The sequence below is a fragment of the Pagrus pagrus genome (assembly GCF_965226575.1).
Source record: "Pagrus pagrus genome assembly, chromosome: 12".
Classification (NCBI taxonomy): Eukaryota; Metazoa; Chordata; class Actinopteri; order Spariformes; family Sparidae; genus Pagrus; species Pagrus pagrus.
In genome coordinates this window covers 7,524,882-7,646,777 of record NC_140196.1, presented here as the reverse complement: position 1 = coordinate 7,646,777, position 121,896 = coordinate 7,524,882, and the positions used below count along the sequence as shown (strand labels likewise).

Sequence of the window (121,896 nt, the reverse complement as noted above, 5' to 3'; positions counted from 1 at the left end):
CGACTGCCCATCAGAATACTAAGAAGCATATGTTTGCATAACTTTGTGCTGTCCTTCAGAGATGTGATAAAAACTGAAACTAAATGAGCCTGAGCAATTCTAGCTAAGGAACAGATGAAGCATTGCTCAAAGATTAGTGTTGATTTATCCTTAATTAGGCAAATGGCTTGTACACTCACCTGATTTAAAATTTACCTTATCTACTTACCTAATTTCTCAGGGTTTTTTTTTTTTCAAATGTCTTTTTCTTTTTCTCGTTTCAGTTCATTTCACAGTTGATGATCTTTCTCATCAATTTTGTCAGCGCGGTGTTCTGTGGTCACCTGGGAGAAACTGAGCTCGCAGGTGTGGCGTTAGCAATATCGGTGAGAGAAACACAACTTTACAACTGTCTGCAGTCACTCTTTGCTTAAAACCAGAGCTCATGCACTGACAATATCTGTGTTTTGTGATCCACTTAAGTAGTAAGATCTGTTATAAGTAAACAAAGTAATACCACAATTTGAAATTACCTCATTAAAAGTATAACTTCTGCTTCTGCTGTGTGTGTGTGTGTGTGTGTGTGTGTGTGTGTGTGTGTGTGTGTTTTGGACGCAGGTCATCAATGTGACTGGTATCTCAGTCGGCACTGGTTTGGCATCGGCCTGTGATACGCTCATATCTCAGGTACAATCTTGGTCAGAGCTCATTTGTCCATCCAAAGAAAGTCCAACCCGTCACTGTTCTGTGTCTCCTTCTGTGGATTGTGTTTCAGTATTTTCTTTCAGTTCGATATTTGTGTGCCCATGTCTGAACCGTGTTTTGTTTCGTGTAGACTTACGGGAGTGGAAACCTAAATCGTGTGGGAGTCATTCTCCAAAGAGGTGTTTTGATTCTGCTCCTGGCCTGCCTCCCCTGCTGGGCTGTCCTCATTAACACAGAGCCCATCCTACTCGCTGTCAAACAAAGCCCAGAGGTGGCACGGTCAGCATTCATCCACTTTACTTGTTCATATACTGTCATTTACTTATATTTAAGTCATTTGATTCAGTTTCTCGTAAATACGTCTCTGTGTTTGTTGTACGCAGAGTCTCCCAGCTGTATGTGAATATCTTCATGCCTGCTCTGCCAGTGAGTTCAGTCTGCACCAAAGCAAATATATACAATATATTCCCCGTAATTTTCCCATTTGTTTGCATTTTGAAGTTTGACTCACTCCTCTTCACTGTCCTGTCTGCAGGCTGCTTTCATGTTCCAGCTGCAGGGACGCTATCTACAGAACCAGGTACGGTGCACATCTACAGAAACACAATGACAGCTGGAGAACTGCTGTTAAAGTCCAAACTGAGTCCATGTTTGGTTTGAATTTGCAGGGTATTATCTGGCCTCAGGTGATCGCTGGATTGTTTGGAAATGTTCTTAATGCAGTTAGCAACTGCATCCTCCTCTACGTGCTGGATCTGGGTGTTGTGTAAGTGTACCGACCATCATAAGCAACTGGATAATAGGAATAGAGGTAGTTTGTATCTTTATATGTATACCTTCTTCTCAAGTGTTTCTATATCAGCCCTTCATCTATGGTAAAGTTTAATTTATCAGACTTAGAACGTCAGTGAAAGTTCACCTGTTGTTATTTTTGTGAACTCTTCAGTGGATCTGCAGCAGCGAATGCTGTCTCACAGTTATTGCTGGCACTGCTCTTGTACTTCTTCATTCGTTGGGGAGGGTTACACAAGGAGACGTGGTCTGGTGAGTTTTCTCTTTTCAACATTTCAGCATATTATTTTTAAATGTTCTAATATATAAAGAAAAGTGGACATTAACAGTAAGAGCTCTTTACTGTAGAGTTCAGGGTTCGTCACAGTGCAAAATTAGTTCAACATTTCCCTAACTTGTGAATCTCTGCCTCCTAGGTTGGTCTCTGGACTGTCTGCAGGAATGGGGCCTGTTCACCCAGGTGGCCATCCCCAGCATGCTTATGCTCTGTCTGGAGTGGTGGACGTTTGAGATCGGGGGATTCTTGGCTGGTGTGATCAGTGATCTTGAGCTGGGAGCTCAGTCAGTTGTTCATCAGATGGTCACTATTGCGTTCATGGTAATTCTGTCGCAGTTTATTTTTTGATGCAAACAGAACTGCAAATTGTGTCTGCAGTTACTCTGAGCTCCGACATTTGCTGAGTTGTCCTTTATTTCTAAACCATATTAGAAGATCTTGATTGCTGCTAAGATGTTATAAGTGTCTACTGGCAAACAATGAGCACAATAACAGGTTTTTAGGTCACCATTTCTTGTATTTTCTTCCCCAACCCTTTATAGTTCCCTTTTAAAAAGTGACACATAATATTTTATCTCCACAGTTCCCAATGGGATTCGGTCTAGCTGCCAGTGTGCGGGTTGGGAATGCTCTTGGTGCTGGGAACACTGAACAGGCCACTGCAACTGGCAAGGTCTCCATCATCTGTGCATGTAAGAACAAATGCATCCACACAGGCTACCTTCTGTAGAGTATTATAGAGTAAATACTTTTTTTTTTTAAATACATTGACCAGATTTGTTTATAACTGGCTTCTTCATCCTTCCTGTATTCAATCCAGTTGCAGTCTCATGCTTTGTTGGAATTATACTTGGATCATCAAAGGATGTGATTGGTTACATCTTCACAACAGAGACGTGAGTAAGACTGTGATGACTACTAAGGGGTATTTTTTAAGTCTTCAAATTATTTTTCCAAGTCTCAGATCTAATTGTCAGACTGCACTTCATCCAGCCTGACTGGGGATTGAGCATAATTGTGTCAGGTTTACAAAAAAGGACCCAAACGCAGACACAGATTCCGGCAAGTTAAACAATAAAAAACAGTTTTTAATGAAAGCTGATAACCAAAGTCCAATAATCCAAAATCCAACACATGATTAACAAAAAGGCAGAAAACTAAACAGTAAAACAAAATTAGAGGCGACCACTAAAGCCACAGGGAACAAATCCCGAACACAGGGAACTCAAGAGGATCGGGGAGTAGACACAGGAAGGCAGGAGAGACAGGATGACAACAGACGAACCAGCAAAGAGTGAGGGGAAAACACAGGCTTAAATACACAGGGAGTGATTGACTAATGAAACATTTATACACAGAAAAAGTGCAGGAAAACAGACAAAGAGAGGAAGTGGCAAGTGAACATGACACATGAGGATATAATTAACAAAATAAAACAGGAAATAACCAAACCAATCATCCAAACCATGACTGATTGTTGTCAAGAAACCCTTTGAGAAATGCAAAGCCTTTACAGAATGTTTTATATGTGTAACGTACTAAAACGATGGGTATGAAGGCAGTGTGCTACACTGAACATTCAAAAAAAGGACAAAATAATTTAATTTTCCGTCTTTGCACAAATTATGCATTTCTGCTCCACATGTAAATCTTTGTTTACATCTTTTAGAGACGTTGTTCAGCGGGTTGCTGATGCCATGATCATAATTGGATTCTTCCATCCTGCAGATGCCATGGCGGTAAGGGAGCAGTTTGAAGAAATGATATCATGTCAGGGCCGAGCGCAGAGCCTGATAGCTGTGTCTGATGTGTGCAGGGTGTGACAGGGGGCATCTTACGAGGAGCGGGGAAGCCGAGGATCGGGGCCGTCTGTAACTTGGTGGGATATTACTGCATCGGCATTCCTACCGGACTGTCCCTGATGTTTGCTGTCAAGATGGGCATCGTAGGTGAGGACGCTGCCATGAAACTCTGATGTCTTTGTTTGAAGCAAGTCTGAGTGATTTTTCGTCTTTGTGACAGGACTGTGGCTGGGCCTTCTCATTTGTGTCACTCTACAGTCCACATTCTTCATCATTGTCTTGTGGAAGATGAATTGGAGAAAGGCAGCTGAAGAGGTGAGTGAACACATCTCGAAACGTGAAAAATTACAGATAACGATAAGAAATCCAAGTGTTTTACCACCTTTAACTGAGTGTACAAAAGTAGTAATGAAAACAAGGGAGTAACCACACACACACACTCCCTGGTATTTTCTGCCCTCTACAGTCACAAGTAGGAAATGACACTAAACTTTTAAATAAATCATGTGATTCTGTGAATGCAATTTACAAAGTGACAGCTGTAATATCGGTATATTTGTTTATGTCCCAGTTTGTGGACAGTTATTGCCTTTGATGTGCGTTTACAAACAGCTGTCATCACTGTTTATGAGCAGGCAATGGTGAGAGCAGGAGTCCAGGTCCCAGAAAAGAAAGAAGCGCCGTCAGTGGAGATGACGGGTAAATAAACGCCTCACTTTCCCTTTTCATCGCATGTCCTCCTGTGCACAGAACTAACCCCTCTCCCCTCTCTGATTAGAAGGTCAGAGTGAGACCCAGGTCCACATCATTTCATCCAACATCCTGAGCTGTGAGGGGTGGAGCTCGGACCTGCAGACGCTCCGATCAGGCCGTGATGAGACAGCCGATGCTGCAGGTCCACGGCCTCTGTCGGTCAGGCAGCTGCTGTTGCGTCGAGGCCTGACTGTGCTGTTCATGGTGCTCGTCCTGGCAGCTGGGATACTCGCCAGCAAAATGCTTCTCAGACTGCTCAAATGACCCATAAATATCATACTGACTGTTGGCTGATGTCTCATTTTGTGACAGAGCAGAAAAATATGTTGAAAACATTGTCCAACCTTTTCATATTCCTCCAGGTAAAATGTTATTTCTTTTCATGTTTCGTGTACATGTCCTGTAAATTGATGCTACCTGAGGTTTAAGTTTGGTTTGTTTGCAAACAAAAAAAAGTTGATTAACGTGGTACAATGTTTTTTTAAAAATAGGTTTTGCAATTAAAGGAACAGTTCACCAAACATTTTGACTGTTTTTTCCTATATGATCACTGATAACTTATACAAAATAAACAAAATATGCTGTAAATCTAAAAAGCCCCTTTAATGTAAAATCTTTAGCAGACAATACAATATAAAAGTAGGTTTTATGATAATAATAATAACAACATTACATTATTTAGGCTACTTAAATCAAAAATGTTAAAGTAAATTGCTTAATAGACCAAAACAAAAACAAAACATGTCCATACAAAGCAGAGTAAAGCAGTAAATCCTCACACACAAATTCTGGGTTTGAATTTCTTCTCCAAAACTACACAGTGCCCCTTTAAAGCAAGTGTACCTCACAAAGGTCGCTTGAATGCACCCAGGAAATTCACAATAACTGTGTGAGACACGAAATTGTTAAATCATATTTCTCCACCTTCTCTTAAACATCCACTAAGAACCAGAACCAGAACACCTCTCTTCAAAACAACAACAACAACAACAACAACAACAACAACAATAAAAGACTGTTAGTTTCTCATCAGGAAGTGCAGACACTGTGATGTGCCTGCAGGTCCTGATGATGCGTTCCCGGAACCTCGGAACTCGAACAATCGCGACCACTTACCAGCAAAAACGACATTTGACATTTGAACGCCGACCCGTCCCACTCCTACCTAAACTTTGGACAAAACCACGTACCCTCACTTAATGAAGAAGCAGTTGATGTTGCATAACAATGGCAGCACCCATGGGGAGGGAGTAGGATGTATTACTAGACCTGCCCATTAATCAAATGTAAAATGGCATGTGTCATTTATCCTCCTCTGTTTCGTTTACAAGGAGGCTGAGGGTTTAACTGTGTATAGCTGCAGTACACTCATAAAGGAGTGCAGCTACTTATTTGCTTGGAGTCGGAAACCTGGAAATTCCGACCTTTGGCGCTGACATGAACGCAGCATCGCCTACGCGCATGCTCTCTGTGGCGCACTGTGGTGTCAAACTACAACACGTGGATTTTCTCACAGTTACGAGCCGCTGGTGTTGACGAGGAACCCGTGAGTATCTCTTATGTGAAGTGTGTTGTGTGTAACGTGTGTTGTAGTCTGAAAATCAAGTGTGTAATGTCAGTGACTGGTTGCTACAGCTGCTCAGTGTGAGGCTCGTGCCTCTCATCCCCGCATGCGCCGTGCAGTCAGTGTAGGACATAACCTGGATTCACGTGCTCCCATGGTGACAGGACGTATAGCTGCCCCCCCTTATTAACGTGAAGGGAAGTCCACGGTGTGTTCACGTCTTGAGCTTTGACGTGGAAACAACATGGACGCTACAAAGAAGCGTCTCAACAACACGAGCTTCACGTTAGTCCAGTGAAGAGACTGTCCTCCCACAGCTGTTGCTGCACCAGTATCACCTGCATTCACTGAAACCAGTTACATTCCTGTAATACTTTTGAAAGAAGGTGTTCACACAGCAGAAAATCCAGACAAGACGAATTGAAACTTGCACTTACTTGCAAGACTGTGGTCTGCAACATTTATTAAAGGGGCACTATGTAGTTTTGATATTTACAATATTAATGAAGTAATAATATAAACTCAAATATGATTTTTTCAATAACTGAATAAACAAGCTGTTCTCAGAGGAAAATAAGGAGTGAGATTCAGTGACGTAAAGTAAAGTTCAGCCACAGTGAAATCAGTTAAGAGTGTTTTATTCTGAAACAGACAATTATTTGATGATTCTTTGGTCACATTTACATTTAACAGAGAGTATGGACCACCTGCCAGACAACAACTCCAGGTACAAAGATGTTGACTACTGGGACGAGAGATACAGGACGGAGCAGAGTTACGACTGGTTGGGCAGCTTCTCCAAATTCCAGCACATTCTGGAAAAACACGTCAAGAAAGAAGACTCCATTCTGATGCTTGGTAAGAAGTGTTTTGTGTTTCTGATTGCATCTTCGTTATGGTTGAAAGTATCTTCTCTTCTTACTCCCACAACCAGTGTCTCCAGTGTCACCATCTGGGTGCGTACTGGTAAATTAGGGGTCCCCCAGTTAGAATACAGCTAAGGACTCTTTTTACATTTACATTTACACATTTAAGACTTGAATCTGTTCGCTTCACTAAGGTTTAACATGAGTTGAAGCAAAATCCTGTTGGCTTTGTGTTGAATGTGTCATATACACTGACAAGCCACAACATTAAAACCACTGACACAATGTTACAATGCAATGCTTAGCTGAGAAACCTTGGGTCCTGGTGTGTATGTGGATGCCGCTTCACATACACCACCCATCCAAACACCATTGCAGACCAGGTCCACCCCCCTCATGGCAAGGGGCACTCCCCAGCAGGACAGTGCACCCGACACACCACAAAAACTGCTCAGGTATGGCTTGAAGGACATGAGAAAGAGCCCATTCTCCAGATCCCAATCTGATCGAGCATCTGTGGGATGTGCGAGAAGTAGTCTGGTCCATGAAGCCCCCACACTCCAACATACAGGACCCCAAGGATCCACTACAAACGAGACACCACAGTAACACCCCCAGAAGTGTTTATGACCATGTCTTGACGGGTCAGAGCTGTTTTGGCTGCACAAGGGGAACAAACACACTATTAAGCAGGTGGTTTTAATGTTGTGGCTGATCGGTGTTTGATTTAGCCATCATTATGCCGGAGTGAAATGTGCACAAATGTCCACAAGATGTCCCTGTTCCCTCACAGATATCACCAGCAGTACCTGCAGTACTTGTTTATAAATGGCCCTGCAGCTCTGAGAAACCTGCTACAGAAGCATCTGAAGCATGAACACTTTGTTTTGGCTGCTGAACATACAATAGATATTTATGTGGAGGTTTGAGGTGGAGGCATTTTCACTATTAGCACAAATACTTCAGTGAGTTCCTCTTGGTTTAATTTGAAAAAATGCATCCGTTCATAGTTAACATATTGAATATTCACACCACATCACAGTGGGTTTGGTTTTTGATTGTTTTATCTGTTTAATCATCAAAACAAGCACTTTTTCCCTGAGGTGAAGCTGCACACTTTGATGCAGTCACTTCTGATTAGCTGCAATAAGTGGCATCGTTGACAAAGATTTGGATTATAAAAGGTTTTAAAGAAGTTGTTTTTAATTTCTTGTTAATCTTTAGGATGAGTTATGAGCAGAGTGTTAAAGACTTCTTCTTTGTGAGGCCTGTTATACCTCCACAGAAGCATAGAGGGCTACGGTGCTCCGTATTCTTCTGATGCGAGCCTTGTTTATGCATGCTCAGTGGTGTTTTGCGTGTGTTTGTGTGTGTGTGTCAGGGGGTTTGTTAAAATTTGTGTCAGGGAGTGACGGGGGCTTCTGCTGCATGTGTGTGTGTGTGGGTAAAGGGGGGAGGGGAGGAGGTCGTCAGAAGTTGGATATTCTTTACTCGGCAAAAAACCTCTCCGCGTGTTGCTGCCAGACAACTTTATTCCACCTGGGGATCTTGTCTTTTAATTTGGGTGATGGTGGTCGGGTGCGGTGAAGACGTTGACAGACACATAGATAGTATGCAGCCTGACTTTTTTCTAGCATGCGTCACAGGCACACCTACAGCAGAGGCGTGAGTGGGCTCCAGAGTCTGATATATAGAATATTTTCTCTTGCCTCTCTCCTGCGTTGCAGTGCAGCAGGCAACACCAGGGCAGACCACTTTCTGCACGCTGATTTAAACCCGAAGGAGAGCCATTATATCGCTTGAGAGCTCTCATCTTGGAGGGCATCTCTCTCTCTCTCTCTACCTCTCTCTACCTCTCGCTCTCCTCTCTCCAGATCGTGGGATCACACGTTTCTGTCACCAGCACGTGTTGATGTCTACTTCAACAACACACATGCACAGATGAAAAGCTGTATAGATACTAGAGGAGCCTACTATAAAGATGCATAAGCCCTCACGTGTTGTTAAGACATTAAGGGCTCTTAAAAGCACTCGTATATCGCCGCGCTCGGCCAAACGCCTGCCACGGTTGTACGCATCTCCCGGCTCACTTGTCAAGTCCGTAAAAACCGGAGAGACCACTGGCTCGTATAAAATGACACAATAAATTATCGTCACGATAGGGGGAGGGGGGCCAGGGCCTAACTTGGGAGACAGGAGGGAAGACGTCAAAGAAAGACTCCAGGCACCACGGCGCTGCTTGTGTGGGTGATGGGTGGATAAAGGGAAGAGAGATGGAGGGGAGGTAAATAACTAATCAGGTTTGGGCCACTCAGCTGTCTCAGATGGAGGTCATTTCCATTTAGATAATCTGTAGAGCACAGAGAGAGGGATACAAAGGAGGGAGGGATGCGTAGACGAGGAGAATTGGGATGCTTTGCCGCATGCTGATGACAGCTGTAACGTCTTCCTCCTCCGTCGTTTTGCTCACGTGCGTCGCTTCAGTCGGTGTCGTCTGTTTATCCGTACAGTTGCGTTTTTTGTTGACGCCCTCTCAGTCTCCGTCTACCTGTTCCCCCCCCCACCACCACCACCCTTCTCCCCACCTCCCTGGTAACCCACTTCTGCCTTTCTTTATTCTGTCTTTGTCATGAACTCCTACTCAGCAGTATGAGTCCTCATGTCTAGACTGTAACCACACACAGTCCTGCGTCTGCATGTCAACAGATTCATGCACGCCTGGAGTGCAGCCAGATAACGTAAGAAGGCATGAGCAGATGTAAGCTTGATATCTTCTGTGTTAGGGAGTTGATCAGTTTCGATTGATGTTGCTACAGTCAGTGGCAGTAGGATCATAATAGCTCCACTTTTAAAGATGAGGTTGATGACATCCTCGATCCAGGAAGTTGACTCCTGTCTTTTTTGTGGTATTCTTTATCTTTATGTCAACAAATCCTCTGAAAATGCAAAATCCAACATGTAAGTGCTCATACTAACAGGTAGGACCTCACTTGTCCACATAATTGAGGCACATCTTTCTTCATTTTGATGAATTGTAGTTTATTTTCAATCACCCTACATACACCGTAACACAGCAGCAGTGAGCAGTAGCCCCTCAGCAGATACAGTATTTACTGCTGTTTGAGTGCAGCTGTTTTTGGAAATGATGTAGCCTTTTTATAAAAAACAGATGCTAATTTGAAAGCGTGAAGGCGTTGGCCTTCCCATTGGAAGCAACTTGAGGTTCACTGTCTTTTTTTGACACACGGGGGTGAGGAGCTGGATATCGCACCGCCAACCCTGTGATCAGCGGACGGCACGCTCTTTCTCCTGGGTGGCTTCTGGAAATAAGATACAGTATTGATCCTGTAGTCTAGGTGGGAAAATCATTCATAATAGCATATCCTAGTTTAGAAGCTGCTACAGCCCACTCAGACGCCCACTTCACCCACAATGACATTAGGTCAGTGCTGTTTCTGCTTTAAACTGATGCAGAAAGTTGCTCCGTTAGAGTGCAGGGACATTTCTGGGAATGGTGATGTGGAGGACCACAGGTAATGGCACAGTGGTATCGGAAATTAAAATAAATATTGAAGTTTGATGGCTCATGAATATGCCTACGGTTATAACTCTGCTCACTTTACAGTCTCATAATGTGACATAACTATGCTCATTATTGGGTGCATGGTAAGCTGAAGGCCTGAGGTTGTGTGTGTCATGGCATTGCGTCAAGCCGTCCCTGCCCCTCCACCTGACCTGTGTGTCTGTGTGTGTGAGCAACGTTAGCGAGCATTAGCAGCGATCGACTCACACACGGTCCAATTCCCGCCTGCCGCACAGCCACGGCTCCTTTTTTTACGGCTTGCTCCGGGCCGCTGCCAGTGATGTAATGACCCCGCGTCTCCGAGTGGTCAGCGCTCAGGCCTTGTTCCCCCGAGGCGAGAGGTGATGATGTAATGGCTCTGTTCTCCAGCAGCGAGCGGTGCTCGAGATGTGTGTGAGGTTGCATCCTGGGAGAGTGGATCTGCATTTAGTGCTCTGTACATGTTAACGTCAGTGCGCCCGGTATGGAGGGCATGACGCAAAACGCCACAGGGCTGCTCGTGGGTAGGTGCGTCGTAGCATCGGTGCTGACAGGATATTTTTTTAAATGGAGAGTGTGGTCACATACAAGAGGTTGTTCAGGAATATCTAGAGTTTACAGAAGCTTTCTCAGAACAAGACACATGCAGGCACACTGACACAAAGGTCGCTGCACAGCAACAACAACTGATGCTATAATCTTTAGGTTATTTAAGGTTTGAAGTTATGAGTCATTGGCTATTTACCAGTATGACCTGTTTATATGCTGGCCACTGGTTTTGTTTTGTCACAATGGTTTTGATATTTTATGCTTTAATGAGTTGATGAATTAATTTCTCAACTGACAGAAATGTTTTATGCCTCGACAGCTGTGACCGGAGGCGTTTTCGGGTTGTATGTACGTACGTGTCCCATTAATGATGAAGTAATTAGAGTTTGGTGGCCAAAGGTCAGATTTCAAGGTCACTGTGACCTCACAAAACACATTTTTGCCCTTAACTATGATAGAACTGGACATACAAATGTATAGTAGGATTAAACCTGAACAGACACAGGCACGCAGGTGACGAAAAGAGAGACACAAGGGCTAATGAACACATGAAACACAGGTGAGCACAGAAAACAGATGGGAAAAGACAGGACAGGAAGTGGAAAGTCACAACAAGACACACGAGGAAGAATTCTACAAAATAAGACAGGAAACATCTAAACTGAAAACCAAAAACATGACCGTGACGATGCAGCTTTTTTGTCCTTCACGATGGGAAGCCGAATGTCTTTGACCCACAGTTTTCCAGAGCTTTCATCTGCATCTCGTGGCCCTCTTCAGATGATAACATTAGCAGGCATGCACTTTCTGTTTTACACAGCATCCCAATTTTTTGGGAAGCCGGATCATATAATCAGCAGATGAACTGCTCATAACAGTTTCTAGTGCAGCTCCACTGTGCATGTAATAGACTTATAGGGCTTGTTTCATCCTCCTTTAATGTCCTGCGTCGCTCCCTCCTTTTAGCTCACCTGACGTCAGTGTCCTGTCACTTTCTGGGTTCCTTCAGCTCCTGAGGCTGATGTAAGCCGCGTTTATTGGCAAAGGAATACGTGAGTGTGACTGTTCACTCAGCTGTTGTATAACTATGTATAGCCCTGCGCCTTGACTACAATGACATTATACCTTCTTATATAGATCATGACTACACGCTAGCAGCGATGTAAAGACCTCCTGCCTCATGCACGCCCCATCTCGTCATCCATATCTCCCCCTCCATCACCTCCTTCCGTCAACTCCCGACACCGCTCGCCTCCTCCATTTCCCCCTCGCTGTCTCACCTCCTTTGTTCCTCGTTGCCCCACTCATACCTCCCCTGCCCCTCCCCTTAGCCTACTTGTCAGTATTTGGTATCAAAGACGTCCACCTGTGTGCCCTGAGCCAGTCTGACCTATATATAGCCGGAACAGAGGTGTTTACAACAGTGTCGAGAGCAGTGGGAGCTGCACTTTTCTCAGGAGAGTCCAACTAACCGTTGGTGGCCTATTATGTTGAGCTACGGCTCATTCAGAAAATTGGCCTCCCACGTTTCTAGGTTAGCTATCAGTCAGTGCTGCTGCTTGATTTTTTAAATTTGTTATGTAGCATTTATTACCAATACTCAGTGTGTTTAATGTGTTATACACTCTGCAGGTCAGTTTTATGTTTTCTGTTCTTATCAAAAACCCATGCACATAAAAGCGTGCTGTCTGTTTGTGAACCTGCATGCAGCACCTGCCCAACGGGAGGAACACACGAACTGAGCAGGAGGATTTGATTTCAGTGTTAACGGGGCGATCTTAGGTGACAGTCCTCTCACATCCCTTTTTTCCGCAGTATTGGAAATGCACACACATGCACGCACACACACAAACACACTGGCACAAAATGCTGATGGGATGGAAAGTCACTGGCAACACACAGAGAGTGTGTGGGTGGTGAGTGAGAGAGATCTGAAGTCAGGAGTTATGTCTTAGCAGCTGTTAGGAGATGCAGCTGATATGTGCTGCAGCCCTCATTTCCAAAGTTTCGACATGTGTCCATGTAACCTTTCCCTCTTTTTTCCCCCCTTATTGCCATCCCTCCCACTTTTTGTTATTTGCTTTCTTCCCACATTTCATCCTTTACACTTATCCTCCCCTCTGTTCTCTCCTCTTGACTCTCACCGTCCACACAGACGAGCACATGCATGTACACACCTCCTCCTCCTCCTCCTCCTCGGCTGTGCTGGGGACAACAACAGCAGCGAGGCCGTGAGGAACAGGAAGCTTTCAGAGGGATAATAGAACCGAGAGACAGGCCTCGGCCATTTCACGCTTGCCCTTCCTCTTATTGATTGCAGCCCTTCCTTCCTGTGGCGGCTGGAGGCGGAGCGCGTCTCATCAGATAGGCCCTGTATCAGCTCCGTCCTCCCCTGTAGCTGGAATATACCGGTTTCATGTGTTTAACAGTGGCCTCATTTTGAAGTGACAGCCTCTGAGATTTGTGTATGTTAATCACACTCGTGTCATGGTCTTGCATCGATGGTACAGAAGGGTTTGCGTGTCTTGTTTGGTAATAACGAGCGCTAATGAGGCCGTGGTTTTGTGTTGCTTTTGGATTAAACCTGCCAGGAACGAAGTAATGCAGCAAAAAAAAGTGGAGCTGCTAAACAAACAACGGCAGTAGAGGTTGTTTAGTCTGCAGTGTCCTCTGGCCTGAACCAGAGTGAGATCACACACACACACACACACACACACACACACACGCATACAAATATATATACCGTCCATGCACACAAAATTCTGTTCACCGCCGCCCTGTCTGTCTGTCTTTACCTCGACGTGCTGAACAATCGACAGCAGGCGCAAAACTGCAGCAGACGAGGTGTGAATGGAGGATGGGTTGAGTCAATGAACGGCTGCATGGATGAATGAATGAATGAAAGGCAGAAGAACAGAGAAGGTGGAGGAGAGTGTAGTTTGAGGAGGATGGATTCTTACCCCCCCCCCACCCCACCTCTCTTCATACTGCTCCCTCTCTCTCTCCTCCCTACCCACCCCCTTTTTTCAGCATCCGGATTGGCTGCTTGCAGTTTTTCAGGGAGCCCTCACCATGCAGCAGTCAGTAAGTCAGTAGGGGCAACCCTCCCTGCATTCACCCGCACCACCACCCTTCCCACCGCCGCCTCCACCCCTTCCTCTCCCCTTCTTTTTTGCCGCTGTAAGGAGTGGTGCTGTTTATGAATGAGCCTCGGCGTCGCAGAATGTGAATGAAAAATAAGAGAGGGAGCGGGCAGATAAGGGGGTGCGGGCTGAATGAAATGCAGCAAAAGCAGGGAAGAAAAATGGAGGAAGGATGCTGAATGAAAATCACAAGGGTGGGATGGAGCGGGGGGGAGGAGGAGGTGCGGCGGGGAGGCGGTGGGCGATAGATATGAGGAGGGAATGTGAAATATTATTGGTGAGATAGCCGCGCTCCAATTGCTGTGTCCCTTTTGGAGCTGTCATCCTGTGTGTGTGTGTGTGTGTGTGTGTGTGTGTGTGTGTGTGTGTGTCTATGGCAACGTCCACCCTCATAGGTATGCAGATCAGGGGGGATGCTGGGAAGGAGGATGCCTGGACTTGTGGCTGATTTGCCTATGAGCCAATGGGAATCTCCACTACCTAAGTAACACGCACACACACGGCCCTACACACACACACGCGGCTTTCTCTGCAAGCTGGTGCTCCGTGCTTTGAATAATAACGGGGTTACCCGGGCAACCAGGCTCGGATGATCGATGGGCCCAGCCCCGATAAACAGAGCACAGAGCCGGTGTTGGTGTGTGTGTCACTGGGTTTCTCATGTCGCAGTGGGAGTTTCTTTGTTCTGGGACAATTAGAAGATAGCTTATTATCAAATCTCTTCTGACCTGTGATTATATGCACGTACGTGTGTGCGTGTGGGTACACAGACTACGCACAGTATTCCTGTGTGTGCGCATGTTGGCGTGAGAAGAAGTGTGTGCTGTCTGTGTGCGGATATGGAGGTTTTTTTTTTTTTCTTCCAGTGAATGACTCCGTTCTCAATGACACTGAACAACCTTGGTGAGAGGGCTTGTGCAGGCGGACCTTGGGGGTGACCACACGCACGCCACGCACACACACACTCTCCTGACTCACTCACTTACGGTAATAATCCGGCCATCGGGAAAGAAAGAGGCTACGTGGCTTTTACTCACCCCTTCAGAGAGTGCAAATTATACAGCTAGCCAACGTGTCCGACTGAGTACTTGATTTGATTAAATGCGGCCTGCACACAAGTGCTGTTGTTGTGAGGGTAAGCTAGCATGTTGGGAGACATAAACTGGATTGGATGCAGGTGGGAATCGAAGATGTAAAAAGATGTGTGGACAATGAAGGTGGTGAAGTGAGCAAGTGACACACAAAGAGAAGGAATGGGACTTCGGTGTACAGCTTTGGTGCCACATTTGATATAATGGTGAAATAAGAACACTTATTCAGAGACACACTCAGGACAAATTAATTAAATCCTAACGGGTTCAGAAAGTCTCCAAATGCACTGAAACCCACTATAAATCTGGCATAAGGAGCATAATAGTATATTAGAATCTCATCAGTATTAAATCTTTCATAAAATGGTACATTTTGACTCTGTGTATAATGAGGAAATGGAGCAACTAGTCCAGTGTCAGTCATTCTCCTCCCCTTCTGCTATCTGTATGAACATAATGAGCTGGCTTACCTTTCTTTTGCGTCTGTTTTTTGAAAGCTAGGGCTCACCTCCCCACATGCACACCGCTGCCTTGGCTTTCGCGCCGTCCAATACATTTGTGATTGGTTTAAAAAAAATACAAACCATCTTGCGATAGGACCACTTCAGCTGTGATGCCGGCCAACATGGTCACATACTGAACCGTGACTACTCAGTAGTGATTACTACGTTCGACCTTCATTCTGACCTCTGTACACACCTGTAAAGTTTCCTGACTGCACCCTGCACAGTTGGCTGGACAACAACTTTCTTTGCAAAATTCTGGCCACAGACTTATTAACACCTGGCAAAATACTGCAAATCACTTACAAAAGTACGACATTTTTGCCATGATGACACACACAAACTGGGAACGAGTCTGAGAATTTTTCCCTCGTTGCAGAATTATAATGCACACATGCAGCTCGGCCTTTCTCCAGTGCTGGCAAAGCACTCTGGAAATAGGTCTGGCTGTACGAGACAGTGGAGCAGCTGATATGTGTTCACTACAGTAATGTTAAGTACCCCAATGTCTGATTAGTGTTTAGTAATTAAAGGTTACTCAAATTACAGAAAAAACATATACTGTCTCACTAACCACTAACTAATGGTATCTAGCCACGGTGATAGGTTTGTTATCACTTGTACCAGGTTTAAGATGTGTAACAGCCTCCAACCTAATACAATGGCAATGAATGAAAGTTAAATTTTTGGGGGCCTGAAGTATTGAAGCAGCGTCTCTCTCCAGAGATGAAACAACGTCCCCAATAAGCTGCGTAATCCTTAAAACACAGTGTCAGGAGTTTTAAAGGCTATTTGAAAACTGTTCACCAGAAAGGATTATCCAGAGTGAAGGAGACGCTGATAATGGAACGATAGTTTGGTCTTGAATGTTGTTTTCCGCAATGACTCCATTAACCTCCATTGTATTTCGGTGGTGTATGTGTGATATGTGTCCGTGGCTGCGGTCCACCTCATTCAGAGGTGAGGGAGAAAATATGGCCATTAAATCAAATTAAATTAAGTATTTCTGAATAAATTATTTTAATGTAAGCCTCCATTAAACTTTAACGAAGTAGGCTCTTTGAAATGGTTTAATGTTACAAGCATAATGCTCTGACAAACCTGTGTGTGTGTCTGTTGAGGCTGGGGAATACAAAGCTGATTGGCATTAACACAACCTCTTCTGTCTGCACCGCACACTTCTGCATCACATTACCCTCCCTCCCTCCCCTCTCCCTCACCTCTTCTCTTCCCTCTGCCAGGGGAGGGGGAGCAGAGAGGAGGAGGAGGAGGAGTAGGAAGGAAGAGTAGCTGCTGAGAGGTGCATCTGCAGCCAAAGTCGCCTCTCAAGAACTGAAGTGTCATCCTGGAGCTCGCTGTGCATTTCTCACAAAGACATTATGTCGACCTCAAAGGAGGGTCATCTGAGCGTATTCAGAGTCGCACTGCTCTTTTGTCATGAATACCAAAAGACGAGCTCCCCTCGCTGTACGTCGCTGCACAAAAGGTCACTCCTCTGCGACCTTGTGCACACAAATCTGTGATTGCGGCGACGGGCTCTGTCCAACATGTAAGACATTAAAATGACGGATAGGACTGTTTGTTCAGACCGGTGAAGCTTTGAGAGAATTAACCGATGTCACTGTACTCACAGAGCGATTTAGAAGTGACGAAATGAACAACACAGATGTGCATGACGCAGGAACATTAAAGCAGATGTGGCCCTGCTATTAAGCCGACAGTGACGTAGCATGCAACGGTATAAAACAAGTAAAACAGGATTTGGGATTTGCTTTTGTGGTTTCTCAAGATCAGGCACGTAACGTTCAGGATGCATTTGGATCTACAGTAATTGCTCACCCATATCTAAATATGGTCACTTACATATAACACACTCCCAGTCACAGCTGAATACCCTGTCAGTTTTTGAAGTGTGTACTCCAGGCGAGGTACCAAACAACCACTGCAGTGTCAGCATCACTTACTATGTTGCAGTGAGATGGACCATTACGACGCCGGACCTCTTAAAGGCACACAAACATGCTCACACAGGGAGCTAATTATACTGTTTGTAAAAACTCGAGACACTCGGTATCTAGAGGTTTGTGAAAGAAAGGGAATTTTGTTTTATAGAGTTGCTTCCGGTCAGACAGAGAGCTACGCAGACACTGTCCTGGGTCTCGATGGCGTCATTAACTTATCATCACATTGCTCCGAGCAGGGAAAGCCCTGTCAGCGAGGTAATGTGCGTGCGTCACCGATGTGCTGTAGTTCTCAGTGACGCACTGATGTTGCAAGCCTGCTGTGGCAGTGTAAAGTTACACACTTCAGTCACATCTGAATAAATGAGGTGCTGTCTATATTTTGTGGTTTGTGAGGGAATCTGCAGCAGCACGTTCAGTGTTTGCTCATGTCTCAGAATGTACAGACAGCTCAGGAGAGAGACAACTGTGTCCTTGTTCCATTCTGCACACACGTTTTCTGCAGTATAAAGAAACTAGAATACTTTTGTACTTTGTACAAAAGCCACTTTCTGTTATTTTCTCATCCACTGAAAGGAAATGACACAACATGCATGAAAGGATGTCAGTCACTCCACATGAGAAAGAAAATACTTCCAAATATTTAAAGCTGCTTTAATCACAATATTCATAGTAACAAATCACATGAATTTCTGTTGGTTGTAGTAACAAACCCACAACGAATTATCACCAAAGTCCTTACAGGCAAGTCTTGCTACTTGGCAGCCCTCTTGGCAACAGCCCCTGCCAGTTATTAGAAGACCAGGCCTCTATTTAAATGAATGGGGAGAGCCAAAACTTTGCTTTCAATGGTCACAGAGAAATTAAAAAGTGCATGAACAGATTCACCAGTCAGATTTTTAACTGCCATGAATCTTTTAAATGTGCGCTGGTGTCAGTGCAACAACATGATTGGCTGATATACTTTTACCATATGCTACTTAAGTTCTCACCATGTGCTACTTGATCAACAACAAATGGCAGACACGCAGTAAGCGTCTATCTGGTGCTGATGCGTTTTTATCGATCCCACCACAGTTCTTGGTTGGCTTTGTTGGTTACGTTCTTCATACACAGTAGCTCTAGTCGGTAATGTCTGTTTTCTTTGCGGTTAATGAGATGTAGTTCTGTGGACAAACACACCAACATCTCCACTGGTCTTCTGTTGCTCCCTTTCCGAGCCACTCTTCTCTGAAAGAGTGTCTCTGGGCTCTTTCAGTAGAGCGGACTGGCTGGTTAGGCCGCTGGTCCGCAACCTGGCCTGTCCGCTAACGAGCCCAGAGACACTGCAGCTGCAGTTAAAGTTTATTTAACAGTACATTTACCATTTGTTATTAATAGTTATTAGAAAGTGTTACCATTTTTTTTTGTTCTCCGGCTTTGAGATGCTTGTTGATATCCTCTGTGCTGTAGCATGCCCAGCATTCTGATGTGCCATAGCAGGAAATCCACAGATGTTGTAATTATGGTTTGCATTTCTACTATGTTTACCACTTCCACTGACTGAATTTTGTTGTTTTCCCAGTGTGAGGCCCCCTCAGAATTAGTAGTCTTTGTAGTATGAGACATAGATTACACCACCATATTCGTCGTAGCTCTGTGACAACACCACCTTGGCGTCTGTCTCCTTTCTTCTACCTTGTCGGCCTGTTATCTTTCACCAGAACCTTGCATTGCCGTATCTTCCACATATGTCTCCAAATCCCCTCGTCATCCTCCCCTGTAAGACCATTACCGCAGCTAAGTCGTTAAATACACTGATTTTTTGTGTGTCCGTCTGTGTGTGTGTGTGCGCCCAATAGGATTTTGAGGAGAGCGCTGGCTTTGTGAGAGGCGGCCCCCAGCACTCTTACATAATGCTGCTTGTAATGCTGCAGGCACAGACTAACAGACCTGAACCTCCACCTCTGCATCTTCATGTCAGCCTACATGTCTGTCTGTCTGTCTGTCTCGCACAGCCAGTGTCTGTAGATCTCTCTCGTCGCTCTGCCTCTTAGTTATGTGCTTAAATATGAGCCAGAGTATCTACATTAACTACTAACAGACAACATTGTCTCTCTTTGTGCCTTCTTAACTGACAGATTTACTCCCCGAGTCTCCGTTTCTAATGCTCTGCCTGTCTCAACACTCTGTTCGTGGGCCCAACTCGGTGCCAATCTTCAATCTTTTCTTTATTTTCTTGCTGTCTGTACATCTCATCTCTCCATCTCTCACTTCTGATATGGCATGCATAACAGAGTTAGTTCGGCTCCGTCGTGATATTCTTATGTAACTCTCCATTTGTCTGTGCACTCTCCCTTGTCTGAAAGACACACACACACACACACACACACACACACACACACACACACACACATACATACATACACGAGAGATGTCGGATTCTGGAAAAACAAAAAGAGTAATCAGAGTTTTATCCACTTAAAAGTAAAATTACATTGTCCTCACAGAGTCTTTAGGGAAGGCAGTTTTTTAATAAACTTACCGCTTCTGTAATCTCGATGTGTCTCGGAGAGCCCGGGGAGGGTGTTTAAGGCTGCTGGCTCTCTGACGTTTGTGTGGAGTGACAGCAGAGATTTTCTGGCCAATTTTGATGCCCTTCACAGCTCCTCGTGTCACATTTTGTGGTGACTCTTCAGGTGGTTGTTTGCAGAGTGATTGTGGTATCGCTGTGCAGTGCTGCAGCGTTTTCTCACCATCAATGGAAGGTTTTGTCTTGATTGAGACTCATTTTGTTCCTGATTTTGTTGTTCCTTTGAGGCTTTTTTTTTTTCACCGTGTTACTCTCTGACTCATGTTAGATTTGTTTTCATCTCTGCCACCTCTTCCTGTGCACAGTCTATCACATTGTGTAACGCAATATTGTTGACTGATCTCTGGGAAGTTGGATCACTCGGAGCAGATTTTCCTGCTTATTCAGTTACTGCAGTGTGAGATTGTATTAAAGTAGAAATTACAATTTCCATTTTGATGTGAGTTACCTTGCAGCTCTCATATATAAATACAGCAGAAACTTATTTCATCCTATAAACACTATTATAGTATGGAGAGTCAGAGGAATGCGAGACTCATCCGAACCATGACCAAGTTCTGCATGAAGAGTGGGGTCCAAAAGTCTGAGACCACATCGGAAATCTCCACTAGCGTCACATAAACCTGGAAATAATCAGGAAGTTTAAGGAACTCAAGCAAAGAGGAGCTTTCTTAGCGTGAAATCATGGATGGACTAAAGCTTTCTACCTGGACAGAGCATGATTCTTTACAGAAACCGGATCAGTTGTATCCAAAGCCCGATTAGGCAGATCCAAAGAGATCACACCCTCAGAAGATCAGTACATCAAACTTTGTTCCCTGAGAGATTGTGGAGTCCACAGCCACTCGAGTGCCTGCTATCATTAAAGCAAAATAAAATATATTATTATATTGGACCCTACTGCTCTGTTGTGTGCCTGTTGGATATGACGTCAGTGCTGACCCATACCCGGAAGAGTCTGATTAGTCATCCTGATAAATATTCAATTGAATTTCATGAATTCTTGTTAGACATGACTAAGGTCAAACAGACTTGTTTGTGATTACATAAGAAGTAGCGTTTTTTGTGCAAGTGATTGATTTAATTTATTTTACCCGATATAAATGAATGCATTTCCTTCAGAATAAGTCGGTTGATAATTTCAGAGGTAGTCATTACGTGCTGCAGCTATTCACCGACCCGTGACCCGTGATTCCACGCTGGATAAGAATCCGTGAACAAGTAGTAATGGAACTAATATAGATCCATCCGACGCTTTTCTCTCGAGGACAATTGCACTCAGTGGCTCTTCACTGCATGCTCTGTATATATTACTGTGGGCACTGCTGCTTGGATGAACTGTCCAGAAAGGAAATTAGTGCCTTCAGTGAGACAAGTTAAAGAGTACAGGGAGGGCGAAATGAGGTATGTGTGTGTGAGAGAGGGAGAGATTGAATTGATTAATAGTGGAAACCACTCAGTGCAGAGTCTGGCCTCGCTGAAAGCCACCTGTCCCCTCGGTTCCATCACTGCACATCACTGACTTCGACTGGCCTGAACATCCTCTGATCACTGTGCTGCTGGGCTCGCAATGTGCTATTACCATACCATTTAAAAATAAAACAGAAAGTCATTTATATTGAAATATTTACCACCAACAATGGCTGATGCTTAACAAAACAAGCTGTAGAATTGCAATACATATGGAAAGTTTCTATCGGAGATACACCATGAAATTCTGGGCATCGGTGCTTAAATAAGTATTTGGCCGGCAGCCAGTGCCAATTTTTTGTTGTTGTTTCTTTGTTTTTTTGTCATGTATACCCCGTTTTTGACAGGGAAACAAAGAAATCTTCATTATAAAAGAATAACTGAACTGGTCTCAAGTCATTCAGCCCTCAATCATGCTAACTTCTGTCCTGAGACCAGAGGAGACAGTTGACTCCCTTTTGTCCAACTGCGTTGCCTTAAAGCAGAAAAATACGACTTCTGCCCTGAGACCAGGAGGGATTCACCTGCCCTCAGACAACTTCTACCCTGAGACCAGGAGAGATTCACCTGCCCTCAGACAACTTCTGCCCTGAGACCAGGAGAGATTCACCTGCCCTCAGACAACTTCTGCCCTGAGACCAGGAGAGATTCACCTGCCCTCAGACAACTTCTGCCCTGAGACCAGAGGAGACAGTTGACTCCCTTTTGTCCAACTGCGTTGCCTTAAAACAGAAAAATATGACTTCTTCCCTGAGACCAGAAGAGATTCACCTGCCCTCAGACAACTTCTACCCTGAGACCAGGAGAGATTCACCTGCCCTCAGACAACTTCTGCCCTGAGACCAGGAGGGATTCACCTGCCCTCAGACAACTTCTACCCTGAGACCAGGAGAGATTCACCTGCCCTCAGACAACTTCTGCCCTGAGACCAGGAGAGATTCACCTGCCCTCAGACAACTTCTGCCCTGAGACCAGGAGAGATTCACCTGCCCTGAGACCAGAGGAGACAGTTGACTCCCTTTTGTCCAACTACTTTGCCTTAAAACAGAAAAATATGACTTCTGCCCTGAGACCAGGAGGGATTCACCTGCCCTCAGACAACTTCTGCCCTGAGACCAGGAGAGATTCACCTGCCCTCAGACAACTTCTGCCCTGAGACCAGAGGAGACAGTTGACTCCCTTTTGTCCAACTGCGTTGCCTTAAAACAGAAAAATATGACTTCTGCCCTGAGACCAGGAGGGATTCTCCTGCCCTCAGACAAAATTATGGGAAACAATGGTCTCTTCCCTGGGACCAGATGAGACTAAACAGCCATGAGGAAAATCCTACAAAACAACTTCTTCCCTGAGACCAGAAGAGATTCACCTGCCCTCAGACAACTTCTACCCTGAGACCAGGAGGGATTCACCTGCCCTCAGACAACTTCTACCCTGAGACCAGGAGGGATTCACCTGCCCTCAGACAACTTCTACCCTGAGACCAGAAGAGATTCACCTGCCCTCAGACAACTTCTACCCTGAGACCAGGAGAGATTCACCTGCCCTCAGACAACTTCTGCCCTGAGACCAGGAGAGATTCACCTGCCCTCAGACAACTTCTGCCCTGAGACCAGAGGAGACAGTTGACTCCCTTTTTTCCAACTACGTTGCCTTAAAACAGAAAAACACGAATTCCCTGAGACCAGTTTTTTCTTCATTGAAAATAATAAAACAAAGTTCAATTGACCTTGTTCACTGTCATACTTGATTTTTTAGTGCTAGTTTCTTCAACAAATAATGGCCTTTGACTGTAGAAGCAACATAGGCAGGTGGTGTAATTGGTTTGTGTCAGTTGGTGTAACCAGTATTTTTCATAAAAATATTATAATATACAGGAAAATTCAAGTGGAATAAGATGTAATCCTCTATTGCAATGTATTAACATATTTTTTAACAGTTTATACATAATTTGTCAAATGTTATTTAGGCAACACAAAGTGTTTTCAGCATTTGTCCTGCTCTATATTATCAAAACGCATACAATTTTAATTTAAAATAATCCCAATAAAATCTATTTTCACGTGATATTTTAAAATTAAGTAGCTACAAGTATTGACGTTTCGCTGTTAGAGTGGAACAAAATAATTGCAGGGGTCGGGGAATGATGCCCACGGGCTCCACCGCTCGTCATGATCGAAGTGCATTGAACTTTCGCGTTTGGAAGAAGATAAACAAGAATTTCTGGCATATTACAATGATGCCGTGATGAGTGCAAAAGGTATTTTCGAGGAGGAGTGTCACGTTTGGAAACAGGATTATGTTGTCCAGTGGTGCTAGGATTAACTAGCGCCATCAGAGCATAACAAACAACTGTGAGTATGCATGGCCTATATTAGCCCGTACGGGAATGAGAGAGCAGATGGTCTGCCATGCTCGGTTCACTTAACTATCCCTTTACACACACACACACACACACACACACACACACACACACACACAAATGAAACAAAGTGAAAGTAAGGTAGAGTGTTGGTAAGTCAACTGAGACGGACTCAACCGGCCCATGAAGTTTGAGTCCAGTCTTCTGCTCCATCCCGTCCCTGCAGCGCTGAAGCATGTTGGAGTCTGAGAGAGTACCGAGACACAAACCCCGACCCGCCATCGCAGAGTCAGTTCTTCTGCCTGTTGCCATGGCTACCTACTCCCTAAGACAATATTTATTTAAAAACACATTGTTATGCATTAATTTTACTGTCGGGCGGTAATAAGAAGGTGGTGTTTCTGTTTCTGTTTCTGTTTCTGAGCTTAATGAGTGGGAGAGCCACTGTGGACCGCGGCCATATCATATGCTCTGTGCTGCTGGTGCATCGTATTTCTACCTCTGGGAGATGAAGGACGTTGTGAAGCATTGGCATTCAATTGACTGTTCGCCAAGTCTGCCAGGCTCCCAATTTAAAACAACATCAGTGACAGATTTACTGTTTTAAACTTGTGGTCATTTTAAAAAAAGACACTGGCTCCTGAATTTTTAGAAAGAGGTATGCACAAGCAGCCTGCTTGGCAATTAAACCGGCAGTAGAAAAAGTTTTTGCATAAAGTTTTAATTCTCAATTAAATGCTGATTGCACAGAGAAATGGCTGACACCATCCACATAAAATTCACTTTCACTATGCTAGTCGCTCTGCCACTGGGCTGATATTTTTTCACAGAATAATGAAGGTCGCATTACTGCAGAAAGGAAGTGAGTCTGCCACCGAGCAACCAAAACAGGAAGCTGGATTGTTTTCCCTGGTCGCCATCCTCAGGTAATGGTGTAGGAACTGGAACAACTGGGGAAACTCTGCACTGTTAAAGAAAAAGAAGCCCGCTGATAGAGGAGGCCAAGAGATAGCATGTCTGATAGCATCCAGACATCCAGGTATCTACACCATACCTGTGAACTTAAAGACTAGTTGGTAAATTATTGGCGAGGTTACTTTTACTTTGGTAGAAAGTAAGCTAGTTAGTAGGACATGCCAACATTACCATTACCTCCTTAAACTTTAACTTTTAGAAAATTGAAAAAAACTGAATTAGCCTATTAATGTGGAGACGTCTAAAGCTCGACGGGCCTTCTGTGTCCGATTATGATTGGACAATCACTAGTTATGGGGAGGGTCTTAGTGGATGGGCAATATACCTGTTAGTGAGTTCTTGAAGAAGAGGAAAAAGAAAGACAGGAAGGAAAAAAGATTAGGGGAAAAGAGAGAGTTGAGCTGCAGATTTTCACAAATCCCACTGTTGGGAGTCTTTCCAGACCTTGTGTCCCCATGCAGATTAAATCCGACACACACATGCACACACACACACAGAGGGTGAGAGCAAGAGAGAGAGAGAGAGAGACAGAATACACATATTTAAACTATGTCACCCATCACACATAAATCCAAACCCCGGACTGAGGGAGCTGTGCCTGTCACACTCTCTTCCCATTGGCTCTGTGTCCCAGTCGATGATGTCGCTGTAACAAGACATAGCTCTTAGTTTAAAGAGCCCGAGTCACATTCGCCTGCTGTGCTGTGCATTATGGTCGGACGATGAATGCAGTTCCTGTCACAGCATGCTGCTTGTGAAGCTGCGTGAAAGCTGACGAGCACTCGGGCCACGACTGTTTGATGACGCAGGGTCTCTTAAGATTTCATACTGTACAGCTACACAATAAAACATTGACACATCCATCACGTCATCGCTTTTTAAAATGTTTCCTAATTTCCCTCTTCATTCCTTCCCTCCCATTTCTTCTCCCATCCAGACTTTCTAACTCCCTCTGTGTCATGTATTATGTCTCCCATTCCCCCATACTCCCGTTTTTTCCCCTTAAATTGATGTTTGACTCTTTCCTTCGACTCTCTTCTGCCTCCTATTTTTTTCTTTTTAAGAGGCTCCTCACGACTCATGGCAACGGCTCTCCTGCCTCACATCTCTTTCCTCCTCCTGTGCATGATCCGTGTTCTGGTATGTTTCCACGGCTGTCTACATGTATCTGTCCTTCCTGTCACTACCTTGTGCACACTGCCTTTGTGCTTTTTCATCCCTGGCAACCTCCTCTGCTTGGGAGTCTGCGGTTAGGTTACATAATATACATTAGAGAGAGGTGTGTGGAAGTGAAGGAAGAAGGGATGGAGGAGGGGAAGAAGATACCCTGCTGCTCCTCCTCTCAGAAGCCTGATGTTCTCGTCTGTCTGAGCATTTGATGCTTGACACAACACAGTCTGGGTTTTAGTTTTTAGCCTCAGCTGATCTGCTGTTTGTGTGCTTGTGCAGGTTTTGTGGGCATGTGCGCTGCATTTACTTACTTGTCTTTCATTTTCTTACTCAAGTTGTTCAGATTAATCCCCCAAACCCTCTCGTAAGGTATGTTTTTGTAAGCATGTAGCCTTCGCTGCCCGTCCAGCTCATTTTCATCTTCAGGAGCTGACATCTGGTCCGCCCGTCCGCTCCTCCCTCTCTCTCATCCCCTCATCATCTCATCTCTATCATGATTACACTTTGCCTTGCTGACCTGCGGTGATGTAACTACTTTTTGGCAGCAGACTTTACCCTCGCCAAAGCATTATACTCTCCCATTTTTCTGAGAACTGTCCCTTCTCTCGGTCTCTGCCTTCAACTTTTCCCATTTGGACCATTTTTTTAAGGTCTTAATCTTGTTCCTAATGCATTTCCCAGCAATAGCTCAATGTGGGTGAGGGGTGGGGTGAACGAGATTGATGGGGAGGGAGAATTTGGGAATGTTCCCAGATGATTTGGTGCTCCAGTTGTATGACTATAAAGACTTAAAAAAGAGGGGGGGAAGAAGCTCTGTTGGACGTGGATGCTGCTCCTGTTAAGCAATGAGTAAAAGAATGATGGCTAATGGCACTTAGCAGTCCTTCCCCCAGGCATCGTCTTCTAAGTGAAAGTTATGAGCATTTTCGAGTCTGTTTGCTATATGTTCCTAACCCACATTGCGGCCCACATCCCAGATTTGTTCAGTGTTTCAAAGATGTTTCATTTTGTGTCCGGTTAAATGGCAACATATGAAGCACAGCTGTCTGCTTGAGTTACAGAAATAACAGCTGTTAAAGGCCCCTATTGTAGAAAGTGAGATTTCCGTGTCTTTTTATTATAACATGGCAGGTCTAGGTGCTGTGACAGTATCAAAACACTCAATCCACAGAGAAATGCACACAGTCCGTCTTCATGAACATGTGCCTTTAAACGAACTGTCAGGACGTCCGTAAGGTTGTGATGTCACAACTGTACAGTCACTGCCCTCAGCCCTTAAAGGAAACACTGTGGGTGGTGCCTGCCCAGACCTGCAGGAGCTGACCAATCAGAGCCGACTGGGCTTTTTTAGGAGTAAGGGGACCTAAAGACACAGCAGCATTCAGACAGAGGGTGAATAGAGGTGCTGCAGCAGTGGACAATATGAGGGAAAGCTCCTATTGCAGATTCTGTTGCATTTATTGTACACTTGTTCACTCCTATTGACAATTTTGCTTGTTTGTTAGTGATACATTTAAACTGGACTAACAGTTAAAGTTATAAACATGTTTGACTGTTCTAGCTGAGTGATATTAACAGGGAATATTTCTACTTTTTGTCATTTTACAGTTTAAACACTAGCAGTCATCCACCATATATCACATTATCTATCATTCTTGTGCATTAGGTGCATTGTGCATACAGTATTATTTGACTGTATGTCCGTTCCACAGTCCCGTATAGATGTAACGTGACTAGAATCACACAGGACGCAAGCAAAAGTATTGAGTCTTATTGAGAGACAGTGAAGATCAATGTAAGTCACATCAGAGACGGTGTACACTCTCACTGAGGTAGAACTGGCATATCGCAAATTAAAACAGTTTTCTTTTTTTTTCTTCTTTTGCCGCTAACCATAAGATCTGGTCTCCAATGTCACCCCTTAATGAAGTATGAATAATACATGATGTGCAAAGTGTTGTTTATACTTGACAGTGACACCACTTAGCTCAGAGGAGAACAGAGGTGCACACACTGTACTCTCTTAACTTTCACTTTGGATCTAAAAAAAAAAACGTCTTGCTACGCTACGTATTCAACTGACTTTCTAATTTTCTTTATTGACTTTTGCATCACATAAAGGGATCTGTCAATCCTCTGAGGGCACAGTCCTTGTTGTCATTGTAATTTCACCCCGCCGCACGCTAAATCCTAACCTGACACAATCCCCTGTGCAGGTGTGAGCTTTTTCATAGATCAACCTCGCGCGGAAATGAGGTCGTCACAGGATTCTCTGCGGGTCAACGTCCTCAGTGGGACACAGCGGTGTGACATCGCTGTGTGATGACTTACGCTGGCTCAGTTTACTATTCAGCTTTGAATCTAATTGTCATTGATTGCCTGACACCTCTTAGCCTTGGAAACACGTACGCACACATATTCATGATAAAATGATATGTTTAGCCGTTCATCCACGAGCACGTGCGTCCAGTATGTGTGCGTAGTGTTTGTATTAGCGTTTGGTGAGGGCAGGGTGGAACAGGAGGGGAGGAGGCTACTGCAGTGCTCAGTTTTGAGGAGGACTGGTTGTTATAAAGTAAAGCTGATGAATACACAGATATACTCTCCTCTCTGTTTAACAACAGTCAGAGAGAGGGACTACATTTTTGCCTCTCGGATTAGAAATCATGATGCAACTTTTTGTGTACTTTTCAGAGCTAGTGAGAGCACTACATATACTTAAACATGTGCAAAATGTTCTACAGTTGCCCTATATGCAGGGGACGAGCATTACCTAGTGACCTCTTGTTATTTGTAATAATGGCGGAGGACGCTTGTGATCTTAAATCTGCCATGTTCGTACATATTTCACCAAATACAGAGGTTGTGTGATTACAAAAGTCCCAAGCGAATCAGCATGGGCTTGTATTTCTTTTTAACATTAGTTTTCTGTATACAGACAACTGAACAAGTAAGAATATGACGTTTAACATGAGTGAGATAGAAAGTTAGGAGCAACCAAAGGTCGTCAGACAAAGGTAGCCATGAAGCATCTTTTACATGAGCTAAATGAGCAGGGTGATACATCTGTCACCTACGTCAGCGGAGGTATTCACCAAATTAAAACATGAACAAATGATATTGGATGCACGAGGCCTGCTACATGCTATATAGATACAGTGTGCCCTTTAATATATGTATTAGTTTGTTTATGTCTGTTGCATCGTTAAGCGAGCTTGCTAGGTAAGAAGCTACCTGCGTGCTCATGCATGCATGATACAGAAGTCTGGGTTTTTGTGTTTCAGAGGGTATGGTACGTTTCTTTTCCTTCAGAACACCTTCAATAAACACAATAAACAAATATTTGCGGTTCTGAAAACAGTGGAAAACCCTCTGCTAACCTGCTGTCTCTGTTGTGTGTGTGTGTTGGCACATATGTGTGTGTGAGAGTGAGAGAGAGTCAGGCAGTGGTAGCAGTGGGTTCAGGATCGGTGCCAGACTCGGCGCTTAGCCTGGCACTGTCTTATCAAACAGAGTGTGCGAGCGTGTGTGTGTGTGTGTGTGTGTGTGTGTGTTTGTGCGTGTGTGTGCGTGCAGAGACTTGGGACCTGTGCTGGCTCTCTCATCAAGTATGCAGTTGGAGTCGACGCTGCAGCAGAGATGCCTAATAGAGAAAGCAGGAGAGAGAAGAGAGAGTTAGAGAAAGACTCTGAATACGTCATACCACCCGCGCACTTCCAGCTTCCACCTCTCCCCTCTTCACCGTCGCACTTGCCAATTACTCCTTTTCACACTCATCTATCTCAGCCTTCGCTCTTCTCCCGCATCTCTTCCCTTTCACTCTCTACCCCACCCCCTAAATTCATCCACTCGTATCCCCATTCACGGCCCCAGCCATTCACATCCTTCTTCGCTCCCATTTCCACCAAATTGAATGTCATTCATGCCCCCCTCTCGGCCCCCCGCAGCCTGGAAAGAGGAGCTGTTGAGAGTTTGAGCGGCACCTCCTCACGCTGCAGGTAGCCTCCGAGCTACCCAGATATTAGTTCAGTGACAGTCACAGCTCCTCTTGCGGTTCCTGCTCCAGTGACCATATAAGTACTTCCTCTTGGCTGAGTGAGTGACATCACAGCGTTGGCCTGGCTCGAGCAGCTGCAGGAAGTGCCAATAAAAGGTCAATTTTTTTTTTCTTTCAAAAGGTGGAGTTGGATGGGGTTTAAAGGGGAGTTTGCTAGGAGATAACTTCTGTGTTATCACACACACACACACACACAGTCTGACTTCTTCTCAGGTCCTCCTTCTCACCTCCTCCACGTCTTGTCTCTTGCTTTTTCTCATAAACGAAGAACATCCAGTTCCTGCCAAACAGGAAGTGGTCCTGATTCAGTGAGAACAGACTATCGTGTGTGTTTCGGTGTGTGTATCTCGCGTTGTACAGTACAGACTGGTCCAGCTCTCGGTCTCCAGGGTGGCAGATGCTCGCAGGGCAACCTTCCTTTACCCATCCGCTAGTATGCAAGGGTAGATGCAGACAGCTGAATGAAATCGAGACAGAAACGAAGCAAAGATAAATAACCGTTTCCTCGTGACGTATCAGACAAGCAGCTGGAAGACTGGATGAATCAAAGTGTGTCTGTCAGAGAGCGATGGAGAGTAGCGATGAGCCACTGGCATATTGCATGTAGCAGCAGACCAGAGGAGAGGATGAAGCATGCAGCATTAATCACCATCTTCATCCACCAGCCTGTCAAAGAGGCTGACTCACTCTTCATTAGTGACTTCACTTCTGTCAGATGCTCACTGGTGGCCAGAAAGCAGACTCCAAACATCACCATCCTGTCAGCTCCAACCCCAGTAACTATTTTGGAGCACCTGTTGGAAGCACCACCAGAAAGTCTCCAGCTTTGAAAGGATTAATGCAACTGTTCACCTTTTTTATATCACAAGTAGGGCAAAGTGAAATCAGCACACAGCTACCATTTTATTCTGAAGTGCTAGTCCCACCTGGTGCATACAGACGATCATTATGACGAACTTTACAAGTGTTTTTATGTCGCATTATAAAGTGTCAACACCTGCATCATTTTAATACAGAGGCGGGCAGCAGGTTTAGCTAGCTGGCACAGATGTTAACAGTCTATCAATCAAAGGTCGCTTAGTTTATGCACCGCCGCACTACATAAACGAGAGAGGTGGCGCTTAATGGAGTTGGCAGGCCAAATTTTAACATGAAATGTTTTCCACAGCTGATTGTTAATGTGCTCATTGAAGGAAACTCACTGGCCTCGCCATCAAAGTTTAGTATTTGGTATACAGCACACTTCTTACCTTCAGATTGTGGGAGTAGATGAATGCAGCGTGACCTGAAAGGACATTTTTGAAGTTTGGATGGTAGTTATTCGCTCGCTTTCTTTTTGGGAGTCAGCAGAGCCAGTGCAAGAGTGCAATTTTGAAATCACAAGTGTTTTTGTGTTAGCAAGCTTTAAAAAGGTAACATGACGACCGTCGCTTTTTCAGCCGTTGCTCCTCAGTCAACAGTCAACAGACCCTTTTCACTGCAGACATGTAGACTTGTCACAGCAGGAAAAGCACAACTGGAATTTACAAGATAAATGACGGCTGCATTCCATTTAGGTGAGCTGCAGTAGTTATGGCGCAGCTCTTGTATTTGGCGTGCTTACTCACTGCCATCGTTAACGTTGCCGGTCACACCTGTGCTGTGAAAAATGTCTGCTGTGAAAAGGGTCTACTGCGTGACGGACCAAGCTACAAGATTAAACTCTTGACTTTTGTCTGATTGTTATGCTCTCAGCATGCGGGTGTCTGTACTCGTTACACTAGACTAAATATGGTCGGTCGTGTAATCTGTGTATCGTTTTGACATTTAAAAAGATAGAGGGTTGATTGTTGTTCAGAAAAGCCACAGAGAGATGGGCCTTTTACTTGACTTGATAAGAAGTTTATTATTGTGGTTAGAAGATTCGGGGGGAAAAAATAAGATAGAATATTAATCACCTTAGATGAGGAAGAGGAATGACTGAAAATGATATCCAACAATGGGAAGGACATAAGGGAAGCTAAAGGAAAGTTTACCCAGTATAAGATAACACAGGCAATGTGTTCAATTCTGGAATATATATGAGCAACTGGCTGTGAAGGACATCAGCATCATCTCCAGGACTGTGTTAAGCACCGTAGGGGATTGAACCCAAAGGCATAACATATCTGATGGAGAATCCTCGGTGATCATTGAAGGCATCACAGCGGCTGATGGGACAATACTCACGGGAAAACACCCAAATCTCCAGAATTAAAATAGTTGGCAAACATGACGTCAAGAACAGCTTCTTACGATGAATAACGGGAACGAAAGTAAAGCACCACTGTGGGATTTTATTTGGACTCACATTACACTGACTCACAGACTGTTGTGTGAATGTTGCTTCCTGGTAGTAGCTTATATTACAATCTGTTGCGTGGATATCCTCCCTAGTTACGTCTGCATGAACGTGCCCTTTGCACTACTGACTTGAATTTCTATGCTTGGCCTATTTTCTTTTCCTTACATGTGAAATGCTGCACCGTCATGCACCAAAGATAAAAGCACTAAAGACTCATCTACAGCTTAGTTGATAAACAAACCTGTATTTTGTGATCATCTAAGCCATTAAATGATCACGTGTGCTGTTCACTCTGAATGGTACTGAATGATTAAGGGGGGTTCTCCGCTGTCCCGGTGCCCCTGAATGTCCATGAGCGGCCCTGATTCAGACCTCGATTTCTTGATTAGACCGTGACACAATGACACTGCAGAGACATGCTATTTCCTCCTGCAGGGATCAATATGCTTGGTCAGCCCTGAAGCTCCCACACTGGGCCGGCTCTCATCTGTTAAACCTGATCCATACTGCATAATCACACCAAGGTCAGGCAACAGAGCCATTTACATATAGACGCAGGCACCTTGAACTGACAAACTCGCCTGCCTGCCAACCAGGCAGAAAATTAACCAGTCAAGTTTGGCCTCTGTGTGCATGTGTGTTAAGTGATTGTGTGTGTGTGCTCGTGTGTGAGGGGAGTACTCATAGTGTGTGTGTGTGTGTTTTAAAACTTAAGAGTACCTGTGCTGCTTCGGCCATTTCATTTTGTCACAGACGTGGTCTTGGCAGGTGGCTAATTGAAAATGCCTATACTGCTGTTACCTTCGCTCTCCCCCTCTACACAACAGTGCGTGCGTGCGTTTGTGTGTCTCCGCGCGTGTGTTTATTTGTGTTCTCGTTCGCAGCATGTGTCAGACTATCCATCAACATTGCACTCGCTGGGGCGCTGAGATTTTTCTAACTCTTGGCCTCATTTAAATCTTTCCACACGCTCAAATTAAGAAGGAGAAAAGGCTGAAATGTGAAGTTTTTCAGGCAGCGAAGCATCAGTTCAACATCTATCTTGTGCTAATTGACGTGCAATCTCTGAGGAATCTTTGTCAGCTCGTCTCTGTACCTTCCGAGTCTTATTTCACACACTTTATCTCCCTGACTTTGCCTAATCTGTACTGTTACCGTGCCGCGTGAGGCAGCCTGCACCGAATCCTCACTGCATGCAGATGTAGCTGACGGTGACAGTGTTGTCTTCGTGTTGTCTTGGATCTTATAGCTTCAAACTTTATGTAAGTAGAGGATGTTATTTGAGTGGGATCAATCTAACTTTATCTGCATAGAGTTTGTGAGTCTGTCTCTGATTTCAATTTGATTGCACGCACATTTACGCGTCCACGGTTTCTTGCTGAATCATGACCTTCCTCTCCGCTGCCTTCCTCGCGCTGACTGACAGATTAGAACGCCGCCAGTCACCGAGAACAAACAGTACAGTCGGTGGCGGTTACACACACATGCACACGCGCACAGGCACATACTTTCTTACCAGAATAGCACGATGGAAAGATAAATATTGGTACCTCTGTGTCTGACTCAGCACGGCTATAATGAATATCAAGGGGGAGGGAGAGGAGGAAGCCGCTGACAGACACAGCTGTTAACACAACTGTGCAAACAAAACATCCTTGGACGAACTTCTCTAGTTCACCGTAACTCGTGTAGGTACTGTAGTGTGTGACACGACAAAGGCTGTGATGATATTGATATTTCCACTGCAGAGATAAGATGTGCACGCTGGTTATTGAAGCCATTCTGAGGAAATGCTGGTTTATTTATGTGGCAAATTATCATACGCTTGTGAGCAACTGTGATCAGAGCCTGTGATTCGTGGCAAATTGGTGTAGCAGAACTGACCACAGCTTAGCCTTAAACAGGCCAGATGTCAGGCTTGTTGTGGGACAGGGACTGGAGGAATGAACCAAAGCTTCACGTTAAATGGACAAGATGTGTGCCAGATAAAGGCCTTAACGTATACTCACTCTACATGGGCATGTTGGCCCTCATGTGTGGGTCTGGGCCAAATGAAGGACAGAGGAATCAACTAGAGCTTCAACTTACATGGGCCGTATATATCTGGGCCAGAGCAAATAACCACATGTTTACCCTAAATCCTCCTTAACCTTAAATGAGATTTTGTAAGAATAGTGTTCATTCCTCGCGCAGAGATCCAGAGATTTAAATCTGTCCTCCATCTGTATTTGTGACAGCGGGTGTCATGATGTGATGATGGTTGTTCATATGCTGCGTGGGGTGTTGATGATCTAATGAGAGTTTTGTGGAGCTGCTTCAGTGGGATGGAAACTGGGCGTGAGACAGAGATGGACACAATAGCTCCCGAACATGCTGTACTGAAAGCTAATTGTCATCATATTCACTTCATTCTACCAGTATTTGTTGTTGTTGTTTCTTGAAGTCTGACAGGCCACAGCAGCATCCTTTACATGCACCTGACCTGCACACCTGACTCACGCTGTGCGTACGTGTGTGTGCCCCAAAGAGCTCCTCAGTTACACAGCAAGGGCAGATCAAATGGCATCATCCGGGCTCTCTACCAACCGCACACACTCTCCCTCTCTGTCTGTCTGTCTGTCTGTCCGTCTCGCTCTTTGACTCCCACACTTAGTCACCCCTGTTGCTCTCATCTCGCCCACTTTGTCTGACAGCTGCCCACCCTTCATGTGAGCGCTCCATCCATCGCTCTTGATCTCCAGACGTTCACAGTGGCACCGTTGTGTGTTTTTCGGCTGTTGTTCGACCCCGCTCGGGACGGAGAGGGACTTAAAATGCAGAAGCGCCGCAGCTTCCACCGTTGAGTGTTTCTCTTTGAGCAGAGAGCGAAGTGTAAAAGCACTCAAGCCCGCAGTTTTCACAAAATTATACGTGCCGCAAATGGTTGACCGCGGTATTGTACGAATCCTGGCAGGGAAGTTAACAAGGCATAAATAGTAATATTGAAAGGGATGTGGGCGGCTTTCAATAACTGTTAGTTCTGGCTAATGGGAGAGAAAAGATGGCTCTCTCCTCTCGCTGCCATTTACTAAGCCCCCGTTCCTGGTGCCTGTTGGTGTTTTGGATCTGAGAGAAGCTTTAGGCTCCATGCCACTGCAGAGAGGCAGATTCATACAATGGAGTCCTTCCAAAAGTCCTCCATCGCTCACACACACACACACATACATATACACACAGGCTCACACTCCATCAAACAGTCACACTGTCACGGGCACACGTTAATTATTCAGCCACTAATTATCTCGTATACCCGGTTACGTAACTGAGGTTGCTTTTGTGAGTGGAGGGAAGAAGAGAACTCATGAGGAGTAACTTGCCGGAAGAGCCGAGCTTTTCAAAGAAAATTTCATCTGGCCCCCGCTGCTGATGCAACTTCTGTGGAGCATCTGAAACTGCTCGAAAAAACACGGAAAATAAAGAAATATCTAAATCTGGCGAAGATGCAGAGATGGGGCTGTGCTCAGATCAGCTCGTGCACACCCAAACACACTGAAACACGGCGCCATTCGTGTATTTAAATATTGCTTTGTCACTGTAAATGGATGCTAGCTGGTGATGGATGTGATTTTAAGACAGTGGGATGAGGAAAATGGATTTATTCTGTGTACTTCGGGTGACCGACGAGGCTCGGCGGTCATATCTCTCCCTCCTCTCCCTCTTTTACTTCCTCATCTGCTCCCCATTTTTCTCCCTTGTCATGCTTTAGTACTGTAGTCCGTCAACCCTTCGTTCTTTTTTCTGTCTGCTTCCCCCTTGCGTGACTTCTCTTTCACCCCCACTGTTCTTTAATTTTTATAACTCCTCGTGTCCCCTCTCTCCTCCGGTGTCTTATCTCCCTCACGTTCCTTCCACCTCTTACCTCCCTTCACTTCTCCCCATATCTGCTCCGCTCTCGCTCCTCCGTCCCAGTGTGAGGCCTAAACAAGCTGCGAGGCTGTTTTCAGTCAGCAAAACTCCTGAAAAATTGTGCATTTTAATCAGAAACTCAGCTTCGAGCAAACAAGCACTTCTCGAGCTCTTTTTTCATCCTTCTGTCACTGTCGGCGAACACAGAAGGAGTGCAACAACAGGAATATCTTCAAGGTGAGACTGTCGGAAAGTTATCTCCATAACTTTCTTTATATGCTCGCATGTGGTCGAATGCACTGTGATTCAAACTTCAGCCCAAATTAAACGCACAGTATGTAATTTCTGCCACTTTGGGTCTCTGTAAAGTAAATTGGGATTATGGGAGTTGTTGTCCTCAGTGTTAAACAACCACCAATGCCGAAGGATAATCCATTCCTGTACAGAAATGTTCACGGATGAGTTTAAAAGTTTTATTCATGTTATGTTTAGTCAGGTTTGTCGACTTCCTGCCTCACTCTCCGACTCTCTCCTGGAAGTTCCTGTGACAGGCGACCAAATGAAATGCACCGTTACGTTCAATAAAATGTGGTTTCTCTGACTTTGAACTAGAGCCCAATCAATATATATCGACATTGGCCTCTCGCAGATAAATGAGTATTGGCATATATGTTGTCCGGCATGTGCAAATCTGAAAACTCTGCAAAACATGCGTTGGATAATTTATAATTATTAAATTCCAAGTTGATTCAGTAATTTTCGGTGCTCTGATGTCATTTTAGACAACAAAGTTTATGGTTATCCCGCCTCTGTTACATATCTGTGATACAGGTGTTTGAGGGATCAGTGCACAAAAAAAAAGTGTGTATCGGCAGATGTATCGACCAAATCTTTTACTTCCTAATATTGGTATCGCCATTGGCCCCAAATTTCAAGCATCGGTCGGGCTGTAGTTTGAACATGTTGGAAACATTTAGGATAATTATAAGTTCATAACCCAACAACAACCCTCTGGTTCTCAGTAAAAAAAGGCTAAAATTGGTCAACTGGGTGGTCCGCCCAGGTCAAGTCTATGTGTGGGAAACACTACTAAGTTTCAGAGAATTTTGACTTTTCTTTCTCAAAAGAATAAAAAACAATTAAGCAATTATGGAAGTTTGTGATTAATATTGTAGTTGACAATTAATCAATTAATCATTGTAATCGAGTCCATATAGGTCAAGTAAATTAAAGGCCCGTCCTTGTGCGTTTGTGATTGTGTGTGAATGTCAGCAAATGCTTGTCGTATAATTAATCAGCTGACAGTGGACTCTAACTTAGAGGGGAGATTAAGAGATAATTGGTTAAAACAAGGCCCAGTGTGACGCTGTCTCCTGCCATCATCGTCACGGTGTGCACACGCAAACACGGACACGTGCCGGCTTCTGATAACCTGACACGACCAGTCGCGGTCAAAATTAATCACGCGTTGTGCACAAATCTTCACCGACATGAGCTTCACGTCTGCATGCATAATAGAAAACTCTCCTGCATTTCGAGTTTTTTATAAAGCAGCTAAATAGACGTCATCTTACTGTAAATGTCTGATCCTCTGTTTTGACAGATTCACACCTTATCCACACATTCAGCGGGCACTGAACAAACACCTACACACAGCCACGTGATGAACGTGCATGCACACACACATTCACACTCGAAAACAAAGCCTCCACTTGAGCACTTTTCATATGTTGACATTTACAGTCATTGCAGCTGAACTTTGTGAGGCGTCACCGTGGCATCAGTTTACCTCGGGGCTAGCCCAGAGCCTGCGGGGCGGTGGTGGGTTTTGGTGTCGGTGGGGGCTGAGTGTTGTTGCTAGAGCACATGCGAACATCACCTTTCATCAGCGCTGGCCTCGCTCCCTCACCCTTAATGCGTCTAAACCGAGCTGGGATGCGAATGAATACCCAGCGTGCCTCTGACATCATGGAGTTTCCACTGCTGCGCTCGTCTCACCTCAGAGATATCAGCTTTGATATTTCACACCGCTGGCTCACTCGCAGGGGTTCCCCACCCACCACCCCTCCTGACCATAGATGGACGGTTTATGCGGAGAGAGGTCATCTGATGGCTCAAAGGTCAAATCTGCAAGTGTTCATGTTGAGTAAGAGTCAGGGGGGAATCTTTCTGGTTTGAGGATTGGCTCCAAATTAGGATGCGAATGTGTAGTTTTGATCACATTTCTGAGCAGAGTAGTTATGTAAATGCAGATTTTATGATGGAGGAGCGCTTTCTAGATGTGAAAACAAACTTTTGCAAACTTTTTATGTAATCATGAAAGTGCAGTGCTGAGTTTACACTGACTAACGCAGTCTCTCATGTAACACTACCCTATAGGCTTGTGCTATAAATGAGGCGAGCACCCATGTGGACAGCCAGCTCGATGATTTACTGTAGTGTTGAATGGGGTGTTCCTGGTGGAAAATCACAGAGACATCAGCAGGTGTCGGTTACACTCTTAAAACACAGATTTGATTCATAGGAGTTCCTCGCTTCTATTTTTACGACACGGACTTTATTGATCGAAAAATGAATAGCTTGAACCCTCAGTTGTAATTTCGGAAAATATCCCGCGGCGCTTCTCCTGGTAAACCAAGCGTGCGCGAGCATCCGAGGAATGCTGCGTTATTCCACTGGATTACCCCAGAGGTTTCCTTCCCTGTGGTGCGTCTCCGCAGCTGCGAGAGTCACATGTTAAGCTTTTTTTCCCTGAATATCAAAGGGTTTGTCAGGTCAGCCGTGCAACCGGAGGCCATTGTTGCGACGTGCATCTCTGAGTGTGCAGAAAGGAAAACCACCTCCATGTTTGGTGCTAACAGCTGGTTTACTTCTTCGTCTATTTTCAATCTTTGTTTGTGCAGAATTTCCTGTATAAATGGACGCGGAGAGACAAACACGACGGGCTTGAACTAACAAACAGTTTACACATGTCACAAGCGGGATGACGGATGTCCGGCGCAGTTTGTTTTTGCCGATTTGTTATGAGTGGTATGATGCTTTTTAAGACCTGGACTCAGATTTTCCATGACACACACACACACACACACACACACACATATGCACACTCACACAGCCAGCAGAATGAGGTGATATGACACCTCTAACTTTAGTCTCCCTCTCCGCCCGCTCTGGATAATCCAGTTAGGATGCGCTCTCTGGCTATCAGGAGGTTTTTAGCTTCCTGGCTTCCAACTGGAGGGAAAAACAGACTCCAGGCTCCAGACTGGCCTGGACTGGTATCCTGAATAAACCTTTATCACTTAAACACGTCATGCAAGCACTCCAGGATCTCCCCGCACACACATAAATGCACACTATCTGATCCCTTTCTTGGCAGTTACAATGAGCCCTAAAGGAAAGAAAAACACAGGGTTGTTTTGGTTAAACATCCTGACGGTCATAAAGCTTCATGTAAACTTGAAAGCAAATCTGCACGATACGATAAACGTCAATTTTCACATCACCATATCACTGCATCTAGTGTGTGTGCAGGTATGACGGTGAGGGTATGTGTGTCAGTGTGCGTACAAAGGTCAGAGGTTGCGGGGGCCACCGGCTGATGTCACAGACCCCCAAAACGAGAGTAGTGTCCTTGGTGACAGCCTGGCAACTATACTTGTCGTGACAACCCCTAGGAATGAGCTGTCATGTGACACCCCTTCCTTGGAGCCGAGTGCATGGAAAAAGAAAACACACACCCGCACACACACACGGCTGTGTCAGCGGGGGGAAACCCTTTGGAAACAATGTCCGGCATGCTTGGGGATTTGAGAGGGGAGCGCAGCGAGTGAGTTAACCCACTCTGGAGAGCACCAAATCTGGGCATGAAACAAGGCCACGGACACGACTTTTTCGCCCATAAACTGACTAGTGGATGTAAATCATTAACGTTGTTTCCTTAAAGGATGATGCCACCGTGTTTATGACCCATTTTGAGGTGGAAAGAATCTCCAGTGCGCCCATAACTCATATCTTGTTTGTCCGGTTGCCTCCTCCTCCGTACGAAATGTATTTTCCAAAGGCTGCTGCTTGCTTTTGGCACACGTGAAGTGAGATTAAAGTTATCTAAAATAACCTGTTGAGCCTGTGTAATTCAACCCCGACGTATTCTCTCATATTCCAGCCATCCATAAAGAAAGCGTTCAACTATTTGAGTGTGACGAGCGGCGCTGACATATTTCCTCCCTTGTTTTGAAGCCAACGTCACGGGGAGAGCCATCAGGGGACGGCACGGCTCCAGGCCCTCTTGATGTCCGCAACACGCACGACACAACAACATACGCGTGCATGAGCGGCGAACGCACCGCACCACTGCTGGAGTGGATTTGGCACAGCGCTCTCTGGCTTTTAATATATCTGTGGCTGGTGTTTCTTCTCTCCTTGTCACCTTGAATCTGTTTTCATAGTTGCTATCACATCTGCTGGCTCTCGTTGTTCATGTATGTCTATACGTGTAAATGAATTCTCGCTGTGAGTGACATAACATAAGGTTTCCACACACCCACACTTGGTTACAAATGTGTTGTTTGGTACGTGAGGCCGCTAACTGAATCGCTCGCACGCGCACGGAGCTTTTGGAGGCTGGTAATTAGTCAAAGCAATAAGGTGATAACAAGCGCCAGCCACACGTTTGCAGCGGAGGTGTCACTGCCGACATGCTGCCGGAAGTCACAGCCCCACCTATCGCTTTGCGCCCTCTCCTCCCCAGCATCCAAGGCAGATACCCTTAAACACAGATGTACGTGCACACACACAGACTTTATTAAGTAGAAGATCACAGGACCATTCCCCTGGCAAACACACACAAACTTTAACTGCAACAATATCTGCATCGAGGTAGTGTATATGACTCCCCCATGTCCTCCTCCTCCAGCTTCCTTCCCCTTTTTTCTTCTGCCTGTCTTCGCCACCCACTCCTCCTCCTGCATGCACACGATCCATGAGTCATCTGATCCTAAAGGTGAGATGCTGCATTCAGTAGATTATTTTCATCTCGTGTTGCCACATGAGAGGCTATCTCAACTTTTCTTTTGTCCTCTTTTATCTCCCTCCCTGGCTTTCATCCATCCGTCACCCGCTGACGAGCTACAAGTTGAAACCTTGTCGCTTGTGACGGCGTTTGTTCAGCGCGAGGTCTTCTCCTTCTGAACACACTTTGATATGGGCCGCGTACGGTGCTCTGCCGTGGGAGTTTTCCATCTCTGCCTGCTCATCAGTCAGAGGAGAGGTCACAGCAGTGACAGCAGCGGTGTTTCTTGACATGATAATGATAATAACAATCTTTTTTTCTATGTAGCACAACGTTGCAAAGTGCTTAACCAGATGAGGCAAAATGAGGAAGAGATCAGTAAAAACAATATCAACTAGAAAGGCACTCAGTAGAGTGCATACCTTTGCCAAGGCCCAACATCTCCCTTATTTGTACAGTGATAAGTACGAAAAAAATTCCTGAATACGTCTCTTAATGTGAATCCGCACCAAAAGGTAACAGGTTCTTCTGGGCCGAGACCCATCCTCCATCCAAGTTTCATCAAAATCTGTTCAGTAGTTTTTGTGTAATCCTGCTGACAAACCAACCAAACAACCAACAAACAGACACAGAGGTAATAAAACATGTATTAAACATTAAGTTTGCACAAAAAGAAGAGATTTAAAAGTGGTAAGGGACTTAGTGTGTCTGAGATCAGTAGGCAAAGAGTTGGATAATGTGGGGGCCCCGATAGTCCACCATTAATCATTGTTCTGCCAACACGTCTCAGTTTTCCTCCTCTCTCCATTCTCTCCCCTCAGGTTGTGGAAACAGCAGTTTGAGTGGCGACATGTACAACGCCGGCTACCGCTCCATCACCAACATAGACTACTCCTCAGTGTGCATCAGTACTATGAGCGCCAGGCACAGCGACTGTCCCGGTATGACCTGGCACGAGATGGACGTCCGCCAGCTCTCCTTCCCCGATGCGTCCTTCGATGTCGTTCTAGAGAAGGCCACGCTGGACGCCCTCATGGTGGAAGAGAAGGATCCATGGAGGTTGTCTCCTCACACCACCTGTTTCATTCACAAGGCCCTCACAGAGGTATCGTGGATTGAGATCTGAAGTTTTATTTGAATTTCTTGCCAAACTTGATTCCATTTTCCACAAAACATATGTGCAGGACGACAGTATATTTAACATAAGCCCACTTCTGTCTCCGCTGCTCAACTGCAATAAAATTACACTTAAAAGTTGCTGTGTCACTTTGGAACAAGTGTTAACACAGTAATGATGCAGGCTGTTCAATAAGTGGCCAAATCAATGATGCAGGTCACAGAGCAGCACTCAGATGTGCAAAACAGAGCTGGAAAGTTAAACTTAACAAACGTCGAAGAGCAGACACAGAGTCTCGAACCCCTGAAAAAATAAGAAATATCCATGTATTATATGATGTTTATCTGCAGTTCTGTTTAAAATCAAACTTCATTTATGGTTACCATCCTGGTTTCTGGGCAAAAATTGATTCAATCTGATTGACTGATTGGAAATTCCTCGAGATACAGCGATCTACTTTTTTCAGTTCTGATCAAGTTCCAGTACCTTAAAATTTAAATGTCCTAATGAGTAAGATTAAGCAACGTCCATAGTCTGATTCACTTCTATATTACAGCAGTTAGATGTTTTTTATTTTACATTTGAGGACAGTTTTCTGACATGACAGTGATGAACATACTACACTGTAGATCTGTTTAACTGCTCTGTCCTCTGTCAGCATTGTGCCAGCCATAAGAGTCTTTACACGCCTACTGTATGATGATTTGAATGCTCTGCCGCACTCAGCGTTGATCTGTAAATGATTTCTCTCTGACAGTGGAAATCGGTAATAGTGGCACTTTACTTTCCCACTCCATCTCCGCAGTCTATCAGTTGACTTACGTGACGTGGAGTGCCCTTCAGCTGCTGGCTGCGCCGCTAACCACCACTGTGTCAATGTGACAATGACAATGTTTTGGCCATTAGCCATGCTTGACCTTGACACACTAAGACAAGAGAAAACTGCTATCAACTGAAGTAGGTGACTGCCGAGCTCTGAATGGGGAAGAATTACTCACGATGCACTCGCCGCAGCATTCGTAGCGCGGCTGAAAGAGTGAGAATTCAAAGTTTAGTTTGTAATTGCAGGTTCAGTTTAGCCTCAAAACACAGGCTGAATATATAATTACGGTAACAGCAATAGTGGAAAAGGTCACAATGTGTGAATCATCTTAATGGAAGCAGGTAGAGGGGACTAAGTGCAACCAATGCTGATGGAAATGTTTTAAATTATACATAAATGAAAATATGATGAAGCCTTTCAGTTGAATATTTAACAGTGTAGTAGGCCACAAGCATAGTATCAGCGCTGATGACTTGGACTCGGCGGTTAGTGTTGTTGAATTAGTCCTGAAAAAACTGCCAATTAACAAAATTGACAAAAAATGGTTCAAAACGGTTTTGACAACAACATGCACGTGAGCGGCCCAGATTTATAATCCAGCCGCTGGTTTCACTCTGGTGGACAGTTGGCGGTCGTGACGCAGAAATAAACAGAATAATTGTAAACTTTTAATGATGATAGTAATGCACTGAATATGTTCGTCTGCCCTCCAGGAATGTATTCATTCATCGTGTTTTGTCGGGTCAGTCGGTTTTGTTCAAGTTCCTCCGAGTTAAAAATACAAATTAAATTGCAGTGTCAAGTATTTTTTAAATTGTCTCTCAAGAAATGCAAAATAAATTCATATAAATAGTGTAAAAATGTGAAAAAAGCCCAACAGCATCTTCTCCCACCAGCTTATTAATTGCACAAAGATATGGATGAGGATGTTGATGCCTCTTCATTCATGAGCTCATACATTTTGCAGCAATTGATTTAATGTGAATTGGTACTCTAGTACCACTGTAATTCGGTCAGAACCCCTATAAGTACTGAGTTCAGTATCCAACCCTGCACAAAATAGACAGGATTGCAGGATGCATTGCGTGCATGTCTTGCTTTGTTCATCCCTGAGAGAAGATGATGCCTGAGAATGTTATCAGACTGAAGTATTTAAAGGATCTTTCCTTCTCCTCAAATCAACTCGGACTCTAATGCCACGAGCTTAACCGGGGACAAGTTTACTCAAGAAGTAAACAGCGGCATACATTGCGCTGTGTGTTGGCCAAGTTTTAAAGGACAGCGTCTGACAATACCAGCACACACACACACACGTGCAATCGAAAAAGTAGTCAGTGTCCTGAGTGTTTTCCTCCAGCAGAAGGAAGTATTAAAGGAAGGATCAGCGAGTGTGTTTGGGTGACAGATGGGAGGATTTGAATTCCCTTCCAGAAGAAGTGAAGCTGAACTCACGAAGCAGCCCCGACTGAGAGTTCGAGATGTTCGCACTCGTCGTCACCTGCTTCCCTTCGCACCATCTCTCCTTCTCACTTCTGCCTCTCGCTCCGGTTTTTCCCCCTTATTTCCACTTTCGTTTTTCTCACCTGCTCTCCGCTCAGGGCTGTGTGGAGAGACGGGAATGTGCGATTGTGTTCATGTTGTCATGCAATGTGCCTCTTTATGTGTGCAAATACCGGTGTGTGTGTAATCAGAGAAGTCAATAGTCCTCTGCGCTGTTATATTTCTGCTCTCTCACTGTGGCTTGTTTGGGTACAGCAGTCACGATTCCACTTTGTGTGTGTGTATGTGGGTGGCGGGTTCATAGTCTACTTTAATTTCTCACAAAAAAACGTTCTCACAAAAAGGGACAGACGGAGGGAGATGAGAATAGGCGAGAAGGAAAGAAAGAAAGAAACGGCTCTGAAGAAGCAAGAAAAATGGCCTGAGATGTGGCGAAAAGGGAGGAGATCCCTGAAGAATCTTTTTACTGGACTCAACTAAGGAGGGAGAAGGAGGAGAGAGGGGGGAAAGGGTAAAAAGAAGGGGAAGAAAAGAAAAAGGAGCTGGAGACAGAAACCAAGACTGACAGGAAGCTAATGAGCAGTGCGCCAGTGTGAGACCGATGGGAGGAAGGTAGCAAAAGAGAGGGAGAAAGAGGGGAGGGAGCGCACTTTAATCTAAAATCTGCTTTGAGAGTGTTTCCTAACAGAGGCAAACACGTCGAGGTAAAAAAAACGAAAAAGAAATGTTCCCGGGGACAATTAGCAGCCGATGCAAAGCAAATACATGTTTCGGCATGTGAAGATAACGAGGCAAAAAGAAAACCTGCAGAGAACAAACAGATCAAATGCAGCAGGAATCAGGACACACACACTGTATCGTGGTGCAATAGGTGTAACAACAAACAGCTTTATTTTTGCTGCTACATGCACACACACACACACGCACGCACACAAAGTAAATCTCACAGTCGAGGCCGTTGTGCACTGAGGTGTGAAATTTATTTCACAGCCTGACATGCTCTGTGAATCACTCTTACTGTTGCTATGGAGACTCCTTCATTGGATATCATCTCAGACTAACACTTTTAATTGCTAACCTTTAGTCCTGTTTAAAGAGGTAAAGACAAGTCCTTGGGCTCGTTTAGAGAGGGACAAGCTGGTCTTTAGTGTCTTTCAGCCCCCGTTTGAAGAAGTCAATGAAAATCTTCGGTTTGACGTGATACTTTTTTGATGCACGTGGAGGTTTTGTCTTTTTTTTTTTTTTTTTTTCGTCCTTCACTGGACGGTCAAAGTGCAGCGTCAGCCGAAGAACAGCATCCCCAGAGTTTTTTCCTCTCAAGGGCACTGAAGTGGAGATTGTTGATAATGCAAGGTCTGAAATTTTAGCCAAGTTTACAAGTTTGGTACGACTGCATAGTTTCAGTGCATTAGTGAGAGAATCTTAACTGAAGCAAAGTCATCGTTACGTGCAACAGACGGAGGAAAAGATTTAATACAGACACTTTAAAACTTTTTAAAAAAGAGAATTGTCTCTGTTTCATGTCGCCCAAATTTATCTCAGAAATGTAAATTTCATTTCTGAAACTAAGAGCAGCTTTTTTGTGTGTTTTGGAGGCTGTTATGTGGATCTTTCGAGGGTTTCGTAACCCTGTCTGTAAAATGTGTGTGTGTAAAATTATGAAAAATGCTCATTACGACTTCCTCGAGCCCAAAGTGATGCCTTGAAATTGCTTCTTTTATTCAACCGGCAATCCAAAACCCAAAGACTCTTCGTTTATCATCATAAATAACAGAGGAAAGCAGCAGATCTTTACATTTCAGAAGCTGGAACCAGCAAATGTTTGATGAATTTCGCTTGAAAAAACGACTGAAACGATTAATCATTTATCAAAATGCTAAGCACTTCACGTTCTTTCCATCGACTAATTGATTAATTGACTCGTCATTGCAGCCCCGTTCTTGTGCTACATTTTGAAAACTTGACTTTATCCGGCCCGTCTCACACAGTGTGGGGAACAAGAGCTTCAAGGCTCTATCATCTGACAAGGACGTCACTAGATCATCACTTACATCATGTCATACAAAAGGTGCAGCATCCTACATGTTCTCTTCACTTTCTAGTTCTGCCGCCATGAATCTCTCAGTCAAAACCAAACAAAAGATGTGAGTAGCATGGGACCACGGGGGTTGTTGTCTTCATTGTTAAACAGCCACCATCGTTTATGAAAATCTATTGACGTGACTAAAGCCACAACTTAACAAAATATGACAGAGGTTCACTAATTTTTAGACATTTTAATATAGAAATGTGAAGAGTGTAAGACAGACTGGAGATGAGGGTGAACCCCCGACTCTGCAAGGCTAACGTATTGGAAAACATATGACTGTGAACCCGCACACCCGTCACGGTGGAGCGGCCCACGTCATGACATCATCCTGAGACAGTCATTGGCATTGATTGGTTGTCTCTGGCTCCTGCTGTGGAGAGCTCTCCCCTTGCTCCATTACCGGGAAGCTTGGACGCCTGCCGGGAAGACGGCCCCGGGGGAACATTCATCTCATTACACACATGTAGATGGCACAGCAGCCACGCACACACCCATGAGCTTTAGTCTCATTTCCTGGAGTTTATGAAATGTTTTCTTTTAGAGCTCAAATTACGCCGAACGCTCGGTGTATATGTGCGTCTGTTTTTCTGTCTGTGTCTTGATGTCGGCATGTTTTCATTGCTGTGTGAACCTTTTGTGCCAGGATAAACTGGATTACACCGATCCACTTTATTGTCTCTCTCCTTCTCTCGCTTTTCACACTCTCCCTGTGCTGTCACACCCCGCTGGAAAATGAAGAGCAATTTGTAGGTTACAGCTTAATTTCTTAACCACAGAAGGAGTTTGGAGCAATTTAGCATGCATGTGTTATATTCTTCTATATATTTAGTTCAACACTTTATGTATGAAACTTTGCATTGTCACCGATCGGCCTCAGTAACATAAAGGGTGTTATATGTGACAGATTTTTGATTATCAGAACAGGACTTTTTTACTTTGTGGGCTCCCTGAAAGTCCAAAATGAGCTAGTTTAAACTACCCACCCTACCCCAGGGTTTAGTGCGTTTACGTCCCGGGGTAGGGTCTCTTGATTCTTGTTGGGATGGAGTGTTAGGGCTACGTGGTCCACCAAACTGGTTTTCAGAGGTACACTTCAAACCAAGGGCCGTCTCAAAACGTTACTGTCCTTTTCTTTATAACAAGTATAAAACAATCGCTGCTAATTTGCTGCCATCTGAGCTAACTTGCTAGCTGGCTAACGTTATATTGTTACTGCTGATTTGTGCAAGACAATCCAGCATTTTGATGTATTTCAATGTCGCCTTCCCCAAATTTATGGCAGGTGAAGCCCAAAATTTAACTAACATCCACCAACAAGTTGCTGCACTTGGTACCACTCCTCTAGTGTCAGTGCAGACCGGCAGGGCAGGAGCACGGGTCGCTAATGTTAGCCTATAAAGCACCGCTAGTGGCCAGGTACTGAAATGAAGCAGTGTTCTTGATTGATAGCGTGAAGTTGTGAGTGAGTGCTCTTCTATCGCTGTGATACCATTTCATAGGGAGAGATTTCCAATAGTTGTTTTGGTTTGAGTTTGTGCCATAGTTATTTCCTGTTTTATTTTGAAGTTCTGCCCTAATGTGTCATGGTTTGCTTTTCACTTCCTCCCTTTGTCCTTTTCTCGCCTTTTTTCCCTCTTCACATGTGTTTAATATGTTAATTACTCCTGTCTATTAAAGCCTGTGTTTTTCAGATGGTCTTCATCAGGTTGTCCTTCCAGTTTGTCATGCATCTCCTGTTCCTATCCCTGTCCTTATCCCTGCGTCAGTCCCGTTTCTCGTGTTCCCAGCTCATTGTTGTGTTTTATATAGTGCTGCTAAACCAAAGTCATATGTTGCAACTGCTGAATATCCAGAGGGATACTCTGCGCTCTGATGAAGGCCACTCGCCTGAAACATTGGCATGTAGTCTCTCTCTGTGCGTGAAAACTTCTGTCTTAGTGAGTAAAAATTAATTCGGAGGTCTCTGTAGGTCTATAAAGGTTTGTGAAGGAAGAAGTTGTCCTAGCAGCCACACTGATGGAGTCGATGAGTCATTAAACTTTAAACCAGATTAATGCTGAAAGCAGCTGAGGCATATTATATTTTACACCACTGCTTGTGTGTTTGTGTTTATCTCAAAGCCTCGTGAGCCCACATATTTTTCATGCATACATGCTGTTTAATGTGTGTGTGCGTATCCCGAACTGCAGATTTGTAGATGTGTGTTCCTGCGCGCGCATGTGTGTCTGTATTCTTGACTTTGCATATGCTTCTTTGCATTACTGCCATCCATGTATGCTTTTTACATATATCCCTATATTATGTGCACATACCTTTGTGGTTGGTGTGTGTGTGTGTGTGTGTGTGTGTGTGTGTGTGTGTGTGTGTGTGTGTGTGTGAGTGAGGGGGCTGGCCCGATGAACCCTCTCCTCCTCGGCTGCAGCAGTGGGAAAGTAGAGCAGTGGAGCACACGTGAGGGAGAGGGAGCGTGGGTGATTGCGATTCTGGCTGCGCATGTGTAGAGATGTGAGGACGGGATCAAAGACGGGAGTGCGCGAGTCTATTTGTGTTTGCTTGCTGAGCATCTTTTTATTAATTAATTTATGCGCGGCGCTTGTCAGTCCATACGCTTCTGTGTGGGCGCACATGCACGCATCTGCATCTATACGAGTCATATACACATGTGTTTTTTTTCTCGTGTAGTGTGTGCGAGTGAGGGTGCGTCAGGGGACGGACGGCTGAGCCGAAGCCCTCCGAGCTCTCTGGAGATTTTCACACCGGTCAGGCATGAGTCTCTGCACGTGCTCAGCCATACATACACTCGGCACTCACATTGGCAGATGGCCTGCTCCTCACGCACAAATACACCAATCCCAACACAAAAACAACACATACATGCGCTGTATAACATATTTCTTTGGTGCTATATGAAGTGAAGGGTATTTGCATATAGGAAATGGTTTGTTTTCCCTTTTGCTGATGAAGAATTTAGTGAGGAAAAATGGATTCAAGAAACAAACATAGATGCACAGTTTCCTTATTTACTTCCATCCCTTTGTGCACATTTCCCACATATTCCCTCTTGTCTTTTGTCCCAGTTTCAACCCGAGTCCTCTCCGCGCTGTTCACCTCACGCTCACTCTATCTGTGGACACTTCTGCTAATCCAGCATTAAGGTTTGTCCCAGCTGTGAATAGGGAAGCCCCCGGAGCCAGACGCAATCCCTCTGTTCGCTTTTACACATACACACACACACACACGCACACGCTCCCTCCCTCCCCTTCACACACACACACACACACACACACACAAGCACACACACACAAGCACACACACACTGACAAAGACCATTTCAAGTTTACAAAACTGTCCACACGGATATGTGGTGTTCTTTAATGTGCTGACACGGGATGGCAGATGCAAGTTAAACATGAGTCATTGACTACATGCTTTGATGCATGCATTCACACACTTTTTGCACACACACACACGGACACACAGTGGTTGCCTCAATCCTCCAGCTCTCTGTCATATCATCTGTGCACCTGATTGCAGTATGACTGTGGGAAAAATGTGCGGCCAGATTTTTTTCTCCCCACTTTTTCACAACATGTACAATATAATCTGTGTCCAGGACAGAGATTATAATGTACAGGGACTGCCCTTAGTGGTTTGTGTGTGAGAGGGAGAGAGCTATAAGCAGAGAGGAGAGAATTAGATTATGATGGTATATACGTGCACATTACTGAGGGATAAAGTTGGAAGAGAAAAGCGAGGGAGGGGAATTGGACATCGACAACATGATACAGACTGAGGAAAGTGAGGAAAATGGCTGTGCAGGCTGGTCGAAATGTCTTTTAAATTAAATAATAAAAGTTATTTCCCCCACGATGTGGAATGAAATATATTTCACACACACACGATGTAAAGAAAACTTTGACTGAAAGTCATAAAAAGGCATAAGAAAACACACCTGCAGCACTGCAAAGGGGGGCAAGCCCAAATCAAGTAAACACGGGAGGTGTTCACACGCGCGCACACACACACACACTCTCCTGCCCAGCTAGCCGTTGCCTAGGCGACTGGCATCGACTACAGAGCACTGTTCCTATGGAAACAACGGATGCCTAAAGGAGGAAGATGATTAATTGGAAATGGAGAATATAGGAGAGAGGGATGAGGAAGACCAGAGACGAGGGACAGGAGGGAGGATAATGAGGGAGAGAGGAAGTGAGGCTCGCTCGCAAAAACACACACACACTTAAGGAAATAAATGATCATGAAGGTGTGTTATAGTTTTTCCTCTGTGCTGTTTGTCTATCGGGTAGAATGAGACGAGCGCAACCTGCTCAGGAGGAAAAAGACGAGGGGGGAAATCCATATTTAGAGAGGATGTGTGGAAAAATCAATGTAGGCCACAGTGAAGTGCAGTGGAGTACACACCTTGAAGAGGGTTAGTAGACTAAACAAATCTCCCAGGAGTGTGTGTGTGTGTGACTGTGTGTGTGTGAGGATGTTTTTTATAATCCTGAGCCCATCACACCTTAACACTGTGTTCTTTTGAACTGGATGTCGACACAAGTCTTCGTCTCTTTTCGATCAAGTTCGCCACAACTTGGATATTTTATCCGTCAGCTATCTTCTTCACTTCCTCTGCTGCGAACACACGGCTGTCAACACATCGGAAAACGTGTTAATTAGTGAGCCTTAAGCCGGGCTCAGACTACACGGGTTTTAAAATCTTAGCCGATTTTGAAATCGGGTTGCATCACACACACACAAGGAGAAACTTTACAGATGTTCCCTCTAATCTCAGACACGCACTCGCTACAAGATTTTCGACTAATTGAGCGTCACACACTACGAGCTGTTATTAAGACTATTGTGCAACAGAAAGCAATACGCCACCTGATGTCGCACGATCTCAAGGGAGGCAAATATGAGCAAAATGGAGTGAGGTGGTGCTACAGATTGCTGTAGTAATGCTTTGCAGAGAGAGACAAAAGAAAGGTAGAAGGATAAAGGAGTCTGGATGAGCGAATGGTCAGGAGATGTGGTTATTTCTTCTTTGGCAAGAAACTGTCAGTTTTAATATCTGTCAACTAGGGAAGTCAAGACTTCGAAAATAGATTGTAATTGATATTTCAGAGATGCTTTATTGATTTCTTTGAGAAGAGGGATTACTCCCAGAGATAACTATTGATCTGCTTGGGAAGACGGTTTACCCAGGGGAGATTTAAGAAAGCAAACTGCCTGTCTATTATTATCTTTTATTGTTTATTGTTGAATCCCTCTGTGATCTTTATTCTCCACAATCTTTGTTTTGTGGTGAATACTGTTTGGACTGGCCGAACCATAACCTGTCACACTGCTGTCGTAAAATACATCTATCTTTTTTAAAGACGATTTGAAACCAACAAACTGTTGAACTTAACACATCCAGATGTCAGTCTAATAATAGCACAGCTGTCAGTGCTGAAAATTCGTAACGTGGTATCATAACCCGAAAGTCAACAGTAGTGTGCCGGCTAACGTTAGCCTCAAGGGCTGGAGTGTTTACCGATGCTTGGCAGCACCGTCAACGACACCATCTCCTTGTGTCCCTCTCATAGACTATTGCTGTGTCCCTTGAAGGGTACCGATGTAATCATCTAGATTTTAACCCCTAAGCTGAGCTACTGCACACTAACTTGCTAAAATACAGTTATTGAAATGGTTTTGAACCCCTAAATATCACACGTCTGAAATTACCGGGTCAGGCCCTGATGAGTCTGTGAGCAGTTCAGGAGGCTTAAAACTGACTTTCAGGAGGGGAGAAACGGGGATAAATTGGCCCAAAAGCCTGTTGCTGCTACTACAGGCGAGCTGTTTCCTCATGTTTCCTGGTCTCTGTGCTAAGCTAAGCTGACAAGCGCTGGACTTCCCCTCATATTCACGGACAGGCGTGAGTTTGGTGTCGATTTCCTAATCTAACTCAGCAAGAAAGCAGTTTTTCACAAAGTTTTAACGTTGCATGCTTCCAAAAGGTACAAACTACTGCTCTTACAGTCCATCCATAAACATATATTGTTGTTTTCATGCCTTTTGTTTCATAGACTGCAGAAATAGAAACAAAAAGGAAAGATACAGTAAGTAACGGCGTTAGGATTCATTATTATTCCTGTGTTAAAGAAGTCTTAAAAACAGTCGCACACATACTGTAAACACGCACAAATGAGTGTCTATGCAATCACACTTTTCTATTTACATTTCTATTTTACAGCCAGGCCCTTAAACACAAACTGCCCACACTGTAAAGCTTTGAATCTGTTATTTTTCTATTATTCATAGCAGCTGCACTGTTCCTCAGTTTGACTGCAGCGTCTGGAAGCTTCTTCGATGGAGCGCACTCTCCCTTTTCCTTTTTCTGCCTTCGTCCCTATCTTTCCCCTCTCTTTTGTTCTTCGATCACAGAATGTTAGAAACCAGGAGAATCGATAGAGACGCTTTTCTCTCGTTAAGGCCTTTCAAAGTCAGAGAGGAGGGAGGCAGGGAGGCAGGGCTTTGTGTTTATTTGTTACTGTCTCGTTCTCATGGTGAAAGTTATCGTTCGAGTCGAGGAGGGTTTAGGAGGTCGGATCCATGTTGAATTCCTTTCAGTCGACACCCGTCATCATCATCATCATCATGTTTGTCTCTAATTACACGTGACTGACAATGGATCCTTTCATGCAATGCACATTAAAAGATCAAAAACGCAAGCAAGCATGCAGGCTTATGTTCACGAGAGTGGTAGTAATCTCTGACGTAACACTCTGTACATTACGTGTGTGTTTGCATATCTGATAGAGGCGTTATCGTGCATTATGCAAAACACCTGTTGTTTGTGTGTCTGTGCGTGCATGCATTTGAAAGACAGAACATTCAAGTGCGTGTGTGTGTGTGTGTGTGTGTGTGTGTGTGTGTTTAAGGTGTTCCTGGACAGATAGGACTCATCCAACTGTGAAAACAGTCTTCTTCCACACAGCAAATCAATCAAGCCTGCAGCTGGGTCACTCTCTCTCCTCTGCTGCACTCTATTTTTCCCGCCTCTCCTCCGCCTGAACCTTTCGCTGTCCACCTCAAAGCCCGGCCCGGGTCGATTGCCGAGCCTCTTGATCCTCCATCTTCCAGCACTCCCGTCCCACAGCGGACACATAGGAGAATCGTAAGAAACAGATTTTTTTCTGTGCTGGCAGAAGTCCACGCAACATAACGCTGGCTTCATCTCAAGTGACCAAAATGACCCTCTCTCTTTTTGAGCTAATGGACCAGAGCAGACAGCTAAGGTAACAGCTATTTGCCACTTTAGAGGAGCGATGGAAGCAGGGAGAGGGCGCTGATTTAGACTCTTGAGGCTCGACCCTCTCGCCAGAAATAGACCTGAATCCTGCAGGTACAAACAGATCATGTAACTCATCAATTGTCAGCTGCGGAGTCCTTTTGGCTGATAAAGAAAGAGACCTTGGAGCGGGCGCTCCACAGACTCCGATTGTAAGTTATACAAGGGTGTTTTTTTTTCTCAACAGACACGTTAAATAACATTTTCTTTAGGTTATGTGCAGTCGTTGAGTTGATGTAGGTTCAGATTTTGCTCCAGGGTGACTTTATTTAGACCTTCCTTCAGTTTTTTTTTATATTTAAAAGGCGATGTGGAACAGTTTAGTACAGTGTGTTCATGAAGTGAAGGAGAAAACGATAGAAGATAAATAATGGCCAAGATATCCTGACTTTGAATCTTAATGTAGGTGAAGCTCCACAACAGCTGAATGCTACACTTTCCATCCAGGTGCCACTCGATGGCATTTTTCCCTCCCTGCCTGGTAAAGTCCTACATCTTCCACTCTGAGACTACACATCCTTCAGAACAACAGAAGATATTAGCGGTAGTAAAACAATCTTGGCAACTCCTTCACAGATCCCCTGGCAAATCTTAAGACTGACATCATTGTGAAGCCTAAACATCCAAGTGAAGTAACGCCAGCCAAGCCAAAGCGCCAGTATTTGATGAGCCGGGCATTAGACTGAATAATCACCTATCTGTCTCTAGATTTGTCTACTTCAGCTTTTAATATTGGACTGCTTTTTGCCCACATGCTCCAACAATTGTTAGATAAGTTAGACAAGGCCAAGTGTCAGGCATTGTTGTGTTATTTTCACCTTTGCTGTATCGAGGTCAGACAGGACTGATTTTTGTGTCGCAGAAATGTGACAAAACTCCCGTACAGTGTTTGTTTTCCTGACCTTAACCCTGACTGCTTAAATGGTGTTAATTGGTTTGTCTTTATTGGAATAAAAGGAAAATCATTAGACTACAGAAGGCAAAAGGAACACAAGGTGTGTGAAGTGTTTTCAACTTCTTTCTTCAAACACAGCTCATCCCCAGGTGTCTCATTGAATAACTGCTTGTTTTCATCTCATTTTATGAAGCTAAATCCATCTTTTCATCTTCTTAAGCCCTCTGCCACCTCCCCTTTGTCTTTAATCTGATCCCCTCCTCTTCCTTCTCTTCCTCCCATCCCCCTCGTCATAGCTGTGCGGTAGCTAACCCTCTCAACTCCGGGCCAAAGCACTCCGCCAGATGTGCATGGATCCCGCTGGTGAACAGCTGGACGCCACTGCTAAAGACACACCCATACATACATATACATACGTGACACACATACACAGACGTAGATGAACGTGACACAGATGTGCCCTCCGGTGCCACAGCTCCAGATGTGTAGACGGAGATCTTTGCCGTGCGTCCTCGCATTTGTTTTACACCGAAAAGACGTCAGAGATGCGGGGAGCTCGTCTTTTTTTGTTCTCTTTGAGTCAGTCAGCGCCGCCTCGCACTAAACTGCTTCTTGACAACCTCCAGATAATTATACATTTATTTAACTGACACCGCCCATGATGGCAGACGCGTGACGCTGTGACAGTGACTTCTGCATCCACAACACAAGAGCTGCCAGCGGCTGTCAGCAGGCTCTTGGCAGACGCTGCACCTCTCTCACACACACACACACACACACACACACACATTATTGTATATTTAGAAAAATGTCATGATGGTTGCTGTGTTCCAACATAGTAAAATTAAATTCGTAAATGAAGTCCAAGAATGTCCTGATGTCTCAAAATAACATAGTAGTTGCCATTTAAAGAAAAAATTGAGTATAAAATGTTGTGGAGCCGTATTGTCCATTAAATGTACCGGGGTATTAAGCATTAAATTGCATGTTTTAATGACTTTATGGTATTTGAAGGCCCCATTAACTCTTAAAGTTACTTCATGTTCTAATTGTCTCCTATTACAGGTGGCCGTTTGCACCGCCAGACAATAACATCACATTTACGGCTTTACCACGAGTTTATAAAGAAAGCCTTTTCCTTCAAAATACTTTAAAACGATGAACTGCAGATGGAGATTAAACAAAAAGTAAAATCACCTTCTTACACTAACCCAAGAATGAAAGAAAAAGATAAAAAGACAGAGATGTTCGGTATTACTCAGCCGTCTGGATGCTCTCGTAGTTGTTGGTTGTTTCATCGGACAGAAGTGGGGTTTCATAACACTCCCATTGAGTTAAATTGCCTCCTTCAGTATCCTCAGACTGAAGTCATTGCAAACCTTTTATCCAGTCTTCTGCAGAATCTCATTTCTCTTCTTCTTTTGTTTTGTCCGTCAGATTTTCTCCCCACTCACTGCTGCCTCTTATTTTCTCATCCCGTCAGTGGTTATCATGGGATGTCGTGATAAAACATGTACCAGTCTGGCTGAAATATGCAACTTAACTGTAAGATGTGACTGAGACATCTTATTTGAAAATATATGTACAGTACAGAGCATCATCTTACTGTAAATTAAGGGACATTTCTTGCTTGTTTACTCATAGGGTTGGGCTCTGATCGATCCATTTTCTACCTGGTCGCCAGTTGGCAAAAATACTCATATTCCCTAATGCCAACAAATCCCTCATCAAACCTTTTATCACCTTGTTTTATATTAGCAATGAGCAATATAGAAACCATTCAGGTGATGCTAGCAGGCTCTCAGATACAGTACAGCTGATGCTGAAAGTCGCTTTTCCAGGTTAAACAGTGACTTTAATAGTGATACATCATAACCTCCGTAGCTAATTAAAGTAATAGTTTGATGCATGTTACATCAATATTTCATCAAACGTATTAGTTCTTCATCAAGACGTTAAGTATTTAAAAATATCGGACTGGATTATCCCGCCCCCTCCCCTCAGGCCTCCATCCAGAGCCACACATGAACGCTCGCTGCCTGACTGCCCTGGAGGTCCCACTGGCCAGCTGGGAGATGCTCCCGTAGCATTTTTTGTTTCATTAAATAAATAAACAAACAACTCCGTGCTTCGTTGTCGTCGCTAACACTGTATCTCATGTCTCATTCATACATGTAAGAAAACTGTTTTCTAATAAATGTAAGCTAGCATGCGAGATTTGGGAAATTATCGGCTGCGTTTTCTCTGCCGTCCTTGTGCGACTAGCTCACTATTAGCTTAGTAGCAACATATCCGCCAAACCTTCTTGGAGAGAGTGCACGTGGCTACACAGGTATGGGTAGATGAGCGAGCAGGCCAGCCGTCGACTGCATTAGGACAGAATGAAATGATTGGATGCACTTATTAGAGGTCTGCAACAGCCACATGCACCGCATTGTTCTGGGGTTTTTTGCAGAGCATTTGATTGATTGATTGATTGATTAATAATACATTTTCAACAAACATAGCAAAAAAAGGCTTCTAAAGTAACTTGCAGAGTTGAGAAGGTCGATACCACACTGTACAGGGAATGCGCAGAGACTGGAAACAGGGTGAAACAAAGAGGCTCAAGTGGAAAAATACACTTACAAACACCTCTACAGCTCACTAATGGACATGTTGTATCTTGTTTGCTTAATCCGTACAAAAACTGAAGAGGTACTGGTGGCGATGTGCCTGACTTTCCTTGTCAGGACCTGTTGCCTGGCAACCAGAGGAGACACTAGGAAGTCACTGGCCCTTGACAAAAAACAGTCCAGTACATGTTCCCCATAAATTTACATAAAGTGTTGAATTTTTTCCTTAAATGTCTGATTGTCAGGTTGGATCTGCGAGTTGGATCACTAACGGTTGTGTTTCTGCTGTCTCATCCGGCCAAAGGTGATTACAGATCCGAATGATGAGCTTTTATTTATGAGGGATTCAGATTCAATTCTGGATTTAGATTTGCTTAAATACAGTCAAACCCCAACCCCGCATATGGAGCTGTGTTCATTGGTTTAACACATATGTTGTTTACCATCCTATATGTCTGTGTTGTTCTTAATGTAAATGATTTAACAGTGTCATGATGAAACATGGAGCAAAAAGTAGGCTGTGAACATATCTGTGTGTGTGACTCGGGGGGTACAAGGTTAATAACCGGCTTCCTGTTTGCACATCTTCGCTCTCGTCTTTGTTTATACACCACATGCTTGTGTATGTGTCACAGCCGTAACTGGAGAAAGTCCGACTGGACTCTCTGGTGCAGTTTGAGTGAATAAGCCTCAGACGGCGTGAATAAGTGTGCCTCTGACTGTCTGTGCGTGTGTGTGTGCGTGCATCCATCTGTGCTATGGTGCACCCTGCCAGTTGCTGCCCATATTGTCTGTCGCTGACTGTAGTACACAACATGCTCCAAGGCTCTCTATATGACAGCAGTTGAATAGACTAACCCAGCAGGCTGCAGTCCAACTTCAGCCAGGGAAAGATTAGAAAGCTAGATGGAGACAAGAAGGAGGAGGGGTGGTGTGTGTGTGTGTGTGTGTGTGTGTGTGTGCGCAAGAAGATGTTACGGGAAATCAAATGTTGTCCAAAGGCTGCTCGGTCTGTAATTTCTGGGAAACAGCCTTTTTTATGCGGACATCTGCAAATGAGTGTGTTAGGCTTGGATTTACCTGCCGGCAGCCTGCGCTGCCTCCTTGTTATTTTCTCAGTAACAAACAAATTAAGCTGTTTGCCACTTTCCTCTCTTACTCGGGTTATTTGTGATTGAGTGTGTGGGTGTATGTGTATGTGTGTGTGCTAACTGACCACTGGCTGTTATCCTGCATTTATATAACCTCTACGGCGAACTGACACTCGATTCACACATCAAAACATGCATGCAAGCACACAGAAACTTGTCCCTTCTCAAGAGGGCTTTTTATTGATCTCTGTCGACCTTAACTGACATCTAGACTCATTTTAAGCCTCGCAAAGACCCTCAGCACTTGTGTGTCTTCGTAAACGTGTGAGGAAGGGTCAAAATGTTCCCTCCTACCGAATGTCTGAAACTCAAACTGGTGCTCACAAAGATAGGAAGGACAGAGCACGCCGAGGGAGCGTGTGACTCCGTGTTTGGCCGGAGTGCCAGCCATCAGCCGTCAGCCACCACAGCGGTTATGTAATGTTTGCTGTACACGGCCAACAGACGTGTGAGATGAATGTCAATGAGGCGGCTCCCTCCTTTTGCTCCTTTTTGTGGGATCATGGTCATTATCAAACATTTCAATCCCCCTGCTCCCTCAAAACCAATCCCGCATTAAAAAAACAGCCACGAGATGTAAGTTCAGAGCGAACTGTGCACTGAAGCGACGAGTTGTGTTGACGCTCGGATACTTGAGCCTCCTTCACTTCACTTTTTATCCTCTTCGTCATGTTTTCTCTTTCCCCGTTTTTTTTTTTTTTCTCGTCTCTCCCCTCTATCCACACCTCCTACTCCCCCCCCCCCACACCTCCTCTCCACGAAACCAAATCTCCACCGCCCTAGTTTCCATAGCAACAGGTTACCATGGAAACTAGGTGACAGTGCGGTGCATCCCATCCTGCTATCGCCAGGCTAGAGAGGTGTTTCGGGAAGGGGAAAGTTTGTTTTGTCCGTCTCCTGTTTACCGAAAAATCGAGATGAAGCTGCGGCTTTGATCGACACCTTTGCTGTGACTTAAAGTCTGTATAACGTGTGGATGCAATGTGGACATTCATGCCATTTGAGGGGTATTATCAGCCTCCATATATTAAACAGGTTTGGATGAATAAATCTCAACATGTTGAGGTTTAATCTTTAAATCAGACTGTTGAACATATCACAAGATTCCTGATTAATACAGCGCTTTAAAGGATAAAAAACCCTTCCCCCTTTTGTTAGCCTGACCTTTGTCTAAAACCATCAAATCTCTGAATTTATGCACTGACCCACTTGCAGAATATAGACACGTCCATGTGTCAGCCGAGATATTTTCTCCCCGCGTCTCCTACCCTGTGAAATCTTCAATTTTATGTCCCCCTGAGCCTCTGCATTGTGTACAGCGAGACATCCAAGGGGCCTGAAATAACTGTACCACTTGCCAAATGATGCAATTACACAGAAACTGCAAAAAAAAAAAAAATGGACTCGGCTTTTATGTCGCTTCAGATTTAGAAATAGACGGGAAGAAAGAGATAACGGCAGAGTGTCGAGAAGAAAAAGCTACTCACGTGTAAAGAGAGTGGGGGGAGAGTGGGGTTTGTTTTGCCGGGTTACGCTCAGAGTGCCTCCGCTTGCTTAAAAACGGTTTGTGACGACTGTATGTGGTTTTTCCTGACCTAGGCAGTGTGAAAATGAGGAATGTTTGAGAGCAGTCTTGCAGTGAGTGCCTGTCGTGGGCTTTCGTTTGCAGCCAGATTGTTGCTCCAGTACTTAATTATGAAAAACAACAGCCGTGGGGCACGTTAAATTTTCACAAAACAATCACAGCTTTTCTGAATCCGAGCGCTCATCCAGCTCAAATCAGACGGAGAGAGACGGACAGAAGGACGGGGAAAAGGGTGACAGATAAGCAGAGCACAAACAAACAGAAGGTGCGACAGAGTGACGGAGTGACGGTGTTGCGCCTGCTGCCGAGGTGGCACCATCCTGCTACTACCAGGATTTTAATGTTACTGTATTTAAAGGTACTATCATGCAAAATTATACATATTAGTCAGCTGCGTTTCCCTTCACTCAAACCATATCAGAAAGATCCTGCACAGCTTGTACGGCATGAAAAAGTTTCTTCTTCTTCTCCCCGGTTAAAGCAGCACTTTGTGTGAGAGAGGGTGGAGGGTGCGAGGGGACCTCAGTGGGCGAGCTTCAGCCCACTCTCCATCGCTCTATAGCCGACCTAGTTTGGGGCGCTCGATTGGACGCCGCTGCAGCAGTCTAAAAGCTGCATATTCTGCCCGCAGGATCGACTGCTGCCACAAAAATAGCTCCAAAATAATAGCAACAGTTCAGTCGTACTTAGCACGAGTTAGGACGCTTATTGTGTGTCTGCTGAATTGAACGTGACATTTTAAAGGTTGGACAAAGCAAGCAGTAAAAAAGGGAATGAGGTGGGTTTTATTTTCGAGGCATTTTTTACTTTTCAGCTTGTCGGCTGTTGACGATTTTACTTTTTTTTTAGTCGTTTCAGGCTTTGATGTGCAGCGCTACACTCTCCAGCTTTGATGCCACTGGCAAGATGCAACGGGATTTGTTCAGTCCCCTTTGGGATTAGCTCTGGGAAAAGCACTCTTGATGTTGTTTGTCATTACTGTCCATGGAAATCATCAAACATGCAACTGTGGAAATGTGCAGTCAACTATAGTAAAGTGACAACAGTTACACACTTACATCAGCTGATTGTAAATTAAATTTGACATTTTCCTAAAGTGACGTTTGTTTCAGCCTATTGAATATAACTACCTTGACTTTTTTTTGTTTTTCTTGCTTCCGGGCAGCAAATGGTTTCCATTTACTTGAGTGAAGCTGTAATGAACTTAAAATACATCCCAGTGGACATTTAGTCTGCAGTAACATCATTCTGGACAGCATAGATTTACATTTTCTGGATAATCGACATCATCACGACCACATTGATCTCCCTCGGTAAAGAGGTGGTGTTGGGCTGTAAGGGAAGTGACTGAAGGAAAAAGTCTCCGGTAGCTGGAGGCATATCACAGTTTGTTCTTGTTATGCTCAAGAGAGGACTGTGAGTTTGCAAAGTTACATAAGTTATCAAAAATGTAGCTGGAATACTGATCTGATCTTACAATAGCACGGCACAGAAAACACAAACAGCAACATGGCGAGCAGCAGCCGTAGCCTTCCATGTTTGCTTCTTTGGAAAAAGGAGTAAAAAAGAAATACATGAAATGATGTAAAACATGTGACTGTGATGAAGAGTTGCTGCACGAATCCAGACAGCTGTAGTAAGGCCTCAGATGCAGCGTCGCTGTCACGTGCCTCTCAGGCAAAAGCTCAGCGGGGAGTTCAGGGTTTCCCACAACAACTGTGTCATCCCAAAATGAACCTGAGCCAGAAACTGTGACTCTGTCTGTTTGATCTTTATTGAAATAATAAATATCTGCAGCGAACACTGGTGATAATAAGCAGTCAGCACTTTTTTGTGTGCGTGTTGAAATCTAAAATGAGCCGTGGCATTGAGAGCTGAAAATAAATTTAGGTCACATCGCAGCAGTTTCTCGCAAAACAACGCACATCGTGTGAATAGATGATAATGATTGCTTCAGGTACTTGTTTTTCATGTAGTTTTTACTTAAAGATATAATATTTAACATTTTCCAGACCTTTTGTTATATATTTTGTTTAATTGTGTACTTACATTATCCTAAGTGTTCCCAGCAATGTTCAAACTCAGAGAAATCTGTTGATTTATTCATGTTACGTTGTGTTTTACGTGTGTTTTATGTGACCAAATATAACCACAGTTAAACTTTAAAACAATACCCCGTCCTTGAACATGTCCGCTTGAGGCACGTCAGACAGATTTTCATCGACAATGGTGCTTGTTTAACAATGAAATATGAAAACAGTCCCTTTGTCTCAAAAACTTGAGCACTTAACTTCAATCAGCTGATACTTGCAGCCATTTGTTCTCATTCATAAGTACTGTCAGTCCTGATGCCTGCAGGGAATTCCTCTGGCTGTTATATTTGGATGAAAGCCTCGTCGCCGGTGAATCAGTCCTTCTCCAGTCACTTCAACATCAACTCCTACAGTGACTGCTACTCTACTCACTGTGGGAGTCCAGTCCAACCTGGTGGAAGTATGAAAAACAGCTCAGAGCTGTATCAACCAGCCAGCAATCAATCAATCACCGCGCTCCGCTCAGTGTCTCACCAGCTTCAACAATCCATCTTATCCTCTTGGCATGATATTATTAACGTCTTTTAATGGCACCGACAGGGCTTGTTTGAACAGCGGCTGTCCACACTGCCGTACTGTTGGATCGGCTTTGCCAGGAGAGCCGTCAGTTCGAGGTGTCACATCTTTCTTTTTGAGCCTTGCACCCTCCAGTAAATGCTGTTTGCCTCGAGGCACACTGTCTTCACAGACTCCCTCATTGGCCAGATGCCAGGTACACTCCATCTCACTACAACAGCTATGTTGACAGAGAGTACCTTTTAATTGTTTCACTTATTAAATGGGTTTCTTGGCATCGCGAGTGTTCTTTTGCTGCTACTTTCAATCGCTTGTAAGTCGGTGTGAAATCAATGGTCAGAGTCGATGTTCTGGCCTGGTATGGGGCAGATATCCAAATAGATCGCAGGAAGCGTCTTTAAAAATCAGTTGGACGAGTAAATATTTACTCTAAGGGAAATTAATGTCGATTTCAGGCCTCCTGCACAGGTGATTTCAATTACTCTGACTGGGTGGAGCTCTGCTGAGAATTATGGGCTGTCACAAAGCTTGATGATAAATGACATCGTGTACATGCTAGTATGTACACGTCCATACCAATCAATCAACAAGTGAAAACACCTGCACATAGAGCTCAGAAAAAATGACCTCTGACATGGAAGAGTGCAAAGATTGGTCATCCAAGTTGGAAATCCAAGTTGGAAAGTCGGGCAAGATCCAGCAACTTCGACTTTGCAGACATGGATGTTGGAAATACCGACTTGGACCTACCGACATCTGACCTGCTATGGATCGAAGCATTGATCTTCAGCTCAACACTTGAAGGCACCTTGTTGAGTTTTAACCAGTCCAGTCGCCAGAATGAAATGTTGGCACGTTACGTTCCTGCAAACCACGTATACGTTCACATCTGTACATGTCAAATGAATCATGTTGACATTTCTACGGTACGTGTCATATCATGTTCACATGACATGTATATGAACTGACTTTTATGTACAGTTGGGCAATATGTACCATATATATTGCTATCATGATACGAGATTTTATCTTGGCTCTGTAGAAAGCCAAACGGAGGACTGACTCCTACACCTGCTACGTTAAATCTATCTGTCTTCTTCTTCTTCTTCACCTTATAGTCCACACTTCCAACCACCATTTTCTGCCTCTCTGCCTTCATTTGGATCCAGTTCCTCCTCTGCCTCCCTCACATATACTACAGTCACACTACAGCGGGCTCGAACCCATCCCTTGTTCCCCTGAGTGTGCAGCTCTGACTGGCTGACCGTGAAGGCTCTAACACTTGCCTGGTGTTCTCACCGTATAATGAGACAGTAGAAGCGCAGTTAAAGAACAGTTTTATGATCTAGTGCTTAATGAGTCTCTGCCCGGTTTTGTGTGAAGAGCAAGCGCTGCTTTATAATGTTGGCAGTATAACTGGAAAGAGGAAGAGCGCTGTCTTATTGAGCTGAAGGATAATTGCGGTGTTAGCCGTATATGAGGCAGATCTTGGATTTGAACACACCTTATCCTCCACTCTTGTGCAGGCCGGGAGGTCGGGATCTCACGTGTCTCTAAATTTCAACAGTTAAATGCACGTTCCCGCCAATCCTGTGATTGGCTCGGCTCGTTTCTTACAAACCATGTGTATTTTACATTCCCGCTGCTGTAGCGTGTTAAGGTTTTGAGTCTTTTGTCCTCCCACTTCCAGTTTCCATTCATTTGCATTCCGCATTTAAATCCATTCAAACCGGCTTGATTTGTGAAATCCAGCAGTGAATGAATCACAGCGAGTGAATCAGTGTGCACTTAGCACTCAACAATAATGGAGAAGTTGCTGTTTCATCCTTTACTGCAGAACGCTGGCAGCACTGACTAATTTTCAACTGCAGTACTTTGACCTAAAATTTACTGGCAGAAGACAAAAAGACACAAATTGGACGGCAACGGCAACAAAATAATCACTCTCAAGTCAGTGCAGAGGCAATGTAGAACAACAGGAAGCGGCAAACAACAACAGTCACTTCTGATATATAGATATATATTCAAACACAGTGGTCCGACCTCTCTGACGTCTCACCTCTGCTTATTTCATGTATTGTGTTACTTTGCATAGATCTACCCACCAGAGACATCCCAGACTAACTCCTCATTTTAGGTAAACTCAAGCTCATTTTCTTTAGTCTGTGGCCCAACAGCTAAATAAGGTCTCTGCATCCTAATGTTAGTGAGATATATGGATGAGATATATACACGTAAAAGTAGTGTGTCCTCTCAGAGTTGCCATAAGGCAGGAGTTGTTTACGGGCTTTGTTTGGGGCTTTCCACAAAGCTCAAGCTCTAAGACATCCCCTCTGTGGTGATTTTTTATTTAATGTACAGCATATACAGCCATGATGCCTACTAAATATGTCTGTTTAGTTGTCTTCAAGTAGTGAGAACATGGAGGAGGCATAGCGACATAAGAATCAAGTTTTGCTTTATTAATAATCAACTTAGTCTGCAGTTACGTATACGTTCTGTGTATCAAAAGCACAAACAGATGAGCAGACTTGCTTTCTTGCACCCAAACTTGAAGAATAAATTAGCTAAAGTTGTTAAGGTTTTTTTTTTTATATCTTTTTCAGGTTGTTATGGAAACTGGCCTACCCACGGCTGCAGCAGCCCTTTGCTGCATGTGCGTGTTTGTGTTTTCTACCTCTAATTCTCTCCACAGTCACTCAAGTAAATTAGTGCTACTGTTATTCAGCACAACAAACTGACACTCGAAAACTTGCTCTCTACTGTATTTTTTAAGGGATTCGTGTTGTGCTCTGTGGAGCAAGTGCTGCATGTGAAGCAGTGGAGGACGGAGTGAATGCACCAGGGTCCTTTATCCATACACGATGAATTGACTCGATACTGTTATTTTTCTTAAAAAAGCACCGTCTTAAATTAATTCAAATCCTTCAGTGGGCTTTTTGGGTCGGAGTGACCTTTTGCTCCTCCTCCTCCTCAAATGGAAACTGAGAAAGGTAAAAACAATTTACTAGGTGCACTCATGACTAAATGTGACTCTCCACAATTGCAGGGTACTACTATTTTTTATTAGCCAAGCCAGCGAGTTAAAAGCAAAGGCGACCCACTACTGCTTTGTTGTAGTATGAGTCACTGGGAGGTCTCCAGTGGGTTGAGACCAGTGGAGGCCTTCTGGGCGTCTGAGCTGAGTACTGGCCCAGAAATAATAAAACTTTTCTGACCAAGTAACATACAAGTGGTCAGTTCAAACACATCTTTTTAATGCAACTCTCAAGGATTCTTAGTCATCATAGATGCCAGTTCCTTTGCCCTAGTTACTGGTGCCAAAAAGTCCTCCAACACTTTCTGATGACTCTGGAGCTATTGGTCTGGAGTCTCAAACACAAAACTCATTCCTGACATAATCGCTGGCTGTTTCTAATTCAGCTTGGTTTCTTTCACACTGAACTTAATTAGACCAAACTTGGCGAAATTGCAGAGCTCGCCACTGTCTAGCCAGTTTCAGAGAGGGCAATAATGGGCGGTAACTGCAGGAAAGGGTTTTACAAAAAGTGGAAGTAAAAGAGTTTCAACTTGTCGAATGCTCTTGTCAGCTCCTTATCTGTGCTAGCTTCCACAGTGGATTCATACGAGTCTGGCTACGCTATTTTCCTGTCCTGCCTGCATTTTGCCCCAGCACAGCGACCATTCTGCAAGGCACAATCCAATCTGATCAAGTGCTGTTCAAGCTATGGATTGAAAAATGAACAGAGGCCTGTTGGGTACAGACTCAGGCACTGAGGCTGTTAGGGGGGCCTACGCCAGACATCTGTTTGAGGTGACTGTCATTATTTCTTTGCGAAAGTAAAATCACTACAATAAGACACAGAACAAAGAAAGAAAAGGACTATAAGAAGGTACAAATCAACTCCAAAGACATATAAAACAACTACAAAGAGACACACAGCCATAACGAAGACATACAAAACAACTACAAAGAAACACACAGCTACCACAAAGAGACACAAAACAATTCAAAATAGACACACAGCTACCACAAAGAGACACAAAACAACTAAAAAGAGACACAGAGCTACCACAAAGAGATACAAAACATCTACCAGGGGACACACAACTAAAACAAAGGGATACATAAACTGTCAATGGCTCAAGCTAACATTACAAGGTATTTGTCTTTTACAAAATCAGCAAACAGACGGACAGCAATATGTCTGCAATTTTTAATTCAAACAGACTAAATATGTACTTTTCTCACATTCAGGCGATGCTTCGAGTTTTTGAAGAAAAAGTGGCAGCCTGTAAGAAAACGCTGTGTGCCAGAATGATCAGTTCTACGATGAGGGTCAGATATTTCTAGTGATGTTTATTGACAAGTTGTGCAGTTTAAGGAGGCAGACAGAGAACTCCCTCAGAGCTGACTTGGAAGCATCGAGGTGGTTCTGGTGCCAGTGTCTTTGGTTTCACGTCCAGAGGCTTCCCTGTGCTACTGGCCTAGTGAAAGGACTGGACTGTGTTAGTGTGCTGCTGGAACCTCCACCGGGCTGTCCTGTCCCCCTTCCCCATCCCGCGGGAGACCCCTTCAGCAGCCAGACACACTGGCCCATTTTACTTCCTTTTTTCTGCCTGCCTCTCTCACTGTGTCTCCCTCCTTCTCCAGCTGCTGCCAAGCTCTTTATCTCTGGTTCGCCATTAAAAAGGAGAGACAGACGCTTTGAATGTGAAGACTTCATTGAAGTTTCTGTTTTTGGCTCTGGATCTGTCCGCGATGTCTTGTCTCTCTTGATTGACTTTTTAAATATGAAACATGAAATATGAAAAATATATTAGATATGTAGTGGCTGTTTATGGCTGAGAACTAATTGTATGAAGTCGTAAAGAATAAGCTGCTGTGTAATCGTTGCTAAATAGAGAATGGAAACAATAAACTGATCCACCCAGCGGCTGCTGACGCAAGTCTCCCCACAAGAACTTAATGGATAATTACATAGAAGTGCCACCAAGGGCTTGATAAGTGTAATAAGTGTCCCGGGCTTTAAAAGGTAGCATCAGATCCAAAGACTCGGAAAAACAGAGTGGGGCAAAAGAGAGGGGGACACCATCCCTCTCCCAGCTGCTCACGTTTTGCTCCAGTTTCTCCGCAGCTCATATTCCTCTGAGTTTTTACTATTTTTTGAGCTGTTCTGAAAGGCAGATGAGTTTATTAATTACACATTCGCTGACTCTGTGCATTCCCATCCAAGTTTTTCCCAAAGTGTGCATCATCTTTTCATCATTCTGCACCAAGAATAGCAAACATTGCTCGAGTCATTCAGCATATTTGACTGCAGTGAAATGCTGCTTTCGTAACTTCGACTGCTGCAAAGAAGTGACCGTGGATAAAGGCAAGTTTTTTAGAAAAAAATTAAACGCGAGCTAATGCTCACACAAACACGCCGTGCTTGTGCTTGTAAAGGCATGAAAGCCAGTGCAAGGATGCTGGGAGCGTGACAGTGGGCGAGTGTGGGTGTCTGAAGTGTGTCTCTGTCTTTCGGCGCCGGTGTGAAAAGTAGTTCAGTAATTAAAACAAACCTCTCTCTGGTCCCTGATGGAAAGGGAAGGCAGAAAGGGTGAGGAGGGAGTGGGAGAGATAAAGAAGAAAGGAGCGATAAAAGCCAGAGACGGTTATTTTTGATGGAAAGGGAAGAAAGGGAGGTTTTTTAATTTTAGCTCCGGCATGCCGGATTGCCAGAGGGGAGAATGTGGCAGCTGAATGCGAAGATGCCGATCGGTTAGACGGCGGTCCGACGCACTCGCGCAGGCCACACAATACACACACTAACATCGCATCGCACAGCAGGGGCACGCTGCTGAAAATCTCCCTGAAGACAAGAGTTTCCCTCGTTTCAAGGGAAATGACCGGACGAAGCTTTCAGAAGCGCTTCGTAAACACATGAGCAGTGACCCAGTTGAGCTACATTTATTGTTTAAAAAATAGTAATTCCTTTTGTCTTCATTCACCTCAAGTCAACCCACTAATTAGGCTGCTGAGAAAGACTTTTCTGACACACAAACAGACAGAAAAAGCCTCAAATTCCCAGTGAAACGATGATGTTTATCTCCACTGTAAACATTCAGTGGTTTTGTGTCGTTCTGAGCTGTTTTCTCACATCGGCGCTGCTCGTTATCTGAACTTTCTGGCATCCTCCCCGCCTAACGAAGGCACGAGCTCCGCCGCTGCCTGGTGTTTTTGTTTTCGAGAGGTGTCCCGTTCTGACCTACATACGTTACCGTGACCAGCGCTAAAACTTTTGTCTCCATGACAACGCGGGGTGTGAGGGAGGGATGCGCCTACTTGAAAGGCAGGATGTTGTTGCCTTCCTACGGCAGCACGAGCCCCCGCAAGCCCACACAACCTGCGCTCAGATTTATATCAGCCGAGAGATTTCCATCTTTTCTATATGTTCACTTGAGCGCTAACGAGCCATTTTTTTTTTTTTTGTCGTAGAAAGGCATGGGTGGATGGATGTCGAGAGAACAGGAGAAGGGGGTCTCTGATGTATAATTTATCCGTGCAGTGGGTGGGCGGAGGACATGGGGTGTGAGCTGGGTGAGGGGAGGAAAGGTGGGTGGGCAGAATGGAGGAGTCAGGGAGTTGAAGGGTGGGGCGGGGGAATCCAACACTTGCACGTTTTCCCTGTTATCCATCACTGTGCCAAGTACTGTAAGACTTCCGGTGGGAATATGGGTCTGTAGATTAGAGCAAACAGACTTGGAAAAAACTGAGGGTGTTTCAATGTTTTGTGTCAATTTTAAAAATCAAAGCATGTTTCCTTCCGGACGAGACTCTTTGCCTGGGCAGCAACAGCCCACTCGCTCAGGCGAATTTATACTTGCACAAAATGAAGCTCCTTCAGGGCAGATGGTGCCTTATAGCGTTCGCACATTTGGCTCTTGAAGGCAGAAGCTTGGAGAATGAAGAAGAGAAAAAAGGAGCGTTAAAACAGGGATGGAGGGATGGAGGAAACCAAGCAGGCTGTTGCACCCCTGGAGGGTAGAGCAGATCTGCTTTGTTAGGAGACCGGCGATGAGACCTCATTCTCTCACCCCTCCCTCCCATCTTTTTTCTCTCACCACCCCTACGTTCCTCCATGTTCCTCTCACCCACTCCCGCTTCATTCCTTTTTTTTTTTTTTTTCTCCTCAAGACGTTTACACGTTTTTGCCATCCACATGCCTGGCTGCAGGCTACGAGTGAGGTGAAATGGAAAAGGAAGAGAGGCAGTTGATTTCAACAACCATTCCTTCAGGGAGGGGATGGGGCGGGCGGGGGCTGCGGAGCTACATGAGACCAGTAAACAACCACCGAGGAGATGGGAGAAAATGTATAAATAATGATCTGAAATATGACCTAAATAAAAAGCACACCTCCTCCCTGTTTCTCTCTGCCCCAGTTCAACTGTGCGTTTGCTCGTGCATGTTGAGTGTGTGCATGTGTGCTTTGTTCTGTGCATGTGTGTGTGTACAGTATCTCTGAAGGAGACAGTAGGCAGTGGTTCGAAACAAGTCTGCTGACCAGAGATAGCACTCTGTTGTTGTCTCTACCCGCTGATCAGCACTGCATCACCCACAGCGAGGTGGGTGCACGCACACATAAAGGTACACGGAGGATCCACCTCTGCTCTCACTAATCATCCCCCATACGAAAAAGCCTCCATTGTTGCTTCAGAACAAACAGTAACTGATTTCTGAGAAAGCGTAGCGGACTACAGATCCGAGCCTGACCAGTCGTAGCTGCCGTCCCACTTTATTAACATCAATATCAGCCATCATCTCCATAATGTTGCTGGACATTTAGCAATCTGAGCTGGTCAGTACTTTAAATGTATGTACTTTGATGGTGCCTAATCGCCACACTTTTTAACCTTAAAGCAAGCTTCAAAATCATGTTGATGGTGCAGTGTCTTGTAAAAGGGTGATCACTTGTAGCTGACGAGTTTCAAAAATTGTTGTCCCCATTAGTTAGTCATGGGGAGTTACCCTTTAACCTCATCTCATGGGGTTGAACAGCAAAGAGAGCAGAGGGAGAGTTAAGCTTGAGATGGAGGCTGTCAGGTGTGTTTTAAAGCTCAAGAAAAAAACTGTTAATTGGACATTGAGTTTAATTTTTGTACTTGCTACCGTCCCCAACGCCATGAATGAACTACTTCATCTCCTCTCTCAAGAATCTGTGTCATTAAGAGTTCCTTTTAATGTGTTTAAATTCACGTTCAAGGTATTTTTGCCCATCACAAAACGATCAGAGAAAAGTAGAAAGAAGTACCAATGATATGAAAACATAGAAATGTTTTTTTGACAACATTTCAACCCTTAACTGATGTAGAGAACATGTGAACAGCTATCATAGATGATCTAATAGATGCACTGATGCAGGAAGAATAGAAAAGATGACCGTGTGTGCCTTTTTCTCCCTCAGGAGCCACAAAATACTTTTTGAATCTCAGATGAACCCAGATTATGTAACCTGAAGGTCCTCCAGAGTGGATCCGCAGAGTGAGATGTGACCGCCTGCCACCCGGTCCTCATCTGACCACCGTTATCTCATGTACAGTATCTTAAGGCCAACCAAAGCTCAGAGAGGAGAGAATGGAGATAACAGAGGATGAGTATTATTGCAATCCCGTAAGGACAGGAAGACAAAGCCGTGAATAGGAGAAACTGAGGACATACACCTGGAGAAAGAGAGGCTGCCGAGGAGATGAAATGTCATTCTCCTTGGATCGACAGCTTATCTTCTCTCCGACTAATGCAGAAAAGGTCAGGCGGTGACTCGGACTGACATATACAAAGTTAATATTTCAAATTTAATTTCGAATCATTTATTTCTCCCAACACAAAGACTGTCATGTCTACCGAACTCATTCTTAATGGGGTGATCGCAATGTTCTGATTGTTGAGCTGCATTTAAACTCAGAAACTGCAGCTGCAGCTTGTTATGATGTTGCATCATCAGTTTGGTTTGGCAACAAGTGAAACTGAAAGTGGGGAAAATGGACAACTTTCACCCCGAAGCGTTCCCAAGTGATGCAATTGTTGGTGTCACTGTCGCAAAGACAAACAGATCGTTAATCATTTTCCTGAGTGGAGCAACTCCCAACAACACAGGACAAAACACGACTTTATTTATTCATTTAGTCTGACGAGGATCCAACAATGAAAATCTGGATCTGATATCTGGACTCTGTTCATTTCTATGAATGCTCAGTGGCCAATGAAGCCAAAAAAAAAAGCTTGGCTTCCCAGATACAAATATTAACCAGATCTTCCGCGTTGTGTGGCCCTATAGATGGTGCGCACTGGAGACTTCCACCGGTCAGCTGGCTAACTTTTTGTTTAGCTAGAGACGAGGTCAAGGACTCACCAGAATCATTAGGAGGCATCCTCTGGGGACCGTGAATGTATGTACAACATTTCATGACTCTCCATTGGATATTTGTTGAGATATCTCAGTCTGGATAAAGCTGTGAACCGGCTGACATTGCCATTCCTAGCCGTTCTGCTACCGTGGCTAAAATTTTGGTGTTTGTTGCAGCAATGTTCACTTAAGATACGCCCCAGCTGCTGTGTGAAAAAGTAAAACAATCAATACTATCATACTATCACATAAAATAGTAACGTCCCAACACATCTCAAAATGGCCGTGGGATTACCTGGAATTCCTCAGGTGGGACCTCGACTCCGGATCTCACGTTACCTCTTTGTTGCAGTGCGCTCAAGACAGGTCAGGTCACTTAGACACGAGCTTCCGCCACCACGCTGAATAATTCAGGAGAGGCCATGATGCTGTGTGTGTGTGTGTGTCCGTGTGTGAGAGCGAGTGTGGGTGTTGAGGAATCGAATCAGTAGAGTGTGAGTGTGTGAAGACGGGCACTAACAGAGTGGTTTCCTCTGTCTTCTTGGAGAAGCCCTGTGGCCCACTTAGGATCAGCTTACAGGTGTCTGACTGAGAGTGGACGGGGGGGAAAACTGACTCAGTGTTTTTGGGGATGCTGTTTCCTTACTCCAGTGTTTGGGTGTAAGAGCCAGTGAGCCCTCATTCACCTGTTGACCCCAGACATTTATACATCTCATCTACACGTCCTGAAAAATGTGCTCTTATCTTTTTCTGTAAGTCACACACTTGTTTATCTGCTGCATTCAGAGCAGATGAACATCTCATCCGCCACTGTCGATGCTTCATATCATAATAATACCACCACTCTGATGTGTGTGTGTGGGGGGGGGGGGATGATTTACATAGTGCCGGAGCCGTTATCGTAGTGAGTGGTGCCGATACATAAGGAATGTGTATAAACATGACTCACCACGCTCGATGCATCATTCTCTCGTTCTCGTAAAGGATTCCCTGTGAATGCAAACGTGCATGGCCGTGCCGAGTGTGAGAATCTCGGTTGGTAACGTTTCCTGCAAACGCATAAAGTGGGAAGGGGCATTAATGGTGGGAAACATACAAGAATTTGCTGTTTAAAGCAGCCCTCCAGCTACCAGCCCAGCTGTCAAGCAGGTCGCGGTTATAGCTGAGCTGTTTGCTATAGTTCAGTGTCATCTCGGGTTGCAGTGACGTCAGTCCTCCGATCAAGAGTGACATAAGGCTCTGGAGTTACACTGCACAGGTGCAGAGGGTGCACCCATACATCTCAGTGTCATGAATAATGGCTGAAGGGGTGAAGTCAGGATGATGCACTTTGTTAAATCCCTCTCTGGTTTACTGTCCTTTTTATGACCCGGCCATCTGAGGGAACTGTCGTAATGTAATATTTAAGGTAAAAGGCGAAAATATGCTCACTGTTAGCTTCAAACCTGATATAAATGTTACACTGACATTGACCCAAAAAGAAGCACTTAGTAATAAAGGGTCAATCAAAGCACCACAATTGCAAAACAAATAACACCTATCAGGGTTTTAGCCTTGCATTACCCGCATATTTAATCCCAGCTGTTTTAGCAACAAAGCTCCTTTAAGCACATCGCACTCTACCTGAACAGTGCCAGATGGCAGGCAGACGGCGTTAGTGACTGGTTGGTGAATATAGAACAAATATCCAGCACATAAACACCCCACGTTTCTGGTTTAGATTAAACCAGAAGAGGAGTTAAATCAGTGTAAGAAATTGGCTGGGAATCTGTCAGTTTGGTTTTATGTTTTTAGGCTTCCTAATGGATAGTGATTGATTATTTTAGCCTAAAGATAAAATTTGTTGTTTTGAGAGAGATTATGTTTGTTTGCTGCCAAACCCTTAGTCACCCAGGGTCAGATGAGAATATCAAGAGAGAAGTGAGGTTCAATGAGCAGTTAGCTTATATTCTGGATATATATTTTTGGAGCAGCAAAACAGAGTTGGAGTGTTCTCCTAAACAGCTGAAGTAAATGGGGACATAATATGGCTCCATACATCTCGTTTGGCTTAATCTCCAGAATCCCTGAGATCCCAAATTGATTTTAAAAGACGTTATTTACACCTTTTTTTCAGCAGAAGTCTGGGAACACGAGCTTGGCCGCGCATTGAGGGTGTAAATAACTTTTTTTTGCTAAATCAATCTGGTATCTCAGGGCTTCTGGAGATTTACAAGATCACACCGGACAAGCTGTGTGGAGCCATTTTATGTTCTTTTCAGTGTTTTTTTTTTTTTTGTTTTTTTTATTTATTTATTTTTTCCTTTTCAGATAATGACTATAATATATAATATCCTTTAAGCTCAGCTCAAGACATCCTGGACTGGACACAAAATCTTCAACATTTTTGGAAAATTGCTTGTTCACGGTTTTCGATGTGGAGTTTTCCTTTTAAAATTGCAGATTAGGAAGTTAAATTAAATCGCACTCATCACAAATTAACGATCGAGCTATATTATGCCCTGAAGACGTACATTTGTTCCACTTAATGTGAGCTTTCACCCAACAGCAAGTTAAAAACTGAGTTTGTTGATTCTGTATGTAGAGTATATATTATCTGGTTCAGGAACACTTCAGTTCAGTTTTGAAAAAATATTTTGTCCACACTTCAACCTTACATTCTTTCCTCTCTCTGCTTCTGTATGTTTTTGTCAGGCATGACCTAATCCAGATCAGCAGGCCCCCTTTTCTCTTCCACTTTAGTGCATTATATTACTCATTTTCTCCCATATCCAGCCCCCTCCAACCTTCCCCTCGCTTTTCTTCCGTGTCACAGTAGAGAGTGAATAATTCATGTTCGGGCTGCTTGCTGGTGGAGATGAAATCATGTGAGAAGAGCAGGATACACGTGCTCATCTCAGAGCGACTCTTCTCTCCAAAGACCCCGAGACAGCGTAGGGGGGAGCCACTGCGCTCCTCCACAGCGTGTCGTACAGGCCGCTACTACTACTCCGTCCTGGCTGCATTACATTACCTTCGCATCTTTCATGACAGTCGCACGTGAGCTCTTCAAAGCCCCGGCATGGAGCCATCCACAGAGACCAGGCAGTAGCTTGTCACTGCACTTTACAGTGAGAGGCTTGAATCATATATTAGCTCATAAATGAAGAGTTGTCACATGTTCATAATTAGTTAACCGGTCCCTTGAAACAGTAGATGTCCATGTGGTGTTCATTTTCAATTAAACAAAAGAATCCTAAGGCAAGGTTGACTATTTGCAGAGCTCAGATATATGGTTTTTTTTTTCAAGCTGTTCTCAATCTTTTAACATTTAAAATGTTTTTCAATGATCCATAAAAGCACGAGATTATCAAAAGTCAGACACAGTCCTCAGTTTGCAGGTAAGTAAGTCTCAAGTCTTTCTTGGAAGTCAAGTCCCAATATAAGGCCAACAAGTCGGAAATCACGTCCAAGGTCAAAACTTCGATTATCTGCTCCTTAACAGTAGAAACATTTATGTAAGCCACCAACGACACATAGCTCACATTAGAAACTGACAGTGGTGGACTCGGGATGTTTGCGGGGCAGGATGAGGTAGGACACCAGTGTCTAGAGAGTCATATGAATTAGCCAAGTCATAGTTGGTCAGAGAGCATTTTTAGCATTTTCTTTGGGAAGCCTTAAAAGTTGAAAGTCGTTGCAGTATTGTGTGTTGACGTACAAGTTTTTGTCACCAAAGCATCGTCATTTTATGCAACTGTGATGATACGAGGTGACCGTTTCTCTGTCTGCTGTGATTGGCTGCTGATGGACCCAAAGTTTTTATTTGTTGCACACTTTTATTAAATCATTTTGAATATAAAGTCACTCAAAGGTGAAAGTTGAGTCACTGGTTGCAGGTGTTGAAGTCAAAATCAGGTTGAAATTTTGTTTTTTTGTCCCGCCTGTCCACGTCACGTCACTCTAGTTGTTGTGTATTCGCAGCTTCATGCTGACTTGTTGCCATTAAACCTGTTGTCTGACTGTACTCGTCCTGTAGCGATGTGTTGGGACAACATGTCGTCCCAGTTTACATGTTGATGTAAGAAATACAGAAAGTTAGTTGCCCACTGCTCAGTGCTCTCTTCACTCCCACATACACACTTCTGTCTCTGGAGAAACTCCCTGCCCGAGTCTAGCTAAATGCGTCTCTGCATGCTTGTGCTTGTGTCAGTTTTCATATTCTGTGTGTGTGTGTGCATGTGTGTGCTCTGCAGCCCTCTGAAGCTTTCTGTGTCGCGATGCACACGTGTATCTCACACGAAGGATCAACACACTGGAGTGTTGACGGACCCAGAACAACAATTATTCATACGGAGGGACCTTCACAGTTTTCCTGCTGTCACGCTGTGTTATCGGCCTGCATGGCTGAGCAGCCCGCTCGCTGCATAACGTTTGCTTACAGCGATGCAGTGCAATGTGTCTGACTGGAGAGATGCCTTTTTGAGGGGAATTTGGTATTTGACCGATGTGTAGAAGGACTATGACACAGGTTGTCGCCCTAATCCTAAAACTTTCCCTGCTGATGCATTGTCAGCTTTTCATATTCAGTTATGAAGCGTAGAAATGATCATGGTGACGATAGCGTGCACTAGGTACTGGGTTTTTGGTTTGTTTATACTGGTGGCAATGTCTTCTAATACTCTTCGTCTTCTCTTTTTTCCCAGATTAGTCGCTGCTTGAAGCCCGGAGGACGATTCATCTCCATCACCTTCCACAGCCCCTTCCTCAGGAAACGCCTCTACGCTCGCACCGAGTATAACTGGTCGATTAAGAAGTTCAGTTATGAAGGAGGTTTTGAATATTTTGTGTATGTAATGACCAAAGGAGAGGAGCTGAGCCCAGAGGATGCAGCGCTGGAGAAAAAGCTACTAGAGGATGCCAAATCCCCACCTGCCAAGGTCATCACATTACACGCTGAGGCTGACGAGGACTTCCTGTCTAACATTGACTTGTGAAATTACTGGATTATCTATAGGAATTTTACATTTATATATCTGTTCTGTGATAATAATCTCAGGAGCTCTCCATCATTGCAGAGGCGAATTTTACTTTGTTCTCTATGAGCAACAAATACAAACAAACTCTTAGGAGCTGATATTAACTTAACCATTTTTATTCAGCGCTCATTTTCCATGTTTTACCATCCATATTCCAGTTTTTTGTGCAAGCATCAGTTTAGAAGAGGAGATGAAGGAGAAGAAATATATATCTGGTCTGTATGTCTGTATAAATCGATGTAAATATTGAAGTTGGTATTTGTTCTAATAAATATTGGTTTCAGATTTCAGCAGTACATTTAGATTTGAATAAAGAATTTGAAACAATAACACCTTCTTTCTTCATTGTGCACATTGTACTAACTAATTATGTTTTGTAATGTGACAACACTTTGTTTAAGATCTTCTTATGTTTCGGGTTGGAGAAAGATCTCTGTTTGGGTTAAAATGATCACTCTCGCAAGAACTTTCTCAGGTCTTGAAGACGCCGCCTGTAAGTGCGGGACCCTGAGCTGATCTGGCAGGCCGAGCGCATCAGGTACCTACACAATCAAAATTTGGGGTCTGTCTTTGTGGTATGGCACCACAAAGACAGTCTGACTGGTTCTTTGCAGCAGCATTGCCTGCCATCATACTGTTTTATACAGCTCCTATATTTTTATGTGATTGTATTGTTTGAATACACTCAGTTTAATTGTGATTGAGGCAGTGATTTGTAGTAATGTTAACTACGGCTCATCATCATTCTTCTTCTGACTGTCATAATCTTCCGATGCAGCTACTGTCAGCTTCTGTTCTAGTGCACGTCATAATACAAACTCTTATAAATCAATTTTACATCCCAGTGTCTTTAACTCTGCCGTCTGCATGCCGTGTATATGAGAGAGATTCAACAGTAGTGCAGTACCAGCCCTGCCTGTGCTGCACAATTTGCAAGACAAACTGGCATGTCTAGACAGAGAACATAACAGCAGCAGCGGCCTGCATGTAAAGTCAGTGTTAAAGTCTATTAATATGTCAGTCAGAGTCTCTCCTCCTGTTGGGGTTGTCTCTATCTGTCCCACGTCTGCTTGAGATTCCAGACAAAAGCTGCTAATGGAGATATGCAGTGTGTTTGACACGCCTGTCAAACTCACTGCTGCTGCGTGTGGGCACATACACATGCACATACAAGTCATAGTGCGCCCTGCGCGTTATTTGTTGAGGAAACATGAGACGAGTCTCTGGTCCTGTGCTCTCTGCTGCTTAAATATAGACCAGAAAGTGAGAGAGAGAGAGAGCCGGGCGTGCAGACAGGCAGGAAGGCTGGTGGCTGTAGGGGGGGGACCACATTGATAAAGTAGAAATCATTTATTTTTAATTCCCCACTGAGATCTAATTACCGCCTATTTTTAAGACTTGGGGGGCGAGAAAAAAAAAGGTGTGTGATTTTTCAGATGGCTCCTCGTTCGTTCCATGGTTTTCTGCTGGTGTGACCCGGCAGTTTGTTTGACTTTAACCTGTGATGTTGACACAAACACATAAAGTTTTACATGCTCAGAAACTCTCCTGGAGCTTCTTCCTGAGCAGATGGAGTTTGCACAGCTGTCATGAGATTGACTTTTGACTCCACTACTGCTGTGCTTGTAAAGCTTTCTGTTCTCATACAACACACATGCACGTTATAATGATAACAGCATGAGCAAGCACCTTAAATTCAGCCATGAGGCCTTGAGTTCAATCAGAGATCAGCTGTTTTTATGTCTAGCCATCAACCATTGAATATGTCAGCTGAAATAAGAACAGTGGCTGGCAGATTTTCTCTTTGATGCGATTGACTGTTTCAATTGTATATTCTTCACACACACACACACACACACACACTCTTGCACATAATGAAATGTCTCACTACAATCTCACACACTCCGTATCTTCCCCCCTCCAGACCCTCGCATTGTCTCTGTGTAAACCCCACTGGTTATTATCTGGTTCTCATGGTGACGATTGGGTCCAATGTCCTGGCTACCTTAACAGAAGGAGAGAGAAAAAAAAAAAAAGGCATCCTGGCCCCTGTTTGGCCTGGCTGGGTGAATGACAGGAGGGAGCTTATGTAAGTGGCAGTGGGTTTGATATTGACAATAGAGGCAGACCAGCCACACACTGCAGCGCTGGGACTGAAAAACAGTTGATGGATATTGGAGAGCTAGTTTCTCTGCTCTCCTTTTTCCCCAAACATCCCCACTTTCTTCTCAGTTAGACTCACCATTCCTGCTCTGTCAGTGTATGAATGTATTGAAATTCAGCAGTTGATAAATTTGTTTTTCGCTTCCCTTCGTCGGCCTGACTGATGTGCGATGGCAGAGACCCCGACGGTGAGATTTAACTTGACTGGACTTTAAGTTATGTAACCACAGCGCAGGGCACAGGCCTCATGCAGGAGATGTGTAGTCATCATTTTCCCCTTGAACGCAAACCTTTTTTCGTCTTCTGTGCATTTTTTTGTTTCTTCAGCTGATTACCTGAGTCATCCAGGTGTCTGAGGCCACGATTTAATATAGTGCTGTGTATTTGTGTGTGTGTCTGAGATAGCAGAGCCAGAATTTTCTCTCCTGCTGCTAATTGTCCTCCATGCTCTGTTGCCCAAGGGCAGCAACAACACTAATCTACTGCATGCTCAATGCCTTTCTCTCTCTCCGCCTTTGTATCCGTCTCTCCTCTACTCTCTCAGTCACTCTTCTCACCACCATCACCCTGCCCTCTCTGTCTGCATTGATTGGCCCTGAGTGCTTTGGTGTGTGGGTGTTATGTGAGGGCTCATGCAAGTCAAAAGGTGGACTGCGTGCTTTAACCAAACATCTCTGGGTTTTATCAGCCACATTGTATGTTTGTGCTCCAACTGGATCACGACACAGACTCACAATGCTGTCTGCTTGCACCCAGTTGAACTGCCTAGTTACTGCAGCTGCACTCAAAGCTTTTTTTGTTTGTTTGATTGTTTGTTTGTTGATATAAAACATCGTATTAACAAAGCTCATTTCTGAGTTTTGGAAACGCTGAAACGTTAATAAAAAGTAGTCTGATGGGACAAGAAATACAAGCAAGCTGACAACCATGCAAGTTTTAAACAAACCTCCAGATAATGCAAACTTATTTGGAAGATGGAACAAAGGTAAAAAGTAAAATAAATACTCAAACTGCTTGTGGTAAACATCTCAACAGTGGAAAACTACAACTTGCAGAAGCGTGAATGTATTTCTTAGACCTGGATACGGCTGTATCGCTCAGCCTTGCCTCCATGTTGCGAGTGGCCACTTGCGGTTTTGCAGGTAAAAATTCCCCCGCGGGCCAAAAAACACTTATAGGACTTAATAAGGACTATATTTAAAGAAGATCTAGTTGTGTTGTTGTCTAGTTGGGTTGTCTCAGGACCCATGTTCGAAACAAAACGTAGCTAAGGTTCCCTCTTGGATTCCCCTATGGTAGATAAAACATGATAAGGTGCCCATCTGGTGCCTTTTTTTCATTTTTCTCGCCCCTACCCCTCAAACATCCTGTGTCCGTCACTGCTATAATACAATACAGTATATGAGTCAAACTTTATCTTAACAGATACATAAGTCTGGCCAAACTACGAAAGAAAGACCTGTGAGAAACTACAACTTCCTTTAGCCCACACCCCACGTAGCCATGTTGCTGAGGACCAGTGAAGGTAGGATGGAGGGGGATCACCAGCTATACTTGTCAGTGGAAACCTTTCTGCATGAGATGTACCGAGGACTCGGAGAAAGCATCGCTGCCGCTTTCAACGGCGCTGTATATCTGCCCATCTCCCTTGGGGCAGCATAATGGCGTAATATACTGTATGGCAGGCTTATGTAACTGGAGGAGGAATATTAATGGAAGTCCACTCAGGATGGGACGAAAGTGGAATCAGATCAAAGCTCTCTGTCCTCGCTGCACACGCTCAGTTTGAACCGAGAACTGACAGTTGCTCTTAGCTGTGTGTGTGTGTGTGTGTGTATGTGTGTGTATTTGTGAGATAACAGCAAAGGGAACAGCACAATGGCACTTTACGTTGGTCAGTCTCTGCTGCTGCTTAAGCATTTTGTTTGTTTTGACGTCTGATATGCATGTTTTCCATCCAGTCTTTGCACGCCGACTGTTCATTAGCGTGGCATCTACAGCATGTCTGTGTTGACCCCAGTATGGCCTGCACCCTCGAGCCCATCTGGCCACAGGTCAGGACACAGGAGCCATGAAGACCACAGGGTTACGTACACAGCTCTGCTAACAGTCAACTGACCTGTGACCTTGAAAGATGCAAAATGATGACTGGGTTTATGTCCCATCGGAGGGCGGGAGCTCATTAGTTGCTATTGCATGAGATGTTTCAGACATCCTACATCAGCATTTGAAGGGATACAAGTGAACAATCATAACAAATGCAGATGCTTCCGCACAGGACATAAAATAAAGATGATGTAAATAATATAGCTGTCACAGTCACCAGATCACCTATGTGAGATTTTGAACCTCCAGTAGAGTAAAGGAGCATAAAGCTGCTGGAGGCTTTTGGTGGCCCACCATCTTCTCAAGACACTTCCTGTTTGTTTTTCATTAAATTCGTCGCCCATTTTTATCCGGTGATGTTTGTTTCTCTCAGCTGCAATTAAAGTTGCAAAGCAACAATGCATCCTTGATGTCTGGTTCACATGGGGCTGCTTTACAGACACTGAATGTGCATCGGAAGTGACAGAATTGGATCGATATGTTCCTCAAAGGATTGTTTTTAACATTTCAGGAATTGCTCTTACTGGCGTTCTGAGGCCAGTTAGCTGAGTTTAGTTTAGCATGAAAACTGAAAACAAGAGGAAACAGCTAACCTGGCTCTGTCCAAAAGTAGGCTTGGGTTGAAAGTATAAAAAGGGCCCAACCTGTGTGAAACCACAACCTCCTTACTCTTTGGATTTTCATACAGTAAACAAAGCTGTAGACGTGTTACTTTGCACTTTGGGCAGCGCTAGGCTAACTGTTTCCAAGCTTTGGGCTACACTAAGCTAACTGCTTGCTGGCTGCAGCTTCATATTCACTGTTATCAAGTTAAAAATCATTTTTTTTGGGAAGCAAACAGGTTTTTTCATCCAGATGGTGAGGAGAGTCTTTGAGAGAAGGAAACCCTTTTAGAAGAGCTGTGATTGTAGCTAACTGACCTTTTATTAAAGGTCAATTTGGTAAATATTGTTTTGATAATCTTAAATTCAGCTCTTTGACTTGAATGTAAGAGTCACAAATGAAAGGCAGTAAATCCAGTTAGCACTCGTCAAGTTAGAAAATAAGCATGTGTCCCAAAGTAGCTTTAAATTTACCAAAGAAGTGAGTGAAACGTTTGACATGTTGAGGTGCTCCAAGGTGGACGAAGGTAAATATCTTTCTTATTTCCAAGCTGCAATTTCTTACAGGCCAACATGTACAAGATACAATATATATCTGTGATAAGATCCTAGCTAAGATCAGTCTGGCTTTATTTCAGAATATACTAATGTAATATGTCACCAAATGTAAAGTTATTTTTTTGCTTGTAGGATCAATTCCTTGCTGATTTTGATCTCTGGAGAAATTGTTGATAATATATATATATTTTAATCCAACCATATTCTTCACATATTTTGATTCCTTACCCTGAAAAGAAAAAATCTAGCATTAAAAATGAACTCACAAAAGGTTATAACCAGAGAGCCAACACTGCAGCACTGGTGGTTGTAGGATTGGAATGAATTACTGTCAAAGTCACATGTCCACACACACACACACACACACACACACACACACACACACACACACACACACACACACTCATGACAGGGAGGGAGGCGTGGAGCAGAGCTGACACAAGTCAATATTTGACCAAATATGTCTGTCCGGTTCCGGCTTTCCAGGGCTGCACATTACTGTGAAAAGTGTAATTGTCCATGGCCTCAGACAGACACACACACACACACACACACACACACACACGACATCCACAACAACAACATGATCGATAGCACTATGTGTTCATTCAGTGCGGTGCTGATGTTATCGGGACAGTCAATAAACTCACTGATGGGAATGTGTTCGGCTGCACTGGTGACGCTTTGTTGATGTTCTGTTATTAGAGTGAAGTGCAGTTCGGAGTAATATAAGGATCAGTGCTCACGTATTGTTGACATGGAGCTTTTTATAGACGCGTCCTGACACTGTGGATGTTTTTTTTTCTCCAAAAGATAAACAAATGAGAGTGAAAATCTGTTATATCTGCAACATGATATCCAGGAAAACACTACAGTGTGATTACAAGGAAATTAATTTTCATTGATTTGTTGTCGATGTGCAGGTTCGTCTACCTCAGGCGGAAGAGGGGTGATATCAGCTGACACAATTTCCTGACTGACTCTGTTCGCAAACATTGCAGTACGGTATTCTCCACCTTTTTTGTCTCACTTGACAGTTTCTCCTGATTTCCCAGCTCTGTTGACGTAATATTCTCAGCTGGAGTGCTTAAAGCTCCCTTAAAACTATGTATCTTTGGGGAAGACATTTTAATCAGAAGAGAAAGATCTTCATTGACTGATTTCTTGATGCCTAAGCAAACAAAATAAACAAAGAAAAACATGTGTCCACATACAAATAAGCACACAAACATGATTAGAGATGGCGTTGATGCTGATGTTTAGCATATTTATTGTCACAGAGACCTAATAACATTAGTCATGTTAGTTTGACAGCATTGTTAGTCAGTATTTCACCAACCTGAATCATTTGTAACACATTTGTAATTGAGAGTATGTGTAAACTAGTGACAAGCGAACTAAAAAGTATTGGATAAACAGTTCAAATGTCCAGTTTCTGTAACTGTAACTCAGGATATCAGTTTTTCACTTCACGATTATCGTGGCCAAACAAATTTACGATAGCGATATTATTGCGATATCAGTAGAAAATATTAAAAACATGTTTTACTTTGTGTTTTGTCTCTTTTGGCAAATAAATTACCCTCAAAATAGTAATAATAGAAGTAGTAATAAAGGACAATTACACTCAATTACTCGTGAAAAGGCAAAAAAAACCCCTCAAAAACAAAAAATGCACAAGGCCTAACTTTTCCTGAATTATTCCCACAATAGCTTTATTATTATATGTGTATTATATATCAATATTTAGTGATTATCGTGAATATCACGATAACAATTGCACAACACCCCTACTGCAAATGACTGTCGCTTGACGGCAAAGAATAAAGACACCGTCTATTTTCTATTTCTATTCTATAAAGACCAACCTTCTCCAGATGTTACAGTGCAGGTGTACCTGAGCCCACGATTGCAGGGCTGCGTTGGACAAAAACACCAATAAATCACGAAACATATCGACTTCTGGAGTCTTTGTTCAAACGAGTGTTTGCTCGACTGTAGCCTTTGTGTGAGAGCTACTGTATGAGGACACTGTACATGTAGACGTTGATAGATAATCATGTGGCCAGCCGAGGCTCCCCCGGGGTCTGTGGTTTAATGGATTCACTGGTGTAGGCCGGCACAGAGCTGTTTAACAGCCTAACAGATGGATCACTGTTCCTCCCTCGCTCTTTAATCAAGGATCAGTATTTACTGTCACTGAGGTAATGGCTACTGATTCCAAAGGGTGTAGGAAGTGAGAAGACTTTCCAACGCTGCAGGTGTTTGTTCTGCTTCTTAAGAAGACCTCTTTTATATTGTGGCTGAGCTCTGTGTTTGTTTTATCTTCAAGAACAAGCACAGGCTACTCTGATGAGTGAGTTAAAAAAAAAGAAGTCCTGGGACAAAAGCCATACCAGAGAATCACGTTAACGTTTTCTATCACCATTTATTAATTCACCAAATACAGTGAAAATGGCATCATAATATACAATGACTCATTCTTAGAATGTCATGACATTTTTGTTGCTTTTTTGCTTCATAAAACGATGTTTCATTATTGAAAATATTAAGGTTTCATGCACAACAAACCATATCCAGTTTCTTTAAAATAATGGTACAAAATAAACAGAATTAAAAAACAAAACAAACAAACAAACAAACAAACAAAACAAAACAAAACAAAACAAAAAAAAAACTGTAATGTCCAAAGTCGGTCAAATAACAACGTGTTATTTGAGGATACTCGTAAACAGTGCAATATACTCTAAAACTGCCATTTTTCTAACAAATTCATCAACGAAGCTCAAGTCACAGTATACGATTTCTTAATAATAGTTTAACATTGATGTGTGCAAAAACCCCAGACACATTCAGTTAGTCTTTAAAAAACGTCCGACGTCTTGATATAGAACGAGACCAGTCCAGACCAAAATCCTAGATCCGCCTCTACTGTATGAAGCCTCGTCTCATTCTGAATATCCTCTCTGAAGTAGAAATATTTTTGTTGATGAACTGTAAGACGATAGACTAGCATATCATTTTAAATAACAAATATTTAGATATAAAAATACAAATATGACTTTTGTTTAAAAAGAAGCGTGCCAGGGTAAGAGTAGTGGCACCTGTGTTGGCACCGGAGTGAGAGTTTCATGCAAATAGATGGAGAAATCAACTCATAGAGGACCAAAACACGAAGAATTGCTCAATTAATTAAAGATAATCTTTTTTTTTTAAAATAATCATTTCCCATCAATTTCATGACTATTACTTTAAACATTTACTTATAATCTCCACGTCTCTGCTGGCCTCTGTAGATATCTGAGCATTTTAAAATGCAGGAAGAAAAAAAAACAAAGAGATAAAAATAGAGGGGAAAGAAAAAGATATGTGCCTGTGTGGAAATCAGCTACATGAGAGGGTGCCAGCCTGCACCTTTAACCACTGATGGGTGAAGCAAGAAGAAGAAGAAGAAGAAGAAGAAGAAGAGTGTAGCCTGTGGTTCAGTTTGAAACTGTGGCCTGTAGTGCTCTTTAAGGGCCAAAAAAACAAAACAAATGGGGCTCTACTACAGAAAATATTAACATTGCACCATCCTCGGATAATATGTTTTTACATACAATGGGTCTCCTCTATAAAGCAGACTCCAGAGTTTGGTTGGTCTGTGTTTTTTCTTTTTTTAAAAAGCGTTTAGCAGCAACAGGAATGCATTGGACCAGTGCTGAAAGGACAGCTCCTCTTGAATGCACCGTCGCTGACTGAATCAACAAAGCAAAGCCTGAAAGGAGGAAGAGGAAGAGGAGGAGGAGGGAGGGAGGAGGAGAAGAGGAAGGGGGGAGGAGGAGGAGGAGGAGGAGGAGGTGGTGGTGTCTCTGAGAGCTTAGCCTACCTACTGTACAACTTATTGAAATAGGGCTGGGATTAAGCTTCAGCCTCCAGTTGCAGTATTTTTGTTGCTTACAGCGCTTTTGGAAAGGAAAAACAAAAACAAAAACAAAAAAAAGAAGAAGAAGAAGAAGAAGAGATGGTCGTGAAGTTAATGACAAGTTCATCCATCATTAAAGTCAGCAGAGGTTGAGATACAGAGCAGTGTCCGCCATCTCAACATCTTGCTGCGCAGCAGTAGTTTTAAAATCGGGATTCATTTGGAGAATTGCCAGCAAATCCCATGATAAATCTTTTCCAGAGTCTCTCTCTCTCTCTTTCTTTCTCTCCATCTTTTCCCTCTCTCTTCATCTCTTCATTTTTAAGCCTTCTTCTCCATTTTTCCTCGTCCTTTTTGCCCTTCTCTCTCCCTTTTTTTCTCTCTCTTTTCTTTTCTTCTTCATTCCCACCCTCTCTTCAGTCTCCAGTCATCCCGTCCTCGCTTCGTGCCGTCGATTATTTTTTCTCCCGCAGTCCTCGAACATGCACAGCCGACAAGTGCTTCAAATCGGTGATCAAAAATTAAAAAAGTCTTGCAAGGCATCGTTCAGGGGGGGAGGCTTTTAGACGCCGGGTGAAGACTTGTCTGTCATCCCCTTCAGGACCTCGTCTATTCGGTCGTCCTCGATGACCACTGTGGAGAGAGACAGAGAGAGGGGGGGAGAGAAGGGGGAGAGAGGATGTTTACAGATCAACATCTCAGTCAACAGTGAGGTCATTGTTTTTTATTCTAGGGCGCGATTTCTCTTTATTATAGGGGCTCTTTATTCATGGCCTGTAGTGGAGAGAGGGGAGGGCATGGCGCACTAAAATAACCAGAGCAAGAGAGAGAGGATGTGTCTGTGGTGCGGCTGCAGGTGAATAAATACATTTATTAATAAATAAATAAATAAATAAAAGCAAATCCTCAACCGACGCGCAAAACAGTGCGCTTAATGGCGACGAGCCAGGATTTTTATCCTCTATTTTAACCTTATTGTTTGTGGGGTGTGTCCTCACAGGAAGGTAATAAAGCCACATAATAAAGAAGTATTCACTCAATGAGAATTAAAAAGAGATATTAATTGTTAATCCCTATATCCTGCATGAATAACTCTGGCCCCCCTCTCAGCCACAGTGCCACTCAGTCTTTAAACCAGCATTTACCTCGCTTGGCTCGGCCGATCTGTCCGAGCTTTGGGGGTCTTTTCGCCTGCGACGAGGCGAAAAAGGCGCTTGTGTCCTGCAGTCCGCAGCTAAAGGACATCTGGCTGACCTCGCTGTCCGCCCCGTAGCCGCTCATCTTCCCCTCGTTGTATGGCAACACCTCGGACATTGTGGCACGACGGAGAAAGGATCACCAGCGCGGCTTTTTATTAAAAAAAATGAAAAAGTCTCAGCTCAACACAGCTGTAAGATCCCGTTTTCAAGCGCGTCTCTCCTGCTCGGGATCCTTTTCTGTGATGGGGTTGGCGCGTTTGTGGATCCAGGTGCCAGCAGCAGCAGCAGCAGCAGCAGCGTGTGAAGCCCGGCTCGTTGTGGTTGTGGTTCTCGTTGTTGTTGTTGTTGTTGTTGTTGTGGGTCTCTCTGTGGTCTCTGGATGTGCTGCAGCTGCAAAGAGAGACACGGAGGAGAGACAGAGAGAGAGAGAGCTGTGTTCGCCTGTGTTGCTGGCTGATGTCTGGTGAGGGAAGTGGGAGATCCCGGGATCATAAAGGAAACCCAGGCAGAACGGTGAAGTCATCCATCCGGGTTTGTGTGTGAAGGGGTGTGTGTGTGTGTGTGTGTGTGGTGGCAGGGGACTCCGAGCGGCAGAGGTGCACGAGTGACACCAACAGGCCAGAGGTGGAACTGCACCAGTGAAGGACCCGTACTGAAGAAAGTGGCTTTTCTTCAGGATGTCTGAGGAAAATTCACTAATATATAGAAACTTATTGTATGTCTGCTAAAATAAATTGATACCTTAGCTTTGTATTTCCTCTTGTAGCACTTAAAGAGGTCATATTATGCTTTTTGCTTTTTCCTGTACTGTGTTATGAAGCATTTTTGTGCATGTTAAAGGTCTGCAAAGTGAAAAAGCCCGAAGTGCACGACTAAGAAAAAGTCGAGCCTTTACTTCCGTAACTTATGTGCATCACTATGTAACAGGCATTATATAAATACATATATTTATATATTTATTATAAAATATATATGGCTGTACCGCAGCCCTGGTTACCAGCTGTAGCTGCGTTATTTTAGATCACACTACCTTGCTCGGCATGACCCGCCCTACTCTGCCTCTGATTGGCTACATCCTGCCCCTTAAGTAGTGCATGTGCATCGCTAACCAAAGACTGAACAGAGGTGAGATGTCTCACTCTGTAGCTAAGACAGAGCGTTCAAGACACAGTGTGAAAAGAGGTGCTGCAGCAATGCACCATGTGAGAATAATAATGTGCTTTTTGAAAATTAAACTATGCAAACCTATTCTACTCGGACCCCCAAATTAAAGCATGAACCTGGAAATTAGCATAATATGACCTCTTTAATACTATTATAAGGTATACCTCTATAATTTCCCTCCAAAATGTATAGGATGAAGGTAAATGCAAGAACAGTGTCACAGTGGTTTTGTACTCAGAAACTGTGGGGGGCAACAAATCGCACAAAAGGCCAATTCCTAAATAATGTTGCTTTAAAATATTAGATATGTAGGGGCACTATGTAGTTTTGGAGAAGGAATTCAAACTCCGAATTGTTATATTTACAACATTAATGAGGTAATAATCCAAACTCAGAAATATTTATTTGTGTCCATAACTGAACAAACAAGCTGTTCTCAGAGGAAAATAAGGTCCCCAGGGCGCTGTTTGAAGCTAGAAAGGTGGCAGGGTCCGCCAAATATAAACAAAGTAAAACAGTATGAAATTGTGTTGTCCTGGTTGTGTGTCAGCAGAATATGGCTCCCTTCAGCACCATGGACAGAGCCAGTATTATTTTTACATTAGCTGCATTTGAAATGACATCATTCTTTCCTGCCTTCTTTTTGTTGCAGCATGTGTTACTGTCCCCACAACATATGGTGCCGCTTTAAAGGCTAAAAGACTGAACTGACAGAAAGCCTATTACTGGACCAAACCTGTTTTAGCAACTCAGGTCAGACGACCTATCTATAATAAACATATAATAACCTTTCCATTGAAGCGAGGTTGCTCTGTTGCCGCAGCCAGCCTGCGTAGCTGACTGGTGAGAGGGACGAGCTGACAGTCTTAAGATCGGTGCTGTTGGAAAGGCTTTTGGATTTTCATACGGGGATAAGACGTGGGGCGCCTGCAGAGTCAAATTGAGGCGAGCTCCCGCCTGCCTGCCTGCTGGATGGCTTCACATGGCCCATATCACCCCACAGTAAAACACATTACTGAGTCCAGAGAGCATTTGGATTAAAAGGGACAGAGCGTTCGGTGTTAGGACTCCTCAGCTGTGGAGCGAGCTGCTTGGGGAACTAGGGCTGGCTACATCACTATCTTCTTTCAAAGGAGACCTATTATGCTTCTTTGTCCTTCTTTCTATAAATGTGTTTACATTTTTTAGGTTTATTTTTCTTTTATGAGTTACACGCACTTGTTTTGCTTACTCTTTTTAATGTAGCCATTGTTTTTTACATTTTATCCTTGGTCTTTTAGTTTTATTTCCCTTTTATTCCTTATATCAGCCTGTTTATTCATACATTACTGTGTATTTTATTGTTGTAGTTTTGTATTTATTGTAAAATACTTTTTAACGCTGGTTTTGCTTGATGCTATACAAATACACTAAAAGTAAAAATATCTTTTAACCACCAGTTTACTAAGAAAACATGCAGCCAACATCTTTGGAGGCAGGTTCAACCGAAAAGTCTGTTTCCATGCATGGAAAAAAAAAGTCGGTTCACAGCTCACCATGGATATCTGCAGCAAATGATCTTTACCTGATGTTTCCCTAACTTGGCTCCACTCTCAAGGTATAAGGCTATGATGCTTCAGGGATCACGAATCTGACATCTATCTAAATGTAATTTCCCAGGTATGAATCACAAAGCTCCTCCTGTTGGCCCCAGCTGTCAACAAGTGGAGCAGTTGATTCATCCAGGGATTTCACGTGATGTCATCAGTCAGTGATGCAGTTGGAGGCTGTGGGGAAACATCTGACCTGCTGCCCTACATGATACCAGGTGAAAAAAGAAACATGCATGCTTTATACCAAATGGAGCCTTCTCTTTTTCCTTTTTTTTCCCCTCCTACCCCTAATAATGTCTTTTCCATGATGTTGAACCCAGCATGCTTAAGTGCCGTGACTCCTCATTGGGTCCGTCTCTGTTTGGTTCAATTGATCTCTCTCTCAGCCCACACGCTGTGCTCTCTCCTCCTCTGTGCCCTTCTTTCTCTTCCTCCATCTCTACCGCTTTAAGCAGGCAGCAGCTCTTAATGATCAGGCTCGCTAAATCAGTCATTCATCTCGGACAAGGGCACCCACCCTTAAGAAATGTGTGTGTGCGCGCCGTGTGTGCTCTCGAAGCATTGCCTCCAATTACAAATGAATCACCTTGCTGAGTCACTCAGCCCCTCCCCATCCCTCCCCTGGAGCACACCAAGCGCTGCTGAACTTACACACAAAAACACACACACATTGTATATACTCAGTGTGTTCGTCACAATAACAAGCCTCAGAGCAAAGAGCCAGGATCGATTCCCTGAGGATCATCTCTTAGGATGCGTGTGTGTGTGTGTGTGCAGGTATATATTTCAGGAAAACTAAAAATGTACACGAGAGGACAAAGACAAAGAGGAGAGACACACCATCTGCAGTCATGCACCCTGTATGTCTGCTCTCCTCGTCATGAAGATCAATGCTGTTTGTCCTCCTGCATAAACTTCCCCCCAGTCGATCGTGGGAACATTGGCAGACCTGCTGCCCTTGGATCAGTGAGCGCACAGCTGAGATGGAAAAAGCTCACAGATGTAGTCTGCAGCACGGCGAGGCTACACCGAGGCAGCTGTACGCTCCGCCTCCCGCACCTTGTTCACAGGGGAGGCCAGAGCTGTGATCAAAGGTGGATGTTTCATGTTTGTTTTGTACCATGATGGGGAAGTCTGTGGCTGAGTTAGAAAGCAGAAGTTGCAACCAAGTTCTGTTGGAAGTTTCTACATTTCTCGATTTGTTGGAAGAATATTAGGAAATATAAGGATTGCTAAAGAGTGGCTTTTACCCATTTTAGAGGGAAAAATTGTACTTTGCGGACAACAAATAACAGCACAACTGTTTGCACAGTGCATTGTCAAGTCAATCCTCCCGAACCTCCCCAATGTTCACATTATATCCACGGCTCAGAAAGCACCCCTCCCATACATGGTTATCTGTTTAACAACAAATAAGTGGAAAGTTACTGCAGAGCTTCTCACCTCTGACCTTGTGATGAATAGAAAGAAAATGTGTAGAAGACAGTAAGTCTGCTACTGCAGATAGATAGAAGGCCATCCTATGAGTGGACATAAACAACAGCCTTGGTTTGTCAGAGATCCGTTTTGTAAACATATCTACAGCAGCCTCCAACTGCAAAGTTTGTAATGACCATGAGAGATAAACTCGTAGATCAGACGTCACTATGCCCTCACCCATACCTTATCGGGCCTAATCTTTATACAGGGTACGTACGACACCTTATCCTGTGGGGCCAGAGTGTTCTGAGATTTTTTTCATACAAAACATATAATCACTTTCTAAATTACCCAAATGTATATGAAGCAGTTGAAATTAGCTTCACTTTAATCAGTCAAAATATTACATCTAGGGTTTTACTTGCATTAGGGTGTGGTATCCTGCTTTATCTTAAGGGTGCAGTGTGTAGGATTTGGGGGGATTTGGAAGGAAATGAACATAATTATGTTTCATTAGTGTTCAATCACCTGAAACTGAGAAACATTGTCTTTTTGTTGTACGCCTGAAGAACAAGCCTGTCATATCTATAAGCTGTGTCTCAATTCAGGGGCTGCATCCATAGAGGGCTGCATTCAAAGGCGTCACAGTAGCACGACAAGGCTGACGATGGGCTTCTTTTTTTGTACCAGGAAGGATACAAGCGTCTGATTTGTTTTTTCCAAAAGACAGCTATGGTGGACAGGTGGAAGTATGGGGTTTCAAGCCACTCGGATAGCTAACAATTATTAGAACAAACAAGGGACCCCAATACTGTCAGGGTTGCTAGGCAACAGGAGCGGCGCTTCATGACACAGGGGTAAGGTCGGGGGAAGCTGGTGACGTACAGTATATAGGAAATTCCCCAAAGACCAGACAGTCTCGTTTAACAACACTCATTTCGGCCTTTTAAGGATCGAGACACAGCTTTAGTGTCCAACAAGTTGCACTGCCGTGTTTCTACAGTAACCCAGACTAGACGAATCAAACACTGGCTCTAGAGAGGGTACTGTAGAGGAGGGTGAGGCGAGGGGTATTTCGTTGGTTGCAATCTACAAACTCGCTGCTTGACCTCTTAAAACAAATCAATGTCTAGGCCTACTTGTACCCCTCATCTGCAGTTCAACCAAAAACTAAAATGATTTGAAGCTGCAGATTATTATTTTATTTGACTTTTTTCCTCAACTTCTTCTCAAAATTCTGCCTTTTTTTCCCCAAAATTCGAGTTTTTTCCTCAACTTTTTCCTCAAAATTCTGACTTTTTTCCCTTAACTTTTTCTCAAAATTGTGACTTTTTTTCCCCAAAATTCTAATTTTTTCCCCTACACTTTCTCACAAAATTCTGAGTTTTTCCCCCCAAATTCTGACTTTTTTTCTCAACTTTTTCTCAAAATTCTGAATTTTTTCCCCAAAAATTCTGAGATTTTTCCTCAACTTTTTCCTCAAAATTCTGACTTTTTCCCCTTAACTTTTTCTCAAAATTCTGAGTTTTTCCCCCAAAATTCTGACTTTTTTCCCTTAACTTTTTCTCAAAATTCAGACTTTTTTTCCTCAAAATTCTAATTTTTTCCCCTTAACTTTTTCCTCAAAATTCTGACTTTTTCCCTTAACTTTTTCTCAAAATTCTGAATTTTTCCTCAACTTCTTCTCAATATTCTAGTTTTTCCCCAGAATTCTGTTTTTTTCTCAACTTTTTCCTCAAAATTCTGACTTTTTTCCCTTAACTTTTTCTCAAAACTCTTGGGTTTCCCCCCCAAAATTCTGACTTTTTTCCTCAACTTTTTCCTCAAAATTTTGACTTTTTTCCTCAACTTTTTCAAAAAATTCTGACTTTTTTCCCCCAAAATTCAGATTTTTTTCCCTTAACTTTTTCTCAAAATTCTGACTCTTTCCCCCAAAATTCTGACTTTTTTCCTCAACTTTTTCTTAAAATTCTGTTTTTTTTCCCAAAAAATTCTGACTGTTCCCCCCCCAAATTCTGACTTTTTTCCTTAACTTTTTCTCAAAATTCTAATGTTTTTCCCCAGAATTCTGTTTTTTTCTCAACTTTTTCCTCAAAATTCTGACTTTTTCCCTTAACTTTTTCTCAAAATTCTGAATTTTTTCCCTTAACTTTTTCTCAAAATTCTGACTTTTTTTCCCCAAAATTCTGACTTTTCCCCCCAAAATTCTGACTGTTTTCCCCCAAATTACTTACTTTTTCTCAACTTTTTCTCAAAATTCTGACTTTTTTCCCTTAACTTTTTCTCAAAACTCTGAGTTTTTCCCCTAAAATTCTGACTTTTTTCCTCAACTTTTTCTCAAAATTCTGTCTTTTTTCTCTCAACTTGTTCTCAAAATTCTGACTTTTACCCCCAAAATTCTGACTATTTTTTATCAACTTTTTCTCAAAGTTCTGACTTTTTTCCTCAAAATTCTGACTTCTGAATTTTGGGGGGAAAAGTCAGACCATTCTTTATAAGGCCAACATCACGACTCCAAATAAATGCTTATCGACCTCCATGATCATGACTCACAAAGCAACTTAATAAGGTGATAATGACTTTGCCGTGTTTCCAGCTTATGGATATCTCAAAACCTGAGCTTGTAAAAGCAAAACCTGTATGGCTAAGGTAAGTGATGAAATGTGGTTTGAGTTGTTTGTGCATTTTTTTAAATGCTTGGATCTTTGTATCTTTGTGTTGTGGTCTCTGATGTATAAAGTGTAGGCTAGTAAAAAAGCTTATATTTCAGAAATACTCATTTCGGATTTACAGTATCTTTGTATTGAGAATCCTGGTTTTGGTGGATGAGCTCTGAACAAACAGTGCACAAACTGATGGGGAGAAACAGAAAAATCTTTAAATCTGACCAGTGCGTAGTTTCCTATGATACCATCCCTGTTTCCCTCCCTCCTCGGGGAGGGAGTGCTTGGTTTGTTGATGAGAGGAGAAGCACTGCAGTCACACTGCCATACAAAGTAGGTCACTTATCCCACGTTTCACTGCGTGCCCAAAGCAGATGGGTGACAGCGGTAATTGGCATCAGGGACTGTAGCACGCTGTGATGGCTCTCTCTCCTGAGATACCGCATCTCTACCTTTCCTCCTGCTGTCTGCTAATGCCAAAGTTAAAGAAGACCCCTCCACCCCACCGCTCCCCGTCAGGAACACGAGCACATAAGGTCACGGTGTGGCAGGATTTCAAAGATTTATCCAAACTTTTTCTGCAGATCTGGAGCAATGCCATTTTCATTTTACACTCAATCGCTCGGTGAATGGAGCATTTGGCTCCATCTGCTGCAGTTTGTCTGGCCTATAGCAGACACTTTTTGGATGCAATGCTTCAACAAAAAAGAAATCCATGGCAATGTATTAAACAAATAAACAAATGCACTTCAAAACAGAATGATGCCATATTTGTACTTTTTTTTTTTTTACCTTCTTTACAACATAATTTTTAATAAGACCACAGCCATGCAAGCAGCTCTGTAAGGTTGTACTTAAGCATATCGATGCTTTTAGCTAAATGCTAACATTAGTACGCTAACATGCTCACTATGAAATTACTAACATGATCAGCTACTTTACTACATTAGCCGTGAGCTAATGTTAGCCAGCAACAGCACACGAGGAGAGTGCACAAATATGAACCTCGTGGTGCTACACGAAAAGTCAAGGGGTCCCTGAAACATCATGAGGCTTCGTCGTTTGAGAACCATATCTGACCCAAGTTTCATGGATCCATTCATTAAATAGTTTTTGGTCATTTCACTAGAAACAGTCAGTACGATTCATCCTCTGAGGAACATGAATTGTATCATTTCATGGCATCCCACTGAATAGCTGAGACATTTCAGTGTAGTTATTGCCAGTCTGGTCTCAGGAGGTTAGTTTTGAGGTTATTAAAAGACATGATAATTCTCTAGCCAAGTGAATGTTGCTATTAAATCCCTGTACTCCTTATAAATAAGATTTTACCTAATTAACCACCACTGTCTGCACCCTCATCATCGCAAATCAGGGTCTACACCCATGAAGCACAGCCAATTAGAGAATAATCATATCATCTAAATTGTTTGTCAGCTTTCAGAAGGGATTAAGCAGGGTGTCACAGTGTCCATTAATTGCATGTGACTTGGAAAGCATCCCCTGGAATCAGTGTGTTCCCTCATTGTCAGCCACTACAGTTCACTACCTCAAGTGACAAAAGATGGACACCTAGTGGTGGAATATTATATCATAATGCAGATATAGTGAAATAAGCCTAAACTGAGCCTAAAGTTATTGTGATAATGAGCAAAGACAATGACGACAGAGGGAAGAAATACGTTTTTGTCATGATACAAACTGTGCATATATTCTCTAGAGTTGATTTTAGCCGTGTTTTCACGGCATTCACTGTCCTCCAAGGCCTACGTGAGACCAACCCTATCACTATTTTTACCCGAATGTCTTTTTATCCTCTCAATTATTCAATTAAACTGTAATGAGCACAAACCAAGTGTCGCCGTGTTTTTTTCCCATGCCCTCAGAGGTCTGCCAGTGCTACTGTAATAGTCTGTTCCCCGAGAGCCACAGCTGCTGTTCTGCTGAGAGGGCTCGTGAAGAATTTGTCAAAGTGAACCCTTCTGACCGCTGAGGAAGATTTATGGGATCCTGTGTCTCCCACCTGCTCCTTTTTCCACCCCCCACTCAGGCCCCACGCCTTACTTTTCACCTTGTACCGTCTCCCTTCCCCCCCAACCTCCCCCCCGACATCAGAAGGTGGCTTTTCATCTCTCCGCCCTTTCTCCACTTCTTCTCGCTGCTTGTTAGAGATGACAGAAATAGTAAGCTCGATGACTCACTACACCCGAGTCTTTTCAGACGCCAGGTGCTGTCGAGCATTTGTGCCTATAGAAAAATTAAAAAACCCCATCATGAATTGATTTTCAGACTCCCATGAAGCACGTGTATCTATTCAGGCTTGAGATAGTTTTTTTTTTTTTTTAATGTTTAAGAGGAGCGACAACCATTTTATGTAACAGCTGTTCAGATGTATGTGGATCAGAGATGCAGGCAGGCAGAACACTAACTCTTGAATCATATATGATCCATATATACAGACATAATGAGCAGTATGACATGTCACGAGACTTAAAGGTTTATTATCACTCCAAAAGGTCGGCGATTTAGCACCATGTCTCCGTGACAGTGAGCAAAATACATTACACAAGTGGTTCAAAGAGTGACGATTTATTGATTTCTTCCAATAAACTCAACATTTCACAAACACTGGCTGGTCTGTAGTGCATTAATTACACCTTTACACTAAGCAAAAAATCTGTCTTTATTTCAGTAACTCCCAGTGGCTCAAATATGTAACTGACTGAAAGAGTTTGAAACAAAAACTTAGCTCTTCATGACTGGATAAATACAGTCCAATCAGTCTCAGCAACAGTCTTATAAATTACCAAAGTAAGGCACAAAACAAACATGTAGGAAAATAAACATCTCTATTATATAAATGTACACCCTTTTCCCCCCCGATTTATTCATTTTCCTGTATTTCTCATTTACAATTACAGATAAAAGTTTCTCACTGACAAGTTGGCATGTTCACATTATTCTTATAATTCACGTTTTATTGATACACACAGTATATTCTAAGATTCTGGGGTAAGTACTGAAGTTTAGACCTTTGAGGTGTCAAAGGAGACATATGCTTTTTAGTATTTTTCCTTTCCTTTAGTTCGTTATATTGTTTTTTGTGAATGCAAAAGATCTTGAAAGTTCACACCAACAGAAGCTCCTCTCTCCCACAGAAACACTGCGCCTGAAACACCTCATCAGCAGTCCCGCCTTTAATTCTGTGACTTTGTGACATCACACTACGCCGCACATTCGCATAATTCATTACTATATTCACGATAGAAGTGAAGCTAAATGGAAGCTGGAAACAAGACGGAGCTGGCTCAGGCGTGTGTGAGTTGACCAATCAGAGCTTTATAATCAGTGTGTCGTAAGAAGTGATTTAAAATGTGACGATCTTTGGCAGCGCGTTTGGCCACAGGGGGAGATCAGCTCTGCAATATAAGGAGGTGCAAAACCAGAGAGGCCTTGTATGTAATTAAAATAATTTTAAAATCAATTCTAAAAGACACAGGTAACCAATGTAAAGATGCTTAGATAGGTGTGATGAGGGATTTTTGAGAGAGAATGTATACAGTGAGTTACAGTCGTCAAGGCAAGATTAAATTAAAGCATGGAAAACTTTCTTCAGATCACTGAATGACAGAAATGACTTGAATTTTGCAATATTACGTAGCTGAAAAAAACACGATTGGACATCCTTTTTTTACATGTACGTCTAATTTAAAATCTGAGTGAAATGAAACACCAAGTGCTTTAAGTTGGAGGCGAGTTGACTGAGGAGGTGAATATCAAAGTCCTGATATGGAGCGGGGCAGAGAGGATGACTTCAGGTAGAGGAGCATATAAACCTATTCTAGTAGTAACCCAAAATAAAATAATGAACCTGGAAATGAGCATAATGTGTCTCCTTTAATCTGGTACAGATTGTATGGTGGTTAAATTCCACTGAGGTCATGTGGTCACACAGGTGTGTCAGACGTGGTAGAGAGGCACCACTCTGCTTATGGTCTGTCTACATATGGGGCATCGGTGTTGTGGGAGGGCCTGGTAGCAGCTGTGGCAGCAGCACACGTGTCCACAGTCCAACAGAATACAGTTACGTGGCTGAGAAAGACAAATCACACAGGCATTTTCTATGTGCTCCTCTGCCCCGTCGTGAGGAGCCTCGGGGCCCGTCGCTGGAGCTCGTGCTCTCGGTGCTTCGGCCAGCAGTCTCTCGAATTCCCTCCTCTCCCGCTCCTGCTCCCAGCGAGTTTTTAGCTGGTGGTAGTGGCGTCGACCGATCCAGAAGAGGACCGCCGCTCCCGCCAAAGCAGAGACGATGGCGAGCACCTTCCACAAAACAGTCGTGCTCTCTTGCTCCCCTCGCAGGGTGTCAAAGTCCGTAATGCTCAAGAAGTACTGTGAACCATTGGAGGGAGGTCGAAGATTTAGGGTGCCGTCTGTGTCCAGTGTCAACTCGCCTACGCCTGTAAGGACTGTGCCCACCTGAAACAACAACATCAGTCTTTGTTCATATTTGCCCTCATGATTGACACAACACGATTTATGCTTTGTCAAATGAATTAACTGTTGAGCTATAGATGTTAACAACAACAGTCTCTGATCTAACAACTGACCTTCAGCATTTCCTCGATCTCCAGTTGCCCTTTGAGCTTCTCCCCACTGAGGTACTGTCCTACGATATCAGTCAAGCCGTAATTGACCTGGTGGAACTTCTCGTGGGTGATCTCCATGGGGAATCCAGAGGCCTGCAGAGGGCACAGGACTCTGACCCAGGTATCATTGGATCCCATTAACACAAAAGGCACTGCATTCACTCTCTGGTGCACGACTCGTTCACTGTCCGTCCTGCAACAGGAAGAGGAAGGAACAACGGGTCTTAGTCTACACAAAGGGGCTGCCTCTGTGCTTCATGTATAAATAAAAAAATAAATAAACGTGGAGTTTTATCGGTTGTGGTGATTCTAACTGGACCAACATTGCGTCTTGTTTGTCAACTTTCTCTTATATTACAAAATCAGTTCACTGAAATGTGTTTCTGAAGACATTTTAACTTTACAAGGGTTAGTTTTTACAGTATTTCAGGCGTTGCCAGAGGCTGCGAGTCACGCTGGAAGCCCCTGAATTTCATAAAGTAGTCTTGACCTTAACTTTACGCAAATGTTACCCTTCTCTCTCTCTCCTTGTTTCCTTTCTGCCCCTATATTTTCCACTTTCAAATAAAGGTGAAAATACCAAAAATGATCATGTATGGCATCATAATGCTGCACTCTCAATGGATTTCTCACCAAGAGCGCGTCAGGCCGTTCCACACCAGCCTGTGCTCTTTCAACATGAATTTCTGCAACACTCCGACAGATTCTTTTTGGAAGTGACTCGTAAGAGGCTCGCCCACCGGTCGCACAGGACCTAGACAATATTAGACACACACATCATAAAGAATAACAGGCAAGGATGGTCTATTTATTTTTTCATCTAAAAAATATGATATCAACTCTTGTCAGTATCAGAAAACCTTGTTACCTTCGATAACAGCATACTGTAGACATGCTCCTGGAGTAACTTTCAAGATGTCTTTGAGATTTTTATCTATGGTGAAGTGTGGAGCCTCCTGATGACACAAAACACAGATTTGTTGGTATGCAGTATATGCACTGTAGTAGACAGGCTTCAGGTTTATTTTTTAATTAACTGCAGGGAGGCTTGGACCCCCAAAGGCTTAGCAAGATGAAAAAGAAAAGAATAAAATATGTTTCTGCCACACAATTTTATTTTTCTTCTGAATTTTTGCAATTCAGACAGCAAGAAAACGTAATTATGACAGTATAAAGTTATGTAAAATGATGTTCATTACTAACATCAAGTGTATCCAGTGTCTTCCGGCTCTTCTTATAGAGGTAGTAGCAGATGCCTGAGAGGGTAAAGGTGGCTCCAAGACACACTGCCTCTGGAACGTTCACATGAAATCCATCCATTCCTCCTGGGTCTCCTGTCACCGCCCTAGGAGCAGACCAATAGAAACATACAGTATGATATGTAACAATTCAAGCCGTCTTCTTTAACTAAAACTCCACAGAAGCAAGACTCATCCCGACTTCACTGTGACATACTTTAAGTGTTGATTGATCAGAGGTTACATATTGTGAAGCAGAGTCCCTGCAACATAATGATTCCCTGCCAATTAAACATTACATTACTTACATATAGAAGTATCTTCTTTATATTCATGATGACAAAAATGTGCATGCCGCTGTTTGCATTTACAAAAGCTAGAGCTAAATGCAGTGTGACAGACTCTTCTCAGGGGTGTATAATTCTGCTTGACTAACAGCACTTCATAATGCTCTTAGGAGGTCATCATCAACCCAAAATAAACCCATAAGCCAAAAATAACACATGTAAGCTTATCGTGTTAGGAGTATGCATCATAAAGGCTCACTGGCATAGGCCCAAGTCTGTTGTCAACAAACATGAGCAGTTACATCAGTCACTGCAAGATGCAAACAATTTCATTAAAGTGACAAACACAGCTTGAAATAAATAAAGCAAAGTAATACATGTACACTTTTACATGTGTGCATGTTTAGCAGACAGATAAGAAATTGTGAGGCACAAACGGGCTAGGACTTAAACAGCACGAACAAACCTAATTTGTGAGATAAAACTAAGAGACAACTTATTTCTGTGGCAGCTGACACCATTAATATAACTCAAACTTTAACTATCTTATTATAACTAATGTGAAGGTTTGTTGGTGGTGACTGGACTATTCTTGGTGGCAAAGAGACAGCAGGATGGAGAAGGCTAACTTATCAAACAGTGTTTTACTGTTTTCCATAAAAGATTCAACAGGTCACTGTAACTGCATGTAAATATGCAAATAAGAGTTGTATAAACATGACTCTGCAAATAGTCAGCTGTGTCTAAATATATCTTTAGAAAATCAATGCTAACCTATGAACCAATTTAACTTCTGAAATACATGAATTAGCTTGAGTTCTGAAGATTACATAACTTTTAGCATTTGAATTCCTAGCAAAGCAGCAGTCACAGTTTAAAGTCCATATGACAGTGTTTGTTTAAAGTGCCATTATAAATTGGTAAAAATATACTGAAAGTTCAGTGTACCACTTGTCACAGTTGCTTTAAAATATTGGATAGCTAAAATTAGCTGCTAGCCGGGAAACCAGACGTGACCTCTAGGGTCCCTTAAAGGGACAGTATGTATTTTGGAGAAGAAATTCAAACTCAGAATTTAATATTTACAATATTAATGGGGTAATAATACAAACTCTGAAATATTTATTTTTTCCATAACTGAATAAACAAGCTGTTCTCAGAGGAAAATAGGGTCCCCAGAACGCTGTTTGAAGATAGAAAGGAGGCAGGGTCCGCCACATATAAACAAAGTAAAACAGTATGAAACTGTGTTGTCCTTGAAAGTCTGTTTATTCAGTTTAAACCAAGAGAGTTTGTTTATTTTGTTTGATTATAGGCATTAAAGATCAGTCAAGGGAGATCTTTCTCTTCTTAATGCATTTTTTCCCCAAAAACTACAGAGTGCATGCTTTTCTGGGTTTTTCTATTTATTTTTTTTTTTTTTTACATTGTTTTAGCTAACCATATGAGCAAAAATAATGTAACTATAAGCATGTATTCAGTAGGTTTTGATAGTCAGGTATGATTAATAATAAATCATCCTTGATTTGTTTACAGGTTTTGAGGTAAGTAATAATACAACACAGTACAGTACAGTACCATGATACATAGCACAGTAAGATCATCATATCTCACTGACAAACACCTATGTGTATTATCAAAAAACACGAGCAACGTCATCAGACATTGAATATGACACATATACATCAAACGCTTGGGTATCATGAGTTTACTGCTTGAACTGATGAACTGTCAGGTGTCTAACATGTAGTTAGCTTACTAACCTGCTGGTATTCACATTCAGAATATGACCGGAAATGCCATCAGGACTGGTTGGTAAGCATTAATCAAAATGCAGTTTATGTATTTTTTGTAAAATGGGATTAACTAGCTAGCTTTTAGCACTATTTCACACAGATAGCTAAGATGCAACCACATTGTTGGAACTTAGCATTTGAATTCTTAGCAAAGCAGCAGTCACAGCTTAAAGTCAATGCTACTGTGTCAGTTCATACCGCTATTGAAATTGGTAACAACACGCTTACGTCCATTGTCTATGCTGTGAGTGTGCCCCTTGTCACAAAACGTGTTCAGCGATATTACTTTCTTTAAAACATTAGCGAGCCGGCTAGCGTGGCTATTGCAGCTGTGAAACCACTGGTGACCTCTAAACGTTTATTTTACGACTTTACGTGAACTCACCATCTGAGCAAACATAATTAATGTCTAACAGTATTCATGTCCTAACCGCCCAGCACGGTAAAAAATAAACCTGTGGCTGTTTTACCTGTCAGAAAAACAAATCCCTCAAGTTGACATCTTCGCTGCAAGTGGCGTCCATATCACGTGACGTATTCGTCAGGAAGTCGATGCGTCACGTGACGAAGCCTTTCTGCGCATGTCCGTTGCGGTTCTTCTCCACGTCGCTGCTCCTCCGACATGGCAGGAGGTGTGCGGAGAAGGTCTCCCGGTGCCCCGTCCCCTCTGTGGGGGAAACTCCACACGCTGTGGCAGGACAAACATCTGGTCTTGTTCAAGACGGAATACACGCTGCTGGTCGTTTCGGTGTTGTGGTTCCTGGAGATCGGGTTCAATGTGTGGGTCATACAAAAAGTAGCGTGTAAGTAGCCGCGTTGCTAGTTAGCATGCTACGGTGTTTTGTCGTTCCTTTGAACGTGTCTGGACGCTAAGTAGCTAGCGTTAGCAAACCTACCAACTTCCACTGCCACCTGTCAAACGGAATTCACTGCCCTTGCATGACCACATACAAGCGTCTGTTCCGTGTCAGTGTTAACTGGTATTCATTATTTTCAGCAACTGCTAGCTTAAAAAACTAAATGCAGCCGAAAATGTTGTTTTTGTTGACAATGCTGAAAACTTCTAGAAGCGTGTTATTGCTCACTGATCACCTAGCTTATGTATATATCAAGCATTAGTTTGTGTTTTCTCATCATACAGAGTTTTGATAATCCATATTATATTATTGTGTGTTTCTAATGTAAGGCTCAATAATTATTTTTAATAAATCGATTAATAGTATAGCTAAAATACAAAAGACAGAAAATGTCAAGAAATTCCTATTAAACAGCCAAAAAAAACCCCAAAGTTATATTAATTTATAGTGATTTAAAACCCTTTTTAAAAACTGTTTTTTCCTTGAGAACTGACCAGCATCAATCCAGCAATCAATTATATTTATTTAAGATGGCTAAATTTATTGCAATTAAGTGGATTAACAGTAAATTGGCAGACATAAGCAAATGATAGTTGTTTTAATCGATTCTGATCCAAGATGTGCCTCAGGAAAAACATACACATTGTTGATAATAGATAAATAACAGCACTGAGAATGTGAACATGATCATCATGACCACTGATTTATGTTCTTCACCCCAGACACTGAGATAGACTGGAAAGCCTACATGGATGAAGTGGAGGGAGTCATCAATGGTACTTACGACTATACTCAGCTTAAAGGAGACACCGGCCCCTTGGTGTGAGTTTCAAATTCTTTTTTAGCGATACAGATCTCTGAATCTTGTCATCGGATGCAATTTTTAGTGCAGGATAAATGAGTTCCTTGTCGTTGCAGGTACCCGGCTGGCTTTGTCTACATCTTCACAGCTCTCTACTACATCACCAGCCACGGGGTGAACATCCGTCTGGGCCAGTACCTTTTTGCCGTTTTCTACCTCATCACACTGCTGCTTGTCTTCAGGATATACAACCGCACTAAGAAGGTCGGTCTGTGTGACAATAGCCTTTTACCAAAGAGTTTACTTGTTGCTGTAATTTCCCTTTATTGCCATAATTCTCTGTGTTTATTCCTTTGATTATTTTTCCCAGGTTCCTCCATATGTGTTCTTCTTTGTGTGCTGTGCTTCTTATCGGATCCACTCCATCTTTGTGCTGCGCCTCTTCAACGACCCGGTGGCCATGATGCTGCTGTTTGCAGCCGTCAACCTCTTCATGGATGGACACTGGACTCTAGGCTGCGGCCTTTACAGGCAAGTCTGGACTCCTTAACAGCACAATGCAGCTTTTCATGTGATGCCTTTCAGAGGTCATCTTTTGGCGATTTGTGACATGATGAAATTACAACTCAATCTTCCTCTCTTTCTGACAGTTTAGCAGTGTCTGTGAAAATGAATGTGCTACTTTTTGCTCCCGGGCTGCTCTTCCTCCTCCTGTCAGAGTTTGGTCTAATCCGAACCATCCCCAAACTTTCTCTGTGTGCAGCCATACAGGTACATATTCCATCTGATTATAAAACCAGGCATAATTTTGCACAAATATATTTTTAAATGTTATTCAGCATTGCCAAGTATCATCTCTAAATGAATCTGTCTTGATGTTGCAGCTTTTGCTGGGTTTGCCTTTCCTCCTGGAGAATCCCGTTGGTTACTTGAGCCGGGCGTTTGATCTCGGCCGTCAGTTTATGTTCAAGTGGACGGTCAACTGGCGCTTCCTGCCAGAATGGCTCTTCTTGAATCGGTACTTCCACTTAGTCCTGCTGGCTGCCCACCTGCTCACCCTGCTGCTCTTTGCTCTCCGCCATTGGAAGAGGTGAGACTGACTTTGGCTGTGCCAAGGTTACTGTTGGCATAGTTGGAGAGGAGCTCGAATAAATCACGGGTGTTAAAATTGTGCCAATTTTTGTTCTGCGGCACCAAAGGGGGTTGGCTCATTCAGGGACATCTGACGTATTAGGATTGTTTTAATAATGGATTCAGAAGCCGGAGCTGCCTATCTGTGATGCCGTGGAAACAGTGTTTTGCCTGCCACCATATTGCTTCTTAAACAGCATGACGTGACCGCAGACAATGCAACAAGCTGTCACGGAGAACTGCAAAAAGTGATGCTGCACACATTTAAAGGTGTCATTCGTCAATGATTTTGACAAAAAGACTTGTTACAGTTGAAGAAGGTGTAAAAAAACATGTGCGATATTGCTTGGATTTTATTCATGGAGGTGGAATTGCAAATTTCTTTTTAGAAAAGTAACAATTATGTCTCTCACCAGGCCAGGAGAAAGCATCTTCGACCTCCTCAAGGAGCCAGGGAAGAGGAAAATCCCTCCTCAGAAAAACTCTGTCGATCATATCCTTTGAATCTGCTCTTATCTGTAGAATATTGTTCCTTAAAAGCATTATATGCAACAATTCCACATAAATGACTGGATATGTTATATATTTTTTATAAGTACTTGAAAACATAGTTTTATCCAAGATAGCAGTGAGATTCATTTGGTCACACGTCGCAACAGAAATGACATACTGTGCATTCAAAAGGCAAATTTGTATTGTAATCAACACTCTAACATCTGCTGCTAGATGTCAAATATAAATTGGTTAAACATGTCAGAGTATATTAATGACGTTCCTAGTATTCGCTGGTCTTTGTATCAAACCTTAACAGACAATCACAGATTGTACTGATTCTGTTCACCTCTAACTTCATTGGTATGTGCTTCAGCCGCTCGTTGCACTACCAGTTCTACGTCTGGTACTTCCACACGCTGCCCTACCTGCTCTGGAGTGGAGGAGTCAAGAAGCTGGCCCACCTGCTCAGGTAAGACGGAGTCTAAGTACTAAACTACAACTTCCATTCCCAACACTCAATCAGGTATTAATGCCATGTTTTCTTGTTTCTGTTTTGTGTTCAGGGTCCTGATCCTGGGTCTGATCGAGCTTTCGTGGAACACCTACCCCTCCACTAACAGCAGCTCGGCCGCCCTCCACGTCTGTCACCTGATCATCCTCCTCTGTCTGTGGCTGGCTCCGCCCCTGCCCCCAGCTCCAGCGGAAACCCAAGACGATACGCCCGCCAAAGACAAACGCCAGTGAGCCGCAGCCTGATCGGACCAGTCGTAGTTAGTCTAATCAGCTGTCTCAACCTTCCTTCCCTCTTTTGATCCTCACAACACTGGTGCAGAGGGAGGTCACAGGGGCAGACTGTTTCAATACAAGGAGCCATCCGATGCTTCTCATCTCAGCTTACTGCTAAAAGTGAAGGAAGCTAATGTGTGGGTGCAGTCTGCAGACCTACACCATAACGGGCTTGCAGTTGAAGAGATGAAAAGAGAAAGGAAATGTGAATTCTCAGGTTTCATTTTCAGATAGCTAAAGAACGGTGGAGTAAAGCGCGAGGAGGAAATTGTGAATGTTATGCTGTTTTGAAAGAATTTGTTACATAGATTATAGTATTTCTACATATTATGTTAAAACTGCACTCTGCCCATATTTCAACTGGCCTCATCATTTTTCATGGTGCACAAATTATTTCACACATTGTATTAAAAATTAAGTATATTGAAGATGTGATGCAGAACTCAAACTTGGCACCCAAAGCTTTACATGAATGGCATTAATAGCATTTTTGCTTTTCCATTGATTGTATAATTTTACACAAATGTGTAAAACTAAGCTGTAGACAATCAGGTCTGATTTGTGAAGTCATTTGTTATTTTTTCTGTTGTCTCTCATCACACTCATCAGCACATAAGTAGATTTAATGTGAGATATTTGCAGTAGAATGAGGCAACAAAAGTTTTATATTAAACAGAGATGCCACTTAAACTCGATGCTGTGTTTTTCTTCTGCTGTTTGTTTTTGTTACACATTACAACAAATGACTGATTTCCACTATTTATTTTTTTATTTTCCCAACAATAATTCCATCACTTAAAGTAATGTCTCATTAGTTTATCAAATAATCATCCTGATAATTAAATCTTACAAACCCTTAAGCACTCACTAATTGTGATTATACATGGTAAAGTAATACACTACACTGACTACATACCGACTACAAAAAGCCCATTCAGATGGTCAAGGCATTCTTGTGATTGCATAAAGCATATTTATAGTAAAAGGCCACTTGGTCAATGCCATGTAAAGGGTGTTGTTGTCACATAAATATAAATATTTCATGTACAACTTAATATTAGAGTGAACTTGGCACTGGGATGGAGTATTAGTCGATGATAAAATACAGGATTTTCTCCTAAGGAGTCACTATCACAATCAGTAGATCTGGCTCAGTTTCCTCAGAGATCACTCTCTCACATATTATTGGGGTTATAACACAGCATGTTCAGCTTGATGTTCTCGTCCCAGTGGCGCAGCAGCAGGAACAGCTGCCTGGCGGCGCCCTTCAGACCTGCCAGGTCCACTCCCTCAGGCAGCTCCTGACAGCGCAGCCAGAAGTCTGCTTTTGCTGCCACCAGCTCCCACTCCATGAAGAAACCGGCACAGCGGTGCTCGAGCCAGGCTAGAGCCACAGCTGTGGCCCAGCTCGAGCCCTCCAGGTCCTCTTGAGCTAAATGGCTGCTCCCCTGGAGGTCAGCTGGCTCTCCTGAAGAGCCTTCACACACGTCTGTCTCTGATCCGCGACCACTATCAGCCTGGCCGTGGCTCTGGCTAGGTGAGGGGCCGACAGATAGCTCCAGGGAGCCTTCCTCAGAGCTGGGGAGGTCAGGGGGTGAGGTGACAGGGTCTCGGTCAGAAAGGTGTCTCCGTCGAAGCCTTGCTTCCAGCATCAGGGGAGTGTCGTCTGGAGTGTGGTGGAAAGGGGGCGCGGTTGGTTTGGCGAGGGAGCAGGCAGAAGGAGAGAAGGTGACGTGGTGACTAGTGGGGACACCAGAAGGTTTGGCAGAGGTGGATAAAGATGGAGCACTGGGAGATGTGCAGCGGAAGGGTGGGCTGAGGCTGCGGCGGTGGAGGCTGTAGGGTGATGCCCTCTTCAGGCGGTCTAGAGGGATCTGGACACAGTCGGAGTAGATCTCTGTCAGAAGAAAAGCTCCTGATGCCAGCTGCAGACGCACCTGTTTAGACATTATATAGACATAAATTAATGAATGAGTTTGCACGCTTGTGTGTACTTAAGTATTTATGTTGTGAGTCTACACAGCTCACCAGGGGGAGATAGTCTGGAGCTTCTGTTTCAGGTTGTTTCTCAGTCTCTGCAGACAGACAGTGGGACTTGAGAGGAACCTGCTTTCCTGATGAAATAGAGGACCTGAGTCTGCCCAGTGGAAATCTGGAATATACAGTATAAAAAGAGAGTATATATCGAATATATATATAATATATATATAATATATATTTGTATGTGGACCTAAGCAACAATTCATTCAACACTGCAACAAAGGAGATGGGGCAGTAGTTTTAAAAGCAACTTGAAACAATAACAGACTCTCAAAGAGGCCAAAATATCTGTGACCAAAATGCAGATGCATCACTCAGAAAGCAGCTAAAATAAATAATCTGTACAGGGGATCAGTCTCAAAAATGCAAACATAGTATGCCACACAGACAGAGTGCTTTAACAAAGAGGAACAGCACCACACTTTAAGACTAATCAGCTGGGGATTGATTGACATACATGTGATGCCCCACTAACAAGCATAATAATTTCACTTAATAGTCTTACCTGGTGCCAAAGAAGCTCTCCATTGACTTGCTCTCGATCGATCGCTGTGACCGAGTGCACGGGGTGCCTGCTATCACCGGGGCTGTCGCGCTGCCCCCTAGACCTGAGACAGCAGTGTGGAATAATAAACAGTGTTTTAGTTTCCCCAGCACAGTGATGAAGTGATGTTCTCTGGCTGTGTTTAAAGGCTCAATTCACCCTTTACATGATAGAGAAAGTTATTTGTGAAGAAATAGTCTCTTTAAAAATAGCTACAGTGTGTTTTGTGGATTTCTGGAAAGAAATCTTGCTATTGAAGTTTTATCCACGGGAAAAAAATGAGACTGGCATCTCAAAACCTTGGTTAATAGGTGAGAAAAAGTGGATTTTTTTTGTAATTTGTGTGAATTGATCCTTTAAGAACCACCTCAGGGGGTTTCTGATGTGTATAATCAAGCCGGCGGAGAGCAGCTCTCTACCCACACAGACTCAGCTCGAGTTCTGACCTGGCATTCTGGTCAGACGCCTCAAACCTTGAGACTACACTGACACTACAACGTTTACACGGGTCGAGACGACAGCAATACTTACTAGAGTCCCAGGATGTAAGGCTACAGGGTGAGGCAGGAGTGTCATCTCTGTCTGAGAGATACAAAGATTGATGATGACCTAAAGTCTTGACAACAGAAATGGGTGGTGGTTATCATTCAGTCTGTTCTACCTGTAGAGTTCCAGGTGTCCTCGATGTCTTCGCTGTCTCTGCTGGTGCGTCGTCTGCCCAAACCGACAGAATAGGCCCTCTGTCTGCGACTACCTGACTGGGCGATCCGTCTGTTCCCCAAATGCAACCCTACACACACAGAACACAAAAGCAGACTAAAACGGGGAATTCAAATGGTAACCTTAACACCGACATTAAACAATTATTACTTCAGGATGGACAGGACTCCTCATTTACCCCGCGTGGCAGCTGGATTTGCAAGATCTCTAAAGTTAAGCAAGGATCCATCTTGCCAGGCTTCAAACTATGTGCATGTGGCCCAAACACAGTGGTTCTGACCAATCAGCGTCCTATTACACACTAGCAGCTATGGGTGTGGTTTAGGTGTGCCAACAGGCGACAATGACTGCTCTTAAAGGGGTAAGCGTAGCTGCTATTGTATTGTAAAAATGCCCTTTTTTAAAATAGATTCCAAGGAACACTTCTCTGTGTAACAAACCACCACAAGTAAACCAAACTTCATGTGTACAATTGCTGTGTGTGAGTCGGTAGTGAGCCCCACCTGTGTTTTGGACGTCCATGCTGTCTGGGAGGCCTTTGTTGGAGTTGCTATCAGTGCTAGTGAAAGCTGTGTACATGCAAATGATGTTACAGTGCTTACTGGTCTGGATCGCCTTCATGCGGTATCGCTTAGCTGAACCTAGGAAACAGTGAAGGGTAGACAGTATGTCTATAGTATTACTTAAGACAACTGTCAATCACCATGACTTTAAGTAACCATCAATCAATGAATCGATCAGCCTCACCATGTCCACTCTCGCTCTCCTTCTCTGCCATTTTCTCAAAGTCCCTTATAACAGAGCGTGCAGTCAGTTGGTGAATAATCTCCTCCCATTGCTCGCCTCCTCTTCCGTCTTCCCCTCCTCGTCCCCCACATCCCTCGATCACTGGTGACTCCTGGCTCTCAGGGGTCCAGAGGTGCCCCAGGTCCACAGTGACCTCCCAGGACACAGGTCTGCCGCTCAGCAGGCCGTGAATGAGCGAGCGGCACTGCCCTGGCAGGGGATCATCAGGTGGCGCAGCATTAAAGAGGTACTCTGGGTCTGTGAAGCTGTCCCAGTCCAGAGGAGAGGCGGGGAACAGGAGTCCATCTGAGGGTCAAAGTGAGGAAGAGAGGGAGATAGGAATCTGTTGAAGGCAAAACAGGAAGGACTCCTGCTTTTCTTAAGACTTACTTGAGTCGGTGAGGCTCCTTCGAGACAGTGTCCCTCTTGATGGGGGCTTTGTCTCTCCGTCGCTTTCGTCCAGCCTCCCTCCCAGTGTTTGGTCGAAGGAGACCCTCTCCAGAGCTCTCCTGAGGCGATGCATCTCCAGCTCTCCCTGAGGGGACGAGAAACTCCGTGCTGCCATGGTTGAACGGGCCAGCGCTTTGTGTCTCCTACGACACTCCTCAGGTCCATCCAGACGCCCACTCTGGATGTAAAAGAAGGAAATAATACAAGTTTCAATAGTATGCATTTTTAATTTGTGTGTATTTACTCAAGTACTGTACTTTGGTATAATTTTGAGGTACTTGTGTATTTACATTTCCTGCTGCTTTATACGGTACAGTACTTCTGTTGTGTGTCCTCAGTACTTTGCCTCACCTTGGCTAAAGCGCTACATCAGTTCCGGACGTACAATCTTTTCCAGAACACTTTTCAACAACCCCCAATAATGACTGTCGAGTAGGAGCAACAAAGCTAGAGGTTGCAGCCCTCTCTCCAAAAACAACATGTCTTGTGGCTTTATTGTGCTCTGGTGCAGTGTGTTGGTGGGGAAATTGGCATCTTTCATTTTCTACAATAGGTTGTTCCCACTACTATTGTTACAATCTGTCACAAAGTAGTGGGAAGAGAGAAAAAACAATTCACAGGACTGATAGATGAAAACATTTCCTGCTGTCAAACATTTCTGTAGCGGTGGTGGTGGAAACTTTTCGGTCACGTCAAGCAGGAACACTGGAAACTGCTTTAGGGTGAATCTGATAAAATCAATCTTACCTCTGCTTTTAAAAGGTGCTATATAAATACAATTATTACCTTTTCTGACACATTATCAGGGGTTTCCACTGAAAGGTTTTGTTGCCATGTAGGGTCCGCCCATCGAGACAGGGATGATCTCTGTTCTGGAGGGGGCATCTTCTCAAGGCCTTGGGGCAGAGAGCCTGTCTCCAGCACTGACCCAGACGAGTGAGGGTCAGACAGAAAGACCCCACCTGCAGAGTCAGAGTTGGACGAGGCGTGTATGTGTGAGTGGGACTGTGTTTGGAGACTCCGCTCACTGCTGAGGGAGCAGCGAGTTAAGACATACTGCTCCTGGATGTAAGAGCTCTCCTGGATCCTCCTCCTCACGTCACTGGACCAGTCTAGCTCCACACCTAGAGCAGATAAAAGCTAAACGTTAGTCACTATGGCGTGAGGTGTCCAGTCTTGGATTTTGGATACAAGGTAGTCTGTGATGAGCAACCAACCTGGGCTGGTGCCAGGGTCTGTGTCTCTGGCACAGGAAAACTCAGAGGAGATCTCTCTGGAAATCTCCCGCAGTGCCTCCTCCAAGTCGGTGCCATCTGCACATGTCACCAGAGGCATTAACTCTGAGGCAGGAGGAGGTGAAAGTTCATCGTTTGATTGGCCAAAAACTGAACCAGTGGAGCCACGATGTACACCTTTATAGCCCCGTCCTTGAGACTATAAAATGAAAAAGTGAGATTAGATTATGCAGACAAAAGTTATTATGGTGAGGTGAGTAAAACTAAACTAAAAACTAAAGTAACTAAAGTAAAATCAAAATATACAGCTGGTTTTAGTTTCGGCATTTGTGTATACTCTACAAGAGTGTAGTGATGTATACTGTACCTCTGTCTTTTTTGCTTTGAAATTCGTCATGTCATATAGGGTGCAGTATCCAATTAGACGATTCCCAGGGTAGAGCGGAGGGATTTCATTGGGAGAAAGAAAAGCCTCCATGTTTTCTGGCAGGTACCAGTCGATCCGTACGTCAGTCAGTACAGGTTCAAAGGCCTTTTTCAGAGACTTGATTAGCTGGGGAGACAGAGTGGTCACAACATTTAAAAGTTAAGACTTTTTACAACTGACTAGTTCCCAGTGGTAGAAGAAGTATTTAGGTTCTTTAGTTATGTAAATCCCGATACATTAATCTAAAAATACTTCATTACATGTAAGACAAAAACTTACGTAAGTAAAAGTAAAAACAATATTCTAAGCAAAATTGAATGCACTGCAGAGAAACGGTCCCTGTGAATCACTTACTATTATATATTACATTAACACTAAATGCCGTGATAAGTACAGGTACCTCGAAATTGTACTCGTAATTATAAAGGAGAATAAATATTATTTTTATCCACTGCTGATGGCTTGTGAAATGCTGAAAGGCAAATATGAAGTCCTAAAGCTTTATGTTTACACTGTATCTCTCAATTAAAACTGTTCTGCAAGTCATATTTTCTCCAGTAGGTGGCAGTGCTGCAGTGCTGCTGACCTTGGGCTGGAGTCTCTCCTCATCATCCAAGAACTCTGTGGTCCCTCCCGTCAGTTTGGCAACGCCCTGCAGGAGTCTCCTGCAGGCTCGGGGACCAAGGCCCAGGCCGAAGCATCTGCAGAGGTGATGCAGTATAAACATTCAATTTATATCACATCCCTTGAGGAAATTAAATTATGATACCACAATTATTATGTGATCATTATCTTCACTTTCTACTATCACGGAGTGGTCTCTGATGCACTGTCTGCACCACAGATACAATATGTACTGTCACTTACCATCTGAACAAATCAAGTACCAGCCTCCTGCTACAAATTAGACTTCTGTAAGTATCTATTTGTGAAACTATAATGGCAGAGAGAGGCTTCCATGCGTCTTGGGAAAGAGAAAATTTGGAGTCATCAACTGGACAGAACTGTTATTTGGGCACTCTGAGGGATCACAATCCATTTGGTTAATTGAGAGTTTGAAAAGAGCAGGGGACAGGATAATTGAAAAGGCTCAGGCTTTAAGTGTTCCTTCTAAAAACAGCAAGACTGTTCGGTTGGCTAGATACTGTTAGCTCTCCCTGAACAGGACATAAAACTAGAAGGCAAGACAACAAGCATGTGCATATTGTGTGGAGGGACGGCCAAAATACAGTGGAGGAAGTGGCTCCAACAGGAGAATACTAATGAGAGATAAATGGAGTTATTGTGTGTTGCTGAAGGGCCTGGAGGAAACCAGAGGGGCGTGCCTCCTACTGCAGAGGAGAGCACTTAACGGGATTACTGGGCGGGGCTCAAAAATACTTCAGCCCTTTCCTTTCTTTCCTTCATTCACCGTGCTTTGGTCTCACTTCTTCAAGATCGCCGTCTGCTTGTGTCCCCTCTTTCTCTCTTCCTCCCTCACACAGTGTCTCTGTCATATTTATCACCACACTCTGCCTGCACTCACTGCACCCTATTCCTCTCCGCTTCCTTGTCACACTCATTGATTTAATGTCCTATCACAGGCCAGCCACAGAATAAATCTTTGTTAACTAGTGGTTTGATTTAAAGGAACAGTTCACCCAAAAATTAAAATTTAGTCATCATCTGGTCACCTCTGTGTCGATGGAAAGTTTTGTAGTACCACCAAACATTTCTGGAGCTTTAAAGCAAAACGGTGTTGCAGCATTCTCCTAAAAGACTGGAGAAGATTGTGACTCGTTTTAAAATGTAAAAAAAAAGGAAACAAAAGAAATAAGTGCAACTCGTGCAGCACAATCCAAGTCTCTGGCATCCCCATGATCCCAAATTGATCTGAAAAGGCATTACATCCAACCTCAACGTGCGGTCGAGCTCTTGCACCCACTTCAGACAGCGAACGCTTTTAACTTTGCAGCTACAGTGAAGATTTCAGCTTATGAAAAGGCTGTAAATTACATCTTTCTAAATCAATTTGGGATAAGGGGCTTCTGGAGAATTTATGGAGCTTAGGTTTTTTTTTGGGTTGTTTTCTCCATTTTAAAACAAGACCCTATCTTCTTCAGTTGTTCAGTTGTTGAATGCAGCAACACTGTTTTGCTATGAAGCTCCAGAAATGTTTTGTGGACTACGAAACTTGCCTGACTTTCCATCAGCATGGAGGTGAGCAGATAATAATTGAATTTTCATTTTTGGGTGAACTGTCCCTTCAATTTCTTTGTAAAGGAACAGTTCAACCGAAATTTTGTATGTGTTTTTGCCTAGTATCGGATTTTTCTTCACATGATTTATACGAGTTAAGATTCAAATTGGGGGTTTAGTTTTGATTATCACACTGGTAACTGGTAAAAAGGTAACTTCAAAAATAAGCTTAAAGCCAATGAATAGAAGTTGTTTCTTGACTGAAATTAATAAAAAATCTGCCAATGGACCAAGAGAAAAAAGCCTAAAAACAAGTCCCTGATATGTTATTTTCTACAGTAGATGATTGTGTCTTATATAATGTGCAATAAGACAATAATATTTTTTGCAGCGTACCTGCCAGCACATGTGTTTCTGCGGACCAGCTCCAGCACTTTAGCCACATTGCTGATGGATCCATCCGTGACAATAAAGACCTGCCGAGGATACGAGCGCTGCATGGGCTGTTGGTACACCCAGGACAGCGCCCCCAGCAGGTTGGTGCCTCGCATGTCAGCTCTCATCCTCTGGACGTACTCGTACGCCTGCGTTAGAGTGACCTGAGAAACAGTACAGTAGAGATGCTATCAGATCTACAGTAAAGGTTGGAGAGGCGAGCATCAACAACAACACCTGTCCAACTGCATGACGTCGCCTGTGCAAACATACACCTATGTTGTCAAGATAAATCCACTGTTTGATATCAGATGGTCCAATTACCCCACGAGGGGAGCAGAGAATTGAATCAGTGCGTCTCTAATAAAGAGAGAGCAAACATGCACACATTAGCACCTGCTTTAAAACCGCCTCAAATCACACCGTGGACAAACATGCCTGACAGGAGAGGAGATGGAGGGACATCTCTTGCCTTAGTGAAAATGCATGAAAGGTCACCATATGGTCAGGAGTATGTGCAAAGACTGTTTGTCCTTACAGCTCCTGGTCTGGATAAAACCCGATACTCTGCTACTAAGGCAACCCAAGGAACTGACCTATTGCCTGATTACAGAGTAGAACAGATAGTCCTACGTGCTTGAAAACATCTGCTTTCAGGAAACACGATCCAAATGCTCCATGTGTTTCGTTTTTCATATGTAATGGAGAATAACGTAATTTGTTTCACAGGAAATCTTATAAACAAGACAAGCGAGGTAATTGTGTGAAGCTAACATCAGTGCAGAGCTTGCTGGAGGTGAACAGAGGCTTGATGGTGGTGCCGAAGCCAACGATGTTGAGCATGGTGCCAGAAGGGAGACTCTTCAGTGCCACCACCATGGCTTCCTGTGGAAACAAAAAGCAATAGACAGGATGGGGTCTTTTCAATGTGTGCGCCTAAATCTAAAAACTAAGACTCATTTTCAGTGGTTTATTTAATCCATCTCACCTTTACGCGAGTGATGTTGGTGCCACTCATGCTGCCACTTCGATCCACAAGAAAGAGTAGTTCTCTGGTGGCTTTGTGCAGCTCCAGAGGTTCACGCAACAAGTCGGGACAGAAGTTGAGCATCAGGACGGGGCTGTTCAGAATGTCCTTGTGGTATCGCTTCCTCACAAACTCCAGCTGTGGAGTGGAACATCAGCATGTCAGCTTTGGGCACGTGTGAGATATCAAAAGGTAGATAAAGAGAGAAGTGCGAGCAACTACCAACCTTCCTCTCAGGTTCTGAGTCTTTGCGACTGCAACGGATGAAATCACGGCGGGCACAGATCTGCTGTTCGTACTGACTGAACGAGAGCCGGCCTCTCTCTAATATGACCAACGGGCTGTGAGGTTCTGTGGAAGAGTTCATTCAAGTCATACAAACATCAGACAACAAGGAAGAAAAAGATAATAGGGAGATATTCTTATTAATTGCTCACCGCTGAGGTGCAGAATGATCTCTATGTGTCTGTCGTATGGATGCTCCTGTGCCAACGTGATGTAGGTTGCTGAGGCGCTTTGGGCACTGGGGTCTGCATCTGCCCTCAGAGCGTGAGTGGGGCTCTCCAGGCCTACAAATCCATTTAGCAAATCAGTTTAGTTTAAAACATAATTGTATGAAAATAACTGTATTTCAAGGTGATATTTAGTTTATAACTTTACCCTATTCACCCGAAGTGTCTAAAAATGTATGAGATTTTACAATACAGCTCTTACACACACCAAACTTTAGTTTAGGAACAGTTTTATTCCTTAGTAGTAATAAAAGAGATGATTCCCTCGGTAAAAACCTTTGACTCTTATATCACAACAATATCAAACACAAGTTTTAAGCCTGGCTTTATCAATGTTCAGATTTCTGTTATGGATATGTTGTAAATTTGTGCATATTTAATTAGATAATGCATCATTTGCATAGTTGAACACAACATTTCAGAAAACTTGTAATACGAAAAAATTATTGTCTTAACAAAAGCAACCGACTAGGGAGGTTTCGTTATGATATCTTTAAGTTATTTGCCTATACACCAGTAGTGTCTCACCAGTCATGCATATTACAATTTTTTTTATTTCTACAGCACACACCAGTGGAGGAGATTAGGATTTTGTGTTATGGCTGTGTTTGGATTCAGGCCTATTCATTTGCTGTTGTAATGAGATTGCCCTGTTCCAGTATTTCACATTGACTGAGTCAAGACCCACTGAATCAAAGATATTTGAGTAGGAAAGGCAGTACCGGCCAGCAGGCAGGCCCCTCTGACCAGCAACTGGAAATTGAGTTCATAAGGTGCCAGGTTGGCAGCTGGACTGGTGAAGATGGCGTGGGCACACTGCTGCTCAGAGTCTAGGGCCCGGTCTTGTTTTCCTGTGGTGGTACGGAAACAGCTGGTTGGTCTGAGGAGGAGAACAATAAGCAGCAGTCAGTCTTTAATGTCTTCATTTATTGAAATCTACAATTATGGTTAAATAGTTTTTCCAGAGGGTTAGTTTAGTCATAAATACCCATTTTCTTCAGATTTCCCTCCATTTTCACTCTTGCTTGAAGTCATCTGGCCGGTCACAATAGGGGTGAGCAGCGCAGGGTAGACGATGCGGATTGCTCCATTTTCTAACGTGGGGAGTTCGAGTGTGGTGCTTATGACAACAGAAACGATATCCATGGGACCAATGAGGCCTGTGCCAACGATGAAGGTGGTTCTTTCAAGGTCTTCATCCAGAATGAGATGTCCTGAAGCACAAACAAAGCAGGTACATCATGAAACAATTGAAACAGACATAAGAAATCTTTCATGCCTTGTAATCAAATGAACCTAAAGCTACATTAGACTTACTTAAATCTGAGGGGTGTTGGTGTTATTAGATAACTTACTCCATGTACATGATACTGTAGCACCGCTTCCAATAAAATTATGCACTTCAAGTTGATATATGTTTGTACTAAGTGAATGCCATTTCACCATTAGGCAGACAGCCAAATCTATTTGCCTTCCTTGTCTGTCCTTTCCATCCTCGAGTGAAGCTAAAACAGGACAGAGGGGGGCCTTACTGTGGCTGCATTTGTATTTATACAGACACAAGATCATTACAGCAGTAGACAACAGTCTGCAACAGTTCAAACAGTGGTTTAAATGATTTGCAGTTCTACCATATTAAAGTACAAATTGCAATGTTTATCTACAAGCAAAATATGGGAAGTCTCATCAGTTTTAATTTCCTGAGTGTTTCCTCTATTATGGGCATTTTGGAAAGATTCATACATTCATTCTTATTCAGATATTACTCATCATGTCTGGGTTTGTAAGGCTGCAGAACAGAGAACCAATGACTAATGGCCACTAGCGGTATCTATGAATGAATTAGCTTGATTTCTGCTCAATGACTCAATGGAGAGCCCCATAAACATGGTTTATGTGAGTGTGCATGAAAGCAAATCTAATTTCTTACTTGTTGAGGCTTTATTAAATCATATCAGGTAACTACATAGGCACCGTAACACAAACACAAGATTTTTTTTCCTTTGTAGCATTCCTCCATCCTCCCTCCTCACCATTGGTGCATTGCATGTCGAGGCTCGAGCTCCCACAGCAGCCCCACTCCTGCCCACTCCCACAGTGGCCTTCAAGACCAGATCCGGGGCAGCAGTCCAAACAGCAGTCCTTCAGCTTCCCTCGGTTCTGGATCTGGACCCCCACCAACCGGCCTGCAATCACAGCCTCAAAGCCCACCACAACCTCCTTTTCCCCGAGAGGGTACACAAACACACCTAGAAGACCAAAACATGAAACAATGATTTCTGAGTTTTGCTTCAATTTGGAAACATAACATGTAATATGTTTTAAAGTACAATAGATATTTGTAAGCGCACAATAAATTCCCAGTTTTACTTTGTCGCTGTGGACAATTAATATATTTACTGGGATGGCTGCTAACATGCTGGCATTGCAGTTTTGAGCAAAATTGTTCAACTGCTTAACTTTTATTTAATTTGGGAGTTATCACTTTTTTCAAAGGACATATATGAACATCTGACTAACTCGATGCAGGTGCGAAAAGTATCACTTTAGTCTTGAGAAAAGACGATACCACACACTGCTTCACTAAACATATTTACACAAAAGTTTAATCTATTACAGACAAACTCTCAAAACCAGCCAGCAAACATGAACTCATATCAGATAATACTGAGCTGCATACAAGAATTACTGGGTTGTCATTTGACACAGATTGCTGTGTCGAGTAAAGAAAGCTTTCTAGTTATTTTTCTTACAAACTCAAAACAATCTCATAAATTTGATGAAATGATTTGATTTTATATTCAACTTGATGACATATGGAGTCATTACAGTTAAATTGCAAAGATTATTATTGTCCTAAGAGTGTAGCATCACACTACTCACCTTCTACTGACTCTATGTCAGCATTAGCATAAGTCAGGTGTGCGGTCATGCCCAGGGAGCAGCCGTTGGCACAGGATTTGATGCAGGAGGCCTTGAGCAGCAAAGGTTCCCACGTAGAGCAGTTTCTCAGTCCCACCATCTTTCCGGGGCAGCAGCAAGCCTCTACTCTGCTGGTTGCATGAGAAGACAGGTGCAGAGACCAGTGAAATGGTCTGAGCAGACAGGAAAAGGCAAATATGTGAGTGTGCATTTTAATTCTCTCATTTTCCATTCACAGCACAATCTCAGTAATCTTTATAAATCAGACCTGATTTGTCCTGAATTGATTAAAAGCACCTGAAATGTCAGTTGGTTTCACATTTTAATGTAAAAAAAAAAAAAAGCTTGCTGCCAGATATCTATTTATCAGCTCCTGAGCATGTTACCAAGCTATCTCCTCTCCTCAGGCTCTTAGCAACCAGATGTGATAGTTTGAGTGTAAGAGTCCTGGTCAATCATTAACATTGCGGGTCAGCACTAACTACGCTGTGCATCATGCCTAACATATGCAATCAGTAGCCAACCTGTATGCAAATCCACGTGGACTTACAACTACTGCTCTACTACAGCAAGATGATGGATGGTAAGAGTAGTAGACTCTGAAACTTAGTAACAAACAACCAACTTATCCTGATTCCCTTCAGCGTGGCCATTTATGTAACTCGGGGCCCAACGCAATAATTCTTCTTGACTGACTACTTAATAATAAAGTGCAGCAGGTGCAGAGACCAGTGTACAGATTACAGCTCAGTGAATGGTCGACTGCACAAACCCATGTGTGTGCGTGCGTGCGTGTGTCTGTATGCATGTGTGTTTGTGTATGCACGCATGCAGGCAAGTGTGTGCGCGTGTATGTTTACTGTGGTCCAGGTAATGGTCTTTTCACATCTACGTTTCTAACAAGATCAACAGCCTCCATCTGGCTACTGTGCTCTCAGCTCATAACAGGCAAATAAATGCCTGGTTTGTTAAAGTAGCAGCGAGCTGATCCTGTGAGAACAACAAACTGAAAAGTACAACATAGGACCCCTGTGAAGACTGCCGAGACTCAGAACTGTGGCAGAGCTGAGGAATAAGCCTGACAGACAGCTTTATCACTGAGGAAAAAGATAGATAATGACTTCTTTACACATTATGAGTTGGTCGTGTGTGTGTGTGCGTGTGCTTTTTTATTACAGCATATAAACATACAGAACCGGATTAATTATAAAAAGTACACATGTGCATATTAACCTTTTAAATTACTGTCTGAAACTCAAACAGATATTTACTAAAACCATAAAAACATTTAGTAACACGTTTTGGCAAGTTGCTCATGAGTGTCTCTAGCAGCTGTTGTCTACAAAATGAAGCTTTTAAAAGTATATCCAAACCTTACTGAGTGCAAACTCTGCATTTCCTCTATGAGGTTTAATGATCCTGTCTGGGTGTTTGCAGTAGCACAGCTGGCCAAGAGTTAGCTCAATACTGCAGTCCCCCCTGTGTCAGTTACAAGCTTACAGATAACAAGCAAAATAATCATCCAGGAGCACTTACTGTACTGTTCAGTGCAGTGTCTGATAATTTGCCTCCGTGTCCAGTCTCTGCATCACATCTGCTCGCGGGTTTCCCAGTGATACAGCGGTAGGAGTTTTCCTGGTAACAGATATGCTCCTGCTCCTCTCTCTCTCTCTCTCCGTCTACCTCTCTCTTTCTTTCTAGCTCTCCACGAATCC

At 43.5% G+C, this 121,896-nt stretch overlaps 6 protein-coding genes across 8 annotated transcripts in view; 3 read left to right on the top strand and 3 right to left on the bottom strand.

Annotated features, from left to right (window-relative positions):
* Positions 1 to 263: 263 nt before the first annotated feature.
* Positions 264 to 4,705, top strand: LOC311266774 (multidrug and toxin extrusion protein 1-like). Its single transcript, XM_084369308.1, has 15 exons — positions 264 to 365; positions 598 to 666; positions 815 to 963; positions 1,068 to 1,110; positions 1,220 to 1,264; positions 1,353 to 1,450; positions 1,631 to 1,728; positions 1,893 to 2,074; positions 2,337 to 2,445; positions 2,574 to 2,649; positions 3,423 to 3,492; positions 3,570 to 3,702; positions 3,776 to 3,870; positions 4,191 to 4,254; positions 4,334 to 4,705. The coding sequence occupies exons 1-15, from the start codon at positions 279 to 281 to the stop codon at positions 4,570 to 4,572; spliced, it is 1,557 nt and encodes a 518-aa protein (XP_084225434.1). The 5' UTR covers positions 264 to 278; the 3' UTR covers positions 4,573 to 4,705.
* A 1,052-nt stretch (positions 4,706 to 5,757) lies between these two features.
* ece2a (endothelin converting enzyme 2a) lies at positions 5,758 to 77,821 on the top strand. Of its 2 annotated transcripts, none has more exons than XM_084368774.1 (4): positions 5,758 to 5,854; positions 6,568 to 6,730; positions 42,191 to 42,474; positions 77,165 to 77,821. In XM_084368774.1, the coding sequence occupies exons 2-4, from the start codon at positions 6,571 to 6,573 to the stop codon at positions 77,453 to 77,455; spliced, it is 735 nt and encodes a 244-aa protein (XP_084224900.1). In that variant the 5' UTR covers positions 5,758 to 5,854; positions 6,568 to 6,570; the 3' UTR covers positions 77,456 to 77,821. The 2 variants fall into 2 exon arrangements, with proteins under 2 accessions (XP_084224900.1, XP_084224901.1); XM_084368775.1 differs by lacking the exon at positions 5,758 to 5,854 and adding an exon at positions 6,139 to 6,157 and having other exon boundaries at positions 6,566 to 6,730.
* Positions 77,822 to 85,334: 7,513 nt separating this feature from the next.
* camk2n2a (calcium/calmodulin-dependent protein kinase II inhibitor 2a) lies at positions 85,335 to 88,527 on the bottom strand. Its single transcript, XM_084370258.1, has 2 exons — positions 87,976 to 88,527; positions 85,335 to 87,463 (listed from the first exon to the last, which is right to left on the bottom strand). The coding sequence occupies exons 1-2, from the start codon at positions 88,142 to 88,144 to the stop codon at positions 87,393 to 87,395; spliced, it is 240 nt and encodes a 79-aa protein (XP_084226384.1). The 5' UTR covers positions 88,145 to 88,527; the 3' UTR covers positions 85,335 to 87,392.
* A 10,218-nt stretch (positions 88,528 to 98,745) lies between these two features.
* mul2 (mitochondrial E3 ubiquitin protein ligase 2) lies at positions 98,746 to 103,409 on the bottom strand. Its single transcript, XM_084369855.1, has 6 exons — positions 103,305 to 103,409; positions 100,717 to 100,858; positions 100,382 to 100,469; positions 100,147 to 100,267; positions 99,475 to 99,706; positions 98,746 to 99,343 (listed from the first exon to the last, which is right to left on the bottom strand). The coding sequence occupies exons 2-6, from the start codon at positions 100,831 to 100,833 to the stop codon at positions 98,828 to 98,830; spliced, it is 1,074 nt and encodes a 357-aa protein (XP_084225981.1). The 5' UTR covers positions 100,834 to 100,858; positions 103,305 to 103,409; the 3' UTR covers positions 98,746 to 98,827.
* Positions 103,410 to 103,429: 20 nt separating this feature from the next.
* alg3 (ALG3 alpha-1,3- mannosyltransferase) lies at positions 103,430 to 107,600 on the top strand. The gene is made up of 9 exons (XM_084369854.1): positions 103,430 to 103,637; positions 104,414 to 104,513; positions 104,610 to 104,757; positions 104,864 to 105,024; positions 105,144 to 105,264; positions 105,378 to 105,583; positions 106,041 to 106,118; positions 106,445 to 106,588; positions 106,683 to 107,600. The coding sequence occupies exons 1-9, from the start codon at positions 103,457 to 103,459 to the stop codon at positions 106,861 to 106,863; spliced, it is 1,320 nt and encodes a 439-aa protein (XP_084225980.1). The 5' UTR covers positions 103,430 to 103,456; the 3' UTR covers positions 106,864 to 107,600.
* A 52-nt stretch (positions 107,601 to 107,652) lies between these two features.
* Positions 107,653 to 121,896, bottom strand: part of vwa5b2 (von Willebrand factor A domain containing 5B2) — a 16,768-nt gene continuing 2,524 nt past the window's right edge. Inside the window, exons 2-23 of one of the 2 annotated variants that reach the window (XM_084369845.1) lie at positions 121,718 to 121,896; positions 120,143 to 120,354; positions 119,293 to 119,508; positions 118,248 to 118,473; positions 117,982 to 118,139; positions 117,185 to 117,316; positions 116,974 to 117,098; positions 116,709 to 116,885; positions 116,495 to 116,605; positions 115,682 to 115,884; positions 113,694 to 113,808; positions 113,048 to 113,233; positions 112,663 to 112,879; positions 112,232 to 112,569; positions 111,386 to 111,623; positions 110,957 to 111,301; positions 110,713 to 110,850; positions 110,151 to 110,279; positions 110,021 to 110,071; positions 109,451 to 109,553; positions 108,934 to 109,057; positions 107,653 to 108,842 (exon numbers count right to left, since the gene is read on the bottom strand). The exon at positions 121,718 to 121,896 is cut by the window's right edge and continues 10 nt beyond it. In XM_084369845.1, coding sequence (XP_084225971.1) covers positions 108,081 to 108,842; positions 108,934 to 109,057; positions 109,451 to 109,553; positions 110,021 to 110,071; positions 110,151 to 110,279; positions 110,713 to 110,850; positions 110,957 to 111,301; positions 111,386 to 111,623; positions 112,232 to 112,569; positions 112,663 to 112,879; positions 113,048 to 113,233; positions 113,694 to 113,808; positions 115,682 to 115,884; positions 116,495 to 116,605; positions 116,709 to 116,885; positions 116,974 to 117,098; positions 117,185 to 117,316; positions 117,982 to 118,139; positions 118,248 to 118,473; positions 119,293 to 119,508; positions 120,143 to 120,281 — 4,233 coding nt within the window. In that variant the 5' untranslated portion in view covers positions 120,282 to 120,354; positions 121,718 to 121,896 and the 3' untranslated portion in view covers positions 107,653 to 108,080. The remainder of the gene's footprint in view (positions 108,843 to 108,933; positions 109,058 to 109,450; positions 109,554 to 110,020; positions 110,072 to 110,150; positions 110,280 to 110,712; positions 110,851 to 110,956; positions 111,302 to 111,385; positions 111,624 to 112,231; positions 112,570 to 112,662; positions 112,880 to 113,047; positions 113,234 to 113,693; positions 113,809 to 115,681; positions 115,885 to 116,494; positions 116,606 to 116,708; positions 116,886 to 116,973; positions 117,099 to 117,184; positions 117,317 to 117,981; positions 118,140 to 118,247; positions 118,474 to 119,292; positions 119,509 to 120,142; positions 120,355 to 121,717) is intronic. The other variant, XM_084369846.1, reaches the window with a different exon arrangement.

Bases quoted from the DNA above. Each gene is read 5' to 3' on its own strand.
- ece2a (XM_084368774.1), top strand. From the start codon at position 6,571: ATGGACCACCTGCCAGACAACAACTCCAGGTACAAAGATGTTGACTAC. The intron at 6,731-42,190 runs GTAAGAAGTGTT...CTCTCCCCTCAG, and splicing joins AGACTCCATTCTGATGCTTG to GTTGTGGAAACAGCAGTTTG. The intron at 42,475-77,164 runs GTATCGTGGATT...CTTTTTTCCCAG, and splicing joins TTCACAAGGCCCTCACAGAG to ATTAGTCGCTGCTTGAAGCC.
- mul2 (XM_084369855.1), bottom strand. From the start codon at position 100,833: ATGGATGGATTTCATGTGAACGTTCCAGAGGCAGTGTGTCTTGGAGCC. The intron at 99,707-100,146 runs GTGAGAAATCCA...TTCCTGTTGCAG, and splicing joins AACGGCCTGACGCGCTCTTG to GACGGACAGTGAACGAGTCG. The intron at 99,344-99,474 runs GTCAGTTGTTAG...TTGTTGTTTCAG, and splicing joins AGATCGAGGAAATGCTGAAG to GTGGGCACAGTCCTTACAGG.
- alg3 (XM_084369854.1), top strand. From the start codon at position 103,457: ATGGCAGGAGGTGTGCGGAGAAGGTCTCCCGGTGCCCCGTCCCCTCTG. The intron at 104,514-104,609 runs GTGAGTTTCAAA...TTGTCGTTGCAG, and splicing joins GGAGACACCGGCCCCTTGGT to GTACCCGGCTGGCTTTGTCT. The intron at 104,758-104,863 runs GTCGGTCTGTGT...TATTTTTCCCAG, and splicing joins TATACAACCGCACTAAGAAG to GTTCCTCCATATGTGTTCTT.
- LOC311266774 (XM_084369308.1), top strand. From the start codon at position 279: ATGATCTTTCTCATCAATTTTGTCAGCGCGGTGTTCTGTGGTCACCTG. The intron at 667-814 runs GTACAATCTTGG...TGTTTCGTGTAG, and splicing joins GTGATACGCTCATATCTCAG to ACTTACGGGAGTGGAAACCT. The intron at 964-1,067 runs GTCAGCATTCAT...TGTTGTACGCAG, and splicing joins CAAAGCCCAGAGGTGGCACG to AGTCTCCCAGCTGTATGTGA.
- camk2n2a (XM_084370258.1), bottom strand. From the start codon at position 88,144: ATGTCCGAGGTGTTGCCATACAACGAGGGGAAGATGAGCGGCTACGGG. The intron at 87,464-87,975 runs GTAAATGCTGGT...CTCTCTCCACAG, and splicing joins GATCGGCCGAGCCAAGCGAG to TGGTCATCGAGGACGACCGA.